The sequence below is a fragment of the Erinaceus europaeus genome, chromosome 2, assembly GCF_950295315.1.
Source record: "Erinaceus europaeus chromosome 2, mEriEur2.1, whole genome shotgun sequence".
NCBI lineage: Eukaryota > Metazoa > Chordata > Mammalia > Eulipotyphla > Erinaceidae > Erinaceus > Erinaceus europaeus.
Window position 1 is genome coordinate 89,004,325 of NC_080163.1, and position 131,109 is coordinate 89,135,433.

The 131,109-nt window shown below is 39.9% G+C and overlaps 2 protein-coding genes across 4 annotated transcripts; one reads left to right on the plus strand and one right to left on the minus strand.

The window, feature by feature from the left end:
* The first annotated feature begins 44,619 nt into the window (after positions 1 to 44,619).
* LOC103114797 (cytochrome P450 4V2-like) lies at positions 44,620 to 86,488 on the plus strand. The gene is made up of 11 exons (XM_007524526.3): positions 44,620 to 44,878; positions 54,126 to 54,238; positions 56,938 to 57,023; positions 58,054 to 58,244; positions 58,942 to 59,011; positions 70,011 to 70,137; positions 73,744 to 73,929; positions 76,782 to 76,884; positions 80,926 to 81,060; positions 81,148 to 81,327; positions 83,509 to 86,488. Exons 1-11 carry the CDS (start codon positions 44,665 to 44,667, stop codon positions 83,679 to 83,681), a joined length of 1,578 nt encoding a protein of 525 aa, XP_007524588.1. The 5' UTR covers positions 44,620 to 44,664; the 3' UTR covers positions 83,682 to 86,488.
* A 9,560-nt stretch (positions 86,489 to 96,048) lies between these two features.
* Positions 96,049 to 120,624, minus strand: TMEM192 (transmembrane protein 192). Of its 3 annotated transcripts, XM_060184012.1 has the most exons (7): positions 120,450 to 120,586; positions 114,283 to 114,388; positions 113,404 to 113,547; positions 107,345 to 107,609; positions 102,395 to 102,529; positions 99,548 to 99,650; positions 96,049 to 98,350 (listed from the first exon to the last, which is right to left on the minus strand). In XM_060184012.1, exons 2-7 carry the CDS (start codon positions 114,307 to 114,309, stop codon positions 98,212 to 98,214), a joined length of 813 nt encoding a protein of 270 aa, XP_060039995.1. In that variant the 5' UTR covers positions 114,310 to 114,388; positions 120,450 to 120,586; the 3' UTR covers positions 96,049 to 98,211. The 3 variants fall into 3 exon arrangements, with proteins under 3 accessions (XP_060039995.1, XP_016044284.1, XP_060040001.1); XM_016188798.2 differs by lacking the exon at positions 114,283 to 114,388 and having other exon boundaries at positions 120,450 to 120,624; XM_060184018.1 differs by lacking the exons at positions 102,395 to 102,529; positions 114,283 to 114,388 and having other exon boundaries at positions 120,450 to 120,604.
* Between the last annotated feature and the right edge of the window lie 10,485 nt (positions 120,625 to 131,109).

Sequence of the window (131,109 nt, forward strand, 5' to 3'; positions counted from 1 at the left end):
ACTGCCCCCTGCCCCGTGTCCTTTCTATAGGCTGTATCCTCTAACTTCCCCTTTCCATTCATACCTGCACTTATTTCAAAACTCTTGTGGGAGTCAGGCAGTAGCAAAGCAGATTAAGCTCATGTGGTGAAAAGTTTGCCAGCTTAAGGATCCAGGTTCAAGCTCCAGGCTCCCCACCTGCAGGGGAGTCATTTCACAATTGGTGAAGCAGGTCTGCAGGTGTCTATCTCTCCCCCTCTCTGTCTACCCCTCCTCTCTCCATTTCTCTCTGTCCTATCTAACAATGATGAAATCAATAACAACAACAATAATAACTACTACAACAATAAGAAAACAAGGGCAACAAAAGGGAAAATAAGTTAATTAATATAAAAAAAAAAAGAAAGCAATTCCCTTTCTAAAAAAAAAAAAAAAGAAAAGAAACTCATGTGTGGGGGTGAGGGGGTGGATCTGGAGCCAGGACCTTAAGCATAAATTATTTCATTGTTCCTGACCATGTTTTTCATTCAGAAAAGTTTGTGTTCACACACACACACACACACACACACACACACACACACACACACACACACCTTCACCACTGAAACTTCCGTTGCCATAGCACTTCAATCCAGGCGTCAAGCCTAGACTGTACTCATTAAAAGTTAGTCACCCTACCTGACAAATAAGCTCTCTCAGCCCTATTTCAAGACCCTTGCCTTGTCCCTCCCACTGAAAGAAGTCACCCACACTGCCTCTTGCTACAGTGACTTCTGAGAAATGTGCTAAACAGAGGATCCTTGAATCTTCTGACAAACCCATTCAAGACATTTTTTTAAACAGTAAGCAGATTCTTGATTCATTAATAATAATAATAATGGCCCAGTTAGAGTCTTCCTGACAGCATGTCTCTGTTTGGAGAGGACCTCACATGACACCATATCCAACAGTCGATCCATTGACCAGAGAACACTAGCTCTGGCTTCAAAACTAAGAGGAGGTAAAGCCAATCAGAATTCTGTAGGTTGTCTGACTATAAAAATGATAACTGTGACAATGAAATAATTATAATAATTCTACCAAAGTATTTACAGGAGCATTATAGGGAAAAACTGAGGTAATAGACTCACCACTCAAAGTGAGGTCTTAGAATCAGCCAACATTGATCCTCAGCTGGGACCTTTTGAGAAATTCAGAGTTTCAGTCCCCCACCACAGAAATTCTGAATCAAAGTTTTCATTTTTAAAAAAATCTGGGAGAGATTTCCAACGCACATTAATGTTTGAAAAGTACCAATGTTTATACGCCTTTATTTATAAACCTTTCCCATATTTGGGAGCTACTCTCTTCCCTGATACAGCTTTCTGGTCCTTTTTCCAACCATGACATCATCTCCTCAGACAATAACTTGGATCCAACTGCATATCAGATTTCAGGCTCAGGGGGGAAAAAATACAACAAAAGCTAGTATAGTCACAGACCCTTTGGAATACTGCAGACTTGCTCTGGGTCTGCCCATCTCCCTGGCCATTGGGAGACGAAGGTCAAAAGTGACCCCTGGGGATCCTGGGGCAGCTCAGCATGCTGAGGGCAAAGTGCACAGGGAGATAAGCAGTCAGCCCTGGGAAAGTCTCAGTGGTACAATTCGTTTACTGAAAGAAAAAGCAGGTAGATATAGGCCATAACTCAGGGGGAAGGTTTGAGGTATCCATTAACCCAACACAGAGCAAGACAATCCATAGTTAAATTTTTACCGACAGACTGTTTGATCATAAGCTTTACAATGTACATTTTTCTGGAGGTAAATTGCAGGTACTTTAGAGCAGTAAGAGAGAGGGGAAAAGCTGAGCAATGTTTGATGGAGTTTTAAAGTTAACACAGTAATCCATGGCTTTTAATTAAAGAAGCAAAGCGGGGGGGGGGGTGGTGGCATGTGAAGAAAGGTGCCCATGTCTGAGGGTCCAGCCATCATAAATTCCAGAAACCAGCCCTTCTCTTGACCTAAAGGGAGAGTTGGGGATCAACCTGCTCAGATCTCATGGAAACAATAGCCTGGACTTTCTGGGATAGTGGGCCCATTCTCCAACAGAATATAACTAAAATATGCCTACTAGCTATATACAAAATGAAGACCTCCCCAACTCTTCATCTGCAACATTCTAGCCTTTAGGTTCATGATTAATCAACAATTTGTTTGGCTTTATATATTAACTCTCTTTTCAGCCACCAGGTTCCAGATGCTAGCATGATGCCAACCAGACTTCCCTGGACAGTCAACCCCACCAGTATGTCCTGGAGCTCTGATTTCCCAGAACCCTGCCCCACTAGGGAAAGAGAGGGGCAGGCTGGGAGTATGGATCACCCTGTCAATGCCCATGTTCAGCGGGGAAGCAATTACAGGAGCCAGACCTTCCACCTTCTGCATCCCACAATGACCTTGGGTCCATACTCCCAGAGGGTTAAAGAATAGGAAAGCTATCAAGGGAGGGGATGGGATACAGAGTTCTGGTGGTGGGAATTGTGTGCAGTTGTACCCCTCTTAGCCTATGTTTTTTTTTTATCAGTGTTTCCTTTTTATAAATAAAATAAAATGAAAAGAATTCCATCAAAAAAATAAAGAAAAGTACTGATCTAATATGCTTTGAGAAACTAGAGGAACTCTGTTGAAGGGCCAAGACTGCTCTAAGACTTTTATACTTTTAATAAGGCTTTAATATTTCTTTAAGTCGATTAGTATCCTTTGGGAACAAACAATTACATGTACATTTAGATTCATATATGAGAGAGACAGATATAGGAAGAACTTTTCCTTTTTCTATCAAGAACAGATCACAGAGGCAAAGGAGACAGCTTAATGGTTATGCAAATGAATTCTTCCCTGAGGTTCTAAGCTCCCAGATTCAATCCCCAGCACTGACTTAAGTGGAAGCTGAGAAATGTTCTGTGATGAAAGCAAAAAAAAAAAAAAAAAAAAAAATCACAACCTTGGAAATGGGAGAAGAGACAGAAAAAAAAATTTCTCATAAAAATGAGAAATTTCAGAACAATGGAACATTTAAAGAAATTTTGCTGAGGTGGGTGATGATTTTGCCTCTGTTTCTTTAGGAGTTCTCTATTTCTTTTGGGCAGCCTGAAAGTAGCACAGTAGATAAAGCACTGGACTCCCAAGCATGAGATTTTTGAACTCAGTCTCTGCTACGACATGTGCAGAGTGATACTCCGTTTCTCTCTCTCCCTGCCTCTCAATAGATAAAATAAATCTTAAAAAAAAAAAAAAAAAGAATTATTTGGGAGGAGGTGCATGAAGATGGATCCACAAGTGTTTGTAGTGGGGTGGGGATGATTCCTACAATTCTTCAGGACTCAAATGTAATTTTTTCATTTAAATTTTTAAAATTATTTTTATTTATTTATAGGATAGAGAAAGCCAGAAATTGAGAGGGAAGGGGGTGATAGAGAGGGAGAGAGATAGAGAGACACCTACAACACTGCTTCACCACTCGTGAAGCTTTCCCCCTGCATGTGGGGACCGGGGGCTTGAACCTGAGTCCTTGAGCATTGTAACATAAGTGCTCAACCTGGTGTGCCACCACCCAGCCCCCTTTGTAAATTTTTTATTAGTGGTTTAATAATGATTTATAAGGTTACAGGGGCATAGGGCTAAGTGCAAACATTACCATGTGTAAAGACCCAGGTTTAAGACCCTGTTCTCCAGGGGAATGTTTCACAAGTGGTGTACCAGGTTTGCAGGTGTCTATCTTTCTTTGTCTATCTCACTCTATATCATCCTCCCCTCTCACGTTCTCTCTGTCCTATCCAGTGTATTAAAAAAAAATAACAACAACTGGTATAGTCATGGGCTCTTTGGAATTTAACTAAAATAGTACTACTAACTACAAAACGGAAAAGACCCCCTCCCTGAACTCTTCATATGAACTGTTTCAGCCTTTAAGTTCATGATTAGTCAACAATTTGTATGGCTTTAAATGTTAACTCTTGGGAGTCGGGAGGTAGCGCAGCAGGTTAAGCACTCATGGCGCAAAGCACAAGGACAGGCATAATGATACTGGTTCCAACACCAGGCTCCCCACCTGCAGGGGAGTCGCTTCACAGACGGTGATACAGGTCTGCAGATGTCTCTCTCTCCCCCTCTCTGTCTTCCCCTCCTCTCTCCATTTCTCTCTGTCCTATCTAACAATGAAGACAACAATAATAACTACAACAATAAAACAAGGGCAACAAAAGTACTTTCACTCCTCCTCCTATCTTTTCAGTCCTAGATGATTTAACTCTCTCTCTTTAAACATGTTATTTATTTATTTATGAGAAAAACACAATGTTCTATTTTCCTATCACTTTGCTGGCTTTTTGTTATCACTGTTCACTAGCACAGTGATAGGAAAACAGAACACTATTAAATGTTTAAGTATTATCTTAAACTCTAAAGATAGCTTAGGTGTGCTAACTCCAAGAATCTTAAATTACAGATAAAAAATCTTTGAATGTCCCCATATTTGCCCAAATTCTCAAAGGAGGAGCCTGGCTCAGATGCTTTAATATTCACCATAAACTAAAGAATTCTGTCACAAATCCAAAGCTACCTGACTCTCCTGAAAACGTGAAAGTACTAATCTTACCAGCTCAAGAGGAAGCACTAAGCTATCTGGAAATTACCCAGGTCCCATGGAAACTCTCAGTTGACACCCCATCTGCGGATACATGAAGTGGTTTTGACAGCAGCTGGTTGAGACAGAAGTGAAGAAATGAGTGAGTCCTGAAGATTTCCTCCCCACAAGGTGGCCATGAAACTGGGGGCTGGGCTGTCACCCCTCAAAGAGTTCTCATTTTCACTGGTGAGTGCTGAGCTCCTGTGACACTGAAGCACAGTGACCAGAGGTCCCATCAAGAACTCTCTCTCTCTTTAGCAGTTGCCACTTTTTGTCGTTGCTGTTTCATTTTTCTTGCTCTGAGATGTATACCACTTACCTTAATAAACTGCTCTATAAGGGGGTAGGGAGTGTAGGCCAGTGGAAATGCACATGGTTTGTATGTATGAGGTCTTAGATACAAACCCTGGTCAAAAAACACAAAGCTTGTAAAATAAATAGAAGTCAGCATAAGCTCACCCAGTAGGGTACCTGGCTCCCAGGTTGAAGGCCCCTAACACACCACGTGAGTGCACTATGACTCTGGGGGGTTGCTTTGGTGTTATGCTGACTCTCCCTCTCTGTCTGAATCTGTTTCACTCTCTAGCTGATAAAGTTTTCCCAGAGCAGTAAAACTGTGCATGAACAAGGTCCAGGAGATATCAAATAAATTAGTAGGGAAAAAAAAAAAAAAAAAAACGCCCTCCTATAATATGGTTTCCTGGGTGATGATTCATCTCTCCCTAAAATGCACTTAAGGCAGGTTTAGACTTTCTGAAGGCACAGGGGCAGGCAGAAATGAGATGGAGGGTCTTGAGTTTCTGCTTGCACTTTCCTACAAAAACTGTAGTACAATTACTGCTTTTGCAAAGCAATTCTTGAAAAACAATGTGAGTTATTTTGTCTAACCCAAATTATTCATAACAATTGTTTGATTCACTTAAAAACCTCTGTTTCAAGTGATCTTGAACTTTTCTTTCCTCACCTATACAGTAAGGGTAGGGTCTCCCTTTCTGGGCTTGTGAATGAGATGAACTCATTCTGTAAAATGAGTAGTAAGCAATAAATATTCAACACATGCTTATCTCATCTCTCTTCTTTTAGAATACAGATCATTAAGTGTCTGCCTTGTAAATAGGCTAATTTCCTTCTGAAATTGCCTGTTTGTAATTTAGACATAGGATCTATTATACTTATTTGACTTTTTTTTTTTTTAGCTACAAAGAGGCAGAGTGTAAAAGAAACCACAGCACCAAAGCTTGTATTATATGAGATTCCAAAGATGATTCACAATACTCATCTATGCTAAATATAGATAGTTCACTATATGCTTGTAACAAAAAGTACAGAAATCTGAAAACAACATTTTTGCCAGCAGTCTCGATATATACGATGTTATCAAGTGAAATATCTATTCTCTGAAGGGAATCTATGGTGAAGACTCTAAACCCAAGCATCTGCACTTAATTCTTATCACCCTCACCTGGAATTTTCTGTGAAAGAGAACAGAGACTGGGAAGATAGCTCAGTGGGTAAAATGCAGGACTGGCATACATGAAGCTCTGGGTTTGATGCTAGATCTATTGATATCTAGCTATCAATTTGAAAAGGTGTCCTTAAACAGTAAAGCCCTGGTAATAATAAGAAGGAGGAGGAAAAGCAGAAGAAAGAGAAGGAAGAGAAGGAGGTGAAGAAAGAGGAGGAGGAGAGGGAGGTGAAGAAAGAGGAAAAGGAAGAAGAGGAGTAGAAGGAAGAGAAAGAAGAAAAGTGTGATGATGGTGTTGACCTAGGACAAGTAACCTGAACATAATCTAATCAGGAAGAAAGGCAATTATTCCAGAATATGAATCATGATTTGTTTTGGGTGGATGACCTAGAGTTAGTCCCAAGGCATGTACCATTAGGGACAGGGCACAATGGGAGTTTAAGGAACCAGGTAATGAGATGGCCTAAGGTGAAGTTATTTGCTATGAAGCTGTGAATTTACTCAGTGTATCTGTTGATGGGTGAAAGTCTCCTGATAGAAAGCTATAGTGTCTGTTGTGATATGAACAGAGGTCTCTTGTTTCTTACAATATCTGAAATGGGGAATCAACCTGCTTGATTTTCACCTAGGAATCTCAGTTTAGCAAATTAGAGATAAAATGAAGTCTATTTGACTCAAAGTAGTCCACCTCAATGGTAACAACAGACCTTAGCCAATCCTCATTCATTCATTCACTCATTCATTCATTCATTCATTCAATAAATAGCACCCCCATTGTTAGGTTTAGCACTGTTCTAGATACTGCAGGGGAAAAAAGCAGAAAAGACCCTGCTTACCTATGTGGAGCTTACATTCTATCATGACTTATTTTTCAGAAATAATCACAGAAGGGGGCTGGGAGGTGGTGCACCGGGTTAAGTGCATACAGTACAAAGCACAAGGACTTACACAAGGATCCCAGTTTGAGCACCCGGATCCCCACCTCCAGGAGGGTCGCTTCAAAGACAGTGAAGGAGGTCTGCAGGTGTTTATCTTTCTCTCTCCCCTCTCTATTTTCCCCTCCCTTCTCAATTTCTCTCTATCCTCTGGGAGCATAGACCAAAACTCTTTTGTGGGTGCAGAAGAAAGGAGTTATATTTATAGGCCTCTATAGTTGCTTCTCCACTGGACACGGGCATTGGCAGACTGATCCATACATAACTCTAGGCTGACTTTTCTTTTTTTCTTTTTTTTTTAAAGGGGTTTATTGATTATTATAGGGAAAACAGAACCAGAGTAGTTTCAAAGCATGTTTGTATAACTCAACAGAGAGACAATTTTAATATTAAATTATATATGTACTTAATACAAATTTCTATTACTTTATTGAAGAAATATTAATTCACATGGGTATTGTCACAGATGTTGTTCCACATCTCCCCAAGATGAATGTCACCACACCTTTCCCTTTAACCAACATTTTTTAATATAATCAATATAACTTAAATATATTTGCTATACTACACTTAAATATATAAAAGATATACTTAGTGGGTATTTTACATGTAAATGGGTTTGACATTACATTACACATATCTCAACAAATTAGAAACTTAAATACAGGATATATCTACTTACATATATAATGTAATATTTGTATATTTAAGTATATACATTTATATAATGTACTAAAATATTTTATAACTTAAAATGAAGATAAATACTAATATATATGTATATTTTAGTGCATTATATATTGTCACCAGAGTTATTACTGGGGCTCAGTGCTTGCACAACTTCACTGTGCCCACTGGCATATATAGAGAGGAGAAAAAGAGTGTAAGAGAGAGAGGAAGGACAGAGAGAAGGAGAGATTCCTGTAGCATTGTACTGTCACTTGTGAAACTTTCCTCCTGCAAGTAGAGAATGGGGACTTGAACTCAGGTCTTTGCATATGGCAACACATGCACTCTACTGGGTATACCACCACCACTTCACAAAATCTACATTTAAAATTCCTTGTTGCTAATATTAAATATATACTTTGTAACTTCTCTGATTCTGCACTCTTGTTGAGATTTATGTATCCTCACTCCCCCTTAGGAACAGAAAAGCAGAGAGAGAGAGAGAGAGAGAGAGAGAGAGGAATAGACCATAGTACCAAAGCTTCCCTCATTGTGTTGGGGGCCAGGCTCGAGCATGGGCCACACACATGGCAAAGCATCACACTATCCAAGTGTATTTGTTATTGAGAGAATGAGTCAGGGCATATGGCCTATCGGATTATGGGGATTGAACTTGGGACCTTGTGCACCTACATTTGTGCCATCCCCTGGGCTGCCTTGGTTTTATTTTATTATTTTTTTTAATTGGGTAGAGACAGGAAGAAAAAAGCTTCACCATTTGTGAAGCTTTCTCCCTGCAAGTGAGTACTGGAGGCTTAAACCCAGATCCTTGGGCATGATAACATGTACAATGAACCAGGTGTGCCACTCACTGCCCAGGACCCCCTGGTTTTGCTTTAAATGTAATACATACATACCCTCTGGACCAAAAATGAAAAGTTTTACCTCATAGCAACAGTACATATTGCAGACCGTAGACTGGTATAAAGTCTGGATAGGGACCACTGTGAGTCTGGTGAGCAAAACTAATAGACCTTTGGTATTTTCAAGCAAAAAAAAAAAAAAAAAAAAAAAAAAAATCACAGTTAAGGAATTAAATTTGAAGATAGAACACCATCTAGTGGTCACTAGTATTCAAACTTCCAAAGCTGAAATTCCCTGTTTGGGGGACACGCCTCTATTATTTGTTTGTCTGTTTACTCTAGCTCTGCTTTTGAGCTAGATTTCAGCTTCTACCCAACCCCAGGGTCAACAATCCTGGTATGCTGTTACATCAGGATACTGATAATACACTCACCACAGACTAGGATTCAATGGAAGGATGTCAAGTGAGGGCTTTCTGTGGCTGTTGCTTGATGGCTATTGAAGGCGGCTGGAGGTGGTTTGTGGGATGAGCACTGGGCTAAGACTCTCAGGACATCTGTATTCTGGCTCTAACTGTACCATTAATTGGAACAGATGTCCTTTCATTATTATTCTTTATCTTTGTAAGCAGAGAACTGAAGAACTACCATTCTCAGGCACTCTTACCTTCCCTTAAAGAAGGTTATTTTGGCTTTTCATCACTTGTTGCTTTTTTGTCTGTTTTTACCAGAGCACTGCTAAGCTCTGGCTTGTAGTGGTGCTGGGCATTGAGCCTGTGACTTGGAGTCTCAGAAACTTGCATAACCACTGTATTGTAGCTACTATTCTCAAGAGCACCTTCCAGGTCAGAGAGTTCATGGCTCTCGAGAATGTCAGGAAGGCAGACTTTAGAACTTGGCATTTACATTTCTCATCGGGTCTTTATCGCATAAGCTCAGCTCCCTCTGAGGTCAAGACATGTGACTGGTCTGCAAGTCTGGTTTAGAAAGCCTAAGGACACACCTGCTTGGAGAGTTCCATTCACTTTCTGGAGGAGCACCCCTGTCTTTTCACAGGACCCAGGAGAGCAGCACATTTAGCTGATGGAAGGGTTTTAAGAAGAGGTACTCGGGAGTCGGGCTGTAGCGCAGCGGGTTAAGCGCAGGTGGCGCAAAGCACAAGGACCGGCATAAGGATACCGGTTTGAACCCCGGCTCCCCACCTGCAGGGAGTCGCTTCACAAGCGGTGAAGCAGGTCTGTAGGTGTCTATCTTTCTCTCCTCCTCTCTGTCTTCCCCTCCTCTCTACATTTCTCTCTGTCCTATCTAACAATGACGACAACAACAATAATAACTACAACAATAAAACAACAAGGGCAACAAAAGGGAATGAATAAATAAATAAATAATAAAATAAAATAAAAAAAAGAAGAGGTACTCAGAGGGAAAGAAATACCATTTTTAAAATAGGTAAACATGAACTTCTAGCCAAATGGCAATAGATTAGCAGGTCTTGTTTTCTTATGCCATCACCTCAACAACAAACACTACAACATACATGGCAAAACTAGCACAGAAATGAACTTAAAGTATAGAAAAAATAGCAACAAAAGGGGAAAAAAAAGTCCAGCAGCAGAAAGTGAAAAGAGTGGATTGCTGGACATTCAAGCATGAGGCATTGCATGTGCCAGAGTCATGCTCTTGTTCTCTCTTCCCTCAGACAGCAAGGACAGAGAACTACGTTTACAATAATGGTAAAGACATTTTTTTTCCTACTCATTCCACAACACCTGGTGAGAGTCCAGCCTCTTCAGCAATCCACATTACTGGGCTCCCAGCACTGCTGCTGCCTTTTGAACCAATCAGCTGCTTTCACTGTTATCACTTGCCTTGGACCTGCCCAAATTAGTCAGAACACACACACACACACACACACACACACACACACACACACACACCCCACACTTGCTGCCCACCCCATGCCCACAGTCATCACCGTAGCCTGGGCTTCTGCAGCCAACTCCACCAGCCCAAAGAAAAAGGAACACAAAGGGCAGGCAGTTGAAAGTGGCCAAAGGAAGCCACCTGCAATGATGGACCAAGAAAGCAACTCAAAGAGAAGTCCAAATTCAGCAAGAATTCTATAATACTACCAACCCATAAACCCCAGACCAGTCTGGATACAACAAATTACACACAATGATTTAGCAACTGGGAAAAAGTCTAACGTCATCATATAAAGGACTATAAAATCTGGATAAGGGCAAGAGATTGGCTCACTTTAACAATGGCCTTTTTGGTCAGTATCAGGCCAGGGAAACCTTGGATTTCCACATATATATGATGGGCCTAGTCCTCTAATAGATCCTTTTCTCCACCAATACTAATCACTTCTATTAAGAACATCATCCGAGGAAGATGGGTCCTGAAATTAGTGAAGCCTGGAATGTTCCTAGCTGTGGGCACAGAATGTGAGCACAGACCTACAGGGATGCAGAGTTTACACAGGCTCCTGTGCTGAATATGGGCCCCAGTTCAAATCAGGGTTTACAGTTAATAGTATTTATATATTTTTCCCATATTTAGGAGCTACTCTCTTCCCTGATCCAGCTTTCTAGTCCTTTTTTCTTTCAACTATGAAACCATCTCCCCAGACAATAACTTGGGTCCATCTGCATATTAGATGTTTGGCTCAGGAAAAAACTAGTAAAGTCATGGGCCCTCTGGAGCATACTTAAAATAGACCTACTAGCTTTTTCCAAAACTGAGACCCCAATCTTTGTCTGTAATATTCCAGCCTTTAGGTTCATGATTAGTCACCAATTTTTTCTGCATTGTATTGCAACTCTTTTTCAGCCACCAGGTTCCAGATGATGCCAACCCAACTTCCTTGGGCAGAGGACCTCACCATGTGTCTTACAGCCCTGCCTCCCCAGATTCATACCCCACTAGGGAAAGAGAGAGAGTCTGGGAGTATGGATAGACCTGCCAACACCCATGTTCAGTGGAGAAACAGTTACAGAAGCCAGACCTTCCACTTTCTGCACCCCACAATGATTCTGGGTCCATACTCCCAGAGGGATAAAAAAATAGGGAAGCTATCAAGGGATGGAGCTCTGGGAGTGGGCAATGTATGGAAATGTACCCCTCTTATCCTATGATCTTGTCAGTGTTTCCATTTTATAAATAAAAATATAACAAAATTTTAAAAAAGAACATCATCATAAGCCCTCTTGAGGGTCTCTTCAGGACCTTGCTCTCACTATAAAGTAACAATGGTAGAGACTGCTCCACTCTCCAGAAAAGCTGGGTCAACTTATTATGCCACTTGAGGGAGACTGGTCCTGAAATGAATGCAACCTACAATGTTCTTGGTTGTGACCATGAACTTTGAGCTCAGAATGACAAGGAGTGACAAGGGGTTACACAGGCTTCTGTGCTAAATAGAAATATATATGGGCCCTAGGCCTGATGGATGGGGTAAACAGTTATAATACCTCCTGATGAAGACTTCAAAGCAATGGTCCTAAGCATGCTCACTAAATTGAGATTTATGAAGGAGGATTGCCAACATTTCTGAAGAAACCTTGGGTGAGTCAGGTGGTAGCACAGCAGGTTAAGTGCACGTGGCACAAAGCGCATGGACTGGCAAAAAGATCCCAGTTGGAGCCCTCGGCTCCCCACCTGCAAGGGAGTCACTTCACAGGCAATGAAGCAGGTCTGCAGGTGTCTTTCTCTCCCCCTCTCTGTCTTCCACTCCTCTCTCCATCTCTCTTTCCTATCCGACAACAACAACATCAATAACTACAACAATAAAACAAGGGCAACAAAAGCGAAAATAAATCAATAAAATTTTAAAAAAAGAAATCTTAGTAAGACTCCTCGGTCTCAAATTCCACAACAATTTATATGAATGCCATGAGGTGTTCACAGTTATTAATAAGTGTGTAGGATACCAAGGGCATAGTATAAGCAACACCAGGCAAGGATCATTCTCCCAAACCTCGCACTTCATTTGGAAAAAAAAGATAATGGTACTAGTGGAGTCCAGTGGAGTTGGTGTTAACTGACAAATAGAACAAAATCAGATTTTTAGGTGAGTTTAATATAGACTTAAACTGAGGACTTGAGTTTAGGAAGGACTCAAACCTGGGAGCACTTATTACATTACTCTGGGAGAAATGAGTCAAAGATTGGGTTCTATAGAGGTCACATACATTGTATGTGTGTGTATTGGGGGGGGAGGTTGCAATTAATATCTAAGGAATTCCACAACATAGTAACAAAGGCAATATTACTCATGACCCAGTGTTAACTATGAATTGGAGAAATCAAGCAAGAACATTTTTTTCCTATCTACCCTGTTAACCCACTCTTCTGGTATCTGTGGTGTTGGATGCCATGATTCGTTTGTTCTCTGTGAGTCCTAACAGTTAATGAATATCCTATCTCAAGTCACTGCTTCCTGCTCTTTCAGAATTAGGAGATTTGGAGCATGGCCTCTTCACAGAGCAAACCTGCTGAGCTCTAACTTTTACTTCACACATATATTCATGAAAGTCATTTCTAAGGAAGTTGGCTCATGGAGATAGTCACAGCAGATTCCTAACATTAAGATATTCAGCCTATTCCAAATGTGGTGGCAGCATGGTAAGATTTCCATTAATTGACACATTGCTTGTTTCTTCTTAATTGAAAGTCACTGTATTTGAGAGAAAGCAGTCTAAGTTCAACAGGAGTTAGTGAGAAATGTCAGTTTCACCACTGCACAGTAGAAAGATCTTCAGATTCAGTGAGAAGAGTCTGTCGAAAATACCTGTTTTAGCTCTCTGGAACAACCCAAATTTCTGATTGGGGGGGGGAATAGAATGCTTTTTATTTCTCTGAAAATTTAATTGGGAGGAACAAAGAAGGTAGAGAATTTTACTGATAACATACAGCCCAGCTATGTTCCTGGGGTGATTGCTCTTTATATTATTATAAGAAACTGCAAAAAGCTGTTGCAAACTAGAGAAAATGGGATAGGTCCATTTTGTAGACACCTCTAAATTCATAAATACCCTAAAATAAAGACACTTGATGGTCATTTCTTGAACTAACTAGCTGATGAGTCTAATTTTGCTCCTTCCTTTCCTAGTTAAATAGACACATCTTGCACTGCTGACATGTCATTGAATTCTTTCTCAAAAAGTCAAAGAACCCCATCTGGTACTACAATAACAACAGTAATGTATTTTATATCATCGTGAATAAGGCTGAACATAAACCACCAAGATGTAGTTTCCAGATGGCCTGCAAAGCTCAAACTATTGCCAACAATAAATACATTTTTTTTAGCTGCTCTGCCATGTAAGATGAGGTTGGGATCAGTAGTTACTAGCAAGGTGAGTCCATAGTTCTGCACCTGAGTAAAAGTTTCAGATGGATATATACCATTCTGATATAAAATGCTATTACTGGGAGCCTGGTGGTGGCGCACCTGGTTGAGCACACATAATGTGTAAGGATGGGATCCCCACCTGCAGGGGCTAAGCTCTGCAAGTGGTGAAACAGCGCTGCAGGTGTCTCTCTGTTTCTCTCCCTCTCTATCACCTTCTTCCCTCTTGATTTCCAGATGTCTCTATTCAATAAATAAATAAAATAATTTTTTAAAATAAAATAAGTTTAAAAAATAAAAATAAAATGCTTTTAATGGGGGGCCGGATGGTGGCTCACCTGCTTGAATGCTTGTTACAATATGAAGAACAGGGGTTTAAGACCTAGGGTCCCCCACCTGCAGGTGGAAGCTTTGCGAGTGGTGAAGCAGTGTTGCAGGTATCTCTGTCTCTATTTCTCCCTTCCCTCTTCGATTTCTGGATTCCTCTATCTAATAAATAAACAAAGATAATAGTAATGAGTTATTTTAAAAGAAATAAATAAAATGCTGTTAATGATAAAAAATAATGCTAAAAGGTATGATTGCTTTGTGTCTTTGGGAAGCAAAGCCCACTTTGATGTGGTCATGTTTTCATTAATGTTATAAAGCCATAAACGCCTAAACACAACCTATTGAGCAGAAACAGGTACAGAGTGGCATTAAGTCCTTAAAGCCTTACTTTTAAGTAGGAAAGAAAATCAACCTGCAGCTATGTGGCAGAAGAGGAAAAATGCCTAGGTGCATAAACCTGCCATTGTCAGATATCTGTCTCACAGCAGTCCGAGTTTAACCTGGATGAAACAATTTGAAGCTGTCAAAACCAAGTTTCCTTGACAGAGTTAGTACCTGCTTGAGTGTTCCAACACCCTAGGCAAAAGCCTGTCCCTCTTCTTCCTCCTTTCCTCTTCACAAATCCTACCAATAGCTATCAGGTCCAGAACTGTGATTCCTCAAGTCTGCTCCATCACTATCATCCTCCTTCTCCCTCTTCTCTACCCCACCGGACGAACTGCCTGCACGCACGTTTTCCAGAAGTTTCATGCTGGGCAAAAAGTGAGCAAAGAGGCTCCCCCACCTGGGCTCTGCTCCCCTGGTGTAGTGAACATGTAACCCTAATGTAGGGAATATATAAATGTAGTGAACATGTAACCCTAATGTAGTGAATATGTAAGTGTAGTGAACATGAACTTGTAAACCAAGTGTAACTTTAGTAACCATAGTGCAGTTGCATAGTGTGATTAGGCAGAAACACATGTGTGCATTAGATAAGACATCAACCCGAATATTGCCAAAGGAGTTGTAACTCTGAAACCAGAGGCAAGCTAAGTATAAATAGAAGCTCAGAAAACCAGCTAAAAGCAAGCAATTTCCACGGAATGGCATGCTGTCGGTGTGGCTAAACTTAAAGCTCACATGGCTAGCCTCAGTAACTTAGCTTCCTAGCCGCCAGAGCCCCTCGCTTATCTGGTCGCACCAGCAGAACAAAAGGACCTCCTCCCCGCAACACAGCGGGTGCTGACCACCTCGAGAGCCATGCCTGCATACAGATATTAAGGAGGGGGCTGTCGGGTTGGCTGTGTGTTCTATGAATTGTGTGATCTTCCTATGGCATCTAAAATAAGTAAAAATTATTGTTTTACCCCGACGCGCTCTCTGAGTCCTTTGCTCACGACACCCGGCCTCCGCGGGGAGGTGTCGGAGACCTCTGCCATGATTCCCACGCTTCCGCTTAGGGTGACGCCTTGCACCCAGGGAGCTGCAGCGCCACCCTCCCCATACCACCTCCCTCTGGAGGCGCGGAGCTCCAGCCAGGTGCACCCGGAGACTGGAGCTCCCCCACTGCAGCTCCCGCGCCGCCTTTCAAACTACCAGGAGGCCGCGAGGGGCGTCTGCGCAGACGCGACGTGCTCTCGTTCACCGCCCGGGCCGCCCCCCACCCCAACCTTCGGCAGCCTGCGCGCAGGCGCAGTTGGCGGGTGTGGCCTCGCTAGTCCAAATCTGGTCGTGGTGCAGGTGGAATTGATGTCACAGGCGCCGGGTCCTCCATGCCCTTGGGTGTTGTTAGCCACTTCTAGGAACTGAGAGACAAACAGCACATTTCCCAGTTTGAAAGATAATATTTTCAGTGATAGAAACTGCCTGTGGGAAGGGGGGGGGGCTAGATATCATAATGGTTATGCACAGAGACTTTCATTCCTGAGGCTCCAAAGTCCCAGGTTCAGTTCCCACCCCTCCCCTCATAAGCCAGAGCTGAGCAGTGCTCTGGTTAAAAAAAAAAGGAAGGGAGGGAGGAAGGAAAGAAAGGAAAGAAACTGCCAGCGTTTCTTCTTATTTACCCCTGCCCTCTTGATTTCTGGCCATCTCTGTGCAATAAAAAAAAGATAATAAAAATTTTTAAAAAGAAAGAAAGAAACTTCCTGCTATGGCTGGCTCCTGACTTGTGCCCAATTACCCTCCAGGGCAATGGGCCTTGGAAACCCAGGAAGCCCCGGGAACCACTGAGAGCAGCCCAGGTGGCCTTTGTGTACAAAAAATCAGCTAGGGATCAAGGGTCAAGTCACACTTGCTCCCTTGGCCTTGTCATTTCTTTCCAGGGTCATTGTCCCCTCAGCCTCAGCCCCTGCAGCAGGACACACGTGGACTAGAGGTCCAGCTGTGCTGTGTGGACGCCCTGTTGGGAGGATGATCCCCTGTAGATTCCAGGCACAAGGCCATCGCTATGGTAACAAAAGCCAATGTGTACCTTTGCTAGGCAAACCCCTTCCATAAGTCGTCTTGGATTCAAAATAATTTCACTTTTTTTTTTAAATTCTATAATCTGACTGTCACAACACAAAAAGTTGTAAATGTGACTTACGTTATATTTTCAAAGGACATTGAAGATCTACATTATGGGATATGGGACATAGAGTGTGTGTGTGTGTGTGTGTGTGTGTGTGTGTGTGTGTGTGTGTGTGTGTGTGTGTGTGTGTGTGTGTGGTGTGTGTGTGTGTGATGGGTATCTGTTATAGAGATGTCACATTTGAAGCAGTCACCTTCATATATGTGATTCTGATACAAATCTATAAATTTCCTTTTGAAAAGCAGTAGACCATGGTGGGTATTTAAATAACATAGGACTGTGAGATAGAGATTCTGAAGTTGAATGCTAGAGAGGTTGAGTAAAAAGACATATATATATATATATATATATATATATACACATACATACACTGGGGCCAGTCTGTGGCCCACCTGGTTGAGCACACATGTTAACTTGCTCAAGAATTCATTTTCAAGTTCTTGGCCTCCACTTGCATATGGGGAGCTTCACAATCTAAGAGTGAACCTTTGCTAGGTGCCAGAATACTCATGTCTCAAGGTTGAAAGAAATTAACTTCAGGCACCATGGCTGATGATCTGAAGAGATCTGGAGGGACACAAACACAAGGCATCTGGAGATAGAACATTGTCAAGTGAGCAACCCCAATCAGAACACCAACAGAGTATTTATTGTCAAAATTATGCATAATGGCAAAAGGAGCAAGAAAAGAGTTTACTCTTCAGTCAACTTTGCACAACCTCCCCAGACTAGGAATAATTCTTTTTCTTCAGCATGTAATATGGCCATTGTTCATTGTTATTACCTATTTCAGATTTAGTGCCTTAGAGCACAAGAGTTGTAAGGAGTGATAGCCTGGGGTCCTATAGTGAGCTTGTCTTGTGGTATTTTAGGCAAAGAAATGTATCTAGTAAAAACAACAAACATGTTCTTTTTTCTTCATTTTTTTAAATTTCTTTTTTTTTTCTTAATTTTTATTTATTTATTGGATGGACACAGCCAGAAATTGAGAGGGAAGAGGGTGATAGAGAGGGAGAGAGACAGAGAGACACCTGTAGCACTGCTTCACCATTCCTGAAGCTTTCTCCCAGCAGGTGGGGATCAGGGACTTGAACCTGGGTCCTTGCCCACTGTAACATGCACGCTCAACCAGGTGTGCCACCACCCAGCCCCCAACAAACATGTTCTTACAAGCAGGGTAGCATAGATAAAAATCAGTAGGATTTCTAATAACAAATATCAGGGAGTCTGGGATCAAGAAACTTCAAGATCAGCGAAGCAGTGCTGCAAGTGATTTTTTTTTTTTTAACCAGATCACTGCTTAGCTCTGGTTTATGGTGGTATGGGGGATTGAACCTAAGTCCTTGGAGCTTCAGGAATGAAAGTCTCTTTGTATAACCATTATGCTAGCTACACCCACCCTCTCCCTTTCTTTTCTTTTTTTTGGGGGGGGTTGTTTTTGTTTTTCCACATGTTTATTCCCTACTACTTATATACCCCACCTCATAATCTCTGATGAGCTCATAAAACACCATAATCTGGGAGTCCGGCGATAGTGCAGCCAAGCATAAGGACCAGAGTAAGGATCCTGGTTCAAGCCCCTGGCTCCCCATCTACAGGGGAGTCACTTCACAGGAGGTGAAGCAGGTCTGCAGTTGTCTGTCTTTCTCTCCCCCTCTCTGCCTTCCCCTCCTCTCTCCATTTCTCTCTGTCCTATCTAACAACGACATCAATAATAACTACAACAATAAAACAATAAGGGCAACAAAAGGGAAAATAAAAAAGAAGTATTAAAAAAAAAACACACCATAATCTATTGTTCCTACTGTTATTTGTAATGAAAAATACTCTTTCTTTTCTTTCTTTCTTTCTTTCTTTCTTTCTTTCTTTCTTTTCTTTTTTTTTTACCAGAGTACTGCTCAGCTCTGGTTCATGGTAGTGTGGGGGATTGAACCGGGGGTTTTGGAGCCTCTGGCATGAGAGTCTCTTTGCATAACCATTATGCTCTCTACGCCCACCTATTTTCTTTTTTTAATTAAAAAAATTTTTTTATTTATAAAAAGGAAACACTGACAAAACCATAGCACAAGAGGGGTACAACTCCATACAATTCTCACCACCAGAACTCCCTATCCCATCCCCTCCCTTGATAGCTTCCCCATTATCCCTCTAGGAGTATGGACCCAAGGTAATTATGGTGTGCAGAAGGTGGAAGGTCTGGCTTCTGTAATTGCTTCCCCTCTGAAGATGGGCATTGACAGGTCGATCCATACCCCCAGCCTATCTCTCTCTTTCCCTAGTGGGACGGGGCTCTGGGGAAGCAGAGCTCTAGGACACATTGGTGGGGTTGTCTGTCCAGGGAAGTCTGGTTGGCATCATGCTAGCATCTGGAACCTAGTGGTTGAAAAGAGAGTTAACATATAAAGCCAAACAAGTTGTTGACTAATCATGCAACTAAAGGCTGGAATAGTGAAGATGAAGAGTTGGGGGGGTCTCCATTTTGTAGATAGCTAGTAGGCCTATTTTAATTGTATTCCAAAGGGCCCATGACTATACTAGTTTTTTTCTTTTCTTTTTTTTTCCCCTGAGCCTGAAACCTGTTATGCAGGTGGATCCAAACTGTTGTCTGGGGAGATGATGCCATGGTGTTTATGTGCACCCCTATTAATTTGTAGTCATATAAATCACTATTTAATTAATATGAGAAGGGAAAATTGATCTAATGTCTCAAAGTTTTTAATGCACAGACCATAGGCTGAGTCTTTGATATGCTGACTCTCTTAAAAACTTAGACCAGGGAGAACAGAAGCAACCGGTAGCACAGCTATATACAAATAATATCAAAGGACATGAATTGTGGTGATGTTGTGTATGATACAGCAAATCCTAACAAACAGATTTTTCAAAGTTAACCCAATTGCCAAATAATTTGATTACAGCAATGACTATCGTCTTCTTAACCCTAAGATAGCAGGAACCTCCCACTTCCTCTATAGAGCTTATATTTCCCCCAGTCCTGGAACCTCTAGAGTGGGGCTCACTTTCCTGCATGCTTCTCTCAATTCATACCAAATGATACTGCATCCGCTGATCCCAGCCTAGTCAACACAACAAGTACCACCACCCCAGCATGCTTCACTTCAGACTGTGTCTAGAGACCTCAGGCGTGGAATCTCAACCCTTCACCCTCATTACTCGGGTGAAACCTTTCCTTTCATAGTATTCTCTGATTCCATTCCAGGTGGTTCACTTTCTAACAAAGTCCCAAAACCTATATATAGACCAGGTCCCATGAGATACGGCATATGTTCGCATGTATCCATAAATTAGGGCAAACGATATACCTGAAAACAAAAGTACACAATAGTCTGCAGTGAGTCAGTATAAAGTTCATAATGAAACATTGTCTACTTAGACTTAGATACCCTCCTCACCTACTTCCTACTACAATTCCCTCACTCACTCCAAAGCTAACTTTATCAAAGTAAGGACTGCAAAAGCTGAATAAGGGTGGGGGTATAGCATAATGGTTATGTAAAGAGACTTTCATGCCTGAGACTCTCAAGTCCTAGGTTCAATCCCCCACACCACCATAAGCCAGAGCTGAGCAGTGCTCTGGTAAAAAAAAAAGAAAGAAAAGAAAAAGAATGAAATAAAAAAGACTGAATAAGGGAAAGAGACTGGAATACTTTAATGATGACTCTTTAGTCACTATCAGGCCACCCCATCAGCTGGGGCCCTAGTCAGGGAGTCCTGAGATTCCCAAACAGACTTTATGGGCCTAGACCTCAAATAAATCCCTCTCCACATTGTTACCAGTCATCTCTATCAGAAACAACAAAATAAACCCCTTTTGGGGCCCCCATAGGACCTTGCCCTCAACTTAGATGAACAATGGTAGAGAATGTTCCATCCTTCGAAGGGAGGATGAACAACATACTCTGTGCTCCACCTGAGGAAGATGGGTCCTGAAATTGGGGCATCTTGGAACATTCCTACTCATGACCACAGAATGTGAGCTCAGATCTACAAAGATGCAGAGGTCTCACAGGCTCCTAAGCTGAAAATCCAAATTGATGGAGTTTACAGTCAACAATATTTATACATCTTTCCCATATTAGGGAGCTACTCTCTTCCCTGATCCAGCTTTCTCGTTCTTTTCCCAGACATGACATCGTCTCCCCAGACAATAACTTGGATCCCCCCCTTTTTTTTTATCTTTCTCCCCCTGCCCTCTTAATGCCTTTCTGTCCTGTTCAATAAAACAAAGGGGGAAAGGAGAAAGTGGTCTCTAGGAGTTCTGGATTCTTCATGCAGGCACTGAGCCCTAGCAGTCACCCAGTAGCAATAATAATAATAAAATTTTAAAAAGAAGATATATGTCAGAGCACAAGACATTTGGAAAAAAGAATGGAGTTGACTAACCTGATATGAAGACAATGAAAAAGTGTTACAGATGGCAAGGTGGCAAACCTGCAATAAAGTAAGATTGATCAAAACTATAGAGTTATCAGCAAGAGCACCCCCAACTCAGGGCCTGTTTATGTTCTAGGAACATTCTAGAGTCATGTTACTATTGACTTTTGGATGCTTCTCTTGACATTGACTCCATCTTCTCTAAAGCATGAACATTTATCTTTACAAACTTTTTTTTTTAACTCTGTTCCCAGTTCTCTAAAAATTCACAATCCAGGAATTGGAATACTCCTAATGTGCCTTGTTTAGACAAATGCCTTTTGTATAGGAAGAAGTATAAACTAAGATTTGTTTCTGAAAAAAAAAATTGAGACCGTATATATAATGAAATTAACCTATATTAAGAAAAGAGGTAATTATATTAAAAAAGTGTATGGACAGGGGCTGGGTGGTGTTGCACATGTTGCAGTGCACAAGTACCTGGGTTCAAGTCACCAGTCCCCACCTGCAGGTGGAGAACTTCACAAGTGGTGAAGCAATGCTGCTGGTATCTCTCTTTTTCTCTCCATCTTTATCTTCCCCTACCCTCTTGATTTCCAGCTGTCTCTATCCAATACATAAAGATATTTTTAAAAGTGTATAAACAGACCTATAGTCCACATTAGGATGCTAAAAACCAGAAATAGTTATAAAATTTTCTAATTATTTTTGTTAAATGAAATTTATACTGAAATACCCTAATATATGGCTTAGTTGAACAATCTTTTTTAAAAAATATTTATTTATTTATTCCCTTTTGTTGCCCTTGTTGTTTTTTATTGTTGTAGTTGTTGTTGATCTCATTGTTGTTGGATAGGACAGAGAGAAATGGAGAGAGGAGGGGAAGACAAAGAAGGGGAGAGAAAGATAGACACCTGCAGTCCTGTTTCACCACTTGTGAAGCGATTCTCCTGCAGGTGGGGAGCCGGGGGTTCGAACCGGGATCCTTAAACTGGTCCTTGTGCTTAGCGCCACCTGCACTTAACCCACTGTGCTACCGCTCGACTCCACCACTGAACAATCTTTTTATTTCTATTTTTTTTCCTGTACAATCTTACAGATGTGGAAATTGATTTCTAGTATGTCTATATAGTCTGGGTGCATTATCTAGCTAGTGGAAGATTTAGTAGTAGAACCTAGTGTTCCTGACTTAGTTTCTTCTCAAATTATTTTTCTGAAGACATGTTGAAGAATAATTCTGAATAATTTTTCTCAAATTATTTTTCTGAAGACATGTTGAAGAAATATTCTTTTAGTAGGCCTCATACATGCACAGTTTCACAGCTCCCAGATCATTTTTTTCATTCAGACAGATGAGAGACAGAGAGATGACAGGAGGAGGGAGGGAGAGACCCCAGCACCAGGGCTCTCCCCAATGCCAAGACACTCCCGTGTCATGCCAGGACTTGAAGCAAGGCTGTATGTATGTATAGCAAGGCAGGCCCTCTAGTGAGTGGTTCTTCTGGCTCCATCTTTAAACATTTTTAAATATTTTTTTATTATTGATAGAATATTGGTTTAAAAAGTTACAGGATTTTAGGGATATAGTTGCACAACTATGTGTATGTATACACTACTCACCACACACAGCTCCAAAGTTCTTGTGTTTCCACCCTTTCCACTGGAAACCACCATAGTTTTCAGAGAGCTTAACAGACAGGCTGTTTTTTTGTTTGTTTGTTTTGCAAGTTCATTTGCTTTAGTCATTTATACCAAACACATAAGTGAAACAGTTTGGCCATTATTCCATCTCTTTGGTTGAAAGGCACTAGTTTTCTTTTATCTTTTTATCTTTTTAAATTTTATTAGTGATTTAATATTGATTTACAAAATTTCATGCCAGCAGGGATATAATTCAATACTTATTCCCATCATCAGAGTTCCGAATCTCCAATCCCTCTGCTGCGAACCACAGTAGTTCTCCTAAGGTTGCAGAGAAGGGTTAACTATCATCTCTACAACTATCTGTCTACATCTATACATAATTGCCCCCTTTTTTCTTCTAGGTCCCTTCCTCTCTTCCCCTCCAAGGCACACATAACCCTATTACTACATCCAAATGTTCCTCCTTTTTTCCTCCTCTATCTCTGTGTCCTGATAGAGTGGAGTCCAGAGCCCTCTTAACCTCTTTCTCCTATCACTTCTCCCCCACTGGGAGTATGGATCAAAAATATCTTTGGGGTACAGAAGGTAGAAGTTCTGGCTTCTGTAATTGCTTCTCCACTGGACATGAGAATTGTCAGATTGATCCATACCCCTTAGCCTGTTTCTATCTTTCCCTGCTGGGGTAGAGCTCTGAAGAAGTGAGGTTCTGGGATACACTGGTGAGGTCGTCTGGCCAGAGAAGTCAGGATGGCATCATGGTAACCCCTGCAACTTGGTGTCTGGAAGGTGGCAGGACATAAAGTGAGACAAGATGGTCAATGAACAGAAACCAAAAGTAGGGACAGAGCAGATGAGATTAGGGATCTTAGGGTGAAAGGAAGCTAGCAAGTCCATTTCAAGCATGTGTTTAGGGGCCCATTACTATGTTAGTTTTTGCTTGAGTTTGATAGTTATCATGAAGTTGGATAAAAATAGTTTCTCAGAAAATTATGTCAGAGTAGAGAAAAGGGCTAGAAAGTTGGGCAAAGAGTAGCTCCCATTCTTGTAAAAATTCTATGAATAAAATTAATTATTTACCTCCATCCACTTGACCCCGGGCTATGTATACATTTATATTTAGCACCAGAGCCTGTGTAACCTTTGAGTGCCTGCTGATCTGACCTCGCAGTTCATAGTCACAGCTGGGAACATTGCAGGCTGCACTCATTTCTGGACCAGTCTTCCTTCAGAGATGGGGCCAGTAAAAGCACTGGTTTTAGAAAAGGTTATTTTGTAAATAGCAATTGAATTTTGACTAAGGTATTTTTGTTTGTTTGTTTGTTTTCAATGACATGTACACATAATTTGTGAAGAAAATAGCAGTTGGGGTCTGTGGTAAATTGTATGTTATTATACTTATCTGAGGCCAGCTGGCTATGCATCCAGTAGAGAACACACCTTACAATACTCAAGGACTCTGGTTCAAGCCCTCCTGTCCCCATCTGCAAGGGGAAGCTTCATGCGTAGTGAAGCAGTGCTACAGATGTGTTTCTCTCTCCAATGCCCTATGTCCCCCTTCTTTTTCAAGTTCCCTCTGCCTCTATCTGAAATAAATAGAGTAAAATAAATAATTTGGGGCAGGAGAAATAGCATAATGGTTATGCAAAAAGACATGTGCCTGAGGATCTAAAGTCCCAGGTTCATTCCCCCACAGTATAGTATGTCATAGCTGAGCAGTGCTCTGTTCTCTCCCTGTATATCTTTATCTCTCATTAAAATTAAGCAAATAAAATATATTTTTAAAGTTTCAACTACCAGAAGATGGTACTGCTTACATGTAAAATAATATTTTTTTAAAAATTTAATCCTCTTCCTTGGCATTGCTCATGGAGGTGACAACCACCTCATGCTCAGCATCTCAGACCCTTCAAGAAGCCCAAGATCATTAAAAAAAAAGTGAATCCCATACAATAACTTGGATCCACCTGCATATCAGATGTCTGCCAGTCTAGCGTGGGGGTGCCTCTTCCTGGGCATGTACTCTCTGGGTTGGACAGAACTCAACTGGAGCCAGCCTGGGCTGCTACTCACTCAGCGACACGAGGGAGATTACTCAGGAACCAAATGCATGGTGGTGAGGCAATGCAAATCTTGATTGATCAGAGAGCCAAGATTTTTAAAGGGCATACCCGGAAGTGGCAAGTCAGAAATGGAAATGGCTAGGAAAGGGGCAGAGAAAGGCAAAAGGGGCTGGGAAGGTAGGAACTTCCTTAGCAACTGTTGCAAGTTTTAACTGGTAGGATTAATATTACCTTGCAGGCAGGGAGAGTCTTGAGTGTAGAAAGAAGATAGATCAAAGGAATGGAATGGGTGGGGATTTTTCAGGCAAAATAATGATTATGTAGATAGGCCATAGTATCAGGAATGCAGGGTGCTTTGTGAGGCAGGGAGTCTGATAAGATGGGGCAAACCTTTGGGGTTACTCCTGTCCCTCCTTACTCAACCTCTCAATAGAGAGACTGACAGGATAGACGCACTCCTCAGGTCAAACCCTGCCAAGCTCAACCACATCCTAAAAATTTCCTGACAGGTGTCAAGCTCAGGAAAAAGCTAATATAGTCATGAGCCCTCTGTAGTATAACTAAAATAGGCCTACTACCTACCTACAAAATGGAGACCCCAAATCTTCATCTGCACTATTCCAGTCTTTAGGTTCATGATTAGTCCAACAATTTCTTTGGCTTTATATGTTAACTCTTTTTTCAGCCACCAGGTTCCAGATGCTAACATGATGCCAACCAGAATTCCCTGGTTGATGACCCCACCAATGTGTCTTGGAGCCCTGCTTCCCCAGAGCCCTGCCCCACTAGGGAAAGCAAGAGGCAGGCTGGGAGTATGGATCGACCTGTCAACACTCATGTTCAGCAGGGAAGCAAGTACAGGAGTCAGATCTTCCACCTTCTGCATCCCATAATGACCCTGGGTTTATACTCCCAGAGGGTTAAATAATAGGAAAGCTATCAGGGGAGGGGATGGGATATGGAGTTCTGGTGGTGGGAATTGTGTGGAGTTGTGCCCCTCTTATCCTGTGGTTTCTGTCAGTGTTTCCTTTAAATAAATTTTTTTTTAAAAAATGTGAACCAAAAATTCATATGACACCAGACTGCTAGGAGAAAATTAAAGGAAACTGGAAAAGTCTAGAGGCACTGACAATAGCGTCCATCAAAGGTTTAAGGGCCAGATCTGTATGCCCAATATTGGTTTTGGGAGCAAGTAGAAGACAAAACAAGCACTGTTACTGGCTTCCAGAAGTTTCTGATCCACAGTGTCAAAGAGCTCGAGATTCTGCTGATATGCAATAAATCATAGTATGCTGAGTTGGCTTACAATGTCTCCTCAAAGAACTGAAATGTGGAGAGGTCAGCTCAGCTGGCACTCAGAGTCACCAGTTCCCACACCAGGCTGCATAGCAAAGAGAATGAATAAGCAGTTCTGTGCAGCTTGTCTTGTGTTGAAATCATAACACTACAAAAAAATCAATTCAAGGTAAAATGAAGCAAAAATATAGTGGGGTTTTTTGGGGGGATGGATAGAGACTGAAAGGAATTTAGAGGGAAGGCAGGATCAAAAGATAAAGGAAACCATCTGTAACACTTTCTTCACCTCTTGTGAAACTTCCCCCCTGCACACAGGGGTGAGAGGGTCAGGAGGTGGGGAGTCTTGAACCTGGGTCCTTGCACATGGTAATATGTGCTCTAGCAGGTGTGCCACCACCCAACCTCAAATATAGTGATTGTTAAGGTGTTTGTGAAATATATCAGAATACTGGTACCTTTCTCTTTACTATATTAGGTATATAAACATACGCACAGAGTACATATACATACATTTACATTTAGTTTCAGGTAATAGAATTATTCAGTTCATCATTCATCCTTATAGACTGATGAAAATTTTCTTCAACTTCTCAGGTGTGATTTTTATCTTGGAGACATCTTGAAATACAGAAACTTTCTCTAGAATTGATTTTTTTAAAAGTAGGTGATACATTTATGATAATATTAAAAAGACATCTGTAAATATGAAGGAAATTTTGTGCACATAAGTACTTGATTATATACTTTTGGGTGACTTAATTTTAAAAATCCTGTTAAGATTTTAAGTAATTGTATTTTTACTATATAAAATAATGTAAAAAAATACAATTTCAACTAGTTTTGACTACTTTCTGACAAATACAAAAACATAGTACCTTTTTACTAGCCTGGAACTTATTGAACCAATTGCTTTTGTCTTTTAATAGCCTTTCAAAGTAATTTGTAACTTAGAAAAATAAATAAGTTAGAGAAATATGTTTCCAGGTTTTACAATTATTAGGTTTTGTGTTGAAAAACAAAAATACATCATGACTTTTCTGAAAATGCAATATATAACTGATTTTTAAAAATAATTCACATTACCACATGCCTGTTACTTACATGAATATGTATTGTTTTTCTTTAGTTAATTTTTTCTTTTTCACCAGGATTATTGCTGGAACTCTTTTAAAAAAGTTTTATTAGTGATTTAATAATTATTGATAAGATTGTGGGTACAGTTCCCACCACCAGAGTTCCATATCCCCTCCCCTCTATTGGAAGTTTCCCTATTCTTTATCTTCCTGGGAGTATGGACCAAAGATCTGTATGGGGTACAGAAGGTGGGAGGTCTGGCTTCTGTAATTGCTTCTGCACTGGGCATGGGCATTGACAGGTCAATCCATACCCCCAACCTGTTTCTAGCTTTCCTTAGTGGGTAGGGCTCTGGGAAGGTGAGGTTCCAGGACACATTGGTGAAGTTGTCTGCCCAGTGAAGTTAGATTGGCGTGATGGTGGCATATTCAATGTGGTGGCTGAAAAGCACTAAGATATAATGCACAACAATTTGTTTAATAATTAGGAACCTAAAGGTAAAAGTATAGCAGATGAAATTTGGGATCTTCATGTTGAAAGGAACTAGGAAATCTATTTTCCTATATATTCCTAGGGGCCCATGACTTTTCTAATTTTTCACTAATTTAAGCACAACAGCAAACATGCAAGTGGACTGTTGTCTAGGAAGATGGTGTGAAGTTGAGGATAGGACAAGAAAGTGGGATAAAGGCAAAGAGAAGCTCCCAAATATGGGAAAAGTATATAAATACCATTAAATGTAAATCCTATCGATTTGTCCTAGGGCCCATGATTGCTGGAACTCTTGACTGCAGAATTCACCTGTCCCAGTGGACTTTATTTTTTCTAGGCAGAGACTGACAGAGAGAGAAAGAGATAGACACTGACCACATTATTAATCTGACACATAGCAATGTGGCAAAGTTATCTTTACCACTCTCCCCATGAGCATATTTTGAAAAACATTGGTCTGCTTATATAGGAAAATCACCGTTCTCTGAAAGAGAACTAGGTTTTATGTTTTCTGAAAATTTTCTTAACATAATTTTAGTGTTGCATGCAAAGCTACAAATTCAACAAATTTGTAATATTTGGCCATAATTGCATCAGATCATGAGTCATGGCCGGCTTTCTGAGTTGCATATTGGGTGGATGTACTAGTATTGATCATTTGTAACATTTTATTTAAGTTTCATATTTTTGTCATTTGTTAGGGGTTAATGGTTTACAGAACAGTTGTTGACACATGGATGAAATTTCTTTCTTTCTTTCTTTCTTTCTTTCTTTTTTTTTTTTTTTGCCTCCAGGATTATTGCTGGGGCTCAGTGCCTGCACCATGAATCCACTGCTCCTAGATGCCTTTTTCTCCCCCTTTTGTTGCCCTTGTTGTTGTAGCCTTCTTGTGGTTATTATTGTTGTTGATGATGTTACTTGTTGTTGTATAGGACAGAGAGAAATTGAGAGAGGAGGGAAGACAGAGGGGGGGGAGAGAAAGACAGACACCTGCAGACCTGCTTCACCACCTGTGAAGCGACTGCCCGCAGATGGGGGACTCGAACCAGGATCCTTCCTCTGGTCCTTATGCTTTGCATCATGTGCACTTAACCCACTGCGCTACTGCCGGACCCCCTTGGATGAAATTTCTTATCTCACTGTGATAGGTGTCTGAAAGATACTTTCAGCCCAGCTTAGGTCCTTTTCCACCATCATGCACCAGGACCCCAAAGCCACCCAACACACACATTCTCCTCCCCTTCCTCCTCAAAGTCCCTTTATTTGGTTGCAACACACCAAATTCAGTCCAAGTTCTTTTTGTTTCCCCTTTCTGTTCTTGTTTCTCAAGTTCTGCCCATGAGTGAGACTATATATATACGTGTGTGTGTGTGTGTGTGTGTGTGTGTGTGTGTGTGTGTGTGTGTGTGTGTATTTTAGTTTTGATAAACATGATGCTTTATTTGGTCTTCAGTTTTATTTTCCAGGAGCTAGTTTTTTTTTTTTTCATTAGGGAGTATTAATGATTTGTAGTTGACAGTAACAAACAAAAACAATAGTTAGGGGCCAGGTGGTGATGCACCGGGTTAAGAGCACGTTACAGTGTGCAAGGACTGGGTTGGAGTTCCTGGTCCCCACCTGCCAGGGGAAAGCTTTTCGAGTGGTAAAGTAGTGCTTCAGGTCTCTCTCTCTCTCTCTCCCTCTGTATCTCCTCCTTCCCTCTTGACTTATGGCTGTCTCCATCCAATAAAAAGAGATAATTTTTTAAAAAGTACATAGGTAACATTTCTCAGTTTTCTGCATAATACTCTACCCCTCCTTCACCATCATGTTCCAGGACCTGAACACTCTCCCTTGCACCCCAGAGTCTTTTACTTTGGTGTAATACATCAAATTCAGTCCAAGTTCTGCTTTGTGTTTTCCCTTTCTATTCTTGTTTCTCAAGTTCTGCTCATGAGTGAGATCATCCCCCCCCATTTATAATTTTGATAAACAAAATGCTTTATTTGATCTTCATTTTTATTTTCCAGAAGCTAGTAGTTCATGAAGCTATTATAAAGATATTTAATGTACTCCAGTATCATCTCATTCAGGTACAGTTCCCACTGCCACTCCTCCTTCTTCCATTTTTCATTCCATATCAGAAAATTTCCTAACACACATTTTTCCCAAAACCAATTGAGTTAAGGCAGCTCTTCAGAAAGGACCTATTGAAACACATGAAAAATTCTCCAAGTCCTTGATTGTCAGAGAAATGCAAATAAAAACAACAATGAAATACAATTTCACTCATACATCATACATCATAAAAGGTAGCAGCAACAAATTATGGAGAGGTTGTGGAGTCAAATGAACCCTCCTGCACTGCTGATGCAAATGTCAATTGGTCCAACCTCTGTGGAGATCAGTCTGTATAACTCTCAGAAGGCTATAAATGGACCTACCCTATGACCCTGCAATTCCTCTCCTGGGGATATATCCTAAGGAACCCAACACACCCATCCAACAAGATTTGTGTATACCTATGTTCATAGCAGCGCAATTTGTGTGTAATAGCCAAAACCTGGAAGCAACCCAGGTGACCAACAACAGATGAGTAGCTGAGCAAGTTGTGGTATATATACACAATGGAATACTACTCACCTATTAAAAATAGTGATTTTGGGGGTCGGGCGGTGGTGCAGTGGGTTAAGTGTATGTGGCGCAAAGTGTAGGGACCGGAGTAAGGACCCCGGTTCGAGCCCCCGGCTCCCCACCTGCAGGGGAGTCGCTTCACAGGCGATGAAGCAGGTCTGCAGGTGTCTATCTTTCTCTCCCCTTCTCTGTCTTCCCCTCCTCTCTCCATTTGCTTTCTTGACCACTGAGGTATGAATCATCTCTTACTAGGGCTATAAGAGTACTTGAAAGAGAGAGGGGAAAGTATCTGCTTGTACCTGAAGTTGTGTTTATTACTTACATATTTTGTGTTATCTTCATGCAAACACAGTAACGCAAATGCTATACTTATACTTACTATTACTACTTATTGATGGTTTATAGTCAAGAGTAAATACAGTAGTTGGCACAGGCATAAAATTTCTGAGTTTTGAGACACACCCTACTAGGGAAAGAGAGAGGCAGACTGGGAGTATGGACCGACCAGTCAACACCCATGTTCATCGGGGAAGCAATTACAGAAGCCAGACCTTCCACCTTCTGCAACCCACAATGACCCTGGGTCCATGCTCCCAGAGGGATGGAGAATGAGAAAGCTATCAGGGGAGGGGGTGGGATATGGAGATTGGGTGGTGGGAATTGTGTGGAGTTGTACCCCTCCTACCCTATGGTTTTGTTAATTAATCCTTTCTTAAATAAAAAAAAAAATCTGGGTTTTGTTAAGTGAAATATACCAGAAAGAGAAGGATGACAATGCAATGATCCCACTCATAGACACAAGTTGAAAAATAAGAGCACAAGGGAAAACACGAAGCAGAACTTGGACTGAGTCTGGTGTATTGCGTCAAAGTAAAAGACTCTGGGGTTTGGGGTGAGAATTCTGGTCCTGGAACACGACAGCAGAGGAGGACATAGAGGGGGTTAAACTGTTATGTGGAAAGCTAAGAAGTATTACACATGTACAAATTACTGTATTTTACTGTTGATTGTAAATCATTAATACCCCTAATGAAGAAAAAATTATATATTGAGAAAAAAATTGTTTTCTGCACAACATTCTAACCCTCCACCTAGATCCTCCTCCACCATCATAACACCAGGATCTGAATCCCTCTGGAGTATTACACCAGAGTCCTTTACTTTGGTGCAATACACCAAATTCAGTCCAAGTTTTACTTTGTGTCTCCCCTTCTGTTCTTATTTCTCAGCTTCTATCTATGAGTGAGATCATCCCATATTCATTCTTCTTTTACTAGCTTATCTCACTTAACATAATTCCTTCGAGCTCCATCCAAGATGAGGTGAAGTTGACTTCATCATTCCTAATAGCTATTCCAATGTTTGTATATAGCACAGCTTTCTTAGCCATTCATCTATTGCTGAACATCCAAGTTGCTTCCAAGTTTCGACTATTACAAATTGTGCTATGAACATAGGTATTTATGTATTTTAAGCAGAGCACTCCTCAGTCTGGTTTATGGTGATGCTGGAAATTGAACTTCGACCCTGAAGCCTTAGGCATGAAAGACTTTTGCATCATCATTATGCTATTTCTTTTGCTCCATTTGTCACATCTGAAAGCAGCTTGGTTTAATTTGTTTTTTAAATTATTTCTGTATTAAGGGATTAATGGTTTACAGTTGACAGCAAAACACAATAGTATGTACATAGATAATATTCCCAATAACAATAAAGCCCCCACTAAGTCCTTACTATCATGTTTCAGGACCTGAACCCTTGTCATTTCCATTGTAATTTCCTTTGGTGCAGTACAACAACTTCAGTCCAGGTTCTGCTTAGTGTTTTCCCTTCTGATCTTATTTTTCAACTTCTGTCTATGGGTGGGATCATCCCATGTTCATCCTTTTGCTTCTGATTTATCTCACTTAACATACTTCAAGCTCCACCCAAAATGGGGTGAAGAAGGTGAAATCACCATTTTTAATAGCTGAGTAGTATTCCTTTTGTATATATACCACAAGTAGTCAACCACTTATAAGTTGTTGGACACCTGGGTTGCTTCCATGTTTTGGCTATTACAAATTTTTCTGTGGTGAACATAGCATACCCTTTTTGGATAGGTATGTTTGGTTCCTTAGGATATATCCCCAGGAGAGGAATTTCAGGGTCATAGGTTAAGTTCACTTCTAGCCTTCTGAGAGAATTCTCCAGACTGATCTCCATAGGGATTGGACCAATTGGCATTCCCATCAGCAGTGCAGGAGGGTTCTTTTGTACCCACAACTTCTCTAGCATTTGTTGCTGATACCTTTTCTGATGTATGATATTCGCACAGGAGTGTAGTGGTAGATATTTCATTGTTGTCTTTATTTACATTTCTATGACATGCAATGACTTGGAGCATTTTTTCATGTTTGTTTGTCTTTTGGATCTCTTCTATGGTGAATATTCTGTTCATATCCTCTCCCCATTCTTGGGTGGGGTCATTTGTTTTCTTGTTGTTGAGTTTGATGAGCTCTTTATATATTTTGGTTATTAGCCTCTTGTCTGATGTATGGCATGTAATGATATTCTTCCACTCTGTGGGAGTTTTCTTAGTTTGGGTAGTGGTTTCTTTTGCTGTGCAGAAGCTTTTTAATTTGATGTAATCCCACTGGTTTATTCTTGCCTTAGTCTTCTTCGTAATTGGATTCGTTTCACTGAAGATGTCTTTAAAATTTATGCAGAAAAGAGTTCTGCCAATATTTTCCTCTAAGTATTTGATAGTTTCTGGTCCAACATCCAAATCCTTGATGCACTTGGAATTTACCTTTGTGTTTGGTGAAATATAGTGGCTCAGTTTCATCTTCTGCATGTTTCAACCCAATTTTCCCAACACTATTTGTTAAAGGAACTCTCCTTTTCCCATTTAATAATCTGGGCACCTTTGTCAAAGATTAGATGTTCATAAGTGTGGAGGCTTACATCTGGGCTTTCAATACTGTTCCACTGGTTAGTGTGTCTATTATGTTTCACTGCCACACAATTTCAATTACAGTGACCCTATAATACAATTTGGGTTCTGGGAGTGTGATGCTTCTAGTTCTGTTGTTTCTTCTCAAGACTGTTTTGTCAATTTTAGATCTTTTCTGGTTCCAGATAAACAATTGTAAGTTTTATTCTATTCTCCTAAAAAAATACAACTGGGTGGTATCCTGATGGGGGTTGCATTAAATTTGTATGTAGCTCTGGGAAGTATATTCATTTTGATGATGTTAATTCTTCCCATCCATGAACATGGAATATTTTCCCACTTTGTTTCTTTTTCTACTTCCTTGAACAATGACCCATAATTGTCAGTATACAAGTCTTGCACTTCTTTTTTCAGGTTTATTCATAGTTATTTAATTGTTTTGTCCTATAGTAAAAGGAATTGATTTCTGGATTTCTTCTTCTGATATCTTAGAATCATACCTTAGATAAGTAGAGGAATGCCACTCACTTTTATATGTCAATTTTGTACCCAGACACCTAATTATATTGCCTGTTAATTTCCGAAAGTTTCCTCCCAAATTCTTTAGGTTTTTTTCTATGTATATTATCATGTCATCTGGAAATAGGGAGAGTTTGTCTTCTTCTCTTCCAATTTGTATCCTTTTAATTCCTTGTCTTGCTTGATTGTTATGGGAAAAACTTCCAGTGCTATGTTGAACCATAATGGTAATAGTAGGCAGCCATGTCTAGTATCTGATCTAAGGAGTAGGCTTCCAGTTTTTAACCACTGATTATGATCTTGACTGTAGGTATGCTATATATGGACTCCACTATCTTGAGGAATTTTCCATCTATTCCCATTTTTTGTAGCTTTTGATCATAAAGGAATGTTGGGTCTTGTCAAAGGCTTTTTCTGCATCTATTGTGATAATTGTGTGGTTTTTGGTCTTGCTTTTATTGATGTGGTGGATCACAATTATTGACTTATGTATTTAAAATTTTTTTTAATATTTATTTTCCCTTTTGTTGCCCTTGTTGTTTTATTGCTGTAGTTATTATTGTTTTTATTGATGTCATTGTAGTTGGATAGGACAGAGAGAAATGGAGAGAGGAGGGGAAGACAGAGAAGGGGAGAGAAAGACACCTGCAGACCTGCTTCACCGCCTGTGAAGTGACTCCCCTGCAGTTGGGGAGCCAGCAGCTCGAATCAGGATCCTTCCTCTGGTCCTTGTGCTTTGCGCCACTTGCACTTAACCTGCTGCGCTAATGCCCAACTTCCTGATTTATGTATATTAAACCAACCTTGCATCCCTAGGATAAACCCCACTTGGTCATGATAAACAATCTCTTCAATATACTGCTGTATCCAGTTGGCTAGAATTTTGTTCAATATTTTAGCATCTATGTTCATCAGAGATACTGGTCTATAGTTTTCTTTTTTGGTTGTGTCCCTGTCTGCTTTTTGTATCAAAGTGATGTTGGCTTCATAGAAGCTGGAAGGTAGTATTCCTGTGTTTTCAGTCTTTTGGAAAAGTTTTAAACCTTCCTTGAAGGTTTTGTAGAATTTATTTCTAAAAAGCCATCTGGCCCAGGACTTTTATTCTTGGGAAGATTTTTTATAATTGTTTCAATTTCTTTGGCTGTGAGTGAATTGGTCATATTTTCTAGATCCTCTTTGTTTAATTTTGGAAGTTTGTAGTTATGTAGGAACTCATCCATTTCTTCCAGGTTCTCTAGCTTGGTGGCATATAGTTGTTCATAGAAGCCTCACATGATATGTTGGATTTTTGTGTTGTCTATTGTGATATCTCCTGTTTCATTTACAATCTAATTTGTCTGAGTCTTCTCCCCTTTTTGTTTGTTTTGTGAGTCCAGATAAAGATTTGTTGATTTTGTTTACTCTTCTGAAGAACCAACATTTACTTTCATTGATTCATTGATCTTTTGTATGGTTTTCTTATTTTCAATGTTATTTATTCCTGCTCTAACTTATTTCAGTCTTATTTGTTACTTTAGGATTCCTTTGTTCTTCTTCTAGGTCTTTAAGGTGTGCAATCAGGTTATCTATTTGAGCTTTTTCTTGTTTCCTAATGTGTGCTTGGATAGCCATGAACTTCCCTCTCAGTACTGCCTTAGCTGTGTCCCAAATATTTTGATAGTTTGTGTCTTTATTTTCATTGCCCTCTCGAAACATTTTGATTTCTTCCTTTATTTCCTCTTTGACCCAGTAGTTATTAAGTAGTGTACTGTTGAGCTTCCACATTTTGGGACTATTATTAATCTTTTGTTGATTGTTAAGTGTTATTTTAATTCCACTGTGGTCTGAGAAGATGCTTGGGATGATTTCAATGCTCTTGAATTTGCTGATGCTATCTTTGTGGCCTAACATCTGGTATATCCTTGAGAATAACCCATTTGGACTTGAATAGAATGCATATTCCAGTTTCTTGGGGTGAATGACTCTGAAAATGTCCAACAGTTCTATTTATTTATATATTTATTTATGTATTTATCTCTTCATTTAGCTCCTTCATTTCTTTATTGATTTTCTGCCTGGATGATCTGTCAAGTTGAGAAAGTGGTGTGTTGAAATCCATTGCTATTACTGTGTTGTTGTTAATATATTGCTATAGCTCTTTCAGTAGATGTTTGATGTATGTATATGGTCTCTCATTGGGTGCACAGATGTTGATAATGGTTAAGTCCTCTTGATTGACTGATCCTCTGAGCATTAAGTAGTGTCCATCCCTATCTTTTAAATTTTATTTATTTTAAGGTCTATCTTGTCAAATATGAGAATAGCTGTTCCTTCCCTTATTGTTGGCCCATTGACTTGTATGATAGTTTCCCATCCTTTCACTTTGAGTTTGTGTTTGTCTTGTTGAGTTAAGTAGAACTCCTGCAGACAACATATGGTTAAGTTGTGTTTTCTGATCCAACTTCCTACTCTATGCCTTTTAATAGGTGAATTCAAGCCATTGACATTTATTGATATTATAGACTGAAGATATTTTAATGCTATTCTTGTATATTTTTAGAGTGTTCTGATATATGGCATCTTTATGGTGATCTGATTGTTTTTAGGAGACCTTTCAGAACTTTTTGCAGGGCAGGCTTGGTAATAGTTGATTCCTTCAACTGTTGCTTGTCTCCATCTAGTTGAATGACAGTCTAGCAGGATACAGTAGTCTTGGTTGAAAGCCTTTCTCATTGAGCACTTGATAAATATCTTGCCATTCTCTTCTGGACTTTAGTGACTGTGTGGAGAAGTCTGCTGTTAATCTTAAGGGTTTTCCTCTGTAGGTGACTCTGTTTTTTTCTTGCATCCTTCAGGATCCTTTCTTTATCCTTATTCCTTTCCATTCTAAATAGGATGTATCTTGGTGTCTTTAAGTCTGGGTTAATTCTGTTTGGGACTCTCTGGGCTTCTTGAACCTTTATGTCTTTTATGTTGTATAGGCTAGGAAAGTTCTCATCTATGATGTCCTATAGAATGCTTTTTTCCCCTCCCTATTTCTCTTCCTCTGGTAAGCCAATAATGTGTATATTTTTTCTTTTGAAGCTATCCCATATGCCTCTGTTGTTTTCAGTATCTCTTAATCTCTTTTTGAGATCTCTTACTTCTTTCTTAGTTTTCTCTAATTCATCCTCTATCTTGCTAATTTTCTTTTATGCCTCACTTATTCTATTTTTTCTCCCCACTGTTGTTTTCTGTAGCTCAACTATTTTATTGCCCTTTTCTGATACTGTTTTAGTTTGTCCAGCTAGTTCTGCTTTTAGCTCAGCTATTTCAGCTTTCAGCTCTCTAATTTCCTTGAAATAATTGGTGTTTTCTTTCAGAGTCTCATTTGCTATTCACCTGTTTCTGATGATATTACTGTCAAAAGTTTTCCTCACTCCTATGACTAGTGCCTCAATTAGTGTTTAGATGTTGTCCTCATTCTTATATCCTTCTACATTGGGGAGAGATTTATCTGGGCTTTTGTCCTCATTCGTTTCTCCAATGTTTCTTCTTGGTTTAACCATTGTATATCGTGTGTTATGAGGTCCCTCTCTCAGTACTTTTCAGCCCACCAAAATCCTCTAATATTCTTTATCTTCTCTTTATGTTATGGGATCCTGCAGGCTTTTTAATTATAAGTAGATTTTTTAGCTTAATTACTCACTCCTGACCATGAGATAAAACAGGGCAGGGGAGAGATATCACAGCATTTAGGCAAAGGGACTCCTGTGTCCTGAGGATCCAAAGCCCCAGGCTCAATTCAGCTGCTCTTCCAGTAGGCAGAGTCAAGCTGTGTAGCATTCCTTGGTTCTTTGAGTTTCTAAACAAATCCCATTTGTACTCCACGTGTTCTGAGGCAGTTATTCACTGTGTCTCCTAATTCATCAGGAGAAAAATGTAGAAAGGTCCCACCTCTAGACTTCTGGGATATAGGTCTTCTCCTGAGTTTCCCAATCAGTTATCTGCCCCCCTCCCATGTCAGCACAGGGTCTCCCTGCTGCTGCTCCAGCCAAGGGACAGTAGCGATGGAGACTCACAGTTGCATCTGGTGAGCCTTAGGGGGTTCTCTCTTTCCTTTAGCAGCCTCTTTTGTTGATAAATCTCAGACCAGAGCTGGTCTAGTAAACTGCCATACAGCTGTTCCAGAGTAGATATGGGCTTTAGGCTGAGGAATCTCTCCTTAAGCTCCTCTCTGGCCATGAGCCACATGTGTTTGCACTCACTTATATCTTGGTGGGTTCCCAAAGTAATCTAAATCTTGCCTTGTTTCACTCTCAGGTGATCCTCTTTGCTATTCCTAGTTGACCTAGGAGTGTGAAACACAGAGCTGCAGCTTCTCTATGGCCCTGCCTCTGGAAGTTGGTTTAATTATTTCCCCTTCTTCCTCTTCTTCTTCTTCTTCTTCTTCTTCTTCTTCTTCTTCTTCTTCTTCTTCTTCTTCTTCTTATTCTTCTTATTCTTCTTCTTCTTCTTCTTCTTTCCCTTCCCCTTCCCCTTCCCCTTCTCCTTCCCCTTTCCCTTCTCCTTCTTCTTCTACTCCTTCTTCTTCTCCTTCTTTTCCTCCTCCTTCTTATTTTTCTCCTTCTCCTCCTCCTCCTCCTTCTCCTTCTCCTTCTTCTTTTCTTATCAGAGCACTACTCAGCTTTGGTTTATAGTGGTGCAGGGGATTGAACCTAGTACTTTGGAGCCTCAGGCGAGAGAGTCTCTTTGCATAATAATTATGTTACCTACCCCTGCCTGGTTTAATTTCTTATATTAAAAGTCTACATAACTAGAAACTCTAACATGTCTCTCTCTCTAGGCCCCAACAGATTGTCATATGAATAAATTCCACTTTGAAAATCATTGGTTTAGATGATGCGCAGGAAACCCTATTGTTTAAGAGATGTTGTTGCCTTGGATTACAGATGGTAAATGTTACTGGCTTGCCTCCTCTCCCAGGTAAACAAGAATAGGAATTTCTTGGTAGTTACTACTAATATTATTAGATCAACTTTCCCCCACCTTTGTATGTACCTTCCCTGGGCCTGGTGTTACCTAATTTTATGAATTTCTTATGACCTTTAAACTGTAAACATGCTTTATGAGCTTTAAATCAATACCAATGTATTTAATCTCCTAAAATGCACTTAATATATTTATTACATTTAATAATCACTTTGTGATTACTTCTACCTCTTATTTCAATAAACTGGAAGGTACCTACTGTTTTAGTAGAAACTGAGACATATTTCATGCCTAACAGATCCAGAGCAGGGACTCTCAAGGTCAGCCTGCCTGAAAACTACTTTGACTGTTAAGTTAGGAAAGCTTACAGTGTGGGTGCTTGGGACATTTCTTGACTGGAACTGAACTGCATACAGCCCTGAAGCAGCTTGGCAGGCTGATTCACCTGCTCACTGAATAAGGCAGACAGCCCTTCAATCTAGATCTGTCACACATCACTGAAGCAGAGACCTGCAAAAATAGTGACTTTGGGAACTCAGGTAAGATTCATCAGACAAACATCCTCCCCAGTTGTGAGCACTTACATGTTCTAATAGCTTTTTAATTCCTTCTCTGGGTCACTGTGTACACTCCTTCAATTTACTCCAGCTGGCTGTGGTTTTTTTTATTTCTTATTTTTTGTTTGTGTGGGTTTTGTTTTTTGCTTTTCTCTATCCCGTGTGTGTGTGTGTGTGTGTGTGTGTGTGTGTGTGTGTGTGAGAGAGAGAGAGAGAGAGAGAGAGAGAGAGAGAGAGAGATTTTTCTAGCTGTCTATTTATCTCTTCAATTTAAACCCTACTTCTCATCTTGGTGTCACTATTAGAGCAACAGCTCCACCCACTTGAGACACACTACAATGTGACTGGGTTCAGGGGTCCAGGAACCAACAGACCAGAGGCCGCCTCACACCATACCTGAACAGCAACACCCAGGACACAAATTGGAAAAGACACCAAATATAATGATCAAACCAAAAAGAATGACTGTAGCAATGAGCCAGGACAGAAACCCAGAACAAAATCCCAAAAGGCCAGAAGCACATGAAAATGAGGAAAACATCCAAACAATTGATGTGATAACCACAGGAGTGAGGAAAGCTTTTGAGGGAAATATGACCAGAAATGGGAAAGATAGGAGGAGAGAGAGAAAGAAATAACCATACCTCACTCTAGTACATGTGCTGCTAAAGAGTGAACTCAGGACTTCCTGCTTAAGAGTTCAGTGCTTTATCCACTGCACTATCTCCTGGACTACCACAATAGACTTTAACATAAGTAAAGTAACAAAAAGTATGGATGGACATTACATAATGCTCAGAAGGTCAGTCATCCAAGAGGACTTAACAATTAACACTTATGTAGCCAATGAGAGGCCATCTGTATATGTCAAACATCTACTGAGAGGTCTATGAATATACATCAATAGCAACACAGTAATAGTAGGAGATTTCAACACCCCACTCTCTCAACTTGATGGATCATCTAGGTAGAGAGATAATAGAAAAACAAGAGAATTAAATGAAGAGACAGATAGACTAGACCTATTGGATATTTTCAGACTCCTTCACACCAAGAAACTGGATTTCACATTCTTTTTGAGTATATGTGGGACCTTCTCAAGGATAGATCATATGCTAGCCCATAAAGACAGTATAGAAAATTCTAGAGCATTGAAATAATACCAAGCATTTTCTCAGAGCACAGTGGAATTAAACTAATATTTAACAACAAACAGTAACTTAGGAGAAGTCCAAAAATATGGAAACTTAGCAGTGTACTACTTAACAACTACTTAATACTACTGGGTCAAATGGGAAATTAAGGAAGAAATCAAAATGTTCTTATAATCAAGTGGCAATCAAGACATGAACTATGAAAATACTGAGGACACTGCTAAGGCAGTGCTAAGAGGAAAATCATAGTCATACAGGCACACATTAGAAAACAAGGAAAAACTCAAACAATTCCATGACACACCTTAATGATTTTGAAGAAGAACAAAGAAACCCTAAAGCAGCCAGAAGGACTGAAATAATTACAGTTAAGGCAAATAATAAAAAATAAGAGAATCAGGGGGCCGGATGATAGCATACTGGATTAAATGCACATTGTGTGAAGTGCAAGAACTGGCATCAGGATCTTGATTAGAGCCCTGCCTCCCACCTGCAGGGGAGTCACTTCACAGGTGGTGAAACAGGTCTGCATGTGTCTGTCTTTCTCTCCACCTCTCTGTCTTTTTCTCCTCCTCTCCTCTCTCAGTTTCTGTCCTCTTGATTTCTCTCTGTCCTACTCAGTAACAACAACAGCAATAACGACAACAACAACACAATAAAATGAAAAAAAGGCCTCTAGGAGCAGTGGATTCATAGTGTAGACACTGAGCCCCCCACAATAATCTTGGAGACAAAAAAAGTTTATAAAAATAAGAGAATCATACAAAAGATCAATGAAGCTAAATGTTAGTTTGACAAACCCTGGGGCAGACTCACTAGGAAAAAAAAGGAAAAAAACTCAAATAAACATAATTATAAATGAAATAGAGATAACACAACAGACAATGCAGAAGTCTAAAGTATCATGAGAGTTTTCTATGAACAATTATATACCATTAAGCTAGAGAACCTGGGAGAAATGGAAAAACTTGAAACATACAACCTTCCAAAACTGAACTAAGAGGAACTAGAAAATATGAACAATCCAATCACAGCTAAAGAAATTGAAAGTTATCAAGAACCTTCCCAACAATAAAAGTCCAGAACCAGATGGTTTTAAAATGAATTCTACAAAATCTTCATGGAAGAGTTAATACCTCTACTTTCTAAGGTCTTCCAAAATATTTAAGACATGGGAATACTCCCTTCTACATTCTACATTCTATGAAGCCAACATCACCCTGACACAAAAGGCAGACAGGAACACAACAGCCAAAAAAAAAAAAAAAAAGAGGAAACTACAGACCAATATCTTTGATGAACATAAATGCTAAAAGGAAACTACAGACCAATATCTGTGATGAACATAAATGCTAAAATATTGAACAAAATCCTAGCCAACCAGATACAGCAGTACATTAAAAAGATTGTGCATCATGACCAAGTGGGGTTTGTCCCAGGGGTGCAAGGCTAGTTTAATATATGTAAGTCAATCAGTGTGATTCACCATATCAAAAAACACATGATTATCTCAATAGATGCAGAGAAAGCCTTTGACAAAAACACTACAAAAAGTGGGAATAGATGAAAAAATTCCTTAACATAGTAGAGCCCATATACAGCAAACCTGCACCCAACATCATAATCAATGGTGAGAAACTGGAAGCATTTCCCCTCAGATCAGGTACTAGACAGGACTGGCCACTATCACCATTACTATTCAACATAGTGTTGAAAGTTCTTGCCATAGCAATCAAGCAGGAGCAAGGAATTAAAGGGATACAGATTGGTAGAGAAGAAGTCAAACTCTCACTATTTCCAGATGATACAGCACTATACATTGAAAACCCTAAAGAATCCAGCAAGAAGCTGGGGCATGAACTAGGGTCCTTGTGCATTGTAATATGTGTGCCACTGCTCAGCTTCCTCTTTTATATTTAGAAATGCTATTTAAAGGCAAGGACAGAAGTTTGTATGCATACAAGTATTCCTTACACATTCTGTTCTGTTCTCGAAATTGCACCCGAACACGTTGCTTTGGCCATCATTGCTGTTTATCTAACCCCAATATCTCTTTCACTAGTACAACCTTGCTTCCTTTGTTTCAGAGCTGCACACGAATTGTCATGTAATTTCCTAGGACATTGTTGAGAGTGAGTGCAGCACTGTTGAATAATTATGTCCGGATCACAATTATAGACTTAAACTGGTGGTGAGAGGACACAGACTTTTGGCAGAAATGCGGTCCCTTCTCATTGTCCTTCTCTTCTCCTAAAATAGCTTTGGTGGTTTGTCTCCTTCCCCTTTGTGAGTGCTCCATAACTACTGTCTCCTTATCAAACCTTCTCTTCTAGCATGTCTTACCCCTACTTCTCTTAAAGACCTTGACTTTCTCCTCTTCTTCTCACTCCTATGTTGTTCTCTTAGGTGTTGACTTTTCAAAACAATTTTTAGATCACAAAAGCCTAGCTCAACTTTTCCAGGTCTCAATCATTTACATGATGCAAACTGATAACCCCCTTGCCTCTTGGACTCCACTGGTTCAATACAGTATTCCAGCCAAACAATTGCAGGTTGAGCAAAGAAGAATGTTTTGATACTCAGTTGAGAAAAATAAATTCCAAAGGCTGAATTTCAGGTACCACTTTGTTTTAATTTTAAGCACAGTGAATATTTTCTTTGGTCAAAATAATGTCTTGCCCAATAGAGAGGCCCTATTACCCAATGCTCAGTGTACCTTGATCCCAGGTTACGTGTCTGTCTTCAAGTTGCATTTAATCTTACCATATTTCTCCTTACAACTCTACCAAATGCCTTTATTTACATTGTTTTTAATCCCTTTATTGACAAAATGTTGATTTGCAAAACAACTGTTGTCACTGAGGTACAGTTTCACATCTCCTCAAGGTAGATGTCATCACACCCCCACCTTCCATCAAATTGTTATCTTCCTGCACCAAACTGTTATCTTCCTTGACCACAGGATACTGTGATCCCAGACCCCTTTTATTTATTTTTTATTTTTTTGGGAAGTGGAACTTTTTTTAAATTTAATGATTTATAATTTATCATTTTTACTATGAGGCATTGAGCAGATGGACACTTCCTGTTCCATGTCAAAACAGCCTTGTCTTTTTCCTTTTCTATCCAGACCCCTTTTAATTCCCTCCTTCCTCCATTTTTTTTTTATTCCTTGCATCTGTTGAAGTAGACCCCAGTTTAGTTTCTCTGTATTTTCTTTTGCTTTATTTCCTAAACCCCTTCCATAAGTGTAAGATCATCTGGTACCTGTCCTTATTTTGACTTTGTTTCACTTGATTCCCTCCAAGTCCACCCCTATATTGTTGCAAAAGAGATGCCATCATCTTTTCTTACATCTTAATAGAATTCCACTGTGCATATATACCACAATTTCATTTTATGGTATTGGACATTTGGACTGTCACTCCAAGAAATTTCATTATCTACTGATATCTGAAACTGCCAAGAACTTTTTCCTTGTAGGTTCTTTGATTGGTGTAATAATTATATAGACATAAGACTAATTAATGAATGAAAAACAAATTATATGTAGAACATTTATTAGAACTCTAACATGCAAGACTCAAAGGAATCACCAAAGTAGTCAGCATTTATCTCTTTTTTGATTTGCAAATAAGAAATGTGTGAAGAATTGTCAGAAGCATGGGGTTCAGGGTTGAGACATGGTTTATTTATATAGTCTTATGTGCTCTCAATTCCTGTTCTGGTGAAAAGGTTGCCTTTTACTGTCCTAGTAAAAGGAGGGCACCTTTAACATGGGATGTTTTTTCTTTTCTACTTTGGAAGATGAGGCGTTGAGCGGTTTTCTTGGAATGACTGCTTATGTAACTTCAATTAAAAACTGGTCACTAAAGCAGTAGTACTCTTTGAAGTGACCTATGCTGCTAGCTGCTCTGACTCAATCTCAAGGATTTTGGCTGCCAGAACAGTTAAAAAGCCTCACCACTAGGTCCCGCCTTCGAGGCTTGCAGGCCAGTGCCCGCCCCAAGCAGGAGGAGGAAGTACGTCTTAGTCCCTAGGCGACCTCTAATCATTCCAACCAGTCCTGCCTACAATCCAGAAACTCCTCCCAGGAGAACAGCACTTAAACTCCAGTTCCTTCTCCACTCGCTGCTCCCAGTTTTCACCCCAGAGCCGCGATGTCCGAGCTGTGGCTGGTGCCTTTCAGCCAGAAGCTGCTGCTCTGGAGCGCGCTGAGCGCCGTCTCCCTGGCCGGCGCCACTCTCATCCTGAAACTTCTGCAGATGCTGGCGAAATATATTCAGAATTGGCTGCAGCTGAGGGATGTCCCGACGGTCATTGGTGCTTTACCTTTACTGGGACACTCGCTGTTCATGAAGTCTGACCCAAGCGGTAAGAGACCTAGCGCGTCCTGGTACATGTGCGCTTTGCAGCGCGCCAGTGGGAACAGGAGCTCAACCTGGACCTGCGCCCAGGTCCCCACCACTACCTGCCCCCTCTAGGCAAGTAACACTGTTACTTGAGGGTCTGAAGGCTGCCAGAGTCTGTCAGGAGCTAGAAAAAAGATTCCGTATTCTCTGTACCGTCCTCCACAAGTGCAAAGGAATCTGTAGTTCTTCTGCATAACCATTATGCTATCTACCATCGCCCAAGTGCACTATTTCTTAACTCCTGCCTGACTTTCTCTGTTTCAGTTCGTTTCTACCTTTTAGTTGATTCTTCTATCTCAGGGCTTTAATGTCTTACTTTATGCCCTTGACCATTAAAGCCAGAAGGGCAGAAAATGCCCAGGAACAGAACAAATCCCTTAAAATGTAGTCCCCATCATCCATCCAACACACACACAATTAAGAAACTACAAATTCCTTTGCTCCTTCTCCTCCCAGCAATCCCCACTCTCTTCATACAGCTTAATTACAGCTTTCATCAGTGTTGATTTTTATATTTCATTTCTTATTCCTTTCAGAGATTACATAACCATATTACATAATAATTATGATGTCAAGACCTTCTGGTAAACTTACACAGCAAATTTCAAACAGTTAGTAAAGATTCTATTTCTTGCCACCAGAGTCATTGCTGAGTTTCCACCAGCAGGACTCCACTATCCTTTACAGCCTTTCCTTTTGTTTTTCCCTTTCCTTTCCTTTTTTCCTCTCCTTTTCTTTTCTCTAGAGGTTAGAAACAGAGAGAGATAGACAGAGAGAGACATCACAGTACTATGCTATGAAGACCTCCCCCCAAGGGACTTCCATCTGGTGGCCTAGGGCTTGAACCCAGGTCCTTGCCCATGGTAATGCATGCATTCTACCAGGTGAGCAACTTGCTGTACACCTACAGATTGAAGGATTTTTTTTGTTAGTTTGTTTGTTTGTACTGCAATTAAGGGGCCAAGAGTGCCGCAGCTGGTTAAGCACACATATTGCCATGCTCAAGAACCTGGGTATAGTGGTCTGGGAGGTGGTGCAGTAGATAGAGCACTGGACTGTCAAGTGTGAGGTTCTGAATTCAATCCCTGGCAGCACATTGATGTCTGGTTCTTCCTCTTTCTCCTCCTATCTTCTTCATGATACATAAATAAAATCTTAAATTAAAAAAAGCTCTAGATTAGTGAAATCACACATTTGTGAGGATCCATTGTGGGCAAACATACAAACAACATACTATTCCCAAGAAGGTAAAGTTTAAATGGCCTATATAGGAATATGACTTCCCGTTCCTAGTAATTTTCTTGGTTAAATAGAACTCCCCTGATGGAATTCAGTGATTGTATTGTATTGTAAATTCTAACCTCCTTCCACCCCCAATAAAGTGGGAGAAACAATTATTTTATAATCCACTAACATCCTCATAAAGTGGAAACAACTAACATACACTATATCCTTGTAATTACATGATTTTTGTAAACCACTGTTAAATCATCAATAACAAAAAAATCAGTCAATCTTGAAAAAAAAACCTAGATTTAAGTCCCCTGCCCCCACCCCCACAAAGGGAAGCTTCACAAGTGGTGAAGCAGGTCTGCAGGTGTCTCTCTGTCTCTTTCATTCTCTTTCTCTTTATTCTATCAAAGAAAGAAATAAAAAAGAAATATTAAAAAAACAATAAAATGAAATAGGAATCAATTAGTAGCTAAGAAAATTATACATACACGATGGAATAATGCTCAGCTGTTAAGAATGATAAAGTCATTTCTTTCGCCACATCTCTGATGGAGCTTGAAGGAATCATATTAAGTGAAATAAACCAGAAAGAAAGGGCTGAATATCAGATGGTCTGACCATAGGTAAAACTTGAGAAACAAGGACAGAAAGGGAAAAATAAAATAAAATTTCGACTCTGAGGAGGGAGGGGAAGAACTGGGGTTGGGAGGGGAGGCTTGGGGTCCTGGTGCATGATAATGGAAAACAAAACCTAAATTAAGGGTGAGAGTGTTTTGCAGACATCTATCATAGGGAGATGATTAATTCTACCAGTGTGCCAACCACTGTACTATAAACCTTTAACTCCCTAAATAAAATGATTAAAAAAAAAACTGGAACCATCTTGAAAAGATAGACATATATTATGTTTCATTAATGGGAAAAAAAAACCTTACTCTTAGCTACAAAGCTCTTAAAAGTACCAGGGATTTCCCCATCAGGAGAAGTATATTAGTGGGAGGAGGCTTGTTTGTTTGTTTAGCACCAGAGTTATGACTGGGGCTTTATGCCTGTACTGCTCCACCATTCCCTGTGGCCATTCTTTTTCTTTCTGTTTTGATAGAGGGTGAGAGATTGGGGTGAGGGAGGGGGTAGAGAGAGACAGAGAGGAAAGACACCAGCAGCACCACGCATGCAGCTTCACCTGCACAGGTGGAAACCAGGGGCTTGAACCCAGGTCCTTGCACATGGTAATGTGTGCACTCTATCAAATATGCCACTGCACACCCTGTAAATTAGATTTGAGTACTTCATTTTCATGATTGTTTAGGTTGAGATGTGCAGAGCCAAAAATTATTTGCTTTAAAAAAGTATATTTTTAGGGGGTCGGGCGGTGACGCAGTGGGTTAAGCGCATGTGGCGCAAAGCGCAGGAACCGGCGTAGGGATCCCGGTTCGAGCCCCCGGCTCCCCACCTGCAGGGGAGTCGCTTCACAGGCGGTGAAGCAGGTCTGCAGGTGTCTGTCTTTCTCTCCCCCTCTCTGTCTTCCCCTCCTCTCTCCATTTCTCTCTGTCCTATCCAACAACGAATTGCGTCAACAAGGGCAATAATAATAACCACAACGAAGCTACAACAAGGGCAACAAAAGGGGGTGGGGAATGGCCTCCAGGAGCGGTGGATTCATGGTGCAGGCACCGAGCCCAGCAATAACCCTGGAGGAGGAAAAAAAAAAAGAAACAAAGAAAAGAAAAGAAAAAATAAAAAGAAAAGAAAAAAAAAGTATATTTTTAAAAGAGCCCAGTACCAAATCCCAATTGTCCTGAAGCTTGTGAATAGTAATTTTGCAGGCTCATCATTCACTTCAAAGCTTGAAGAATTATTCCTTTTGTATTTTGTTTCCTCAAATAAATAGAATACTGTTAATTCATATTCACAGGAATATGATAAGTTCTCATGGGAAATATGTGGAAATATAGGAAACAGTACACTAAACAAATTTTATTATATTCTTTTAGGAAAACATCTTAAGAATCGAAATTTCTAGTTGATAAGACCTGTTTCAAAATAAAATGATTTTATTGGAGTAAAGTAATTCTTTTAAAATATATTTTACTTACTTACTTTATTGTTTTAATGATTTTTATCTATTTGTTTATTTATTTATTAGAAAGGAGAAGAGAGAGAAAGAACCAGACATCACTCTGGTACATGTGCTGCTGGGACTGAACTCAGGACCTCATGCTTGAGAGTCCAATGCTTTATCCACTGTACCACCTCCCTGATCACTTACCTTATTTTTTTTAATGAGACAAAGAGGGAAAGAGAATATTCTAAATATATTCCTTGCTTTTAATCACTTATCTCCTATACAAAATCTATGTCTTTTGTTTTAACCATGATTCAAATTGTGGGCTCACCAGTCTCATCTGGCTACCCAATTGTCTCTCAAGCTGTAGCTAGTCTCTTGCCTTTTCTGACCATTGTGTCTTCCCACACTGTTCCTAACTGTTGGGCCAAATAAGTTCAAATCACTGTTATGCATACCCTGTTTGACTAGAACAGGGGAAGCCGTATAATAGCATGAAGTAGGAGAGTTTAACATTTATGATTTGACCCAGTTGTTTTCACAGCAAACTGGACAACAACTTTGACCAGAGGTCATTTTGAAGAAGTGTGCTGTAATATTGGGAAAAGTCATGAGGCATTTGTGCATAGAAAAACAGAAAAACACTTCAAGGCTTTTCCAACCACAAACAACAAAAAAAAATAGTTCTGGTGGCTTTGGGTACAAAGTCGGGTTATACCATTTCCTAACTCTGTGAATGGACAGGCTACCTAAATATGCACAATTTCCTCAACTACATTAGTCACAGTCATAATAATGCCTCTAATCAAACTGGTGCAGCATGAAAGACATAATGCATCAAAAAACTTTAAGCACTAAATCTGGCATATATGATACTCTGCTACAATAAATAACTACAACATAATGAATGTTAACTGAAAAGTGTGGAGTATTTTTTTTAAATGCTGTGTCAATTTGTCCCTGATACCTAAATTCCCAGTCAAAATCTTATCTATCATATTGATGACCTCATACTGAAGTTGGAATAGCCTGCTATTGTCATGCAAACATTTCTTTTGCTTAGAGAAGTCCCATGCACCCAAATTCCTACTCTGTTTATCATATCATCCCTGTCTATTGGATCTTCCAAATTGCGTAACAAGACCTCATTACCTAGCATGTAATCAATTTTTGACCAGGGACTCAGATCTTCCCTTGACCTCCCCTTACTTGACTTGTATTCTGACAACCTAACTTTTGCCAGTTCCTTTCTTACTGTCATGGATTTCCACCCAGGTGGCATTCACCAAGGTGGTCTTCGTTGATTGATTTCTGTCACCATATGACCTCTCCTAGAGCTGTTACTGCATTCTCCAGCCTGGAGTCTCACAGATAGCAACAAGAAACTTGATTTCTAAGTTTTCCAAACAGCCTTTATGCTGTAGCTAGGTAGGATTAATATAAACCACTTCCCCATGACCCTTAAGAAGGTCAATTGAAAAGGAGGATCGGTATCCCTAGGTCCTTTGAAATCCCAGAGTTTTCTCCATAGCATAAATTTCTTTTGGTTGCTGCTCACCCAGACTACTCATACATCTCATGCATGCTAGTGCAATTCTCCTAAAATAAATTTCAGTCCTGATGGTCATAAACTTTCAGTTAGTACCTAAAAGAGAAAATTAAAATTTCATGATCCTTCAACACTGTAGTCTTTTTCTAATTAGTAATTTAATAATGATTTACAAAGTTATAAGGGGAGATGGTGGTAGTGCAGCCGGTTAAGCGCACCTGGCGCATAGCGCAAGGACCCGGGTAAGGATCCCAGTTCCAATCCCGGGCTCCCCACCTCCAGGGTGGTCACTTCACAGGCGGTGAAGCAGGTCTGCAGGTGTCTTTCCCTCCCCCTATTTGTCTTCCCCTCTTCTCTCCATTTCTTTCTGTCCTATCTAACAACGACATTAATAATAACTACGACAACAATAGAAAACGACAAGGGCAACAAAAAGGGAAAAATAAATATAAATATTTAAAAATATATAACATAAAAGAGGTATAATTCTATACCACTTCCACCACCAAAGTTCTTTGCCCCTACCCCCCTAAGGATAACCACTATAGTTCTCCCAAAGTCTTCAAGATGGGTTGTTTATTTATTTATTTATTTAATTTCTTGTTTCTTTTTTTTTTGGCCTCCTCTGGGGCTCAGTGCCTGCACTACAAATCCACTACTCCTGGAGGCCATTTTTTCCCATTTTGTTGCCCTTGGTTGTGGTTGTTATTGTTGTTATAGCTGTTGTTGGATAGGACAGACAGAAATCAAGAGCAGAGGGGAAGACAGAGAAGAGGAGAGAAATGTAGACACCTGCAGACCTGCCTCACAACTTGTGAAGCGACCTCCCCCCTGCAGGTGGGGAGCCGGATGCCTACGCCAGTTCATGCACTTTGCGCCATGTGCGCTTAACCTGCTGCGCTACCGCCAACCCCCATTTAAAAAATTTCTTTATTGGTGTATAAATGGTTTACAGTCACAGTAAAATACAATAGTTTGTACATACATAACATTTCTCAGTTTTCCACATAACAATTCAATTAGGTCCTCCTCTTTCATCATGTTCAGGACCTGAACCCTCCCCCTTTACTTTACTTTGTGCAGTACAGCAACATTGTAGACACACACACACACACACACACACACACACACACATTATCCCTCAATTCTATGCTTTGACTGAATCTACAGGGAAATTTCAGACTTCCAAGTTTTTGGTCCGTTGGTTGTGTTCAAAGAAATTCATCAGAGAACATCTGGGATTTCCAGCAAAGAAATGAACATCTGACTGTTGGTGTTTGTGTGTAGACTATGAGAACTAAAGGGAGAAGGAGAGGAGAACTCTAGTAGAAACTCAGCAGTGAATTGCCTGCAGGCACTATATTTGCAATCACTTCAAATCTACTTGGTGAATTTTAAGGACCCTTGAAACCACTCAGGAACTGTGCGGTTTAAAACAGAGAGAGAGAGAGAGAAAGAGAGAGAGAGCTCAGTTGCTGCTTAAAAAAACAGAGAGAGAGAGAGAGAGAGAGAGAGAGAGAGAGGGCTCAGTTGCTGCTTAGAGCCACTGTAGAAGCATCATCTAAGTTCATTTCCCACGTCTACGCTCGACCGGACCTGCCAATATACGTGGATTTCTTCGCCCACCCTGTCCAATGCTTGACGTCTCGTCATCCAATCTGGTCCCCTATGCCTACACTGAACTTCTCTGTTCCAGTCTCTTGGAAACAGAGTTGGCAGTCAGCTGAGGTAAAGAACAAACACCTCATCACAGACCCCTGCAAGCGTCAACCCGGCTTTGACCTAGCACGTTATGATTGGGCCCTCCTCAATCGCTATCGAACAGGCCATGGCCGGTGCGCCGCTATGTTCCATCGCTGGGGAGCCAGAGACGACCCGAACTGCCCCTGCGGCTCCAGACAGACTATGACCCACATAGTGAACGACTGCCACCTCTCCAGATTCAAAGGAGGTCTCGAAACTTTACATCAGGCTCAACCTGACGCTATTGACTGGCTATGGAAGAAGGGCAAACGCTAGAAGAAGAACTGTAGAAGCCACAGGCTCCTGAGAGCAACCCCCAGGGAGTCATTAATAGGAACTAGAGAATGAACACTGTACCCTTGTGGCACCAGGGAAGCCTATGAAATGCTAGGGTGTCCCAGCTGCCCTAGAGACCTTGGTGATTGGAATCAGACTGCCCAGAAGGCAAGAAAAGTGACTTTGACCTCATAGCAGAGTTTCTATCTTCAGGAATCTATCTGGGAAGAATATGAGGTCTTGACTCTCTTCTCCCCTGACACTCCAGACTGGGGCTTTTTTTAAAGGTACATCAGGCACCAAAATACAATGTCACTTCAAATGTCCTCCCCTCCCTCCACAATGTGTTATACACAGAAAGTATTATATAGATAATTTATATATAAATATATATAACTACATCTAAGAAAATGTTCCTTAAACTGTCTCATCATGATTTGATTGAACATCCTCTATCCATTACTTCCTTCCCCTTCACACTTTAAAGATATATATCATAACCCAGCATCTGTAGGCACAACAGATACCAAAACTGAGATCTGGTTGGAATATAGATATTCAGAAAGCAGAGAGAACTCTCAAATTCCTAAGCCCAAATAGCCTTACACCAGGACACGGCATTGTTAAACTATGAAAAGTCAAGAACTTAGAAAAAAATTAGAAGTTGCCAAAGAAAAGAATGTGACTTGTAAAGACACTGCAGCTAGACTTGCATCAGAATTTTCTGTAGGGACAATGAAGGCAAGGAGAGAATGCAATGGTATATTCAAGGTTTGAAAAGAAAACAACTAACAGTACACATTTTTTTTTAAATTTACCTTGCAAAACTGTCATTCACTATGAAGAAATAATCAAAACAGTACCAGGCATACAAAAACTAAAGGAACTTGCCATTACCAGACCTACCTTATAAGAGTTACCTAAAGAAGTGCTATAGAGAAAAAGACAAGTGGCCGGGCGGTGGAGCAGCTGACTGAACACACATGTTACAGTGTACAAGGACCTGGTTCAAGCTCCCGGCTCCCACCTGCAGGGGGAAATGTTTACAAGTGGTGAAACAGGGCTGCAGGTGTCTCTCCATCTCTCTCCCTCTCTCTGTCTCCCTCCTCCTACCTCTCGATTTCTGGCTGTCTCCATCCAATAAATAAAAATAATAAATTTAAAAAGAGAGAGAGAAAGGAAAAGAAACAAAGCACATTTAACTCTCAACAAGGTGACACATAGTATAAAGCAGACCCAGAAACACAGCCCTAGAGATATGAGACAACTTTAGAGTTTGAAAGGAAGAAATGGATAGAGGATGTTCACGCAAAGAATAATTAGACAAAAACAGTTTAAGCCTTTCTTAGATGCAGTTATATATACATTTGTAAATAAATTATCTGTATACTACTTTTTGTGTATAACACATTTATACCAATACAGTCCTCTATGTCTTATTAAATAATGTCATTTTATTTCTGGTACTTTTTAATTTTTCTTACATCGTTGTTTTTCTCCTCCTTCCTATCATATATAGTATCTTGAGGTTCAAGGTCTCTTGCTGCTATAGTTTATGTATAATGACCTGCATTTCTCTGAAACACAACTACTAAATTATTTTGCTCATATATGCAATATAAAGAAATGAATTTGTTTTTTAAAAAAAATGTCAAATGGTCACTAAGACTTTGTGTAAACTGTGGTGGTTATCCTAAAAGGGAATGGGAATAGTTGGGGGTTGGACACAGAACTATGGTAAGGGGTGTGGTGTGCAACTATACCCATGTACCTTGTAAATCATTATCAAACCAATAATGATAATGACAGGTCAAAGGACGAGGTGATTCGCACTGTAAGATTTCATGAAAGAGGTAGAGCTAGAGCTAGCACAAGACCTTCCTACCTGAAGCTCTGAAGTTCCAGGTTCAATCTCTAGAACTACTACAAACCAGAGCTGAGCCATTCTTGGATCAAATTATTTTTAAAAATTAATAAAAGACTGCATGAAACATTTTGAAAGAAGGTCCATGGTTCTTGGGATAATGCATGTGGTAAGGTTTGACACCTAACTTTCTCACACAAGCATTTGATCTTTGGCATTTTAGTTAGCAAGTTTGTCTCATCCATATTGTCCTGACAAATTAAATTAGTCCTATAATTCAATAATTAAGTCAGTTTATAGGAACCATGTGGTTTTCATTTAATATCAAGAAACCTAAGAGATACTAGGTGACCTGCCCCCAAAATACCATGAATAACAAATAATGAAACCAAAGAAAACCCAATAATGACCTTATAAAATTCTCATCTTGAATGAATTAGAAATATATTGATTCACTTTTTTAAAAATCTTCTTTTCAGAGTTTTTTCATCAGCTCTTATATTATGGTGAAATGTACCGGTGCAAGCCATTGATAAAATTCTGGCTTGGCTCAGTGCCAATGGTGGCCATTTATAAAGCTGAAAATGTGGAAGTAAGTATTTAACAAATATGATCAACAATCCACTGCATATTGGGTGATGTGAGAACCTCATCACAATAAATATAGGATCTTTGAGCAGAGAACTGGGGAGATAGCATAGTGGTTATGCAAAAGACTTTCATGCCTGAAGCTACAAGGTCCTGATTTCAAACCCCAGCACCATCATAAACTAGAGTTGAGCAGTGTCTGGTTTAAATAAATAAAGTCATTAGGCAGGAAGAAAGGGTGTCCTCTAAATAAATAAATAAAGTGAATGAGTCCATATGTCTACTTAAATTCAGTATCTTGAATACTCCATGAAATATTTTAGGTTATTTAAGAATATTTAATGTTTTCAGCTGTACTCTGAATCCTGGGATGAGCAGTGTCCTCTAGATGTCTGTCTACATTTGTTGCCAGATTCCAGTGTCTGAAGGCCAGGGTTTTTTTTGTTTGTTTGTTTTTGGTTTTGTCTCCAGGGTTATTGCTGGGGCTCGGTGCACTACAAATCCATTGCTCCTGGAGGCTATTTTTTCCCTTTTGTTGCCCTTGTTGTTTATTGTTGTTGTTATTGCTGTTGTTTTTGTTGGATAAGACAGAGAGAAATGGAAAGAGGAGGAGAAGACAGAGAGGGGGAGAGAAAGACAGACACTTGCAGACCTGCTTTATCGACTGTGATGCAACCCCCTGCAGGTGGGGAGCCAGGGTCTCAAATCCTTATGCTGGATCCTTGTGCTGGTCCGGGTGCTTTGCTCCATGTATGCTTAAGCCGCTGTGCTACCGCCCGGCCCCGAAGGCCATAGTTTTATAGAATCATAAATACATTCTTCTAGGGGCCCAGGCGGTGGTGTACCTGGTTGAACACACATGTTACCATGTACAAAAATCCAGATTCAACCCCCCAGCTCCCACTTGGAGGGGGAAAAGTTTAACAAGAGGTGAAGCAGGTCTGCAGGTATCTTTCTTTTTCTCTCCCTCTCTCCCTCCCACTCCCATCTCAGTTTCTCTCTGCCCTATCAGATAAAAATAATTAATTAATCAAAATTATCCTACAAGGTAAGCACATGTTACCTGGCAGGCATTAGTTTAAGATTATAAAAATATGACAATAGTGAAATATAGATGTTTTCCTCAGAAAGATTAACGTTTCATACTATATCTAGTATACATTTATTCTTCCAAATTAATTTTCCTGAAAAAAAGTCTATGATATTATAGGAAAGATATTGTTAATTAATGCTAATGAAATTTCTCCTTAAGGAGATTATATACCTTTTTAAAAAATTTTTTTTTAAATATTTATTTATTTATTCCCTTTTGTTGCCCTTGTTATTTTATTGTTGTAGTTATTATTGTCGTTGTTGGATAGGACAGAGAGAAATGGAGAGAGGAGGGGAAGACAGAGAGGAGGAGAGAAAGATAGACACCTGCAGACCTGCTTCACCGCCTGTGAAGCGACTCCCCTGCAAGTGGGGAGCCAGGGTTCGAACCGGGATCCTTATGCCGGTCCTTGTGCTTTGCACCACCTGCGCTTAACCTGCTGCACTACAGCCTGACTCCCGATTATATGCCTTCTATCATATAGTTTGATGAGAAGTGAATTTAGGTCAGGGAATAAAAATGAGTTTCTTTTCATGGGACAAAGTTACAAGCAAAAAAAAGAGAATAGTGCTTGGATATGTCTTTCTTAGTTATTGTAGCGAAAATATTGGAGTTTCTCTTTGCCATAAACTAGAATACTGGTTGAGAGTAGATGGTGAGGGCACCAAACCTAGTATGTCAGTCATTGCTGACTAGTGTATACAAGCTGATATAAGTGAGCTTAGGGAGTGTTTTGGACTTAGATCTAAATGCTCATCCTTCCATTTCACTTTGGATGTGAGACGATATGAAGTGATTTTACTGACTTGGTTTTGGGTGTGGTGTTGTAAAATTTATTTGAATGTTTGAACCTGTACTTCTAAATCATGGGTAGTATTCTACACTAATATTACTGCAATCAAAAAAGAATAGAAAAAAAAAAGAAAATTAATGGGAAAAAAGTGTATTATTTTAAATAAATAAAAAAACAACAGGTATCTTGGGGGCCTGGCAGTGGTGCTCCTGGTTAAACACACGTGTTACAATGTATGAGAGTCCAGGTTTGAGTCCTCATCTCTGTCCACAGAGGGGAAGCTTCACTAGTGGTGAAGCAAGTATTGCAGATGATTATCTGCTCCTCTCCCTTTCTGTCCCCCCTCCAATTTATCTCTGTCCTATCAAATAAATAAATTTAATTTAATTGGGGAGTCAGGCTGTAGTGCAGTGTGTTAAGCTCAGGTGGCGCAAAGTGCAAGGACCAGAGGAAGGATCCCGGTTCGAGCCCCCGGCTCCCCACCTGTAGGGGAGTCGCTTCACAGGCAGTGAAGCAGGTCTGCAGGTATCTATCTTTCTCTTCCCCTCCTTTCTCCATTTCTCTCTGTTCTTTCCAACAACGACAATAATAACTACAACAATAAAACAAGGGCAACAAAAGGGAATAAATAAATAAATAAATATCTTTTTAAATTAATTTAATTATAAAAGAAAGAAAAATCACTGCCAGGAGCAGTGGACTTGTCATTCAGGTACTGAGCAAAAAATAAAAATAAACAAAACAAAACCAAACCAGGTATTGTTTTATTGAAACTTTTATGTCTTTATATTTCTCACTTTTTTTTTCTCTTTCTAAGACAATTTTAACTAGTTCAAAGCAAATTGACAAGTCAAATATGTACAACTTCCTGAAACCATGGCTTGGCCTCGGACTTCTTACAAGGTTTGTCAGTGTAAAATTGTAATTTTTTCTTGTAGAAACAGTGCTATTGTGATGATTTATTGTATCCGGAATGAGCATAAACATAGATTTCCTGGTGGTCCAGGAGGTGGCGCAGTGGATGGAGCACTGGATTCTCAATCATGGGGTCCTGGGTTCGATCCCTGGCAGCCCATGTACCAGAGTGATGTCTGGTTCTCTCTCTCTCTCTTCACCTATCTTTTTCATGAATAAATAAATAAATTTAAAAAATAGATTTCCTATAGCAAGAGTGTGTGAACAGCAGTAGGGGAAAAAATGGAAGGAAAGGTACTTTTGATAGATAGGAAGTTCATGGTGAACAATATTCTCCAGCCACAGTCTTGAATAGTGACCACAAATATCCTAAAAAGAATTAGGACTTCTTGAAATATGAATGGAATAAACAAAAGTAGAGTTTGAAGCAGGCAAATATTGATGATTTCACAAAAAGGACTGTCAGAACAGTAATCTCAACTATGAGTTGGCATGTAGAGATCTTCATCTTCTGGGAGAGGCTGTAGCAAAACAAAATCAGGACTCTTATGAGGACTTTGTAGAACTCAGAGATATCAGATAGCAAAGACTAAAAGTATAATAGAATTTGTGGATCATCTGATGACTAAAGCGTTTGAGAACAAAGAGAAAAAAGTCATCTAGAATTCATAATTTAAGAAAATCCTTAATTTTTATGAATGCCTTTTAAATTTTAGTAATATAGAGCAGATATAGATTAGATAGCATAGTGGTTACAAAGAGTAACTCTCATGCCTGAAACTCCAATGTCCCAGGTTCAATCTAACACACTACTATAAGCCAGAGCTGAGTAGTGCTCTGCTAAGAAAAAAAAAAAAAAGCCATATTCTGTAACTGTATATGCAATTTTTTTTGTCTCACTGAAAGCACTGAGAATCTGTAGATTAAGTTATTTTAGAAGAATTTTGTTGACATGACTATGTTAATACTTGTTGTAGATGCCACTTTTTTTACTAGTAATTCTGTATTGTATTTCTAGCACTGGAAACAAATGGCGCACTAGGAGAAAAATGCTCACACCTACTTTCCATTTTACAATTCTGGAAGACTTCTTAGATATCATGAATGAGCAAGCTAATATATTGGTTAGCAAGCTTGAAAAACATGCTAACCAGGAAGCATTTAACTGCTTTTTTTACATCGCTCTCTGTGCCTTAGATATCATCTGCGGTAAGTCTGAAAGATTTGCTACTAGAGTTATGGTGAAAAGATAGAATGATCCAGATGGAAATAGCATCGCACTAGGAAGGCGCATGGAGAGGTTGAAAGATCACGGGTTCTTAAGGGCGATTCTGCTGCTAAATGTGCGGCCTTGAGAAGCAACCACTGCACATGGGACCCTGAGCAGAACAGCCTGGAGCCAACGTACCAGGAAAATTAAGGAAAGGGAAAAGCTGGAATAGAAGTAGAAGTGGAGGGAGTTGGGTGGTAGCGCAGCGGGTTAAGCACATGTGGTGCAAAGCACAAGGACCAGAGGAAGGATTCTGGTTCAGCCTCCAGCTTCCCACCTGCAGGGAAGTCGCTTCACAGGCAGTGAAGCAAGTCTGCAGGTGTCTATCTTTCTCTCCCTCTCTCTGTCATCCCCTCCTCTTTCCATTTCTCTCTGTCTTATCCAACAATAACAACAATAATAACTACAACAATAAAACCACAAGGGCAACAAGAGGAAATAAATATTAAAAAAAAAAGTAGAAGTGGAATAAGCAGAGGGTACAAGATGAGCGGGTAAAGAGGCAAGGACAATTCTAAATACCTAAGAATGAAACAAATCTATGCTTCTTTTCAGGTGTTTGTCACTGGAAATAAACAGAAAAAATGTGCATGAATTGAATGGTTGTTTTCATCTTTTTTTTTTTTTTTTTTACAGAAACTGCCATGGGAAAGAACATTGGTGCTCAGAGTAATGATGATTCCGAGTATGTCCGTGCAGTTTATAGGTAAATGAAGTCCTTTTGAAGACTTTTTAAATTGTTATTTATTAGAGCCATTGCTAATGGCTTTTGTCTGTTGTACCTTTTTCAGTATTTCAAAATTAAAAGTATACTAAAATTAATTTATCATTTACATATACATTTCAATAATTGAGGAATGACTGTGTAAATTATGACAGGCCCAGATTATGCAGTTGTTTTAAACAACCACTTTATAACATATTCAAAAATTATATTGTGTGGCCCAGGAGGGAGCACAATGGATAACACTTTGGATTCTCAAGCATGAAGTCCCCAGTTCAGTACCCAGAATTAAATGTCAGAGTGATGCTCTGGCTTCTTCTCTCTCCTTTTCTCTCTCTCTCTCTTTCTCTCTCTCTCTCTGTGTGTATGTGTGTGTGTGTGTGCATGTCTGTCTCTCTCCTCTTTCATTAATAAAATACATTTTAAAAAAATTATGAGAGGGTCTGGGCAGTGGCACACCTGGTGGAGTTGACACATTCTAGTACACAGGCTCAACCCCCCAGTCCCTACCTGCAGGGGGAAGCTTTATGAGTGGTGAAACAATGCTGCAGGTATCTCTCTCTACCCTCTCTACCTCCCCCTACCCTACAAGTTCTCTTTGCCTTTATTAAAAATACATATAAATAAAATATATTTTTAAAAAATATGATGTAGATGTGTGCCAATGGCCTAAAACTATACACACAATACATTAAAAAAAAGTTCATTGGGGGTTGGGCCGTAGTGCAGCAGGTTAAGCACACATGGTGCAAAGTGCAAGGACCTGCATAAAGATCCCAGTTTGAGCCCCCGGCTCCCCACCTGCAGGGGGATTGCTGCACAAGTGGTAAAGCAAGTCTTCAGGTGTCTATCTTTCTCTCCCCCTGTCTGTCTCCACTCCTCTCTCGATTTCTCTCTGTCCTGTTCAACAGTAACAACAGCAATTACAAGAACAATAATAATAACAGTAGCAACAAAGGCAACAAAAGGGAAGAAATAGCCTCCAGGAGCTGTGGATTCATAGTGCAGGCACCAAGCCCCAGAGATAATCCTAGAGGCAAAAAAAATAAATTCATCAAATAAAACATTCAAATTTGTTTTTAAAAATTAAAGATTATATTGTGACGTAGTAAAAGATATAAATACTTTTTATAGTATGATAACCACTATTTATAGGAAATTATTCATAGGAAGAAAAATTTCAAAGGGCATGAGGTAGATAGCATAATAGCAAAGAGACTCTCTTGCCTGTGGCTCCAAAGTCCCAGGTTCAGTCCCTCACACTACCATAAGTTAGAGCTGAGCAATACTCCATTAAAAAAAATTTTTTTCAGGATACTTTATATTAGCTGTGGTTAATGTTGTTCTGTTTTCATACTTATTTTTCTTACCATATGTTAGTTCTTTTATTTATTCATTTTTCTGCACTTTCTTTAATATTTATTTACCTACCAGTTTATTTTATTTGATAGAGAAAAATTAAGAGGGGGAAGGGAGATAGAGAAGGGCTTCACTTCTGTGCAGCACTGCTTAATGATATCTCAGGGCCAGTTTTCCATTCTCTTTCTTTCTCTCTTTCTTTCTTTCTTTTCTTTTTTTTTTTTTTTGCCTCCAGGGTTATTGCTGGGGCTCAGTGTCTGCACTAAGAATCCACTGCTTCTGGTAGGGAGCCAAGGGTTCCAACTGGGATCCTTACCTGTCCTTGCACTTCGCAACAGGTGCCCTTAAACTGCTGTGCTACCTCCCAGCTCCCTCTTTTCCTTTTCTTTTTTTTTTAATTCTTATTTATAAAAAGGAAACACTGACAAAAAACATATGATAAGAGGGGTACAACTCCACACAATTCCCACCACCAGAACTCCGTATCCCATCCCATACCCTGATAGCTTCCCTATTCTTTATCTTTCCGGGAGTATGGACCCAAGGTCATTGTGGGATGCAGAAGGTGGAAGGTCTGGCTTCTGTAATTGCTTCCCCACTGAACATGGGCATTGACAGGTCGATCCATACTCCCAGCCTGTCTCTCTCTTTCCCTAGTAAGGCAGAGTTCTGGGGAAGCAGGGCTCCAGGACACATTGGTAGGGTCATCTGCCCAGGGAAGTCAGGTTGGCATCATGGTAGCATCTGGAACCTGGTGGCAAACCCAAACCCTCTTTTTCTTTTTATAGAGAGAGCTAGAGGAGAGAGGGAGAGAATGATAGAGAAGAGATACACTACAGCACCACCTTTCATCCAGCCATAGAACTCCCATGTGACTCTGGGACATAAACCCAGTGCAGCAAGGTGTGCACTCTACCATATGAGCTAGCTCCTGATTCCTTGTGTTTATACTTATTCAGTCTCCTTTCCCATATTTTCTATCCTTGGTATGAATTATGTTTAATTAAAATTAATTATTTTACTTTAAGGTTACTTGGGACTATCTAGCTATTTAGAATCTGACATTCATTGAAAAAATACTGACTTTTCATGGTGGCACAAAAATAGAATGGTTTAGGATATAGACATTGAAAGAAAAATAAACTTATAAATTAAAGTAAAAAAAAAATAAGGGCCAAGTGGTTCCACACCCAGTTAAGTGCAAATATTTCCATGCACAAGGACCCAGGTTTGAACCCTTGATCCCTGCCTACAGCAGGGATGCTTCACAAATGGTGTCTCTCTTTCACTCTCCCTCTCTCAATTTCTCTGTTCTATTTTTCTATTTTGTCAAACAAAATAGAAAAAGGTGGGAGGGGGAGCAGGACAAAATGGCTGCCAGAATTCATACTGCTGTCATGGAGCCCCAGTGATAACCCCGGTGGGAAAGGAGAGAAAGAAAGAAAAATAAAGAAAGAAAAAAAGGAAAGGAAGGAAGGAAGGAAGGAAGGAAGGTAGGAAGGAAGGAAGATAAAACAAGGGTGATCTGGGAGGTGGCGCAGTAGACAAAGCATTGGACTCTCAAGCATGAGGTCCTGAGTTCAATCCCCAGCAGCACATGTACCATGGTGATGCCTGGTTCTTTCTCTTTCCTCCAATGTTTCTCATTAATAAATAAATAAAACCTTAAAAAAAAAAAAAAAGAAAAACAAGGAATCCTATGTGCTGGTGCACTGGGTTAAGTGCACATGTTAGCATGCACAAGGACCCAGGTTCAAGACCCCTCCTTCCCACCTGCAGGGGGGATGCTTCATGAGAAGTGAAACAGGTCTGCAGGTGTCTATCTTTCTCTCTACCTCCCCCTCCTTTCTCAATTTTTTTTTCTGTCCTATTCAATAAAAGTAGAAAACAAGAAAGGAAGGAAGAAGGGAAGGAAGGAAGGAAGGAAGGAAGGAAGGCAGGCAGGCAGGCAGGCAATGGTAGGAGCACTCAATTTAGTGCACACATGACCATGTGCAAAGACAGGGTTCAAGGCCCTGCTCCCCACCTACAGGGGAGTCACTTCACATGTGGTGTCTCTCTCTTTCCCTTTCTAGCTCTCCCTCCTCTCTTAATTTCTCTCTGTACTTTCAAATAAAATAGAAAGAAAAGAGAAAAGAGAGAAGAAAAGGAAAGTAAAGAAAAAAGGGAAGGGGAGGGGAAGGAGGGGGAAGGAAGGGAAGGGAAGGGAAGGGAAGGGAAGGGAAGGGAAGGGGAGGAAAGATGGTCACCAGGAGTGGTAGATTTGTAGTGTCAAGCCCCAGTGATAGTCCTGGTGGGAAAAAAAAAAAACAACCCTCTAAATGAGAGGTATTAACAAAGTGATGAGAAGGCCTGGGAGGTAGCTCAATGATTATGGCACTAAACTTACAAGCATGAGGTCCCAAATTCAGTCTCTGGTATCCCATGTGCCAGAGTGATGCTCTGGTTCTCTCTTCCCTTCATCCTTTCCCTCCTATTCTCCCTTTCCCCTCCTCTCCCTCCCTCTATATCTTGTGATCATGAATAAATTAAAATATTTTTCAAGATGAATAATGACTTACAACACTGTGAAAGTGGGTATCATCCCATAGTACACCCACTCCCAAAGTCATATGCACCGCCCTCCCAGTAATAATCACTATAGTTTTTACAAAGTCTTAGAGATATTTTGGGCTTCTGGGTTGTTTTTTTGTTTTTTTTTTTTTTTTGCAAGTTCATGTGTTTCAGTTCTCTTGATTCGACATATGAGTGAAACCATATTCTATATTCCACATATGAGCAAAACCATTCAGTTGTTTTCTTTCATCTCTTTATTTTGCTAAGTATAATCACCTCCAGTTCCATCCATTTTTGTCCCAGAGGACAAAATATCATTTTTTAAATGCAGAGTAGTATTTAATGGAGTATATGCCCCATAACTTCTTTTAAACTATATATCCTATACTTTTTTTTTTTTGCCTCCAGGGTTATCAATGGAACTCAGTACTGTCACTATGGCCCGGCTCGTGGTGGAAATTTTTTCTTTTTTTTTTTTTTATTCTGTAGGACAGAGAGGAATTGAGAGGGAAGAGGGAGACAGAGAGAAAGAAAGATAGACACCTGAAGACCTGCTTCACCACTTGTGAAACATTTCTGCTACAGGTGGGAAGTGGGGGGCTCAAGCCCAGGTCCTTCAGCATAGTACTATGTGCACTTAACTGTGTGCACCCCCTTTTATGTAGGGGAAATCTGGTTGTTTTCTGTCACCACCTCAGAAGTGTTCTATGAAAGATATGAACATTGGGGGTCAGGTGGTAGCATACCGAGTTAAGCGCACATGGCATGAAGCACAAGGACAGGTGTCAGGATCCTGGTTCGAGCCTCCGGCTCCCCACCTGCAGGGGAGTCGCTTCACAGGCGGTGAAGCAGGTCTGCAGGTGTCTATCTTTCTCTCCCCCTCTATCTTCCCCTCCTCTCTCCATTTCTCTCTGTCTTATCCAACAACGGAAACATCAGCAACAACAATAATAACTACAACAATAAAGCAACAAAATGGAAAATAAATAATAAAAAAATTAAAAAGAAATATATGAACATTAAAAAGAGGCAGATTTCATCTTAATACGTGATGTAAGAGCCACATGAAGCACTGGGAGATTGAAAATCTCTCTAGACAAACAGAGTTGAGCTCAGATGACCATCTAGTAAATTTGATATGGAGTCTTTATGCTTCACTAAATAAAAATATTAAATTTCTTTGAATGCATAGTAGGCCATGCCTTCATTGTTCAGCATAAATCATAGGGCTCTTAGTAGCCTCTAAGGCAAATCCATCCTCTTGACAACAATCCTGTAACACAGTATTTCCTCAATACTGGGGCCAGGTGATGCTACATCCAGTAGAGTGCATATGCTACTTTATGTGAGGACCCAGGATCAAGACCCTGGTCCCCACCTGGCCCCCCTCTTTCTTTATCTTTCTCCTAGTTATTGAGGTGGGGGGAGGAAGGAAAATAGAAACAGTGAAATCCTGAAGGCATGGAGCCTCACAGACAACTGTGGCAAAGTAAATAATCAAGAAATAAAGTGTAAACAACAAGGGCAACAAAAAGGGAAAAAATAGCCTCCAGGAACAGTGGATTCATAGTGCGGACACCGAGCCCCAGTGATAACCCTGGAGGGAGGGAGGGATGGAGGGAGGGAGAGAGGGGGGAAAGAGAGAGAGAGAGAGAAAGTGATATTAAAGTTGGAGGTATAGCATAATAGTTATGCAAAGAGACTTTCATGCCTGAGACTCTCAAGTCCCAGGTTCAATCCCCCACACTGCCATAAGCCAGAGCTGAGCAGTGCTCTGTAAAAAAAAAAAAAAAAGCTTCTCAACACTACCAAAAATGCACCTCAGATTTTTATAGTGATTGAATTGAATATGTGGATCCTTTTGATAAGTGTTGCCACCTTAGCAATGGTCTTTTGGGCAAAATATGGAATATCTTTCCATTTATTTGCCTTAATTTTCTTTATAAGTTGTATAGCTGTACATCTTTTGCTAAATCTACTTCTAAGAATCTTATTTTTGGTACTATAGCAGATAGAATTTTTATTTACTTATTTATTGCCACCAGGATTATTGCTGAGACTTGGTGCTGACGCTATGAATCCACTGCTCCTGGTGGGTTTTTAAAATTTTTTTGTATTATTATTAGATAGGACAGAAAGGACAGGAAGATAGAGAAAGGGAGAGAAAGCTAGACACCTGTACACCTGCTTTACCACTCAGGAAGTAGTCCCCCCCCCACGCACCGCATGGAGATAGCGGAGTCTCGAACTTGGGTCCTTGCTCTTAGTACTTTGTGTGCTTAACTGGATATGCAACCGCCCGACCCCCAGGATAGTTTTCTTCATTTCACGTTCCAGTTGCCCAATGGTGATGTTAGAAAAAAATGTCATACGTTACTCTTGTAGTCTGCAAGTTTTCTGAACTCATTTATCCTATTCGGTTTTTTGTTTTTTTTTGTGGATTCTTTAGTAGTTCCTCTGTACAAGACGGTCTCACTTATGAATACAGACAGTTTTATTACTTTTTCCTTTCCAATCTTGATGTCCTTCATCTTTTCTTGCCTGATTTCCCTGGCTAGAACTCCCAATACAGTGCTGAATAGATGTAGTCAAGGCGGGTGACCTTGGCACCTGCGGAGTGAAGGCTGACGAGTATGGTGCCGCCCACAGCTGTGAGAACACAGTACCTCCTGGCGGCCGCGCCAGGCGCCCGCGGCCCCTGACATGGGCGCCAACGCCGCCAAAGTTAGGGGCCAGTGGCCCTTGGCTTCGCTGGAGGCAGGCAGTGCGCAGGAAGGACCCATCCCAAGACAAACCAGGCGGCGGCCACGAGTTCGAGCCGTGCCCCCGCCGGCTCCAGTCGTGCCCCCATTTGTGTTCACGCGCCGCGGCTCCATGTTCTATGACGAGGACGGGGATCTGGCTCACGAGTTCTACGAGGAGATAGTCGTCAACCAGAAAGGGAAGAAGAGGGGCAAGCTGAGGAGGGTGCAGAGTAACTTGATTCCCCAGGGTATCATCAAGTTGGATAATCCCTGCATCCACGTGGATTTCCCGATGGTTCTCTATGAGGTGTGAGCCTGGGAGGGTGAGGGAGGGTGGTGGTGGCCATCAAAAGTACCTCCACTGAAAAATACCATGTTAAGTGAGACAGGTCAGAAACAGAAGGATGAATATGGGATGACCTCACTCATAGACTGAAGTTGGAAAACACGATCAGATGGAAAAACTCCTTTTTAAAAAATTTATTTAAGAAAGGATTAATTAACAAAACCATAGGGTAGGAGCGGTACAACTCCACACAATTCCCACCACCCAATCTCCATATCCCACCCCCTCCCCTGATAGCTTTCCCATTCTCTATCCCTCTGGGAGCATGGACCCAGGGTCATTGAGGGTTGCAGAAGGTAGAAGGTCTGGCTTCTGTAATTGCTTCCCCGCTGAACATGGGTGTTGACTGGTCGGTCCATACTCCCAGTCTGCCTCTCTCTTTCCCTAGTAGGATGGGTCTCTGGGGAAGCGGAGCTCCAGGACACATTGGTGGGGTCTTCAGTCCAGGGAAGCCTGGCCGGCATCCTGATAACATCTGGAACCTGGTGACTGAAAAGAGAGTTAACATACGAAGCCAAACAAATTGTTGAGCAATCATGGACCCAAAGGTTGGAATAGTGGAGAGGAAGTGTTAGGGGGGTACTCACTGCAAACTCTAGTGTACTTCTGCTTTCAGGTATATATTTTGCAGTAGTTTATGGATACGTGTGAACATATGCTCTCTCTCACAGAAACTGGTGTATATCTAGGTTTTGGGACTTTGTTAGAAAGTGAACCACCTGAGATGAAATTAGAGTATACTATGAAAGGAAAGGTCTCACCTGAGTAATGAAGCTGAAGGGTTGTCATTCCACACGTGTAGTCTCTGGACACAGTCTGAAGTGAAGCATGTTGAGGTGGCAATCCTTGTGTTGCTTAGGTTGTGATCGGCGGATGCAATATTATTTGATATGGATTGGGAGAGGCATACGGGAAAGTGGGCCCTATACAATGGTTCAAGGACTGGGGGAAGTAGAGGCTCTATAGTGGAGATGTGAGGTTCCTGCTGTCTTAGGGTTCAAAAAGACAATGGATAGTTAATGTTATCATCACATTATTTGGTAATTGTGTTAACTTTGAAAAGTCCTTTTGTTAGGGTTTGCTGTACAGTACCCAGTATCTTGTATATAGCTGTGCTATTGGTTGCTTCTGATCTACTTGGTCTAGGCTTTTGAGAGAGTCTGCATATCAAATACACAGCCTATATATTAAAAAGATTCAGTTTGTGTTTTGAAAAACTTCGAGACATACAATTAATTTTCCCCCTCTCGTATTAATTAACTAGTGATTTATATGACTACATTTTACTAGGAGTGTACATAAACACCATTCCCACCACCAAAAGACTGTGACCCATCCCTCCCACCCACTCCCACCCCCCACTGGCCCAGGAAGCTGAGTAAGAAGATCTGAAAGGGAAACTAAAAGCAGGACCTGACCAAATTGTAAGTAGGGCACCAAAGCAAAAACCCTGTGGTGAGGGGTAGACATGCAGATGGGAAAACTCTTAAGTAGAACTTGGACTGGAGTTGGTGTATTGCACCAAAGTCCTGAAACATGATGGCAGAGGAGGACCTAGTGGGAGTTGTACTGTTATGTGGAAATGTAATGCATGTACAAACTATTGTATTTTACTATTGAATATAAACCATTAACCCCCCAATAAAGAAGTTTATAAAAAAAGTACCTCCAGCCCCAGGTAGGACACCCCCCACCCCCACTCTCACCCCCACCCCAGCTCAAGATGTAGATTCCATTGAGGAACTTTGGCTGGGTCTACAATCCTGAATAAATTCCACTGGCTAAAGGGGTGAGGGTAGGGGTGGGGGAAAAGAGGTAGCTGTCAAAACATATGTTCTTTTTTTTTCATTAGTGATTTAATAATGATTAACATAATTGAAGTCATTTCTTTCGCCACATCTCTGATGGAGCTTGAACATAACAGGGGTACAATTCCATACAGTCCCACCACCAGAGTTCTGTGTCCTATCCTCTCCATCTGGAAACTTTCCTCTTCTTTATCTCTCTAGGAATATGGACCGAAGTTCTTTTTGGGGCTGCAGAAGGTGGAAGGTCTGGCTTCTGTAATTGTTTTTCTGCTGGACATGGGCATTGGCAGGTCCATCCACACCCTCAGCCTGTTTCTATCGTTCCTTAGTGGGGCAGGGAGAGGTGGAGTTCCAGGACACATTGGTGAGGTTGTCTGCCCAGGGATTTCAGGTTGGCATTTGGTAGCATCTGCAACTTGGTGGCTGAAAAAGTATTAAGATATAAAGCAGAAAAGATTGTTTAATAAACAACAATCTTTTGAGAGTGGGATGATCAATCTTTTGAGAGTGGGATGATCAATCTTGAGAGTGGGATGATCTCACTCTCAGGCCGAAGTTGAAAAACAAGATTAGAAAAGAAAACACAAGTCGAACCTGAAATGGAATTGGAGTATTACACCAAAGTAAAAGACTCTGGGGTGGGTGGGTGGGTGGGGAGAATACAGGTCCATGAAAAATGATGAATGAAATAGTGGGGGTTGTATTGCTAAATGGGAATCTGGGGAATGTTATGCATGTAAAAAAAAAAAAATCCTTCTTCCCTCTTGTATTTGGCATCTACTTATACTAATAAAATTATATATAATCATGGTAAAAAAAAAAAAAAGATTGTTTAATAAACTGTAACCCAAAGGTAGGAATAGAGCAGATGAAATAAGGGGTCTTCGTGTGGGAAGAATCGGGAAGTCTATTTTAGGTAAACGCATACATTCTTGTTTCTTATTTTAGGGTGATGAGCTTTCAGTGCTTCAACATTGAGTGTGATGTGGTTATTGTAGGTGTCCTGTAGCAGGTTAAAGGGTTTTCCTTTTATCCTTAGTTGAGAACCTACAGAATTATGAAAGTAAAAAAAAAAAAAAAACTATTAGTATGGTAGATTTATTATTTTTACCATTTCTTTAGAATTTAGTATTTCTGAGAGGAAGAGGAGAGAGAGGGAGAGAGAGAGAGAGAAGAGCATCATTCAGACACAGTGGGATGCTAGGGACTGAACCTGGGAACCTAATGCTTAAGGGGCCCAGCACTTCATCCACTGCACCACCTCACCTCCCAGGCTGCTAATTTTACCATTTAATTTTGATTAAAAAAGATAAAGCACTGTCATTTCCAATATATAACTTTCCTTAAGACCAGGAACTAAAATAGTGCTCGAGAAATGCTTAAGGAGTGGGGCAGGGTCAGGGGAGCTATCACAGAACTTTGGTAATGGGTACAGTATGGAACTATACTGCTGTAATCTTATAAGCCATTATTAAATAACTAACAAAAGTAGGGTGTGATGTCAGTGTAGAGATAGACAAAATGACCAATGAAACAGAATAAAATGTTCAATACTAGACTCTAGAAAGAGAGAGAGAAATGGTAAAGTGACCCTGAATCATGAAACCCTGAGTTTAATCTTCAACAATGCGTATGTCAGAGTTCTCATTCTTGGTTCTCTCTACCTCACTTTCTCATTAAAGAAAAAAAACCGAACACATTCATTTTCCTCTTCCTCTTCTCCTTGTCCTCTTCCTCTTTGTCCTCCTTCCTCTTTTTATCAGAGCACTGCTCAGCTCTGGTTTATGGTAATATTAGCTGGAGATTCAATCTAAGACCTTTGGTGCCTCAGGCATGAAAATCTTTTTATGCTATCTCCCCAGCAAAGACATTAAAAAGAGAGAGACATGTGAGAAGTATCAGCTAGTAAATATTTTTTATACCACTGTTGAGTGTTCTGTCTGACTTAATTTCTAAAGTTATTTTGGAAAGAGTATGGAGAGAGGTATAGGGAGGAAGATCTATCATAGCATCACCCCACCATCCAGGAAGCTTCCCTTGTGCTATCCACAGTACTCCCATTTGATGCCCAGGCTCACACCCAGAAATTCCTGCATGGCAAAGAGAACATTGTACCAGCTGAGCTATCTCCTGACCACAGCTGATGTATATTTTTATTCTGTTTGTAGGATGAGTGACTTAATACTGCAAAGAGTCAGGAAGCCCTGGCTCTGGGTTGACTTTATATTCCAGATGTTCAAAAAAGGAAGGGAACACAAACAGAGCCTAGAGATCCTACATACTTTTGCCAACAATGTAAGTTTCCAATTTCTTATTGTGATAAAATATTTATAACATGAAATTGACTTTTATAGTCCTTTTAACTGTGCAAGTTGGTGGCACTAATCACATTGAGAATGCACTTTTCACAACATCACTTCTGTCCACTTAAAAAAATTTTAACCTTCATTTCTTTCATTGGTTTTATTTATTTGATAGAGACAGAGAGAAATTGAGAAGGGAGGATAAAAAGGGAGAGAGAGAAAGAGACACCTGCAGCACTGCTTCACCACTGAAGAAGCTTGCTTCTTCTAGGTGGGGACTCTGGGCTTGAACCTGGGTCCTTGCACATTGTAGCATGTGCTCTCAACCAGGTGTACCACTACTCAACCTCCTCTTCTATCTCCATCATTTCTTTTTAGAGAGAGAAAGAGACAGTTACACTAAAGCTTCCATGTGGTGGGAAGCTTGGCTTGAATCTGAGTTTCACACATAACAATGTAGCACACTACCCAAGTGTGCTATTGGGTTATCAGAAAAGTCATGACACATTTTTTTGCATAGAAAAACACATCATGACTTTTCCAACAAATCAGTATTTCACTGGCTCCCACTTCTATCATTTTTTTTTGTTGTTGTTGTTAACAAATCCAGTGCATGACTGTGGAGTCTGTTTGATGAGATAAAATGCAAAACTGAATAACAATGAAAAACTGTAGGCGATGTGATCCTATTTAAATTATATATTCAGCAACTTCCAAGATGCCAAACTCTGTACCAAGTGTGAAATCTGTATATATGTTAGTCTAGTAGAAGAGTTTGTTGGTGAAAACTAATTACAAAAAGTGAAATGAGTTGTGAGTTTTTATTAACAATTAGGTCAGTATATTAAAAAATAGACAAAGATTTATTATTATATGCAATTTGTAGAGAGTTTTTTTAGACTTGGCAGAAATATTTAAAGTCAAAGAACATTTATATCAGTTTCTTAATTTGAAAAAGCTTAAAATTGGGTGGAATAGATGACATAATGGTTGTGCAAAGAGACTTTCATGACTGAGGCTTCTAAGTCCCAGGTTCAATCCCCTGGACTACCACAAATCAGAGTTCATCAGTGCTCTGATAAATTAAAAAAAGTTAACTAGAGATTGATGTTTTATTTACAATTAAAAAGCAGCTAGGATATGATATTGTTAATATAAGATGTCAGTCTTTGTGTTAAAGATGTGCTCAGGAAAACACAAAATTTAATTGAAAATACACATTAACTACAATTCAAATATGCTAATAAAAGTGCTTTATCAAAATAATGTCTCTCTTTGCTATAAATTTTGTCTTAAAATGTATTAGAATTGATTCCTTACAATGAGATACATCCTATCACTAACAGATCAAGTGGTTGCCAAGGCTGCAGATGTTATATGAATAAGATGATGGATTTGAGTTGGCCAGAGCTGAATATATAATTATCTAGCAGCAAGACAATGACAGGCAGTTCATATCATATGGGAATAATTATATTTTCCTGAAATTATGTGCATTAGGACCAAGAATGCCAAATTAGATTAACTATAATACTAATTTCATAAAATTTGAAAATTGCATACAGAATGTTCCACTGTAGGGGCTACATATTTAAAAAAATCAGACTGTGTTTTGCACTCAGAAAAAACTTGAGATCTGTAGACACAAGACACTGAGTAAAAGTTTTGAGTATTAATATGGAGGCTATTAATAGAAGTGAAATCTAGAATCAAATTTAGTGTGTGGACTTGAATTCTTTTAGCCACTCAATAAATATCTAGTAGGCATTCTTAAAATGCCAAGTAGTATTGTAGAGGTTGAAAATATTATCAACAAATAAAAACAAATGTATTGCCAAGTGGACTTGAGTTGAAGAAGATACCAAATAGGTAGGGGGTGGGGGTAGATAGCATAATGACTATGCAAACAGACTCTCATGCCTGAGGCTCCTCAAACCCCAGGCTAATCCCCTGCACCGCCATAAACCAGAGCTGAACAGTGCTCTGGTAAAAAAAAAAAAAAAGAAAGAAAGAAAGAAAGAAAGAAAGAAAGAAAGAAAGAGAGAAAGAAAGACCAAATAGTATCTACAATATAACATCTGTGGGAACGTGAAATAGAAAAAAATTAAATAGGGTTAGGAAGAAATGAATGTTAGGAACTCTAGCATTATCTGACCAGGGAAGGTCTTTCTGATGGTATGATAATGAGCACAGACCTAAAAGAAGGGAGGAGCCACCCATGCTGGTGTTTTGAGGACAGAACATTTTAGACAGAAAAGCACAACAGGCACACTGAGTGAATCGACTAATCAACTTAACTCGTTGCTCAGTACAACATATCATTAGAGTGACCTGTAATTGGTCTATTATGTAATGATTGCATTCTCTTCTCTGCCTAAACTTTTTCTCACTAGCTCCTTTAAATGGCTTAGATCATATCTAGTAAATTAATATCGTTTATCCTAAAGTTAGTCATTTCCCCCCACTTCAGTATAACTTTTCTGAAGGAATAACAGTTTACAGGATTGTTGCTGTCATGAGGGTAGGTGATTATTGTATTCCTCCATAGAAAAGTCTGCAGAGAGAGAAACACACACACACACACAGATACAAGAGTACTTCTCAGCTCTGGTTTACCGTGGTACAAGGGATTAAACCTGGGACTTTGGAGCCTCAGGCATGAGAGTGTGTTTGCATAACCATTATGCTACCTCCCCTGCCCAATTTATTTATTTTTTATGAGAGACAAAATAATCAAGAGAGATCAGATCACTACACAACACTGGCATATCCTGTGCAGGGGACCAAATCAGGGGCCTCGTTAGCAAGTCCTGTGCTAGCAATCTCTCAAGACTTTCTAACTCCAAAGTCCAGCATCTCTGCCACTATGAAACCTTCCACTTAGATACAGTAAAATAAATATGATGCTATAACATGGCAATATTACTGGAAATATTATTAACACTCATTTTGATCAATTAGAATATATTTAGTTCCTTTAAACTGTGTATCTTAATGATAATTTTATTCTCACTAGTGTCTCTTTACAAACAGTAGAAGTATTAAAAAAAAAAAAAAAAAGAAAAGTCTGCAGAAATAACATTTGAAAGTTATTTTCTGATATTAAATTTTTTAAGTACACTAAATATATGAACAAACAGAAAGTTCTATTATAATTCCACCAGAGCTTGTTGTTGGTTGAGATAGGACTGGACAGATTAAGAAAATAAATTAAGGGAGTCGGACGGTGGTGCAGCGGGTTAAGCGCACGTGGCGCAAAGTGCAAAGACCGGCATAAGCATCCAGGTTCGAGCCCCTGGCTCCCCACCTGCAGGAGAGTCGCTTCTCAAGCAGTGAAGCAGATCTGTAGGTGTCTATCTTTCTCTCCCCCTCTCTGTCTTCCCCTCCTCTCTCCATTTCTTTCTGTCCTAGCCAACAACAACGACATCAATAATCACAACAATGTTAAACAACAAGGACAACAAAATGGAAAATAAATAAATATAAAAAAATTAAAAAAAAAAGAAAATAAGTTAAAAGGGCTATGTACATTTTTTAGGCAAATGTGCTGTCCGGTAAATCAAATTCAAACAAAATCATTATTGTTTAAATCATACAGGTCATCACTGAACGGGCAAATGAAATGAAGATAAATGAAGAATTTGGAAGTGACAATGGGGACTCCACCCCCTCCCGAAGAAAACGCCAGGCTTTTCTTGACTTACTTTTAAATGTAACTGATGATGAAGGAAACAAGCTAAGTCATGAAGACATTCGAGAGGAAGTTGGCACCTTCATGTTTGAGGTACTTTCTAATATGACATTTTCCGATGTCAGCAAACAATTTCTATTTTTTTAATATTTTAAATATTTATGTATTTATTCCCTTTTGTTGCCATTCTTGTTTTATTGTTGTAGTGATTGTTGTTGTTATTGATGTCATTGTTGTTGGATAGAACAGAGGGAAATGGAGAGAGGAGGGGAAGACAGGGGGAGAGAAAGCTAGACACCTGCAGACCTGCTTCACTGCTTGTGAAGCGACTCCCCTGCAGGTGGGGAACCGGGGGTTCAAACCGGGATACTGATGCTGGTCCTTGTGCTTTATACCACCTGCACTTCACCCACTGTGCTACCGCCTGACTCCCACAATTTCTATTTTTTCAGCATTATTTTTTTAAAAAAATGATCAAATTTTAAAAGTAGCTTACAGTCATTATAATGAGCAATTACAAGGACCATCAAAATAGCTTAATTATATAGTGTGCTGCTTTGCTATGTATGACTTGGGTTCAAGCCCAGACCAGTCCTCATTGCACTGAAGGAGAAGCTTCAGTGCAAAGGTCTCCATATCTCTCTCTCTCTCTCTCCCCCTCTCTGTATGTACCTGAAAGAGAAAGAAAAAAAGGAGGAAGGAAGAAATGAAGGAAGGGAGGAAGAGAGCAAAAAGGAGAAAGGTAGAGAGAAAGAGGGGAGGAAGGGAGAGAGGGAGAGAGGGAGGTAAGAAGGGAGAAAGGAAGGAAATTAGAGGCCAATGAAATATTTCTGTCATGTGTGAGGTGAGCTTCCAGCCCAGTCCCCACCATATTGAAGAAAACTTTAGTGCTGCGGTGCGGTCTCTTTCACTCTTTCTGCTCTGTATGTTAGAAAAAAAGTGAAAATGAAAATCAATGATTGATCAATTCCATTCTTCAGAAAAAAGATTTCAACTGCTGGTGGTATAGGAATAAACATATTTTTTTAAAAAAGAAAAAATAAAAGGCCTGTTAGACTTTCTCCAGGCTGAAGAGCAGCCAGAAATTTCTTTCCATAACCCCTGTGAACTTCCCAAACCCCTAATTCTAGTTTCTCAACAGCTCCTTTTTGTTGTTCTAGCCAATGGGCACTTAGCTATTGTTTATGAGCTACCTAAAATAAGGACTTTGAGATAATATAACCAGTTATTTATTTGGCAAGGATATTTTTATTTGGTTTTCAAATAAAAAATACATTAATAAGGTAGTTCTAATGATATTAAATATGGCTGAAGAGTGAATCTTTCATTATGTAGATTGCAAATAAAGAAATAAAAGGCACCAAGTTCCAGCAGTAGACATGGTGGCAATATTTTAAAAATTAAGTTACATTAAAAAAACGTATGCAAAGACTGGCAACTGGGCATGAAAAGACAGGCAGAACAAGGCTGAGTAAGTCTTATGGAAGAGGTCACAGTGTTTGAATCATGCATGGCATGCTCCTATTCCATGCAAAGAAGAAATATACTAGAATTTTGAAGAATGATAGAGCTGGAAGAAATTGATCTTTATCTAGTTGTTTTTGTGAAAGTAAGAGTCTACTAATAAGAATTGGAAATGTGGGAGTCGGGCTGTAGCGCAGCGGGTTAAGCGCAGGTGGCGCAAAGCACAAGGACCCGCATAAGGATCCCGGTTCGAACCCCGGCTCCCCACCTGCAGGGGAGTCGCTTCACAGGCGGTGAAGCAGGTCTGCAGGTGTCTATCTTTCTCTCCTCCTCTCTGTCTTCCCCTCCTCTCTCCATTTCTCTCTGTCCTATCCAACAATGACAACAACAATAATAACTACAACAATAAAACAACAAGGGCAACAAAAGGGAATAAATAAATTAAATAAAAATATTAAAAAAAAGAATTGGAAATGTGTATGTGGAGTGATATATGTGCCTGGAACTTTTATATATTTATTTTTAAAAAGAATTTGTTATTATCTTTATTTATTTACTGGGTAGAGGCATCCAGAAATCGAGAAGGAAGGGGATGACAAAGAGGGAGACAGAGCGACACCTGCAACACTGCTTCACCACTTGTGAAGCTTTCCCCCTGCAGGTGGGGACCTGGGGCTCAAACCTGGGTCCTTGTGCACTGTAACATGTGTGCTCAACCAGGTGCACCACCACCCAGTCCCTTTATTTTTATACCTTTCTTTGTACTCCATTTTTTAATCTCTGTGAATGGCAACTCAAGAGTTTCATAAAGGCTTTGTGAAGGCTATCTGCATTATTTTCTGGAAATTATTGACTGTTCTGCTTGGAAGTCAGAAAGTATTAGATGAGGGTATTAACTTCTAGTATGGAGACTATTACTCAGAACCATACACATATTCCTTGGAGTGCAGCATAGACAGGGAAAGCCTAGCTTACAAATGGAGGGGTGGGGGGGAGGGGAGGATAGAGAAGTACAGATTGGGGGCTGGGTGGTGGCACACCTGGTTGAGCGCATATGTTACAGTGCACAAGGACCCAGGTTCTAGGCCCCGGTCCCCACCTGCAGGGGGAAAGCTTCATGAGTGGTGAAGCAGAGCTGCAGGTATCTCTCTGTCTCTTTCTTCCTCTCTATCACCCCCTTACCTCTAGATTTCTGGCTGTCTCTATCTAATAAATAAAGATTTTTTAAAAAAAATATTAAAAAGAGAGAAATACAGATTTAGCCAGCTGATTCAGGAAAGACAAAAAAAAAATCCCCCACAAAAAAAGACAATCTAGGCCCCAGAGGTGGTATAATGGCAGAGCTCTGGACTGACAAGCCTGAGGTCCTATGTTTGATTCCTTGCACTGCACGTACCATACATACTTTCTTGTATTAGAAGCTATTTCACTAACCATTCAATATAACTCTACTTGTAAATTACTTTTTCTCCCATTTATAGGGCCATGATACAACTGCTGCTGCATTAAACTGGTCTTTGTATCTGTTGGGTTCTTATCCAGAAGTCCAGAAAAAAGTGGACAAGGAGCTGGAGGAAGTGTTTGGTATGTTTGCTCCTTTAAGTAGTGAATCTGTGGGTTCCAGGTCTACTGAAACCAGTGTCATTCTTGCTCCCTGGGAAGTTCATTAGGGTCTGCTCTAAAGATACTTTAATGATAAGAGGCTTCCACATGGGATCTCCCACTACCTGGCCCCTCTGCAAGGCAGTCTCTGCTTGCTTGCAGGACTTGATAGTCACCTGACCTGTGAATGAACTGGGCTAGATGTTGGGATATATAGATGAATATCAAGGGGCTCCCTGGTTAATGGACAAGACACAAACCTGTACAAAAACCATTGAGTGGCAGGCCGTACAGTGATGAGACGTGAGGAGTATAGCATTTGGGAGTAGAGAGGAGTGGGAGAGGTTATTATATGTATGGGTCAAGGAGGGTTACTCTTTTACCTACCTATAGGGTTTGTTCCTGGTCATGAATGAGAGAAAAGGCAAGTTAAGACCTATGCTTACACATTCATAAAACTCCCAGCAGACTCTTTTTTATTGTTTGCTTGTTCTTAATAAAGAGGGAAAGATCCCAGTAGGGGGAGAAATGATAGGGCAAAATGACCAGAGGGCTCTGAACTCCAACTCCATCAGGAACAGGAGAGAGAGGAGGAAAAAGGGAAGGATGTAGTAATAGGTGTATGTGTGACTTGGAAAGGAAGAGAACATGGGACCTCAAAAAAAATCGGCAAATATATACAAATATAGACAGACAGATAGATACAGAAATAATAGTTAACCCATATCTGCAACCTTGGGAGCACTGCTGGAGCTTACAGTGGAGGGACTGGGGATCCAGAACTCTGGTGGCAGAAACGGTGCACCTGTTTATCTTGTAATTTTGTAAATAAATAATTCAGAAGAGAGAGAACTTAATTAGAGAGGGAAAAGAGAAAGAGAGACACCACAACACTGTTTCACTACCTGTGAAGCTTCCCATTTGCATGGTGCTCACAAGTGGGGGCTGGAGGCTTGAGCCCAACAACTCACATATGCTAAAGTATTTAATATATGCTCTACTGGCTAAGTTAGCTCTCAGTCCCCTGATAACTTCGCTTTTAACATTAAATTTTTATTAGTAATTTAATATTGATTTACTAAATTAGAAGATTACAGGGGTAATAATTCCACAGCTTTCCCACCACCAGAGTTCTGTGTCCCCATTCCCTCCATTGGAAACTGTATTAGTTCTCCCAAGGTCACAGATATGGGTTGACTATTATTTCTATAATTATCTATATTTATATATATTTGTCCTTGTTTTTATACGGCCCTGCCTTCTCCTCCTTTCCAAGCCACACCTATTACTTCTGAGTGCCCTTTCTCCCTCCCACCCTCCACCCCTACTCCCAGGTCCTGATGAAATTGGTGTTCAGAGTTCTCGGGTCATCTTCCCCTAACATTTGAACTCTTTATGGGGTGCAGAAGTTGGAAGATCTGGTTCCTTTAATTGTTCCTCGGCAGGACATGGGTGTTAGCAGGTCAAACCATACTCACAGCCTGATCCTATCTTTTTTTCCCTAGTAAAGATAAAAAATTTTTAAAGAAAGTAGACAGGTGTATGTTAGTAAGTTGTGATCTTTCATATTCACAGAAACAGTGCAATCTCAACGCCCAATCTTCCAGCTTATAGCAGATCTCTTAAGGAGATTTTATCAGTTTTGTCGAGAGAAGGACTACATAACTATGAATTCAGAACAGAAAGGGCTGTGATTTTTTTCCTACACTATATTCTATTTAAGAGTATTTCTCCCCTAAATAGTTAAATATTCTGGTGTAAAAAGAGAAAAAAAATAGACCTCAAGAACAGGGTAATTGATGACTGGCCAAATGGGGTTTGAGGAGAAGGACTATAACTTGCTCCCAAAGATGAAAAAAATATTAAGAAGGAAGGCTGGAAGATTGAAAGGGAGGCGTTGTATTATTCGCCTTTTCATTCATACTACTCTTTTCCTCCCTGACAATCATCCTCTTCATCTTCAACTACATTCTTTGAGACTGATAACTTTCATTTCTCTCCTCCACCTCCTCCTCCTCCTCCTCCCCCTCCTCTTCTCCCTCATTATTCATGTCAACTATCAAACATTACTGTCATGAATTTGATGAAATATATTTTTTGGTGATGAGTCCCCACTATCTGCTCCTGCACTGAAATGTCAACAAAACAGAGAGAGAAGGCCTCTGGCTCTTTGCTTCTTCCTGCTGGCTCCGGTCTGGTTTGAGATGAACATTGTCAGATTTTTTTTTCCAGATTTTCATTTTATTTCTGTGGACATTGTGGATGGATCATTACTCTCCTGTGAATGAAATGTGAAGGAAGCATTTTCATCAATGCTATAGTCTATTTTTCAGCCTGATTAAATATCTTCAAAATTGTCACATCAAACTTAACCAAATAAGGCAGCACCACTTCATCTTGAGCAAGTTGTCCAGATTTTTGCCTGGTTGACAAATGTGACCCCAAACTTGAGATCTGAGCAATTATAAAATTCTCCAGACAGAATCTTAGTGGCATTTATTATGTTTCTTTTCTGCTTTCAGAATCTCCACGTTGACTTGATGATAATGTCCATTTCATTTTGTACTTCACCAATGTATTTGGTGACTTCTTGCTGTTCTTTTTTCCTGTTGACAAGTCCAGAGAGGCAGTTGTCTCCTAACCAGGACATAAGAAACAGTCTTGATTTTGTCTAAGGACAAAGGATTTGGGCACGATGTTGAGGGGAAAATCCAAGGATCTGACCAATAGAAGACAGGTCTGAGGGGCTGGGCAATGATGCACGTGGTTGAGTGCACATATGCAAGGGCCTAGGTTCAAGCCCATCTGCCCTACCTGCAGGAAGGAAGCTTCACAAGTGATGAAGCAGAACTGAAGATGTCTCTCTTTCTCTCTCCCTCTCATTTTTCCCCCTCCTCTCTCAATTTCTCTCTTGTCTTATCACATAAAAAGAAAGGAAATAGAAGAGGAACAAGTGGCTACTGGAAGAAATATATTCTGTGCAGCCACCAAGCCCCAGTGATAATCCTAGTGGATTAAAAAAAAAAAAATGCACGTCTGGAAGAAACTCTGAGAATTCAAAATTAAACATTTAAGTTACACAATATAGTGAATTCAGAATGCTTTGCAGCTGTTGCTTCTCATTCCAAACCCTTCTAGCACCCCAACACTGTCTACCTTTGATCAGCCACTTCTATTTCTCTCTTTCCCAAGCTCCATGAAATCCACAAAATCACCTTCTATGTCTATACATTTGCTTGAGTACTTTTTAAATTTTTAAAAAGATTTTATTTATTTCTGAGAAAGATAAGAGGAGATACAAAGAACTAGACATCACTCTGGCACATGTGCTGTTGGCGCTCGAACTCAGGACCTCATGCTTGAGAGTCTAAAGCTTTATCACTGCGCCACCTCCCGGACCACTAAATTTTTTTAAAAATCTTTATTTATTGGATAGAGAGTCAGAAATTGAGAGGTAAGGGGGAAATTGAGAGTGAGAGAGACAGAGAGAGACACCCGCAGCCCTGCTTTACCACTTGTGAAGCTTCCACCCTGCAGGTGGGGGCCAGAGGCTTGAACCTGGGTACTTGCTCACTGTAACTGGGTCCTTGCTCACTCAACCAGGTGCACCACCACCCAGCCCCTCTGAGCACTTCTTTTCTTTCTTTTTTTTTTTAAAGATTTTATTTATTTATGAGAAAGACAGGAGGAAAGAGAAAGAACCAGACATCACTCTGGTACATGTGCTGCCGGGAATCGAACTTGGGACCTCATGCTTGAGAGTCCAAAGCTTTCCCATTGCACTACCTCCCGGACCACGAGTACTTCTTTTAAACAGAATTATACACATGTGAGCTTTTGTATCTGATTTATTTTACTTAGCATATTGTCTCATTTTATGTTGAGTATGTTTAATATGGGTAACTCCACTTGATCTTTAGGTATTAACACTCAGTGTTTTGATTAGTGTGTTCTCTTTTGATTTCTCACCCCTCAAATCAAAGTAGTTCCTTCATTGTCATCTAACTCATTTATTTGAATCAGGAAAATCTGATCGTCCTGTCACCTTAGAGGACTTGAAGAAACTGAAATATCTAGAATGTGTTGTTAAAGAGACCCTTCGCCTTTTTCCTTCTGTTCCTTTCTTTGCCCGCCATCTTAGTGAAGATTGTGAAATTGGTAAGTGTCTATAATTACATCAGTAAAAAGTGTGATTGTTTTAAAGTCTGCCTTGCTCCATTCTTATGATACTTTGTTTCATGACAGCGGGTTTTAAAATTGTGAAAGGGTCTGAAGTTGTCATTTTCATCTATGCTCTGCATCGAGATCCAAAGTACTTCCCAGACCCTGAGGAATTCAAGCCAGAAAGGTTCTTTCCTGAGAATTCACAAGGACGCCATCCGTATGCCTATGTGCCTTTCTCTGCTGGACCCAGAAACTGTATAGGTTGGTATCCACCAGAACTGTTTTGTCCTGTCTGGCCCACATAGTAATGGGTTTCTCTTGATAGTGTCCTATTTGCAGCAGTATTTTAAAAATTGTTTTCCATTTTTTTTTTGTCCACTTTATATAACTGCTGGAGTATTACTGTCACACACTATATGAACTTCTAAGGGATACCATAACTACTACAGATTTGCTGGATTAAACAACAGTTTATTACTTTTGAGGGTAATAAAGATCAAAACCAGGGTGGTTTCTTAAGAAGACTCTCTGACTTCTATATGTTGGTTCAACTTGTTTCTTCCCATGGTCTTTCTTCTGTATCTATGTCCTAGTCTTTCTCTCGGCCTTTCTCTCCCTTTCCCTCTCTACTTTTTAATGAATACACCAGTTAGACTGGTATAGGGTCCACTATTAAAAATTCATTTTAAAGGAGTTGGGCAGTAGCGCAGTAGGTTAAGCGCACATGGTGCCAAATGCAAAGACCAGAAGAAGGATCCTGGTTTGAGCCCCTGATTCCCCACCTGCAGGAGAGTCGCTTCACAGGCGGTGAAGCCGGTCTGCAGGTGTCTATCCTTCTTTCCCCCTCTGTCTTCCCCTCCTCTCTCCATTTCTCTGTCTTAACCAACAATGACGACATCAACAACAACAATAATAACTACAATCAAAAAAAAGCACAATAAAAGGGGGAAAATTCATTTTAACTTAATTGCTTTTATTTATTTATTTATTTATTTATTTTTTACCAGAGCACTGCACAGTGATATTGAAAATTGAATCTGGGATTTTGGAGCCTCAGGCATAAGAGTGTCTTTATATAACCATTATGTTATCTCCTCTGCCCTAACTTAATAACTTCTTCTTTAGATAATGTATTTGTTATTAATAGTTTGTTACAAGATTGTAAGATTACAATGTGGGGTTCCATACCACAACCACCACCAAAGTTCCATATCTCCACCCTCCCACTGCCCAAAGAGAACCACCATAGTTATCACAAGTCTTACAGTTTGCTTGCTTCTGTTTTGTTTGGATTATTTTTTGTCAAATTCATGTAAATCAGATCTCTAGATCCACATATGAGTGAAACCACCTGATAGTTGTCTTTGATCTTATTATTTAGCTAAGCATAATCACTTCCAGTTCCCTCCATTTTGTCCCAAAGGACACAGTATCATCTTTTTTTCTCACAGAGTAATATTCCATGGAATATATATTTCATAATTTCTTTAGCCAGTCTGTTTATGGGCGTTTAGGTTGTTTCCACTCTTTGGCTATTGTAAAAAATACATCTATGATTAAATCACTAATATAATAATAATAATAATAATAATAATACAGCTATGGACATAGGGATACATATATCTCTTCTAATTAGTGTTTGAGTGTCTACTAGATAAAATGCCTAAGAGTGGTATTGCTTTTTTGTTTTAGGACTGTCCATTTAATTATTTCTTAAAGGCTCTACCTCCAAGTACAATCATATCCTGAGGTACTGGAGGATATGATTCAACTTACAAATTTGAGGAGACACATAAAGCATAATCAACTTCATGGTAAAGTTGAAATGTTGTGTATTTGGATTCTAGAAGGTAGAAAATTTACTTATAGTGATTAGTTGTATTTAACCTAATTTTTTAAAAAAAGAATTGCACTTGTCAAACAAAAACCAAGAAATACCATGTGATCACTTGAAGTATTTAAACAAAATGAACAACAAAAAAAAGCATTGTTATGCAATATAAATGGTTTTGACACTAGTAGTCCTAGTATTTGATCATCAATGTGAATGTAGGCATTAGTCAAATGAGGCCACGTTCAAGTGGATGAATCTGAAGTATACTTGATAATCCTATTATACTAAATTAAACTAAAGGTCAAATAAGAAACCAACCCAGAATAGTCACTTTCAGGGCTTCTGACATATAGTTGCTGACATATAACTCCCTGGTTCACTCTAGCTACTCAGTTGCACTGGCTGGAACTGGAAAATAGTGCTCAAGCTTCTTTCATCTTTAGCAAGAATTCTCAGTGATCCACCTACCCAGAACCTCCTATAAACATACAAAACAACTCATTTCCTTCAATAAATAAATAATAAAATAAATAAATAAAAGAGCCTGTTACTTCTCAGATTTGATTTATATTGATAATTAAGCTGATGGTATTTATATTAATTTGAAGGTCAAAGGTTTGCCATAATGGAAGAAAAGACCATCCTTGCATGCATTTTGAGGAAGTTTTGGGTAGAATCCAACCAGAAAAGAGAAGAACTTGGTCTGGCAGGAGATCTGATTCTTCGTCCAACTAATGGCATCTGGATCAAGTTGAAAAGGAGAAACACAGATGAGTCCTAACTATACCATTGGGCTATGCTCTTAACATGGAAGGGAGATTTCTTAAGAGAAACTTTGCAGTTAAAATTTGTCGTTAATTTAGTACTATTAATTCCTAGAAGGTCTAGTTTTCCATCTTCTAGTCAATCAAACAGAATGTTCTTACATATCATCACTGCCATAGGTATATATCCCCACTCTTGATTCCCAAAGTCTAGGTAACTGATGTTGGTACCCAAAAATCACTTCCTAAGTTTTTCATGAAAAATATCCAGGGGGTTGGGCAGTGTGACACCTTGTTAAGTACACATAGCACCATGCATAAAGACCCAGGTTCAAGGCCTAGGTCCCTACCCGCAGGGGAAATGCTTCTTGAGCGGTGAAGTAGGTCTGCAGTTATCTTTCTCTCCCTCTCTCTGTCTCCCCTACCCTCTCAATTTCTCTGTCCTTTCAAATAAAAATAGAAAGAAAGAAAATGGAAATTTTGGCTGTTGGAAGCAGTGGATTCACAGTGTAGGCACTGAGCCTCAGCGATAATTCTGGTAGAAAAAAAAAAAAGAGGGAGGGAGGCAGAGTGAGAGAGAGAGAAGGAGGGAGGGAGGGAGGGAGGGAAGAAGGAAGGAAGGAAGGAAGGAAGGAAGGAAGGAAGGAAGGAAGGAAGGAAGGAAGGAAGGGGAAAGAAAAGAAAGGTATCCACAGAAAAATCCTATTTCAATCTCTAGAGCCCAAGAATGTGATCTAATTGAAGTGCCTGAAATTTTTTAAGTATTCTTTACTGAATTGCATGCTTTATTTGTAAAATATACAAGAAGTTAGACTTAAGGATCTTGAGTTTTTTACTTATGGCAGTGGCATCAATTATGCAAAAGATTATTATGGTAATTTTCATATTTTATGTCCTAGCGTAGGTCATTTAAGATGGCTCATAGATGCTGTTCCTATTTCACTTTGTACTATGTCCTTAAAGTTGTTTCATTCTTCAAAGCATCACAATTGCCATAATATGTTCTATGTTAGTGGAAGAGAGTTCTCTCAGAAATCACTAACCCCTCTTAGCCTTATGGAGCTTTTGAAGCTATAAGGACTTTAGAGGTATTTTAGTTATATTTACAATTATAGAAGTAAGGGAATGAGAAGGTAAATTTCTGTTAGAAGACATGGTATTAGTGGTTGATAGAGCTGGAAACAGATATCCTCAAAATCTCTCCACTCTCAAGCTGACACATATTACATAATGCAAAATACTATTGCTTTTTGGGTCTCATGTCTATAATTATTTGTGTCATTAGAAAATAAATCTTCTACTTCTGATTTTTGCACATTTCTTCTAGAATTATTCTATCTTTAAAGGGAAGTCATTCACCTATGTTTATAACCCAGTTATAGCTCACATGTTAGGTTTAAGATTTCTAGTAAATCAATCCTCCAGAATAATCCTATCACAAATTCCCTGACATACTTTTCCTGCATTTTAAATCCAGACACACTATCTCTATTCCAATACTTGGTGTTTTTTAAATTTGTTTTTATTAATTTTTAAATGAAATTGCTTCTTCAGTGTTCCAAGGCAATAACAAATACAGGCAATACATTAAACGGATGGAATGCGTATTCCCCAATGGAAATCAAAGGAAGTCTAAAGCCATTTGGCAAGTACTATGACCTGGGTCATTAGAGTAGGATCAGCTAGCTAGCTCAATCTTTACCAATCCAAAGTGCCTCAGTATATAGGTAAACCAAGCCCTAAGTTGATGAGCCATGACATATATATGATACAAGTGAAAATTTTTCATTATTTGTTTAACTTAGTTCTCTAGAAAATGAATATACAGGGCGCCAGGTGGTGGTGCACCTGGTTGAGTACACGTTACAACACTCAAGGATTCAGGTTCAAGCCCGCACGCAGTTCCCACTTGCTGAGGAAAGATTCACAAGTGGTGAAGCAGGGCTGCAAGTGTCTCTCTATCTCTCTCCCTCTCTGTAACCCCCTTCCTCTCTATTTCTGGCTGTCCTTATCAAATACAGATAATTTTAGAAAGAAAAGAGAAAATGAATATATAGAGAAAATCTCCTTCCTGGATGTTTTTTGAATAATTAAAATGTATCCACAGGATCCTGTATTATTTCACATTTTTATGTATGTACACTTAACCCTTGCCTTTTTTATTTTGTTTTTAATTTTAGTGATCATTCACTAGATGTGAAATCAGATTTAATGTAAAACATTGCTTAAGCTCTCTTGGCCTTAGCAAAATCTTCCTGGAATCCTCTGCTCCATGAAAGTGGAGGAAAAAGCAAATGTGCAGGCTGAAGCACAAAGGAAGAAAGATGAGGCAGAGTTCCAAGGAGTCTTGTGCACCCATGGGAACCACAAGAGCAGAAATAGGAATGCCAGAGGCCACAGGCAAACACTGGTACGAACTGGGCTTTGGTGTTGCCACCTAGAACTTCTTTCAATGGATCCAGAACCTCCATCACCACCTGATCCATGATTCCTTCTATGAGAGACCTTTCTTGCTCATACCAAAACACTAGCCCTTTTGCTCCTTTGCCCAACATTTAACGGTCTGGACTAGTTCTGTTCTCATTGTAGCTGGATGTATTCCATGTACAAAAATGTACAATCTTAGCTGAAGGGTGGAGAAACATTGCTTGATGTCACTTTTGGTCTAAGATCTTCATTTTGTCCCCAAATTTTGTTGTTTATATTTTAATTAAAAAAAAAGCCTAAACCATGTTATTACTGAAATTGAGATATGTTGTTGTCTGTGGTTTTGAAATATGGATGCTGATTTTTATTTAAATAAAAGGATAACCATGGGAACTCAGCAGGTGGTACAGTAAACTTGGAATTAGAAAGCTCGAAGTTTGGTTTGCAGCATCCCATGTGCCAGAGTAATGCTCTGGTTCTCTGTGTCTTTTCCTCTTGTGCTATTAAACAAATAGTTTTTTTTAAGTAAATGAATAAAAGGATAACCAAAAACCTGAGTCTCTATTACCTCTATTACCTTCCTTTTCCTTGAAAGGCCTATCTCAATAAAAATCAGTTACATTTTAAACATACATCCTAAGAACTGATGCCACTATAAAGTAGAGATAATTGTTTTTAGTGCAGTTGGTTTTTTTTATTAGTATCTCTTTTTAAATTTTGTTTAATATTTATTTTCCCTTTTGTTACCCTTGTTTTCATTGTTGTGGTGGTGATTATTGTTGTTGTTGTTAGATAGGACAGAGAGAAATAGAGAGAGGAGGGGAAGACAGAGAGAGGGAGAGAAAGACACTTTCAGACCTGCTTCACTGCCTGTGAAGCAACTTCCCTGCAGGTGGGGAGCCGGGGGCTTGAACCAGGATCCTTATGCTGGTCCTTGCACTTTGTGGCACGTGCGCTTAACCCTCTACACTACGACCCAACTCCCAGTGCAGCTAGGTTTTTTTTTTTTTTTTTACAACCTTTAAAAAAATTTTTTTTTATTTTTTGGATAGAGACAGAAAGGAACTAAGAATTAAGGAGGATAGAGATAGGGGAAGAGGGACACCTGCAACACTGTTTCACCATTCATGAAGCTTCCTCTGGGCAGATGGGAACCAGGAGTTAGAGCCCAGATCTGTGCACATTGTACCATGCATGCTCTGCCAGGTGTACCACCACCAAGTTCTCAAGTTCAGATTGAAAAATGTTTAATTTTTCATAGACTGTCTCCTAATGTTTAGAGATTGATTGCTCCAGGCTGGCATTCTATAAAACTTGCTGTAAGCCTTCATGAACTTTGAAAAGGTTCCATTTTGTAAGTAGTTGAAAATTTTACAACGTAACAAGTTTTTTTTTAATACTTATTTATTCCCTTTTATTGCCCTTGTTGTTTTATTGCTATTGTTATTGATGTCGTCATTGTTGGATAGGACAGAGAGAAATGGGGAGAGGAGGAGAAAGACAGAGGGGGAGACAAAGACACCTATAGACCTGCTTCACCGCCTGTGAAGCAACTCCCCTGCAGGTGGAGAGCCGAGGCTTGAACCGGGATCCTTATGCCGGTTCTTGCGCTTGGTGCCACATGTGCTTAACCCACTGCTGTGCTACCGCCCGGCTCCCACAATGTAACAAGTTTTACAATGAGTGGTCCAGGAGGTGGTGCAGTGGATAAAGCACTGAACTCTCAAGCATGAGGTCCTGAGTTCATGTACTAGATCGATGCTCTGGTTCTCTTTCTCTCTCTCCTCCTATCTCTCTAATAAGTATTTAATAAAAAAATAGTTTTAGAAGTTCTACAGTGAACTGTTAACTCTCTTTCCTTCAGCTTAACTGACTGAACACTTTCATCACAAAAGAGGGTAACACATCCAACAATAGCTGCACACATCACTGATCCCCATAGAAAACCAGTGGGATCAATACCTTGCCTCCTATCTTCAAACAGTAATGTCACAACACTGAGTAGCTTTTCAAGGACCAAGTACAATTGAGGGGCATCATGAAAATTTTCCATGGTACCAAGGACACTTAGCAGTTGCAGCCTGAACAGCATTTCAAACATGCTCTTCTTTGAAAACCACCACCATCTGTAGCTTCTTCCCTTTAGCAAATGATAAGTCAACTTTCCTCTTTCTTTTTTTTCCCCCTTTTAATTTGATAGGACAGAAACTGAGAGGAGTGGGGAAGACAAAGAAAGAGAAAGAGAGACACTGCAGCACTGCTTCACCACTTGTGAATAAATATTTTTAAAAGTGTGCTCAGCAAACTCTTAAGAATTGTGAGAACTATGGTGATTTATCTTTGGGAGATAGGAGGGTGAGGATACAGAAATTTGGTGGTGGGTGTGGTATGAACTATATATTGTAATCTTACAATCTTGTAACAAACTATTAATAACAAATTTTAAAACTTAAAATAAATAAATAAGTAAATGTGTGGTTTAGGGGTGAAAGATAGTGACTCAGATGGTTGAACTCTCGGGAATCATCAAAGAAATCCTAGGGCTACTCGGTCTGTAGATTTCAATACTGATGGCCACCACCTTCACAATATCATAGATGACGGCAGCTGATACTATGGAATGCACAGCTAGTTAAGAATTACAAAGGATAATGCTTCAACAAAGGGCTATTTGATAATGCAAATATATATATACCCATTATTTAATGAAGAGAAATGCAACTTGCTGGAAGAGGATAAGAAGAGAATGGTACCTGGGTCAGGTTGGTGGGGTCAATAGTTATCTATATTTATATATTTTCTAGGGAGCGTCTCTCTGCCCTAACCCAATTTTCTAGCCCTATTTTAAACTCTGACACTACCTTCCTAGACAGTACTTTTTGTCCACCTCCATGTTATCTATCAAACTTGAGCAAAAACTATGAAAGTCATGGGCCCCTAGGAACATACCTAAAATAGACTCATCGCTTCTTTATCAGGAAAGTGGAACTAGCTGGGTGGAGAAGAGAATAGAAGTCTTACTGGTCACTTCCATCAGGAACGTCATCATAAGCTCTCTTGTGGGTCACTCCAGGGACTTGTGCTCCCTATAAAGTAGCAATGGTAGGGACTGCCCCACTCTCCGAAGGGAAGCTAGATATCCTACTCTGCCATTCAAGGAAGATTGGTGTTGAAGTGAGTGCAGCCTGGGATGTTCCCAGCTGTGATCATGAACTGTGAGCTCAGACTGACAGGGACTCTGAGGTTACATAGGCTCCTATGCTAAATATAAATATATATAGCCCTGGGTCAGGTTGATGGCATCAACAGTTAACTATATTTGTATATTTTCTTGAGAGCTACTCTCTGCTCTAACCCAACTTTTTAGCCCTATTTTAAACTCTAACATCACCTTCCCAGACAATATTTTTGTCCACCTCCATATTAGCTAATGAACTCAAGCAAAAACTACTAGTCATGGGCCCCTAGGAACATAAATAAAATAGATGTCCTCACTTATTTCCAGCCTAAGATCCCTATTTTCATTTGCTCTATTCCTACTTTCTAGTTCCTGTTCATTAATCATTTTGTCCTTCTTTATATCTTACTGCCTTTCAGCCACCAAGCTGCAAATGCTATCATGATTTCATCCTGACTTTTCTGGGCAGACGACATCAACAATATATTCCAGAACATCACCTCTCCAGAGCCCTACCTCAATAGGGAAAGGCAGAAACAGGCTGGGATATGGACTGACCTACTGACTCCCATGTCCAGTGAAGAGGCAATTACAGAAGCCAGAACTCACACTTTCTGCACCCCCCAAAAAGAATTTTGGTCCATACCAAACATATATACTCAGGGGGAGGACAAATGATAAGGGAAGAAATGATAGGGAGGATAAATAATAGGGGCTCTAAACTCTGACTCCATCAGGACCCAGAGAGAGAAGAGGGGGAAAAAGGAAAGATATTCAGAAGTAGTAGGTATAGGTCTTAGAAAGGAAGAGAAGGAAGGACCATAGAAAAAATAGGCAAATATACAGAGAGACAGATAGTTGTAAAAATAAGTCAACCCATGTCTGCAACCTTGGGAGAACGACTGTAGGTTCCAATAGGAGGAACTGGGATACAGATCTCTGGTGGTGGAAACAGTGCTGAATTATACCTCTGTCATAATTTTGTAAATCAATATTGTCACTAATAAAATTAAGAAAAAAGGGAATTGAAGGGGGGAAAAAAGGAAGGAAAAAATACATCTGGAGTCCTCACGAGTAGAGTAGCCAAAATAAATAAATAAAGGAACAATGAGTAATGTGAGAACTTACTAAACTCATATTCTGGGGTGTTCTAGCATCTCTGTGTCTCTACCATTGTCATGTATCAAATAAAGACTGTATGTTTCACTAAGGCTTTTATATAAAACTGGATACTATAAAGTGTGGTTAATTTTTATGTCGATGCATACCTAAGGCAAAGTTGAATTTCCAGAGGAAGACTGAATTACAGAGGAGATTCTAATAATATGAAGTCCTGGGAATTCATAAAGACTCTAAGAAATTTTTCATATTTTTAAAGGATATGGAACTGGTGAGGGTCATACTTTACATCTACAGAAATAACCAAAAGAACACACTTAAATATTTATTTATAGGAGAAATATTGCACTTTGAAGTAAAAGTGCAGTAAAAAATGTTTTAATAGAAATGCATTCAGGAGCTGGGCACTGGTGCACTTGCTGCCATGCTTTAGGACCTGGGCTCAAATCCCCAGTCCCCACATGCAGGGAAGAAGCTTCACAAGCAGTCAAGCAGTGCTGCAGGTGTCTCTGCCTGTTTCCCTCTTTTTCTCCCTCCCTTTTTAATTTCTCTCTGCTCTATAAAAAGACAGAAAGAAAAGAAATAAAGCGGGGAGAGAAAGAGGGAAAGGGGGCAAGGGAGAGAGCTAGAGAGGGAAATGCACTCAAATCTCTGTAGGTTTTAGGATTCATATCTATGTTATATGCTTTGACCCTGGTGGGTACTGAGTATTTGTCTACACCACAAAAATGGGATTAAATAATCTAGAATTAACACCACAATAAATTCAGTGAATGAAAAAAAACATGTTTTATTGATCTGGAGTTGCTACTCTGATCTTGCCTGTAATTTGGACCTCTGAGACTCTGACCCATAGAAGATGCCAGTACTTGTTTACCACTTTTCTGCTGTCCTATTAAGAGGCTAAAGATTGTGCTCTACCTACAGAAGTTGAGAACAGAGAAGACAGCACCATCTAGTGAAATGAGTTAAGCATTTGACAAGGGTTTCTTCAAACTTACTTTCTGGTAGAGTAAGAAGGTGGAATGGGAGAAGTGTCTAGATCGTCTTATTTATCAAATGACAGAATGTTCTTCAGATAAAACATAGAGTGGGGGGGGGGTAAACAGCATAATGGTTATGCTAGGAAACTCCCATGCTTGAGGCTCCGAAGTACTAGGTTCAAACCCCCACACCATCATAAAGCAGAACTGATCAGAGTTATGGTAAAAAAAAAAAAAAAAAAAATAGGGTGAGAAAAATAGCATAATGGTTTTGGAAAAAGACTTTCATGTCTGAGGCTATAAGCCCCAGGATCAATCACCCACACTACCTTAAACCAGAGCTGAGCAGTGCTCTGGCCCCTCTCTCTCCCTCTCCCTCCTTTCCTCCAGCTCTGCATCTCTCTCATCAAAGCAAGTAAAACATTATTAAAAATATAAAATATGGGGGCCAGGTGGTGGCACACCTGGTTAAGCGTACAAACTACAGAGACCAAGGACCCAGGTTCAAGCCCCTGATCCCCACTTGCAGGGGGAAAGCTTCACAAGTAGAGCTGCAGGTGTCTATTTCTCTCCCTCTTTACCTATCATATATATATAGCATATATCATGAAGAAAATGTCTAGTACTTTCAGAGTTTTTTTTTTAACCAGAGCGCTGTTCAGCTCTGACTTACAGTGGTTCTGGAGACTGAATCTGATATCTTCAGGCATGAAAGTTAACTTGCATAGCCATTAGTGTTCTCACCTTTTTAAGGCGAATTTTTAAAAATCGCTTACTGACAGGCTTCCTTTCTCCACCTAAAGGAACAGAACGTTAGCTAGGAGATGGGAAGCTGAGTTGAAGGACTGTGTGGCCTCCTGGATTGCAACGTTCTGTTCCTTTAGGTGGAGAAAGGAAGCCCTCAGGCTCCCATAGCCTACAGGGAAGAAAAGGAACAAAAGAGGCTTTTAAGCCACTGGGCTCCAAATCAGGGATAAAATACTACTGAAACTGTCAATCTCCACAATTGTGAACCCTTTAATTACCTTAATTAGACACAAGACAATCCAAGAAAGAGTGATCAGTAATTTGAAAAGTACTGAGAGAGGGACCTCATAACATACTATATAAAATGGTTAAGCCAACAAGAAGAAATATTGGAGAAATTAACCAGGACAAAAGTCCAGCTAAAATCCCCCAAAAGGGTGAAACACAAAATAATTAGGTCAACATCCGAACAGTAGATAAGGAAATAATCACATGAATGAGTAAAGACTTTGAAAGAATTGTCCTTGGAAATGCAGAAACAATGAGACCATGGAAGAAAACACTAATTATCTCAAGGTTATTAGAGAGCTGAAAGCTGAAATAGCTGAACTAAGAACATAACTAGCTAAATAAGCTAAAACAGTATCAGAACAGGGAAACAAAATAGATGAACTCCAGAAAACAATAGAGGGCAGAGAGAACAGAATCAATGAGGCTGAAGACAGAATTAGCAAGATGGAGGATGAATTAGAGACAACTAAAAAAGAAGTTAGAGATCTGAAAAAGATTAAAAGATACTGAAAACAACAACAAAGACCTATGGGATGACTTCAAAAGAATCAGTATATGCATTATTGGCTTACTAGAGGAAGAAAGGGAGGGGAAGCATTCTTCAGGATAATTGCTGAGAACTTCTCTAATCTAAACAACATCAAAGACATAATGGTTCAAGAAGCCCAGAGGGTCCCAAACAGAATTAACCCAAACTTAAAGACACCAAGACATATCCTATTTAGAATGGAAAGGAATAAGGATAAAGAAAAGATCCTGAAGGCTGCAAGAGAAAAACAAAGAGTTACCTACAGAGGAAAACCCATAAGAGTAGCAGCAGACTTTTCCACACAAACACTAAAGGTCAGAAGAGAATGACAATATCTATCCAGTGCTCAATGAGAAAGGCTTTCAACCAAGACTACTGAATCCTGCTAGACTGTCATTCAGACTAGATGGAGACATAAACGCCTTCTCAGACAAGCAACAGTTGAAGAATCAACTATCACCAAGCCTGCCCTGAAGTTCTGAAAGGTCTTCTATAAACAGTCAGACCACCATAAATAAGCTATATATCAGAACACTCTAAAACTCTACAACAATGGCAATAAAATATCTTCAATCTTTGATATCAATAAATGTCAATGGCCTGAATTCACCTATTAAAAGGCACAGAGTAGGAAGATGGATCAGAAAACACAAGGCAACAATATGCTGTCTACAGGAAACCCATCTAACTCAACAAGACAAACAAACTCAAAGTGAAAGGATGGAAAACTATCATACAAGCCAATGGCTCACAAAAAAGGGCAGGAACAGCTATTCTCATATCTGACATGATACTTTAAAATAAATAATATTTTAAAAAGATAGGGATGGGCACTACTTAATGCTCAGTGGATTAGTCAATCAAGAGGACTTAACAATTATTAACATCTATGCACCCAATGAGAAGCCATCTAAATACATCAAACATCTACTGAAAGAGCTACAGCAATACATTAACAGCAACACAGTCATAGTAGGGGACTTCAACACCCCATTCTCTCAACTTGATAGATCATCCAGGCAGAAAATCAATAGACATGATGGAGCTAAATGAGGAGACAGATAAACTAGAACTACTGGACATTTTCAGAGTCATTCATCCCAAGAAACTGGAATACACATTCTACTCAAGTCCACATGGGTCATTCTCAAGGATAGACCATACATTAGGCCACAAAGACAGCATCAGAAAATTCAAAGTACTGAAATCATCCCAAGCATCTTCTCAGACCACAGTAGAATTAAACTAGCACTTGACAATCAACAGAAGATAAGTAATAGTCCCAAAATGTGGAAGCTCAACAGGACACTCCTTAGCAACTACTGAGTCAAAGGAGAAATAAAGGAAGAAATCAAAATGTTTTGAGACTTCAATGAAAATGAAGACACAAGCTATCAAAATATTAGGGACACAACCAAGGCAGTACTGAGAGGGAAGTTCATAGCCATACAAGCACACATTAAGAAACAAGAAAAAGCACTAAAAAACAGCCTGAATGCACATCTTAAAGACCTAGAAGAACAAAAACACAGGAACCCTAAAGCAACCAGAAGGACAGAAATCACTAAAGGTAGGGCAGAAATCAATAACATTGAAAATAAGAAAACCCTACAAAAGTTCAACAAAAGTAAATGTTGGTTCTTTGAAAGAGTGAACAAAATCAACAAATCTTTAGCCAGACTCACAAAACAAAAAAGGGAGAGAACCCAAATAAATAGGATAGTAAATTAAAGAGGAGAGATCACAACAGACACCACAGAAATTCAACATATCATGTGAGGCTTCTATAAACAACTATATACCACCAAACTAAAGAACCTGGAAGAAATGGACAATCTCCTAGACACCTACCAATTTCCAAAATTAAGTATAATGAGGAACTAGATAACATGAACAGGCCCATCACAGCTAATAAAATTGAAACAGTTATCAAAAATCTTCCCCAAAATAAAAGCCCTAGACCAGATGGTTTTACAAATGAATTCTACAAAACCTTCAAAGAAGAACTAATACCTCTACTTTTAAAAGTTTTCCAGAAGACTGAAGACACTAGAATACTCCCTTCCAGCTTCAATGAAGCCAACATTACTTTGATACCAAAAGCAGGTAGGGACACAACCAAAAAAGAAAACTACAGACCAATATCTCTGATGAACATAGATGCTAGAACATTGAACAAAACTCTAGCCAACCAAATACAGCAGTATATTTAAAATATTGTTCATCATGACAAAGTGGGACTTATGCCAGGGAAGCAAGGTTGGTTTAATATATGTAAATCAATCAATGTGATCCACCACATCAACAAAAGCAAGACCAAAAATCACATGGTCCTATCAATAGATACAGAGAAAGCCTTTGACAAAATACAACATCCCTTTATGATCAAAATGCTACAAAAAATGGAAATAGAAGAGATCCAAGGCAGCCTAAGTTTCCCTCCTTCCCCACCATCACCACCTGGAAAGTATCCCAACCCTGAGGGAGTATACCAGTGAGATAGATGTCTCTCTTTTGCCTGTCTCTATTTGAATGAAAAAGCTGGGTCAATAAAATTATGCACTTATGAAGCCCTGAAAATACAATAAATAGATAAGGAAGTAAAGCAATATATGCATGTATATATGTACAGACACACTATTTTGGGAAGCCAAGATGTTACTCAGAGGTGGAGTGCATGAGAAAGGCCTTGAGTTTGATCTTTGCCACCGTGTAAATGAAATTAAAGGAAATAAAACTTTTTGGCTCAAGTTTGTGAATGCTGTCCTCCTGGGAGTCAGTAGTATTTAAAGGCTAATCACCTCTATCTAACTCAGTAGACATCTCTATCTCTATATACAGGTCCAACAGTGGCCAAGGAATCAGGAGTATGCCCTCCACTGTGTATCTGGCCACAGCGGATGTGACCAAATGGCTATGTATTTAGGCATAACTTTTGAGTTTTGCAATCGATGTTGACTATTCAGCTAAGCACCCAGAAAAAAGGCAGCATATATCATCACAATTATCCCCTTTTCAAGTTAAGTTTTCACTCAAGTACTTTTATTATTATATTATTTTGGATAGAAACAGAGAAACTGAGAGGGAGGGGGGAAGTAGAGACAGACACCTGCAGCACGGTTTATTTATTTTATTTATTGGAGAGAGACAGAAATTGAGAGGGAAGGGGAGGCGGATAGCAAGGGAAAGACACCTGCAGCACTGCTTTACCACCTGGGAAGCTTTTCCCCTCACAGGTAAGAACCAGGGGCTTGAGCCAAGATCTTTGAACATTATAACATGTACATTCTAACACTTGCAACACTGTTTCATCACTCCTGAAACTTCCCTGCTTGCAGGTTGGGACAGCAGGCTTGAATCTGGGTCCTTGCACATTACAATGTGTGCATTCGACCAGGTGTGCCACACCTGACCCCCACCCTATTACTTTGTAAGGTAACACATAAACTAATCATTAACAAATTGATAAATTAGGGGGTCATGTTAGAAAAACTGGAGAAATGTATTTACTTATAAATAGCTACATTTTATCTAGAAAATTAGCTATGTAAAGATATCTATCTAAATTGTTATGCCATCCACGTGGGAGTGCAGTGGCTAGAGCACTGGACCTAAGAACATTGAGGTCCCTGCATTGCATTTGTCATAGTGATGTACTAATTCTCTGTCTACTGCTAGTTAAGATTTTTTTTAAAGTAAACTGATGACATTTTATGCCTTTAAAAAATATTTTAATAAGGGAGAGATATGGAGAGAAAAGGAGACCAGAGCACAGCTCAGCTCTGGTTTATGGTAATATAGGGGATTGAACCTTGGACCTCAGACATGAAAGTTGTTTGCAGAACCATTAGGCTGTTTCCCTGCCTAGACATTTTATTCCTGAAAGTAATTATAAGCTAGTGTCATAGGTCTTAATGCTTTTACTCATCTAGTAAAGATATAGTCAATACTGAAATACATGACAGCTTCTGTAAGAAAATGCAGAATGAAGTTTGTAGTCTTCTCAAAATATTTTAGCTGATGCCAATAGAAATCACTGCTTATGTAACCAGCAGCAGTAGTCAACCGAACCTGATTAGTAACACTGGCCCAAGCTGTCGTCTTACTTGTGAAGAATGGAGAACTAGGAGTTTGTATTATAAATCATCTAATGAAACTTTGTACTACTGTGAGGAAATTTTTTTGTAAAAGCTACACAAAGTAAAAACTTCGACTGAGTTTGTTGTATTGCACCACAGCAAAGGACTCTGGAGAAGGGAGGAAGTTGTGGGAACACTGGGGACCTTGGCTCATAAGGGTAAGAAAGGACTAGAGATTGTATTGCAGACACCTACCACAGGAAGCTCAGAAATCATCATCTATGTGTCAGTAGCTGTAATGCAATCCATTTACCCTTCCATAAATTTTAAAAAATAATAATAATTAATAATAAAAAAAAGCTACATAAGGGCTGATGAAATAGCTCACTTGGATAGTGTGCTGCTTTGCCATCCATGAGACCTAAGTTCGAGTCTAGCCCCCACCGCACTGAAGGAATCTTTGGACTATTATCTCTTTCCCTTTCTCTCTGCCTGTCACTATGTAGAAACAAACAAATAAAAACCCTACATGGACATTCAGTGCCACACAAATAGAGGTTATGCAGAAAAACACTTTAATGCTTGAGGCACAAAGGTCCCCAATACCAACATAAGTCCACACTGAGGAGTGTTGTGAAGTGGTAAGAATTTATCTGAGTGGCCTGAGAAGTGGATAAAGCACTGGACTATCAAGCATAAGGTCCTGAGTTCGATCCCCAGCAGCATATGTAGAGAGCTGTCCGATTCTTTCTCTCTCTCCTATCTTTCCCATTAATAAATAAATAAAATATTTTTAAATAAATTTATTTGACCAAAGTCTTTTTTTTTAAAAGTTTCCCACGGTAGATTCTATAAATAGCCCAATTGTGACACGGTCCTTGTTTCATGCAGAAGTACTGTCAAGGAGATGTTGAAACTCAGCCTTTATTTCTAAAATAGACCAGGCAATTGAATAATCCCCAAGTGTTCAAAACAGACATTCTTCCTTATCAAGGCTTCTACAAAGCACCATTCAAATGATTCACAAGCCTACATAAGAAAGAGCAACACTGGTAAGAACCAAATTCTGATTTCCAACAAAAATTTAAAATATTATCTGCAAAAGCTACAATTTCCTGTGGTAGTTTGCCAGGTAGTCAACAGTCTTAAATGATTCTGGGTTCCTCTGCAATTGCTGTCTGGACCTGGAGTCTCTCACATTCTATTTGGCTGGGAACCTTGGTCACAGGAAGTGAAAGCCAACAATCTCTTACTCAGCAGTGCATTGTGTCGTTTCAGGTACAATATTATGTCTCCTTGCTTTTCAACAATCTCTTCCAGACTTGAAATCGTCCTGCAGGAATCGAGATGTTAATGGATTATACATACTCCATAACACTCCTTAGTCTCATACTTTTTCATCCTTAACATGCTCTATGTTAATATGTTATTTAAAAAAAAAGTGTGGGGGCCGGGTGGTGGTGCACCTGGTTGAGTGCACGTTACCATGCACAAGGACCCAGGTTCAAGCCCCTGGTCCCCCACTTGCTGTGGGGAAGCTTCACCAGTGCTGAAGCGAGGCTGCAAGTGTCTCTCTTTCTCTCTCCCTCTCTGTCTACCCCTTCTCTCTCAATTTCTCTCTGACTCTATCCAAAATAATAAATAAATAAAAAAGAAAAGTATTTTAAATGATAAAATAAAAATATTAAGAAAATGTTATAAAGTAAGGTAAGGCAATATTCCAAAATGAGATTCTTTTTACTGACTTTTTTAATTTAAATTAATTAATTTTACCAGAGCACTACTTAGCTTTGGCTTATGGTGGTGCAGAGGACTGGACTTTGGAATTGGGAACCTCAGACATGAGAGTCTCTTTGCACAACCATTATGCTTATCTACCCCAGCCCTCAAAATGAGGTTCTCTCATGAATCATTTTAGTGACTTCCACTCCTGAAAGAACCTGCTTTGCAAATTTCAATTTGAAATTTAAAAATATTTCACTCCTCTAAGACTTTTCTTTCTTTGCAACCTAGAGTCCTGAGAGGTGGTACAGTAATCACTCACATTATGATTCTCAAGTATGAGGTGCTGAGTTCGGTCCCCAGCACTGCAAATGCCAGAATGCTGCTCTGTCTTGCCCCATAAAATATGGTAAAAATAAATAAATAAATAAATAAATAAATAAATAAATAAATAAATGGAGCCAACAGTTGCAAAAGCTCTGAGAGACTAAGTCAAATTAAATAAAACTTCATGTTGGCCCGGGATAGTTTAGTGGTAGAGGATATGCCTTATGAGCTTATAGCTTGGAAAGCAATATTATTTTTGCATCAGATATGTTAACTATTAAATCTGCATGTACTGATTTAGACTTGATTTTACTATAGCTGAGAGGAAGTACACAAATCAAGCATAACTCTAAAGGCATATATGCACAGGCAAACACTACAGGCACTAGAATGGTATCTAGATTGCCATGAAACTTTAAAAATTTCACTTCTCTTTCTCTAACTCAGTCTCTCTTATTCTTTGTTTCCACCCAAAGATTACCTGAATCCTGTCTCTGAGGTAATACTGCTGGGGTAAGCATAGAGTTTTTCTTCTTCAAGTACATCAGGCTGTGCTTTGGCTTTATTAAATCTTCGAATTTTCACTAAAAGAATAAAGTCATCATTGTCAAATATCCATTTATGATAAACTTTCTGCTTATTTATGTAATTATACTAGTTGGCTATACTTTCACTTTTTTTTTTTCTATTTGTTATTGTTGTCACTGGGGCTTCACTGCTCTAAATTGACTTTTTTTTTCCCCAGGGAGTGAGAGGGGGTGGAAGAGAGAGGGCTATCACAGGAACAAAGCTTCTGTTATTGTGGGGGCTGGACTTGAACCTAGGTTGTTGTGCATGACAAAGTAGTCACACTATCGAGGTGAGCTATCTTATCAACCCTGTCTGTACTTTTCAAATAAGTTCAGGTATAGAAAAGTGCTTCATAAAGAGAAAAATAAAGGCTCACTCAGTGGGGGAGCCGAGTGGTAGCACAGCCGGTTAAGCACACATGGCGCAAAGTGAAAGGACTGGCATCAGGATCCTGGTTCAAGTCCCTAGCTCCCCACCTGCAGAGGGTTTGCTTCACAAGCAGTGAAGCAGGTCTGCAGGTGCCTATCTCTCTCCCTCTCTGTCTTCCCCTCCTCTCTCCATTTCTCTCTGTCCTTTCCAACAACAATAGCAATAACAACAATGACCATAAACAATAAGAGCAACAACAGGGAATAAGTAAATAAAGTTAAAAAAAAAAAAAAGGCTCATGTAGTGGTGTACTCATCAATGAATCTGGTGGACTCCTCTGTGTCAGGTCCATACTAAACACTGGGAATAGAGTATCATCAATTTTTAAAAGATTTATTTATTAGTGAGAAAGAGGGAGAAAAAACCAGAACATCACTCTGGCATATATGGTGCTGGAAACTGAAATCAAGACCAACTTCATGCAAGTCCTATGCTCTCCCACTGAGTCAGTCACCTGTGGGGCTGCAAAATATCATCATTACTTTTTTTATTTTTTTAACCAGGTTTATGGTGGTGTGGGGGATTGAACCTGGGACTTTGGAGCCTCAGGCATGAGAGTCTCTTTGCTTAACCATTATTCTATCTACCCCTGCCCATTTATTACTTTTAATAAAAGTAACAATTATCACTTTTCAATACTTAGGATAATGAGGTAGAGATAAGCGAACTTGTGTGGACTGATTCATCCAGTTTTGAGGTGTGCTTTCAGTATGGAATGAGGCTGAAGGCTTTGAAGAGTTAAAAGAGAGGGCTAGCAAAATAGCTCACATGCATAGTGTGTTCTTTTCCATGTGAACAACCCAGGTTCAAATCCTGGGCCCCAGAACATTAAAGCAAGCTTCAGTGCTATTTCCTTCCTTCCTTCCTTCCTTCCTTCCTTCCTTCCTTCCTTCCTATCTATCTAAAAAGGAAGGAAGAAATGTAAGAGAGTGAAGGGAGAAAAGAGGGAGGCGAAGAAATTTTGGTGTGTGTGGAGGGAGAAGGGGGTTAATCAGTAGTCTGGATACCTATTTTAAAAAGTTGAGGGGTTGGGCAGTAGCACAGCGGGCTGGGCATACATGGCACAAAGTGCAAGGACCAGCATAAGGATCCCAGTTCGAGCCCCTGGCTCCCCACCTGCAGGTGAGGTGCTTCACAGGCAACTTTCTCTTCCCCTCCTCTCTCCATTTCTCTCTGTCCTATCCACCAACAGCGAACATCATCAACATCAACAAGAACAATAATAACCACAACAAGGCTACAACAACAAGGGCAACAAAAGGGGGGAAAAATGGCCTCCGGGAGCAGTAGATTCATGGTACAGGCACAGAGCCCCAGCAATAACCCTGGAGGCAAAAAACAAAAAAAAAGTTTGTGGGGGCTGGACAGTGGTGCACTCAGTAGACAAGCAATGCTACAGGTGTCTCTTTTTCTCTCCTTATTTCCCCCTTCCCTCTCAGTTCCCTCCCTCAGTCCCTCCCTTTCCTTCTTCCAGAGCACTATTCAGTTCTGGCTTATGGTGGTGAGGAGAATTTATCTAGGACCCTGGAGCCTATTCCCTACTCTCCTTCTCAGCTCTATCAAAAAGAAAAATGGGGAGGGGGGAAGATCATCAGAAAACAGTGGATTCATCATGCAAGCACAGAGTCCCAGCGATAACCCTGGTGGCAATATAATAATAATAATAATAATAATAATAAATTTTTAAAAGGCAGGGGAGATAGTATAATGGATATGCAAAAGGACTTTCATTCCTGAGACTCCCAAGTTTCAGGTTCAATCCTTCATACCACCCTCCATAAACCACAGCTGAGCAGTGCTCTGATTAAAAGAAAAAAACAGGATGGGGATAAATAGCATAATAGTTATGCAAAGAGACTCTCATTCTTGAGGCTCCAAAATTGCAGGTTCAATCCCCTACACCACTATAAGGCAGAGCTGAGCAGTGTTCTGGTAAAATAAATAAATAAAATAATAAAAGTTTGTGTGTTTTATTGATTTTAATGAAAGTTAATTTTATATAACAACAATTCATTGATGACCCATATTTGGAAATGGAGAATTTGAATGTAGTTAGCAATGAGGGATTTACTCAATAGGTTCCTAGTTACATAGAAAAACTAGTGAAGATAATGAGCAAGGTTTTCTTTCTTTTATAATATTCTACTTATTGATATTATAGTGGGTAGAGGCAGAAATGAAAAAGGAATCCGGGAGATCAAGGGGGACAAAGCAAGATATCTGCAGCACTGCGTCACCACTTCTGAAGCTTCCCTCCTTCAGGTGGGGACTGGGGGCTTGAACCATCAGTGAAAGGGCTCTCAAAGAACAGTGTAGCTGTTCCTCTTACCTGTGTAAATGAGCAGACATATCAGGGAACAGACCAGCTCCAGGGCCAGGATGGCCAGAATGAGGTTAAGATACAACCTGCTGGCCTGGGGAAAGGAATGTTGTATGCTCAGGATGAAGAGAAGGGCGGTGCTACCTGGAGAAAAACAGAAACAAGGTAAAATCCGAGCCTGGCACTCAGAACTATCTATGTTTAGCAGTGAAGAAAGGTAAAGAACAAAACCAAAGCAAAGGAATCTGGGGAAGGAAAGAAGGATGACAGGGAGGGGATGAGGGGAGAGGGGGCTTTCAGGTTCTGGTGCAGGATGATGAACCTAATTTGGGGGCAAGTGTTTTGCAGACACTTATCTTGGTGAAATGAGAAATTGTACCCATGTGCTAAGAACTCTACTGTAAACTGTTAACATCTTAATTAAAAAATAAAAGAGTTAATGATGTCCGCCTAATGCAAATATTAAGAATCCAGTGGACTATGGAGATAGTACAGCAGTTTCATGCAATTACTTTCAGATCTGAGGCTCTGAGGAGGTCATAGGTTCAATTCTCAGCACCATCAGTACTGAGCAGGGCTCTGGTAAAAAAAAAAAAAAAAAAAGAAGAAGAAGATGAAAGAATGACAGGAAAAAAGAAAGAAAGAAAGAAAGAAAGAAAGAAAGAAAGAAAGAAAGAAAGAAAGAAAGGAAGGAAGGAAGGAAGGAAGGGAGGGAAAGAAAAAATCATACTGGACTTTCTTAAAAATTAAGGAATGACTTTTTGCTTTATGCAATTAATTATAGCATTCTCTTGGGACTTGAATGATTTTTTTTTTAAACATTTCCTTTCTTCATTTTTATATTCATCTCTCAAGGCACAGATGAGAGCACTGTTCACCTCTGACATATATATGGTGAAGTCCGAGCATCTGGCAACTCTGGTGCACAAACCACTGTGTTATTTCCCTAGGCCTTTATGTATTTAAAAAAAAAAAAAAGTTTTTTTAAAAGGATGTATGATACCTTATTCAAGGTCCATTTCTTTTCTGTTTGTTTGTAATTTGTTTTAGTCATCACTAGGGCCTTACTGCTCCAAGCTGACTTTTTCAAACAGACAGAGAGAAAGACACCACAGCACTAAAAAATTCCTCAGTGTGGTGGGGGCTAGACTCAAACCTGGGTCTTCCCCATGAAAAAGTAAGCTCAGTAACCTAATGAGCTACCTTGAAGGCCTTTCTACAATATCTTATCTTAGAATTTCCTGCAACGATTTAACTTTTTTTTTCTGTTGTCACCAGTGCTGCAACACATAAAGCTGACTTTTTTTTTTTTTAGAGAAAGATGCTACTACTTCTATAGATCTCATAAAGTACGAATACAGTGTTTGCATACTTTTTTTTTAAGTTCATGTGTTTCAGTTCTCTAAATTTTCACAAGCGAAACTATCTGGTAATTTTTTGTTTTTCTCGCCTCTTATTTAACTAATCACAATCACCTGCACTTCATCCAGTTTGTCCCAAAGTTCATAATACCATCTTTTTAAATTTAAAAGCAATTGTTTTAAGAAATAATCAAGTAACATTTGCTCATTACTACTCGTTTTTCACCGTTTTTAGAAAATTAGTAACCAATTATGAAGAGTCAATGACTTAAACTTGTTTACAACAATGAACTCTTTTATTTAAATACTTACCTCATCTTCCTCTTTTCTTCCTACGAGGCCCAATTATAATATTTTCTTGAGGCATTATCTTGGGTTTTTAATGGAATCTGTATACTCTGACAGTGCCACTCTTTGATCCCAAATATATGCACTTTGCCTTTTTAAACTGCCTTCTGAAGTTTTAGGTTTAAACCATTCTCTCAGTTCCACACAACAAAATGAAGATTTTTCTTTCTCTAGAGAACAACGAAACTAGGGATGGGTCCAGGTGGTGCACCTGGTTGAGTGCACATGTTACAATGCACAAGGACCTGGGTTCGAGCCCCCGCTCACTTGAAGGAAACTTTGGTTTTGAGGTCTCTTATTCTCTTTCCTTGCCTCCCTTTTTTTTTTAAGAAAAAAAGAAAAGAAAGAGGGAGAGAAAAGAAGAGAAAAGAAAAAAGGAAAGGAGAAGGAAAGAAAGGAAGAAATTATACTAATAGAAATCGAAGACAAAATTTTCTGTAGCGCTATTTTCTGGGGAAAATTAATTTCTCATCTAAGTTTCAAAATGCTTAAAGACATACTTTTTTTTAGAAAAGAAAAATATTTTTAATTTTTTTTTATTTATTGGGTAGAGACAAAGAGAAATTAAGAGGAAAGGGGAGATAGAGGAGAGGAATAAAGAGACACCTGCAGCACTGCTTCACCACTTGTGAAGCTTCCTCCCTCCAGATAGGGGGGGCAGGGGCTTGAACCAGGGTCCTTGCACATGGTGATATGTATACTCAACCCTGGATGTACCACTGCCCGGTCCTTTAAAAATTTATTTTGATATTGTGCCAAAGCCAGGGACTCTGGGGAGGGATGGGGAGAGGAGGATAGGAAGAAAATATTGGGAGCCTGATTTATAGTGAAATTATACACATATGCCAATGATTGCACTGTAAAGCATTAACCCCCTCAATAAAAAAAATACATATTTTGAACATGAGTAGAAGAAGAGTGTCTTTTAAATATGGCAGAAAGTCTGACACTCAGGCAAAATGCCCAAAGAAGTTCAGTATAGTGGTCCAGGAGGTGGTACAGTGGATGGAGTATTAGACTCTCAAGCATGAGGTCCTGAGTTTGATCCCCAGTAGCACTTGTGCCAGAGTGATGTCTAGTTCTGTCTCTCTCTCCTCCTATCTTTCTCATAAATAAATTAAATATTTAAAATATATATTTTTTAAAAGTTCAGTATAAGTCCATGAAGGCTTAAATATGTCTACAACAACAAAGAAAAGCAGGCCTGCATCATACATTATAATCTCTGTATAGGTTTTCTGGCCTTCACAAATTGGTTTTTGACTTTTCCATTTTGGATAATGTATCTTCTTACAAAATGGTCTGTTACTACAAGGAAACCACAGAGCTTTCACTTAAAACAATCCCCATTTCTTACCATCCTAATATCATGTTACAAGAATACTATTTCTCCTTGAGGCAAAATATGGCTGCTCATACTAAAAGGGGTGAAAATGCTATACTTCTTACAGGGAATACATGGACACCATGATCATAAATGAATAGGGGAAAAAATGTCACTTCAACATATACCTCTGGCACAATGATTATTTTAAGCTGCTGATGATGATTATTATTTTTAAGAAACAGCAGATACAGGACAGACTCTGAAATGACTAGAGAATACTCTGTTAGAGGAGATATTTACATTTGTAGGGGAAATTGCCACTTATAAGGACTTCTCATATAGTACTTTCTAGAAACTTATTCAATCATTTCACTTTTACTTATTATATTTCATTTATTTATTTATTTTTACCAGAGTACTGTTCAACTCTGGTTCATGGTAGGGCCAGAGATTGAACTTGGGACCTTGGAGCCTCAAGACTTATGAAAGTCTTGCATAATCACTATACAGTTAATCTCCTGGGCCTTCATTTGTTATTTGCTTGAACCACAGCTCTGCTCAATTCTGGTTGATGGTAGTGCCAGAGATTAAACCTAGAACCTCTAGTTCTTCAGGCATGAACATTTGTTGCATAAACTGCTATGCTGTTTCTCTGGCACCTCTAGAAATTCTTATCAATGAAAAAAACTGAGACCTGATCCTGCATATTAACATCTATAAATATATATATATATATATATATATATATATATATATATATATATATATTTATTTATTTCAAAGACAGAGAACTAGAGCATCTCTCTATTTTGTATGATTCAGAGGATGGAACTCAAGCCTCATACATACAGGGAGGGAATGTCCTCCCTAGCTGCAAAGTCATTGTCACCTCGTAGTCAGCAGCCAAGTGTTCTTTTATATGCTTTGCCTAGAAGCCTTTTTTATTCAGTCTCCCCCCCTCACCACTTAAAAAATAAAAATAAAAGCTTTAAGACACTAAGGTGATTCAAATGTTAGTGTTCACAATACAGATCACAGAGCTGGGAGACAGTTCACCTGGCAGAATGTACACATCCAGGCATGGGACCCCTGGGCTCAACCTTGACACCACATGGCAGCACTATGGAGACATCAGGGAAGGTCCATATATGGGTCTCTTGGACTTGCTTGCCCTCTTTCTATCTCTTACATACACACACCTTCTTCCCTCTTTCAGAAAAATTCAGAGGAGGAAATCACTCAGCAACATGACACATGGGTTCATTCCTTAAGGCCACAAAAAACAAACAAACAAAAAATGCAGCTCTCTCTCACAAAATGAGAAAATGCAATTGACTATAAAAATCACATTTTGTGTTCCAGAAGTAGCACAGTGGATAAAGCATTGGACTCTCAAGTATGAGGCCTGGAGTTCAATCCCCAGCAGCACATATACAAGAATGATGTATGGTTCTTTTCTTCTCTCTCTTTCCCTTCCTATCTTTCTAATTAGTAAATAAACAAAATCTTGAAAAACAGTAAAAAAGGGCGTCGGGCTGTAGTGCAGTGGGTTAAGCACAGGTGGCGCAAAGCACAAGGACCGGCATAAGGATCCCGGTTCGAACCCCAGCTCCCCACCTGCAGGGGAGTCGTTTCACAGGCGGTGAAGCAGGTCTGCAGGTGTCTATCTTTCTCTCCTCCTCTCTCCATTTTTCTCTGTCCTATCCAACAATGACAACAACAATAATAATTACAACAATAAAACAACAAGGGCAACAAAAGGGAATAAATAAATAAAATAAATAAATATTTTTAAAAAACAGTAAAAAAAAAATTATTTCTTTTTTTCTGCTGTCCATTTTGCCACTAAAACAAAGCAAAGCAAACAAACGAAACAAATTAAAAAAAAGCCACAGACAGGCTGATCGAGACAACTGAGCTTACCAGTGGAGTGTATCATCAAGGCAAATCTTTTAAGATGCCTTGTCGATCGGTAGATCATGTTGTAGCCCCGGTTTCTTACTTTGCTGTGATGATATTGGATATAGCGTTCCAGAAGAAAATGCAGAATCCACAAAATAACTTTTCCAAGGATTATAACTGTCTGGACTTTTAATGGGTTGGTATAGTTCCCTGGGCATTTGTCCTCATTTGGATTAGGGTAAGAACACAGTATGCCTGTTAAAAATGCTAAAACAACAAACACAACCTGGTAGAAAGAAGAGCAGTTGAATTAATACCTGATATTTGGCTTTAAGCAATAAAAATCATCTAGCAAATACTCCATTACCTAAAGCTTTTACCACTCTACTTTTAAAAATGAGTTTAAAACACTTTTGTCATTAAAAATATTTTAAGAAAGGTTGTTTATTTATTTATTTGCAAGAAGGAGGAGAGAGAGAACCAGAGCATCACTGTGGCACATGTGATATCAGGAACCAAACTCAGATCTCATGCTGAGAGTCAACTCTATCTGCTGCACCTCCTGGGCTGCATTCTTGAAAATTTTTCATTTATTTTTGATAAGACAGAGAGAAATTGAGAGGAAATGGGGATATGAAAGAAGAGAGAGAGAGAGAAAGAAAGAGACGCTTGCAGGGGGCCAGGTGGTAGTGCACCTGACTGAGCGTACATGTCACAGTGCTCAAGGACCTGGATTTAAGGGGAGCTCACCTTCAGGGGGAGAGCTTCACAAGTGGTGAAGTAGGGCTGAAGTTGTCTGTTTCTCTCCCTATCTCCCTCTCCACTCTCAATTTCTGTCTCTACCCAATAAATAAATAAAAGATGTTTTAAAGAGAGAGAGAGAGACCTGCAGCACTGCTTTACCACTTGTGAAGCTTCCCCTTGCAGGTAAGAACCAGAGACTTGAACCCAGATCCTTGTGCATGGTAATATGTGCACTTAACTGCCTGGCCCAATCCTGGTCTGTATTTTGACAACTTTTTTTAAAGCAAAATTTGTTTTTAATTTAAAACAATATTACTGTTGTTGTTGTTGTTATTTTAACCAGAGCACTGCTCATCTCTGCTGGGGAACGAACCTGGAGACCTCAGACCCTCAGGCATGAAAGTCTTTTGCATAACCATTATGCTGTCTCCTCAGCCCTAGCATAAATTTTAGAAAAAAAAGCTAAAATCACAAATCAGAAAAATAAAAATGACCCAGGTCCTAAGAGAGTTAAATTTCACATTAAACTGAGTTCTCTTCCCATTTCTATGAAGATGAGTAAAATCAAGCACTTTTGGTGCCACTAAAGTAATTAATAAAAAAATATGGTTTGAAAGAACTTATTTCCAAAAACTGAGAGCCAACTCACCCTATAGAGCAAGTGCCTTACCATACATGATGTCCTACGTTCAAGTCACAACATGGAACAGAAGGGCTTTGGATGGCACCAGGGCCTCGTTCCATGGATGGTGGAGCAGTGCTTTTGGGCTCACTCCCTCTCTTCCATCTCTCTGGTTCTCCCTAGGGCGTTAGGGATCCACTACACCATGATAGAGGGAAATGTCAGATGGTGATGGGTGTGGCGTGCAGACACCTATCACAGGATGATATAAAACTGTGCATACATAATAAAGACTATTTGTAAATCATTCTTCCCTCAATAAAGAGTTCTTTAAAAAAAAAAAAAGAATTAATGGGTGCTGGGCAGTGGCACACCTGGTTAAGCACACACAGTACAGTGCACAAGGACCCAAATTCAAGCTCCTGCTCCCCACCTGTAGGGGGAAAACTTCAAAGCAGTAAAGCAGGGAAGCACGTGTCTCCCTGTCTCTTTCCCTATCTCTCCTCCCCCTCTGTCTCTAGCCAATAATAAGTAAATAAGAAAGGTATTTTTTTTTTGCCTCCAGGGTTATTGCTGGGGCTCAGTGCCTGCACCATGAATCCACTGCTCCTGGAGGCTTTTTATTTCCCCTTGTTGTTGTAGCCTTGTTGTGGTTATTATTGTTGTTGCTGATGTCATTCGTTGTTGGATAGGACAGAGAGAAATGGAGCGAGAAGGGCAAGACAGAGAGGGGGAGAGAAAGACAGACACCTACAGACCTGCTTCACCACCTGTGAAGTGACTCCCCTGCAGGTGGGGAGCCGGGGGCTCGAACTGGTATCCTTACGCCGGTCCTTGCGCTTTGCGCCACGTGCACTTAACCCGCTACATTAAGTGTCCACCCGACTCCCCCCAAATTTTTTATTTTTTAAAAAAAGAATTAAGGGGTTGGGAAGCGGTACACATGGTTGAGTGCAGATAATCTGTCAGATCTAAAATGGGTTAGTGGGTAGGGCAGACAGCCCATTGGTAGAGCACAGGGCCTACATGCATGAGGTCCATGGCTCAGTTCCGCATACCTCATATGACAGAGCTAAACAGTGTTCTAGGCTCTCTTCCATACAGTTTAAAAAATAAGTTTTGGGGGCTGGGCGGTAGCGCAGTAGGTTAAGCGCACATGACGCAAAGCACAAGAACCCACATAAGGATCCTGATTCTGGGCAGATAAATAGCATAATGGTTATGCAAAGTGACTCTCATGCCAGAGACTCCAAAGCTCCAGGTTCAATCCCCTGTACCACCATAAGCCAGAGCTGAGGTAGTGCTCTGGTATAAATAAATAAATAAATAAATAAATAAATAAATAAATAAAATAAGGATCCTGATTCTAGCCCCTGGCTCCCCACCTGCAGGGGAGTCACTTCACAGGCAGTGAAGCAGGTCTGTAGGTGTCTATCTTTCTCTCCCCCTCTGTCTTCCCCTCCTCTCTCCATTTCTCTCTGTCCTATCCAACAACAACGACAGCAATAACAACAATGATAAATAATAAGGGCAACAAAAGGGAAAAAAAATAGCCTCCTGGAGCAGTGGATTCGTAGTGTAGGCACTGAGCCACAGCGATAACCCTGGAGGCAATTAATAATAAGTTTTTACAGTGACTGAATTGAGGGGCCGGGTGGTGACACACTTGCTTTAGTGCCTGTTACTATGTGCAAGGACCAAGGTTCAAACCCCTGGTCTCCACCTATGAGGGGAAGCTTCATGAGCAATGAAGCAGTACTGAAGGTTTATCTCTCTCCCTCTCCACCCCACTTTCCTCTTAATTTCTCTATCACATAAAAAGTAATTATTATGATAAATTTAGAAAGAGAATTAAGTAATGTCAATCCTAGAATAAATTCCTAAGTCCACATAAGAAATACAAATGGCAAAAATTTGCTCAGGGAGGCTATTCAATGGTGACATCACATATGCTGCTTCTCTTTCACTCTGCTTCTCTCTTCTGTGTTAATAAATATATCTTGGCTCTCGGGCAGAAGTTGAAAAACAAGATCAGAAGAGAAAACACAAGTAGAACCTGAACTGGAGTTGGTGTATTGCACCAAAGTAAAAGACTCTGGGGTGGGTGGGGGGTGGGGGAGTGGGGAGAATACAGGTCCAAAAAGGATGACAGAGGACCTAGTGGAGGTTGTATTGTTAAATGGAAAACTAGGAAATGTTATGCATATATAAACTATTGTATTTACTGTCTTTTGAATATAAAACATTAAATTCCCCAATAAAGAAATTAAAATAAATAAATAAATATATCTTGGGCAGGGGTAGATAGCATAATAGTTATACAAAGAGACTATCATGCCTGAGGCTCCCCAGTCCTAGGTTCAATCCCCCACACCACCATAAACCAGAGCTTAGCAGTGTTCTGGTAATAAGCAAATATGTTTAGGGCTGGGGAGATACATAATGGTTATACAAATAGACTCTCATGCCTGAGGCTCTGAGGTCTCAGGTGCAATCCCCCCATACCACCATAAACTAGAGCTAAGCAATGCTCTGGTAAAAATAAGTAAATTAATCATATATATATTTTTATTTGGGAGTAGGGAGGGCTAAAGAGAACCCTGAGGTCTTGGTCCATCCTGATATAAAAGGACCCAGGTTGTGGGTAAGTGTTCTGCAGAGAACTTTCACAGGGAGATGTGTGTCTTAGCAACTGCACTGTAAACCATTAACTCCCAATAAAAGTGGTAAAAATGATAAATAAATTTTTTAAAAATGTTTTTAAAGAAAGCCTGGGGACTGGACTAGGGGAGATGGCTCAGAGAGACTGCGTGCTTTCCATTTGTGAGGCCATAACAACAAGACAAGACAAAAAAACCCAAAAAAAAGAAATTTAAAACTGGCAAAGTGGTATGCTGGTCTCTGCCTCTGGCACAATAAAATAAAAAAAAAGTAAATAAAAATTAAAAGGGCTCAGGGGGTGGTACAATGAGTAGTGCACTGAGCTTGAAAGCACAGTATTCCAAGCTCGATCCCCAGTATCATATGGCAGAACTTGGTTCTCTCTTCTGTCCTGTGTTAATAAACAAATAAAATATTTAGTTAAAAAACATTTTAAACCAATGTGTTTATGAAGGATTTTTTATGTTAATAAACACATATCTAATAGGTTTTGGTTTTTCTGTTTGTTTACTTTATTTTATTTTTATTTTATTTTATTTTTTACCAGAGCACTGCTTAGCTCTGGCTTATGGTGGTGTGGGGGATTGAACCTGGGAATTGAGAGCCTCAGGCATGAAAGTCTCTTTGCATAACCATTATGCTATACCCCCACCCCGTATTTTATTTTATTTTATTTTTACCAGAGTACTTCTTGTCTCTGGCTGATAGTGGTGTAGGGGGCTGAACCTACAACTTTGGAGTCTCAGATTCAAAATATTTTTTTTTTTTTGTATAACCATTATGCTATCTCCCCTGCCCTTAAGCAGGTTTTTTGTTTGTTTGTTAGTTTGTTTTTGTTTTTAGCTTTCTATGTGTAGCCTTCCTCCAGATGGAGGGCACATTCAAAAATGTCTTCTGACAGTGAGAAAACTTACAGTCTCTTCATCTCACAAAAAGCACTAGCACCACCAACAGTAGCCTTACATGTATGTAAATGGTTGCATCACACTCTTAAGAGCCAGGAGTTTAAAGAGTATATATATACATTTAATAGGGGGGATTCATGGCTTACAGTCGACAGTAAAATACAATAGTTTATACATGTGTGATATTTCTCAGTTTTCCACATAACAATCCCACCCATCCCAGGTCCTCCTCTGCCATCATGTTCCACAACCTAGAGCACCTCCACCCCCATCCAGAGTCTTTTACTTTGATGCAGTCATCAGAGGACGCACATTTTTTAAATTATAACCTTTTTTATATTTATTTATTCCCTTTTGTTGCCCTTGTTCTATTGTTGTAGTTATTATTGTTGTTGTCATTGTTAGATAGGAGAGAGGAGGGGAAGACAGAGAGGGGGAGAGAAAGACAGACACCTGCAGACGTGCTTCTCCGCCTGTGAAGTGACTCCCCTGCAGGTGGGGAGCCGGGGGCTTGAACTGAGATCCTTACACCGGTCCTTGAGCTTTACGCCAAATGCGCTTAACCCACTGCGCTACCACTGGACTGCTGACATTTTTTTAATTAAATTTAATTATTTTATTTTCTATTTTGGGGTCATCTCTGTGGTTTCACTGCTCTGGGATGACTTTCTGATAAGAAACAGGGTGGGAGGGGGAAAGACACCACAGTATGAAGCTTCCTCCAGTGTGGTATGTGCCAGGCTACACAGGGCTGGTGCACATGACAAAGAAGGTTCACTGTCCAGGTAAACTCTTACTCAGCTGGCTCATACTTTTCTTCCTTCCTTTCTGTCTTTCTTTCTTCCTTTCTTTCTTAGTTTACTTCACGCTCATACTTTTCTTCCTTCCTTTCTTTGTTTACTTCATGCTTCCTTCCTTTCTTTTCTTTCTTTCTTTGTTTACTTCATGGGTGAGAGAGGTCATAGTTTCCTCTCTGACATATGTGGTGCCAGGACAGAACCTGGGCTTTATGCAAGTGCTCTACCCACTGAAACACTTAGTTGGCCCTATTAGATGAATATCACTATAGCCAAACTGACATTTGAACAACTTACAGATTTTTTAGGGATATCATCTCTAACGGGATCATTTTCTCCCAGTCAACTTACATGTATGAACAGGAGAAGGTTTGCTATGATGACTGTAGGAAGAGGCTGGAAGCTGGGTCTAAAGTGAGCTTGTAGTGGGTATGAGAGGTACTGGATGTCCAGAAGGGGGTCATCATCCATGCTCTGGGCGAGATCAGAGGAGCCCTGGGGTGTAGAGAGACAGGTGAGTTAGAATCACCACTTCTAGGATTATGCTTCTACGGTAAGTCTAGTAAACTATACAGTTTTAAAAACAAATACATAAATGAATGAGACAAGAAAAAATATACAAGAAGCAGGAAAACATGTTTTCTCTCTACTTAAAAAGTCAACTAAAAAGATTACCATGCACTTCTAGATAACTATTGTATATATGGAAAGGACAAGCACTGAATTAGGGAAAGAAAATGTAAATGTGTTGTTCTCCAATACAGCTAATACATAATGAGATTAAAGCAAATGATTTTCTTTTTTACCCACAAATAACAAGAGATTAATGCATACTAGAAAATAATATTACTAAAAAAAAAAAACTACAAGATCTTACTAAAAGTAGATACTTAATAGATATTTGAAAAATTCACTGTTCAAGGGGCCAGCATGTGCTCAGCAAGTAGGAGGACAGGATTTGCATGCCTGAGACCACAGAGGGTCTAGGTTCAATTCTGTCACCACCATAAACTAGAGCTAAGTGATGCTCTGATCTCTCTCTCTCTCTCATATGAGGGAAAAAAAAAACAGAACTGGAGAGAGGGTCACCAGGTAGGTTATGTGCCGTGCCTTGCCATGCAAGGCCCAGTTTCGAGTCCCAACCCCCAGATAAGAGATGCCATAGAGTTGGGGTGTGTTGTTTGTCTGTCTGACTGTCTATTTCTCTCTGTACTATAGTGAAAAAGTAACCTGGACTGAAGAAAATTGCACAGACATAAGGCCCTGGCATGGAGGGGGGAAAAAAGTCAGCACTCATGAATACCTCTTACAATTGTCCCACCTGGGAAATGAAGACCTGAAAAGGGTTATTAATAGAAGACAATTTCACACATTCATATGGAAAGTATGTAAGAAGCATCATGATATTTTTCAGATGTCAAGCAAAGACTTTTCAAGTCCTCAAAATTTAGATGCTGATTTATTTAACATTGTACATATTATTTGATTAAATAAATGCAGGCCCTCAAGGAGACTCTTGTTTATGGATGTGCAAACTAACACTTTAGATATTTAAATGTATTGTCTTAAAATAAAGACTGTATCCACCTCAGCATGCTTCACTTCAGACTGTCCAGAGACTTCAGGTGTGGAATGACAACACTTCAGCTTCATTACTCAGGTGAGACCTTTTCTTTTATAGTATTCTCTAATTCCATTCCAGGTAGTTCACTTCCTAACAAAGTCCTAAAACCTAGATATAACTAGGTCCCATGAGATAGAGCAAATGTTCACACATATCCATAAACTAGGGCAAAATATATACCTGAAAGCAAAAGTACACAATAGTCTGCAGTGAGTACCCCCCAACACTTCATCTGCACTATTCCAGCCTTTAGGTCCATGATCGTTCAACAATTTGTTTGGCTTTGTATGTTAACTCTCTTTTCAACCACCAGGTGCCAGATGCCAGCATGATGCCAGCCAGACTTCCCTGGACAGAGGACCCCACCAATGTGTCCTGGAGCTCCACTTCCCCAGAGCCCCACCCTACTAGGGAAAGTGAGAGGCAGGATGGGAGTATGGAGTGAACACCCGTGTTCAGCAGGGAAGCAATTACAGAAGTCAGACCTTCCACCTCCTGCATCCCACAATGACTGACCTTGGGTCCATACTCCCAGAGGGATAAAGAATAGGAAAGCTATCAGGGGAGGGGATAGGATGGGATACGGAGATCTGGTGGTGGGAATTGTGTGGAGTTATATCCCTCTTATCCTATGGTTTTGTTAATGTCTCCTTTTGTAAATAAATAAAAAAAATTTTTTAAAAATGGTCACCAGAAAAAAAAAAAAGACTATTATTTCTTATTTATTTATTTGCCTCCAGGGTTATCGCTGGGGCTTGGTGCCTACACTATGAATCCACTGTTCCTGGAGGCCATTTTTTCCTATTTTGTTGCCCTTGTTGTTGTTATTGCTGTTGTTGTTAATGGATGGGACAGAGAGAAATCGAGAGAGGAGGGGAAGACAGAGAGGGGTAGAGGAAGATAGACCTATGCAAGTCTGCCCCCCTGCAGGTGGGAAGCTGGGGGCTTGCACTGGGATCCTTACATGGGCCCTTGTACTTTGTGCCATGTGAACTTAACCAACTGCGCTACCGCTCATCCCCCAAGATTGTATTATTTCTTAACACAAGATAGAGAGAGTGGAGGGCAGAGAGAGAAAGAAAGACAGAACACCAGAGTATCACATGGGTACATGGGATTCCAGGGATTGAACTTGGGGACTTCATGCTTCCAAGTTCAGTGCCCTTAGGGAGGGAGAACCAGCCCAGGGGCAGTGTGCTCACCTGCCGAGTTCAGAGCCCTACTTACTGAACAACCTCCCTGGCCCTAATAGTATTATCTTAGCAGGAACAATCCATGACTCCCCTCCTCACTCCATATTCATTCGGACATATTCCAAGAATCTCCCCTCAAATCCTCTGTGGATGCCTAAAACTGCAGATAGTACCAAATCCTACAGATGCACTATGTCTATTCCTATAATAAAGTTCCATTTGTAAATTAGGCAGAAATATTAATAGGCATAACAAAATAGAGCAATTATAACAATATACTGTAGTAAGAGTTATGTGGATATGGCCTTTCTCCATCCCTGCACCCCTATATTTACTTAGTGAGAGACAGAGGCAGACAGAAAAATAAAAAGTAGTGCTAAGAAAAAGAATCGTATGCCAGAGTCTCCAAAGTCCCAAATGCAACCCCCTGCACCACCATAAGCAAGAGTTGATGAGTGTTCTGGTGAAAAACAACCAAGGATTGAATTTGTGGCCTTTGGGATCTTAGGCATGTAAATTGATGCTCTAACCGCCTAAACTATCTCCTGGCTCAGACACTATAGTTTCTTTCCATTGCTGTATGTCTGACTTGGGTCAATTTTCTATCTTCCATGTTTATGTCTGAGAGGAATTATTTAATGCTTGAATATTCCGAAAAGTCACAACAATCATTTTTGAATTGTCTTTTCTGGGTCAGGAAGATAGCAACATAGGTTATGCAAAAAGCCTCTGCTGTCTGAGGCACCAAAGGTGCCAGATTCAATCCCCAGCACCACTATAAACTAGAGCTAAGCAGTGCTCTGCTCTGATAAAGAAAAAAAAAAAAAAACTCTTTGCTTGCTATTTTCAGTTATCTATCATTTCAAATCAAGGACCCTTTTTGTACATATAGTACTTGATATATAACAGGTGCTCTATATGGGCTGATCTGAAAAACTGCCCAACTTGATGAACACCTGGAACCCAGAAACTGAAATAAAGCTAGTGCTGAAAGCTTAGCTGGATTAACACAATGTTCTTTCTTTATATCCTGCTACCTTCCTTTTATGAACTTTATCCCCTTGTCTACATGAGCTTCCTGGGTTATTCACCACCACCACCACCACTGGGTATTCTTGCTAACCTTTGTCAGAATACAATTCAATCAAGATTTTTTTCCTTTAAAGATTTATTTACTTTGGATAGAAACAGAAATTGAGAAGAAAGGAGGTGGTAGAGAAGGGGAGAGGGAAAGAAGGGGGGTAGGGAGACGGAGAGAGAACTTACAGGACTGCATTACCACTTGTGAAGCATCCCTCCTGTAGGTGGGGACCAGAGGCTTGAACCTGGGTCCTTATGCATGGTTAATGTGGGCCCTCAAACATGTGCACCATCATCTGACCCCACTCAATCAAGACTTAATAAACTCTCTATATAACTTGACCTGCCAAGTGTTTTTGCTACTTTAAAACTGTTGTAAAATATTCTTCCTATAGGCTGGGAGTATGGATCAATCTGTCAATGCCCATGTTCAGCGGGGAAGCAATTACAGAAGCCAGACCTGCCACCTTCTGCAACCCACAATGACCTTGGGTCCATACTCCCAGAGGTTTAAAGAATAGGAAAGCTATCAAGGGAGGCGATGGAATACGGAGATCTGATGGTGGGAATTGTGTGGAGTTGTACCCCTCTTATCCTATGGTTTTGTCAGGGCTTCCTTTTCATAAATAAAATAATAATAGTAATAATGAAATAGTGGCCTGGGAGGTGGCGAAATGGATAAAGCATTGGATTCTCAGGCATGAGATCCTGGGTTCAGTCCCCAGCAGCACATGTACCAGAGTGACATCTGGTTCTATCTCTCTCTCTCCTCTTATCTTTCTCATTAATAAATAAAATATTTTTAAAGTAATGGAAAGAAATATTCTGCCTATAATATTAATTTGGTACTTCTTATGCTATATTGTACCAGTTCCCTTATTTCTAGATATACCTTTAGTTTTTCCTGACTGCACTCAAGGGAGAAAACTTTTAATATGGTTTCCTCTTGGTCACTTATTAGATGTTCAGTAAATATGACGTATTTGGTGGCTTCCACTGGTGTCCCATGGATCTTACAGGAAATGTAATATGGCCACACAGTACCCTGTAACTGTAATTTACCATCTGTAAGTCAAAAATCAGATGAAGATGACTCCTGAATCCAAGTAATTTCTTTAAAAATTTTTAATAAAGTATTCTGTTGTGGTCTGGGAAGTGGTACACTGGATAGGGCATTGGAGGTCCTGAGTTCAATCCCCAGCAGCACATGTGCCAGAGTGATATCTGGTTCTTTCTCTCTCATATCACTTCTCATGAATAAATAAATAAAATCTAACAGATCCCTCTCATCACTGCCACTAGTCATCTCCATCAGGAACAATATAAGGGATCCCTCTGTGGGCCCCTACAGGACCTTGTCCTTAATGTGGATCAAGAAGGGCAGGGAATGTTCCATTCTCTCAAGGGAGGTTGGATAGTCTATTCTACCTATCACCTAAGGATGATGGGTCCCTAAATTAGTGCAGCCTAGAATGTTCCTAGCCATGACCACAGAATGTGAGCTCACACCTACAGGGATACAGAGGTTACATAGGCTCCGGTGCTGACTATGGGCCCCAGATCAAATTGATGGGGTTTACAGTTAACAATATTTATATACTTTCCCCATATTCGAGAGCTACTCTCTTCCCTGATCCAGCTTTCTAGTCCTTTTTCCAACTATGACACCATCTCCCCAGACAAAAATTTGGGTCCATCTGCATGTCAGGTTCAGGAAAAACCTAGTAAAGTCATAGGCCCCTTGGAATAAACCTAAAATAGACCTACTAGCTTTTTCCACAACAGAGACCTTAAATCTTCATCTGCAATATTCCAGCCTTTAGGTTCATGATTAGTTAACAATTTTTTCTGCTTTATATCTTAACTCTTTTTCAGCCACCAGGTTCCAGATGCTATCATGATGCCAGTCTGACTTCACTGGGCAGACAACCTCACCAACGTGTCCTGGAGCTCCACCTCCCCAGGTCCCTATCCCACTAGGGAAAGAGGCAGGCTGGGAGTATGGATAGACCTGCCAACACCCATGTTCAGTGGAGAAGCAATTACAGAAGCCAGACCTTCACCTTCTGCAACCCATAACGATCCTGGGTCCATACTCCCAAAGTTATCAAGGGAGGGGATTAGATACGGTGGAAATTGTGTGGAATTATACCCCTCTTATCCTATGGTCTTGTCAATATTTCCATTTCATAAATATTTTAAAATAAATAAATAAATAATATGAAGTCTTTAAAGTAATCGTGTTGAGGGACCTGGTGGTAGGACACTTGCTTAAGTGCACATGTTACCATTTGCAAGGACCCAGGTTCTAGCCTCCTCCACCTGCCCACCTTCAGGGGGCAGGTTTCAGGAGTGATGCAGTGTTGCAGGTTTCTCTCTTCCTCTCTATCTTCCCCCCCTTTCCCCTCAATTTCTCGCTGTCCTATCCAAATAAAAACATAATTTTTAAATAAAGTAAAAATATTTTAAAATAATAAATCACTGCAATTGTTTTATGTCTGACTCATGTCATTCAGTGATAGGATTATAGTATTGCTTTTATTAATTTATTCATCCAAACTAGCACTTTAGGGCTTCAGAGACAGCCCAATGGTTATGAAAAAGACTTCCATGCCTGTGGCACCAAAGTTCCCAGGTTCAATCTCCAGCACCAGTGGTCAGAGCTGAGCACTTCTATGGTAAAAATAAAAATAAATATAGTTAAAAATAAGTTCACATCTTATTGTGAACACTGCACTTCTCAAGAGTAAGATTTTTATTCTGTGACAGTGACGCAAGTCAGTTAATTCTGAGCACAAATATATGATTTCCCTAACATTGTTTCTAATAGATGTAAGCAAAGATGTCTGCAATTACACCATCACTCCTGACTGTAAACTAAGTCAGTGTTTATTTACGTATTTACTTATTTTCCAGCAATCTGCTTTGGATGTACCTAAGTAAGGAGATTTTCAGAATCTTTCACCTCTCCTAAACCTAGTTTCAAAATAGCACGACACTGTTTTCCTCCAGTGTGGTTTGCAGTGTGAGAATTGCGGTGGCGACAGGTCCACCTGGTGGAACACTTGACTGCTCAAGGTTCACAGCCATGGAAGACTCAGGAGTTGGGGCGATGCGGCTTGCACGCCCAGCCCAGTCCCTAGCAGGGCTGTCAGGCCAGACCCGCATCATGTGAGCGAGGCTCCCAGTTCCGGGATCACTGACGCGAGGTGCACGTGGGCTGGGCGCTGGTTCCGAACCCTGGGACCCAGCACCGCAGCCCACCCGGCCTCCACGAGGGAAAACAAGTTCAGAGTGCGGGAGGCGCAGACCCCAAGGCAGCCTCAATGCCTATACCCCACCCCCTGCCCAGTTCGCCTGCACTGGAGGCGCCCCCTGGGGTGCAGCTGCAGGAGCTCAGGGTGGCCCCCGTCACCCACTCAACCCAGTCTCCACCCCGCGCGCCCAGCGCAGGAAGAAGGGGTGGCCCCCGCCAGCCTCCCGCACTTCCGCGCACTCACGTCCTCCATCCTGCTCCCCGCGGCCATTTCCCGACGCCCGAGGCCGTCGCCGGGCCTGTCCGGCCAGCCTGGCCTGTCCACCTGCGCCCCCGAGTCACCGCCTCCGCGGCCCCAGGAAAATTGCCACCTTAGAGGACCTGCTCGCCCGCCCGCCCGCTCGCACACACCTCCGCCAGCCCCCGCTCGGCCCCGCCCTCCGGCGCCCGTGGCTCCGCCCCCTCACTTCTGATTGGCCAAGGCCGAGAAAGGAAGCCAGTCTGCGCTGGAGACCGGAGAGTGACCTCTCAGCCTTCCCTACCTGCTCTGTTTCTGGGGATTCCCTCAATTCCAGCTTCATTGCTATTTTTTTTTTTTTTTTTTTTTTACCCAGACAGAGATGTGGGCTGTGAGGCATCCGTGGAAGATGATTCTGCCACCACCTGATTCTTTTTTTAGAACATTAACTTTTTCAGGCCTTGATTGTTTTTTGTTTATGAGCAGGGCTCCCTGCATAGGTAAGCCAGGGATAGCATTCCAAACTCTACCAGTGAAGGACACAAGCAGAATAAAGCCATGACATATTTCTCCAGTGGGGAATAAAGAAATTAAGAACTTCTGGGGGAATGGACAGATGGTGGCGTACCTGGTTAAACATACACATTACAGTGCCTGAGGACGCAGGTTCAAACCCCTGGTCCCCACTTGCAGGGAGAAAGCTTCATGAGTGGTGAAGCAGTGCTGCACGTATCTCTCTGTCTCTTTCCTTCTCCCTGTGTCCCCCACCCCTGTCACTTTCTTTCTGTTTTTATCCAATAATAAAAATAAAGAGCTTTTAGGGGTGGGAGAGATAGCATATTGGTTATGCAAAGAGACTCGGGCTGAGGCTCCAAATTTCCAGATTCAAACTACCCCCAACAATACCATAAATTCTGATTTTAAAAAATAAGCATTTGATTTTTTAAGTCATTTTATTGAGAGATTAATGGTTTACAGTGTGGTTGCTGGCATGTGGTACAATTTCTCATCACCCATAATAGGTGTCTGCAGAACACTTTAATTCAATTTTTAAGTGTAATTAAAAGACAAATACTTGTCATTTTTAAAAAAAAATACATAATCATTGTAAAAATATATGGAAAGTAAATTTTGCTGCTTGGCAGTTTTGTCTATTGTGCTATATAAGTGGCTAAAGTAAACAAACTTGCAAAAAAAAAAAGAGAGAGAGATGAAACCATCACTTGGACTTTGAGTATTATGGTGGTGGAGAGCACGGAAAGTTTGGCAGAGAGTGTGGTGATTTACAGTTACCATATTTGGGTGCAAAACTATACCCCTGAAAACGGTATAATTTTGTAAAACTGTTAAATCACTAATTTAAAAAAGGAGAAAATTTTCCACTTAATACCAGTTCCCAGAGAAAACTCCAAGATTAGAGTAAATACATTTTCATAGATTTAAATGTGCTTTTTTATTTAAACAGTTTCTTTGATGGGGCTGAGTGGTGGCGCTCAGGTTAAGCACACATAGTACTAAACCCGCGGACCTGGGCAAGGATACAGGTTTGAGCCCCGGCTCCCCACCTGCAGGGGGGTGAGGGGGGGGAGTTGTTTCAGAAGTGGAGAAGCAGGTTTCTCTTTCTCCCTTTCTATACTCCCTTCTCCTCTCAATTTTTCTCTGTCCTATCCAATAAAATAGAAAGGAAAAAGAAAAAGAGGCCACCAGGAGAAATGGATTTGCAAGCACTGAGCCCTAGCAATAAACCTGGAGGCAAAATAAATTAAAAAATTAATAAGTTGGGTTTTTAAAATATTTTATTTATTCATTTACTGGTTAGAGACAGTGAGAAACAGAGATGGAAAGGGGAGATAGGGAGTGAGAAAGGGAAACATCTACAGCACCGCTTTACCACAAATGAAGCTTCCCTCCTCCTGGTGGGGACCCAAGGCTTAAATTTGAGTCCTTGAACATGGTAACGTGTGTTTAACCCAGGGCACCACCACCTGGTCCCCTACATTTAAATGTTTATTTGTATTTTCTGTTTTATTTATTGATGGGGGGGGAATGGTGTATAATTCCACATCTCTAAAATGTCGTAATACTAACCTTCTATGAATTATTTTATAAGAATCTTCTTTAGACATACATTTTCTTGCAACCACTGTTTTTGGGAATTCTCTAAACCTAAGGAAATATTGAAAGACTAACATAATCATGTACTGCACACACTGATTATTAACTGTTAATATAACACTGTAGTTATTTTGTGTTCCTACATTTTCAAAAATTATTTATTTATTTATTGATAATTAATTGGAGAGGACTAGAATATCTTGCTGACATACACAATGTCAGTCTTAAAACTTAAAACCGTAGGCATGGGAGTCCTACACTTTATCCATTGCACCATCTCCCAATCTGCTCATACATTCTTGGACTAGTAAAATACTTCATTTGAATAGTGTGTTTTGCCATGTATGCTACCAAAATTTTAGCCCAGCCCTCACTACATTGACGAAAGCTTCAGTGCTGCGGTCTCGTTCCTTCCTTTTTTCTGAATTTTTTTTTTAGTGATTTAATAATTATTAACAAGATTGTAAGATAACAGGGGTATAATTCCATACAATCCTCACCACTAGAGTTCTGTGACCCATCCCCTCCATTGGAAGGTTTCCTATTCTTTATCCCTCTGGGAGTATGGACGCAGGATCATTATGGGGTGCAGAAGGCGGAAGGTCTGGCTTCTGTAATTGTTTCTCTGCTGGACATGGGGGTTGACATGTCGTTCCAATCTCCCAGCCTGTTTCTGTCTTTTTTTTTTTTTACTAGTGTAAGGCTATGGAGAGGTGAGACTTCAGGACACAATAGTGAGGTTGTCTGCCCAGGGAAGTCAGGATGGCATCATAGAAGTATCTGCAACTCAGTGGCTGAAAGGCAGTAAGATATAAAGTAGGACAAATTGTTTAATAAACAGGAACCCAAAGGTAGGAATAGAGCAGATGAAATTAGGGGTCTTTTGGGGTAAAAAGCTAAAAAGTCTATTTTAGGTATGTTCCAAGGAGACCAATCTTTCATTCTCTCTTTCTCTCTACCTCTCTTGTCTCAAAAAATAAATAATTTTAACACTGCTTATTTAAAAAAATAATGTAAATGTAGGGCCAGGTGGTGGCATACTTGATTGAGCACACATGTTACAATACACAAGGACCCAGGTTCAACCCCCTAGTCCCCAACTGCAGGGGGAAAGCTTTGCTAGTGGTGAAACAATGTTGCAGGTGTCTCTCTGTCTCTCACCCTCTCTACCACATTCTTTATTTCTGGATGTCTCTATCCAATAAATAAATAAAGATAAAAATTAAAAAATAATGAAATAATAAATATGTGGAGGGCATTTATTGGACTGTAGTAGAGGCATATTGATAGATTGGCAACTGTAGTGCAGCACCATTTGAAGAGGTGTGAAACTGTCTTATAAATATACAGTCTTATAAATCAAATTTACCTCGAAAAAATTTAAAAATATAGGGCAGGGGAGATAGAATAAGTTATGCAAGCAGACTTTCATACCAGAGGCTCCAAGGTCCTAGGTTCAATTTCCTACACCACCATAAGTCACAGCTGAGCAGTGCTCTGATTAAATAATAATAGTAATAGTAATAAATTAATTAAAATGTAAAAATAAAAAGATATAATTTTTTAGCAACTTTCAAATATATAATACAGTGAACCAATATCATGCTGTCCACAATTTCTGTTTTATTTTAAAAATTCTATTATTATTGATTTAATATTAATTTACAAATGTATATAATTTCTGGAGGGTATCATGTCACATCTACTTAAGCACACTTTTTTTTCATTTTTTATTTGTGATTAATAGTAAGTTACAAGATTGTAAGATTACAGGTATAGTTCCATGCCATAACTAACACCAAAACTCTGTGTCCCCACCATCCTACTTCCCAAAGATAACCAACATACTTCTCATAAGTTTTAGTAATAGTTTGCTTATTTCTGTTTATTTCTTTTTTTCCCAAGTTCATGTGTATCGAGTCCTCTAGATTTCACATACGAATGAAACTATCTGGTAGTTGTCTTTCATCTCTTTACTTACTTCACTAAGCTTAATCACCTCCAATTCTATCCATTTTGTCCCAAAGGACAAAATATTATCTTTTTGTTGATTGTAGAGTAGTATTCCACAGAGTATATATCAAAACTTTTATTGTTGTTGTTGTTTGCCAGAGCACTACTCAGCTCTGGCTTTTGATAGTATGGGGAAATTGAACCTGGGAGCCTCAGGCTTGAGAGTCTGTTTGCATAATCTTTATGCTATCTTCCCTGCCTGTTTTTTTTTTTTTTTAATTACATAACTTCTTTAGCCAGTCATCTGTTGATGGACATTTAGGTTGTTTCCACTCTTTGGCTTTTGTGAATAAAGCATCTATCAACATAAGGGTACATATTTCCCTTTGAATTAGTGTTTGCATGTCCTTTGGATAATACCTCAGAATAGAATTACTGGGTCATATGTAACTCCAGTTTTGTTTGTTTAAGGCCTCTCCATACAGTGTTCCAAAGGGGCTGCACCAGTTTGCACTCCCACAAGCAGTATAGTGGCATCCTCTTTTCTCCACAACCTTTCCAACACCTGTCATTTCCTGATCTGTTGATGTAGGCCATTCTCTCAGGTGTGAATCTCACTGTAGTTTTAATTATATTTCTCTAATGATAAGTGAAGTGGAGCATTTGTTTTTTCAAGGCACTTATTTATTTATTATCTTCATTAATTTATTGATAGAGACAGAAATCAAGAGGGGCAGGGAAGACAGAGAGGGAGAGAAACAGAGAGGCACCTACAGCACTGTTTCATCACTCATGAAGCTCCCCCACTCCGCCACCACAGGTGGGGAATGGGGGCTCAAACATGGGTCCTTGCACATTGTAACGTATGCTCAATCAGGTGTACTATCACCTGGCCCCAAGTGGATCATCTCTTCATGTGTCTGTGGGCCATGTGTATCTCTTCTTTAGAAAACTGTCTGTTTAGTTCTTTGAAGCTCTGAAGTTCTAAGTTCAATCCCCAGTATCACTATAAACCAGAGATGAGAAAAGTGATAATTTAAAAAAAAAAAAAAAGTAGAATTGTACCCCTTTTATCCTATGGTTTTGTCAGTGTTTCCTTTTTATAAATAAAATCTTAAAAAATAAACTAAAAAAAGATTACAAGAAAAGAAAGAACCAGTGTTATAAACACTGTTTTAATAATACATTAAAACATAACTATTCAAAATAGTTCAATGAGTTCTTTTTCCAAAGAATGAAATCATTAAAAAAAAAAAGTTGGCATGAAGATAAAGTTGGCATGGTGTACATATTTATGCTGTAAGACAGGAGTAACCTTTAATTACCAAAAATAAACAAGAAGGAACTGAAAATAGAGTTCTGCATGGTTGAAAGGTTTTATGGAAACAGTGGGTTTGTCAGGCTGGGAGACTACTTCATTAGGAGATAATAACTTCTGAAAGGGTGAGTAGTAATTATTTTTTTAAAGGAAGCTTCTTTTTAGTGTGTGTATGAGGGGGAGGAACTAGAAAACTCTTATTCCATTTATTATATTCTCTGTGTGTGTATGTGTGTGCACATGTGTGTGTGCACGGATGTGCATGTGTGTTTTTGTGTGTGTGTGTGTCTGTCTGTCTGTCTGTCTTTGTGTTTAATATGGTGCCAGAGGAGCCAGGAGGTAGTACAGTGGATAAAGCATTGGGCTCTTGAGCATGAGGCCCATTGTTATAATTTCATCATGTTCGGATTCTATTTTCTCCTCTTTCTTTCTCATCAATAAATAAGTAAATCACGGAGGGGAAAAAGTGTCAATGTTTAAACAGAGGTTCTCATACATACAAGGCATGTACTCTACCTCTGAGCCACACTCTGACTCCTATGTGTGAATATTTAGAAGGAAGAAGGGAACTGAGATTTATTCTTGCCGCATCATTTTATTTAGGTCCAGTCATGCAAGAATAGGTACTATGTTCTGATTATCAGTTTCCGGTCAAAAGTTAGAAATAAAGAGAAATATGTAATTGCTGGTAAAAGTCATAGTTGGGGAATATAGGTAGAAATAGTGACTTATAGCATTCTAGTAATAGTTGAAGCAATTTAAATAAGCACAACTCTGAAACAAAATTATACTTATGGGGGGGAGATAGCATAATGGCTAAGCAAAGTGACTCTCATGCCTGAGGCTCCAAAGTCCCAGGTTCAATCCCTTGTACTACCATAAGCTAGAGCTAAGCAATATTCTGCTAAAAAAAAAAAAAAGAGTATATATATATATATATATATATATTTTATTGCCTGCCTCTTTGTTTTTCTGAATATTTTTGCCTTTGCCTACCTTTGAAAAGTAGATGGAGAAACAAAACAAAGCAAAACAAAACAAATAAAAAGCCTTTTCTACCAAACTGTTTACTATTAGAAACTTTGGGTATGAGAGTCCCTTCTCCCCTAAGTGTTGTCACTATCAACATTTTTTAATGAAATGTATTTAATTTGCCATAACTTCCATTCTTATTTAGTCTACCATAACTAGTTATATGTATTATGCAAATAAAGGTGTGTTATTTATACTTATTGTAATTTTCTAGGTAGGACCCACTTAAGTACTTATAGTGTTGTTTTATCCTTTTCTTCTTCTTACTATTATTATTACTATTCTTCTTTACCAGAGCTCTGGTTTACAGTGGTGTGGGGGATTGAACCTGGGAATTTGGAACCTTAGGCATGAGAGTCTCTGCATAACCATTATGCTATCTCTTCCCCACCCAACTATTGGTTTTAGCTTGTCCTTTTTTTTCCCATTTTCTTTTTTGTCAAGGTATGTGTTCATAATTTATTTCTTTATATTGCTGAATAGTATTCCACTGGATGGGGACAGCTTGACCCTTTAATCAAATTTTATATGGAATTGATTAAAGCTAGATTTTTCTACAGTTTTCATGGGGGTTTTACTTTTAAATTCTTTTTTCTTTTTTTCAGTTTTCTTTTTTTATTATTGGATAAAGATAGGGAGGAACTGAGAGGAAATGGAGAGGGAGAGAACCAGTTACCTGCAGCCCTGCTTTACTACTCATGAAGCTTTCTCCTGGCAGGTGGGGACCAGGGGCTTGAACCTGGGTCCTTGTGCGCTTTAATGTGTGTGTTCAACCAGGTATGCCACTGCATGGCCCCATTTTAAATTATTTTTTAAATTTATTTATTTACTTGTTATTTGATAGAGACAGAGAAATTGAGAGTGGTGAGGGAGACGGAGTAGGAGAGAGACAGCAACACCTGCAGCCCTGCTTCACCACTCATGAAGCTTCCCCCTGCAGGTGGGGACCTGGGGCTTGAACCTGGGTCCTTGCACACTGTAATGTGTGCACTTAGCCAGGTATGCTACTGCCTGGCCCCATTATTTTTATTTATTTGTTTGTTTGTTTGTTTATTAAAAGGAAACATTGACAAAACCATAGGATAAGAAGGGTACAACTCCACACAATTCCCACCACCAGAACTCCGTATCCCATCCCCTCCCCTGATAGCTGTCCCATTCTCTGTCCCTCTGGGAGTGTGGACCCAGGGTCATTATGGGATGCACAAGGTGGAAGGTCTGGCTTCTGTAATTGCTTCTCCGCTGAACATGGGCGTTGACAGGTTGATCCATACTCCCAGCCTACCTCTCTCTTTCTCTAGTAGGGAAATTAAAATTATTTTTAATTTTTTTACTAGAGCGCTGCTCAGCTCTGGTTTGTGGTGGTACTGAACCTGTGACCTTTGCTGAGGAAGGCATGAAAGACTATTTGTGTAGCTATTGTTCTATCTTCCCAGTCCTTCACAGTTTTCTTATTGTACTTTATACCACTATCAGGAATGTGTATATCCGTAATTCCAGTTTTAGATAAGTCTTCCTGACGTATACACCCTGATATATGCCACAGAAAATTTCCCTTTCAATGAACAGATGGAAAAAGTAAGCCACTAGTTATTTTAGGGTATCAAATTATTTTTAGTTTCTGCACTATTTCTGAATTTTTTTCTAGAAAGAAAGTATACTGTAAGCAATTGGAAACATTCTAGCTTCCATTTATTTGTTCCATAAATATTTGTGTTTTTTTTATAGCATTATGTACCACAAATAGAATCTCACTATAGCCAAACACGTCAAACTTGGGTGAAACACTTTTATTAGAGGTCTTTAGGCCTTGTGAAATTTCAGACTTGCTACCGAGTCATCCCCCACATTATTTGGATTATCTTAATTTTCTTGTGCTTGACATTTAAAACACACTTTTTCTTATGGCAGAAAAATTTCATTCTGGTTTCACTGACTAGTTTAAGAGTAGAAGAAAAAATTTACTAAACCCCCCAAAATAACTTATTTGGGGGTCTATACCAACTATACCAAATACATAGTTCCTTCCTCTCTTTTTCTCTCCCTCTCTGCCTCTCTTTCTGTTTTCTTTTCTTCCTTTTTTTTTTTTTTTTTAAAAAGATGTATGTTTGTATGTATCAGAAAGAAAGGGAGAAAGAGAACTAGAGCATCACTCTGCCATATATAATGCTGGGGATCAAACTCAGGACCTCATGCATCAGAGTCCAATGGCTTATATACTACATCATGTCTTAGGCTGTAAATAAATGAAGTTTCAAATGAAAGTCAAAACTTCCCTGAAGGTTTCAAAAGTATCAGATAAATTTTATGGCCAGGCAGTGGCTCACCTAGTTAAGCACACATATTGCAATGTAGAAGGACCCAGATTCAAGCCCCCCTATGCCCACCTGCAGGAGGAAACCTGATGAGCAGTGAAGCAGTGCTGCAGATGTCTCTTTTTTCTTTTTTTTTTAATGAAAGTTATATTTATTTTATTTATTTATTTTATTTATTTATTTTATTTATTTTTTATTTAAGAAAGGATAAATTAACAAATCCATAGGGTAGGAGGGGTACAACTCCACACAATTCCCACCACCCATTCTCCATATCCCACCCCCTCCCCTGATAGCCTTCCCATTCTCTATCTCCCTGGGAGCATGGACCCAGGGTCATTGTGGGTTGCAGAAGATGGAAGGTCTGGCTTCTGTAATTGCTTCCCCGCTGAACATGGGCGTTGACTGGTCAGTCCATACTCCCAGTCTGCCTCTCTCTTTCCCTAGTAGGGTGGGTCTCTGGGGAAGCTGAGCTCCAGGACACATTGGTGGGGTCTTCAGTCCAGGGAAGCCTGGCCGGCATCCTGATGACATCTGGAACCTGGTGACTGAAAAGAGAGTTAACATACGAAGCCAAACAAATTGTTAAGCAATCATGGACCCAAAGGTTGGAATAGTGGAGAGGAAGTGTTAGGGGGGTACTCGCTGCAAACTCTAGTGTACTTCTGCTTTCAGGTATATATATATATATATATTTTTTTTCCTCCAGGGTTATTGCTGGGCTTGGTGCCTGCACCATGAATCCACCGCTCCTGGAGGCCATTTTCCCCCTTTTTGTTGCCCTAGTTGTTGCAGCCTCGTTGTGGTTATTATTGCCATTGTTGACGTTGCTTTGTTGTTGGATAGGACAGAGAGAAATGGAGAGAGGAGGGGAAGACAGAGAGAGAGGGGAGAGAAAGTTAGACACCTGCAGACCTGCTTCACCGCCCGTGAGCGACTCCCCTGCAGGTGGGGAGCCGGGGGCTCGAACCGGGATCCTTACGCCGGGTCCGTGTGCTTTGCGCCACGTGCGCTTAACCCACTGCACCACCGCCCGACTCCCACAGGTATATATTTTGCAGTAGTTTATGGATACGTGTGAACATATGCTCTCTCTCACAGAAACTGGTGTATATCTAGGTTTTGGGACTTTGTTAGAAAGTGAACCACCTGGGATGTAATTAGAGAATACTATGAAAGGAAAGGTCTCACCTGAGTAATGAAGCTGAAGGGTTGTCATTCCACACATGAAGTCTCTTTTTTCTAACTCTAATCTTTATTCCCCTCTTCCCTTTTGATTTCTCTGTTTCTATCAAATAAATAAATAGCAAAACATGAAAAAAGAAATTATATGTAGATTTGCTGCGTGTATAATCTGCCTCTCCTAAGGAATTATATGGGCATGGTAACTTATGGGAGACTTAACACTTTTTTTTTCCCAGAGCACTGCTCAGGTCTGGCTTATGCTTTCTTCTTCTTCTAGCGTTTGCCCTTCTTCCGTGCTGGATATTAAACCTGGGACCTCTGGTATCATAGGCATGAAGTTCTTTTTGCATAAGCACTATACTATTTCCCCAGCCCTTTTTTCATTTTTTTTTCTATGATTAACATGTCTTACAAGACTGTATATGTTTTTTTCTTTGTTTTTTGTTGTGACCCCAACAGGAATTTGGGACTATTAGCTTACAAATGACGTCACCCTGAGGAGGTGCTTCAGAGAAGGGAATGCATAAAGCACTGGACTTTGAGCATGTTGCTCTCTTTGGCTGCTGCTTCTTTTGGTCAGAAGCATCTCAACAGAGGTGCGCCAGGTATCCACCATGGCTACTTCTCCTGGGAACTGAACATGTGTAACTCTGCTAGCTGGTAAACTTTCAGACCCCTTTTTAAGTTAAATAGCAACAGTTTTATATAGTTGATCAGAAGAGGTCATGTGGGAACACATACAAAAATC

Coding starts and splice junctions, on each gene's coding strand:
- LOC103114797 (XM_007524526.3), top strand. CDS start 44,665: ATGTCCGAGCTGTGGCTGGTGCCTTTCAGCCAGAAGCTGCTGCTCTGG. Junction 44,879..54,125: donor CATGAAGTCTGACCCAAGCG/GTAAGAGACCTA, acceptor TCTTCTTTTCAG/AGTTTTTTCATCAGCTCTTA. Junction 59,012..70,010: donor TATGTCCGTGCAGTTTATAG/GTAAATGAAGTC, acceptor TTCTGTTTGTAG/GATGAGTGACTTAATACTGC.
- TMEM192 (XM_016188798.2), bottom strand. CDS start 120,476: ATGGCCGCGGGGAGCAGGATGGAGGAC. Junction 113,548..120,449: donor CGGGGAGCAGGATGGAGGAC/GTGAGTGCGCGG, acceptor TCTACACCCCAG/GGCTCCTCTGATCTCGCCCA. Junction 102,530..107,344: donor CTTGATGATACACTCCACTG/GTAAGCTCAGTT, acceptor GTTTTTCTCCAG/GTAGCACCGCCCTTCTCTTC.